General features: G+C 38.7%; 1 protein-coding gene and 2 long non-coding RNA genes across 7 annotated transcripts; all 3 read left to right on the top strand.

The window, feature by feature from the left end:
* The first annotated feature begins 18,410 nt into the window (after nt 1–18,410).
* ets1 (v-ets avian erythroblastosis virus E26 oncogene homolog 1) lies at nt 18,411–87,034 on the top strand. Of its 3 annotated transcripts, XM_052151976.1 has the most exons (11): nt 18,411–18,528; nt 18,992–19,007; nt 20,292–20,399; nt 27,375–27,525; nt 66,530–66,649; nt 68,685–68,885; nt 69,204–69,281; nt 69,788–70,033; nt 72,893–73,153; nt 82,101–82,219; nt 83,894–87,034. In XM_052151976.1, exons 2-11 carry the CDS (start codon nt 19,005–19,007, stop codon nt 84,107–84,109), a joined length of 1,503 nt encoding a protein of 500 aa, XP_052007936.1. In that variant the 5' UTR covers nt 18,411–18,528; nt 18,992–19,004; the 3' UTR covers nt 84,110–87,034. The 3 variants fall into 3 exon arrangements, with proteins under 3 accessions (XP_052007936.1, XP_052007937.1, XP_052007938.1); XM_052151977.1 differs by lacking the exon at nt 18,992–19,007; XM_052151978.1 differs by lacking the exons at nt 18,411–18,528; nt 18,992–19,007; nt 20,292–20,399; nt 27,375–27,525 and adding an exon at nt 47,835–48,447.
* Nucleotides 87,035–110,675: 23,641 nt separating this feature from the next.
* Nucleotides 110,676–122,410, top strand: LOC127661889 (uncharacterized). Of its 3 annotated transcripts, XR_007972804.1 has the most exons (4): nt 121,037–121,220; nt 121,340–121,394; nt 121,464–122,149; nt 122,260–122,410. It is a non-coding gene; the product is annotated as an uncharacterized LOC127661889 (long non-coding RNA). The 3 variants fall into 3 exon arrangements; XR_007972802.1 differs by adding an exon at nt 110,676–110,780 and having other exon boundaries at nt 121,104–122,149; XR_007972803.1 differs by having other exon boundaries at nt 121,037–121,394.
* A 925-nt stretch (nt 122,411–123,335) lies between these two features.
* Nucleotides 123,336–125,713, top strand: LOC127661890 (uncharacterized). The gene is made up of 3 exons (XR_007972805.1): nt 123,336–124,622; nt 125,107–125,252; nt 125,359–125,713. It is a non-coding gene; the product is annotated as an uncharacterized LOC127661890 (long non-coding RNA).
* The last annotated feature ends 11,586 nt before the right edge of the window (nt 125,714–137,299 follow it).

Below are 137,299 nucleotides of genomic sequence, written 5' to 3'. Positions count from 1 at the left end.
GTTAAAAAGGCAGAAATGTAAAGTGTATAATTGTATAAGATCACTTACATAAATTCTTCTGTAAAAACTTGTGTATTATTTGAGCTGTAAAATTGTTTAAATCATAATTTTTACAGTCATTTTAGGGTTTCATGTTTGTTGATAGTACGGTCATGGCAATGCAATTGCACAGTTTCATGTAAATAAGTGGCTCACTTTAACCCATATATATATTTTTATTTTTTTAAAGAAAATGAGGGATGAGTTTTTATTATTTTATTTTTATGGTAATCAATATGTTGTCGATTGAGCTTAATTTGTTCTGAACCCAGAATATTCCTTTACGACAGTTTTCACTCTAAATCCAATCATCGTTAACAGAGCACAAATTAAATATGGCAACAGGTCAGTTGCTTCAAACCTCATTGGCTCATGTCATGACGACGTGATGTTTTGTCATGAGACACACAAGAACCAATTTGCCTGTTCATCATACAAAGTAATCATATGTCTTCAGAAGACTTGGAATATGATGCACAAGTCACATTGACTACTATGAAACTTTTGGAAGCTTGTGGAAACTTTTTGGTCATAATAAACTACTATTGCATTGAAATCAGCAAACGGAACATCCTTTAAATGATTTCCTTTTGGGTTCAGCAGAAGAGAGAAAATATGTATCTTGGTGAATTTCCCTTGTGATTTTTGTATCCTACTGTATGCATGGCACACTGGTTCATTCTTTAGTTATCTCTTTTACCACATCCTTATTTATTATTTATTAGATAATTCTTGCTCAAACTATTTAACATCCATCCATCCATCCATCCATAAATAAATAATCACTGGCTATGCTTTATAGTGCTCCAAGTCAGATGTCACCTTTGTTCACAGTATCTATACTTATTTCACACTCCAGCCCTCAGTGAAACTCCAGAGTGTTCAACTGATATTCTCTGACTAGCCAGGTGAAATGAAGCCCTGGGGAAGAAAAATAATCGCTCGGTGGAAAACAGCAAGTTAAGGCATTTGACTGCACACCTCGTCTGAGTAAATTTAAAATCATCTCTTCTCAATAAATCCTCTGACCACTCATCATTCAGCAGACTTTTAGTGGGCCCTTAAAGAAAAGCAGCAACTGAAATGAATACGCTGTCACCTCTCATTTCTGTCCACAGCCAGGCCCTGTGAGAGCACCCCCCCCCCAGACATGTCTGACAGCCTGAACTCGATGTGAGCCGCTCACCAGACTGCAAAACTCATTCATCTGTGGCCTTTTACGGTCAAATCTGGATCCAATAAAGCAGGATACTATTGATCCCTTGTCTCACTGCAGCTTGCTGTGGTGGTTCTTCACCACTAGGGGGTTCTCTGATCCAGGTTTGGGGCAAGAAAATGAGAATGACAGGACATAAATGTGCAGTGAGCTACTTTTGAATGAGTTCAGTTATTTATGTGTGAGACAACAGTCTCTAGAATTTACTCCCAATGGTGCCAAAAACAAAAAATATCAATTGGGTGGCAGTTCTGTGGATGGAAATGCCTCGTTGATGAGAGAGGACAACAGAAAATGGCCAGACTTGTTCAAACTAACAAAGTCTACGCTAACTCTGATAAAAACTGTACAACTGTGGTGAGAAGAATATCACCTCAGAATGCTATTCGGAGATGTGAGTTGATGCTGTTTTGGCGGCACGAGGGGGACCAACACAATATTAGGCAGGTGGTTTTAATTTGTGGCTGATTGGTATACATACATACATAAATAAATATGTGCCCACTTAACTGGGGGACATTGTTTATTTTCTTGTTTATTTTGGATATATGGGTTAAATTAGAAAAGTATAGTATAAATATTAGAAATATTTTCAATAGTGGTCTTAGGTTTTTGGACCCCGCTGTATGTCAGTAAATGCAGCCTTACTTATTCAACAGTGTCAGGGATATAGGAAACATGTTTTATGAGCTTCTAGACATTCAGCTTTCAAATGAATTCCCATAATCTATTTTCATTTCGCAAGGCACTTTTTGATGTGCTTGTGAGTACAGATAGCCTTCTTGTGAGGCACAAATTGAACCCCCCACCACTTGTTCACTGGGGCAACAAACAAACAGAACAGAAAACAGACCTAGTCACACACAAATGCTCAGTTTGTCTGATGATTTGGGGAAATAAATACCTAAAAATTAAAAGGTTAAAAACACAGCACTGAATGTCTGTCGGAAAGTATGAAAGTTGGAGAGCCAACTTCAAAAGAAATGGAAGACACAGGGAGTTGGCCTAAAATTGTGAGCGTAAGTGACTGCAGGGGCACCGCTGGCAAAAACCGCAACATTCTTCCCCGTCCTTAAAGGGACAGAGCAGTTTCTGTGGTTATGTGCCAAACATACGAACAACATTAGATTAGCATCTGAACACGGTCCTCTGTATGGTGCTGTCTTAAAGTTTACATTATGCTTAACACTTACTATCTAAACAATTGGGCTTGACTTGTTGATCAGTGGTATTATACATTACCCATTTTATCTTCCTTGTCTATCATAAATTCAACTTCCAAAAAAATTTAGGTAGTGCAATAATTTCCAATGACTGATAGAGGGCAGAGTTGAGCTATGTAAGAGACCGAACACATCACTAAGGCATCACAGTCTCTCAAATACAACAATCTATTTTATAAACGCAACATTCAAAGCTTTTTTTTTTATTATTTTTTTTATTAATAAATAAATAAATAGATACATAATTAAATAAGCATTTGATTAAACAACATTTTGTTTTACATTATGCGTTGCAGAATTCATTTATGTGAAATTATTATAGGCTAGTACTGATAAAATTGCTTTATGCTTATTTTCTTCTGATGTCTTTTAATATTTTATGCTTTTATAAAAAAAAAAATCAATTATTTTACAATTATAAACAACACTGTAATTAAATGTGTATATATATATATATATATATATATATATATATATATACATACAGATATATACACATACATATATATATACATACAATACATATACATATACACACACACACACACACACACACACACACACACACCTCATTCTAAATTCTTTAAATTATTACTGATAACACTTTTAAAAGTATAATATTTATTTCAGAAAAGATCATGCTGGTATTTTTCATTCATTATGTTTAAGTTCATTATGCTTATATTTAAAATCATTAGATCATAGTGATCATAGCCATTGTGCTGTCACATTTTTGATACCATTTAATGTTCCATTTTGTTCCTTGGTATATTTTTATCAAGCTCTGACTTCACATATACACAACTGATACATCTAGAATTTGGGGAGTGGAAGTCAAAAGAGACACGTACACATAGACAAACACAAAGATACACCTAGAGACAATAAAAACACTGCACCCACACAGTCACATTCATGCAAACAAGCAGTCCCTTAGCTGCACTGACACACATTCTATCACACAAACACATGTATCTTCATTTATCTTTTGCCTACATCTTGTTACAATATAGATTGAGAGAACTTCTAGGCTCTGCAATAATTTTTGGAATATCATGTACTTTCATTATAAGCCTATATGTATGATCATTTATAAAATACATTTTAAATAAATGTGCAGAACATACAGAGGCTGATAACGCAAGCAAAGATGTAGGAGTGTTGATACAAGAGGCTAGTGAGTATTTTGAATTGGGTGCACTGATTTGAGCTCAGATTAAATACAGGACAGGAACTAACCACATTCACAAGACAGCAGATAAGAGCGAAAAGAGCTTTAATCACCACAAAAGGAGAGGGAGAGAGAGGCACAAAACAAGAGTTGAGGAGGGAGTAGAGCTCAGTTCATTTCCTCAGTGAATATCAGACTACAGGATGGATGCTACATCCTTAAAACATCAAACACTAAAAATCTAAAAATACTCCTGTTGTTTTGTGGTAAGGGTAGATTGTGTATTTGTGTGTGTGTCTATGGCCATGCTATTGTCTGGTTGGCTGTAAAAGCACACATCAATAAGTGCACTAGTGTTTCTGTTTGTGTGTGTTTGCGTGTGTGTGCTGAAGTTCCTCCAGTCTAGGCTGAAGTTTGATGGGAAAGTGGGCTGATTATTTATGCGGCTGTAATCTAACCCATTTCAGCTGCACCCAGATCCCCTCTATCTCTCTCAAGTCAGCCATCAATTGCTGTATCAGGAAACAGCAAATACAGCCTTTAAGATGGTGTGTGGGTTATGACACTTTTCTATAGCTTGTCTTATATCTTCATGCTAGTTGCAACACCTGAAAGACATTGTGGAAACTGATGGATGTGCTTAGTGGTCATTAACCCTCCTATGGTATTCAGTCATTTTTGACCTAAATAAAGTTTCCTCATTTAATAAAAATTGTTAAATTTATCTGACCAGACTTGGTGACTTTTCCTCAATTTGCCATCTGAACGTGAAAAAAAAGTCTAATTGGTCATAAAAATAAATGTAAAAAAAAGCAACACCTATGGTATTCGTGGTCAAAATTGGCTACCCATTGAAAATTAATGAGAAAGACCAAAAAATAGATAAACATTTTTTATCTGTTACATACAATCAATAAATCAGACACAATGCAGAAACAAACTGACATAAATGATATAAGTGTAAAACATACAGACCCACTCATTTCACACACTAAACACACTTACACACACACAAATGTACTGGAGAGACTATAACAAAGAGCTTTTTTTTACATTTGTCAAAAAAATAAATCACCAAATCAGTCACAATGCTAAAAATTCACACTCAAAAAGGGGTGAGATGATAACACACAGTGAAGAACACACACGCACACACATACACACACAAACACACGCATGTTTGCAAAATACATTTTTACTATAGAACGTTTGAAATTGCAAAATGTTTACTCTGGTTCTTTTGTTTTATATTCAAACTGAATTTTCAGAATTTGGCAGTTCATTTCTGTTTCTTGATGTTCATTTTCTTGACATTATTATGCATTTACTTTGAGTTATTAAATGTTTATGTTTTAAATAAATTATTGGTAGAAAAATGCTTATTCTAGGTCTTCCCTTTGTAACACCATGGTCAGGTTTGATTGCAAGCTTAATGACATTAACAGCAAAAACTTACACTTCAAATTGATGTAAAAATAATAAACTTTGACAAATAGTAGTTTCATAAGGTCTAATATATTATATATATATATATATATATATATATATATATATATATATATATATATATATATATATATATATATATAATATAAAATCCATATACTGTAATCAAATATAAAATTAGGTTACAACAAGCCATCAGAATTGTTATCATCCAAAAAAAATCATGGCTGAAGGAGAAATTGGAGTCAGGAAAACATAATCACACAGGAAATAGTCATGTTGCTTCTGAATGTTCAAATCCATCAGACATTTTTGCCATCAGACATTTTTCATCAATTTATGATCACCTTTCCCTATAGCGCAACCTCAGATGCACAGGTTCTTTTCCCATTGGAACTAGGAAGTAATCCTGTTCACGCAAGCCACACAATTGTGAGGGGCCTCGGACGTCTGGGAGGTCCCAGTCAGAAAGTTGAGCAAAATGCTCAAGGGGTGGTGGGTGATGAGTTGTATTGGGTTCACATTTGGTAATGCTGTTTTAAATGGTTGCGGAGCGATTCATGTGCATTGTGAAGTGCTGCAGGTTCACCCATCCGTACAATTCCAAACATTTGAACCCATTTAAAGTTTACATTATACAAATCTAAAAACACGACACAGTGTCACAGAAATGTAAGAGAAGACAGTGTTTCACCAGATTTAGAAGGAGAACCATTATAAACTGTGAAATACATACTGACACTGCAGTGCACTATGAACGTTCCATCAAAACAAAAGCTACAGGAGAAGGTGAAGTAAATATGACATATTTTTGGTGTTTTGGTGCATATAAAATGCATTAATTACAGGTGAAACTCGAAAAATTAGAATATCGTGCAAAAGTTCATTAATTTCAGTAATTCAACTTAAAAGGTGAAACTAATATATTATATAGACTCATTACAAGCAAAGTAAGATATTTCAAGCCTTTATTTGATATAATTTTGATGATTATGGCTTACAGCTTATGAAATATATGATATTTCAAGATATTGTCAAGAGAAAGATGAGAGACATGAGACCAAACAATGCAGAAGAGCTGAAGTCCGCTATTGAAGCATCTTGGTCTTCCATAACACCTCAGCAGTGCCACAGGCTGATAGCATCCATGCCACGCCGCATTGAGGCAGTAATTAATGCAAAGGGGCCCAAACCAAGTACTGAGTACATATGCATGATTATACTTTTCAGAGGGCCGACATTTCTGTATTTTAAATCCTTTTTTTATTGATTTCATGTAATATTCTAATTTTCTGAGATTCTGAATTTGGGGTTTTCATAAGCTGTAAGCCATAATCATCAAAATTATATCAAATAAAGGCTTGAAATATCTTACTTTGCTTGTAATGAGTCTATATAATATATTAGTTTCACCTTTTAAGTTGAATTACTGAAATTAATGAACTTTTGCACGATATTCTAATTTTTCGAGTTTCACCTGTATATTATAAATGAAATGCCATTCATTTTTGTGTTCATTTAGTGGGAAAACATGCATTATCTTTGTCTTTTTATGAATTTTGAATGTAATTGGCTACAAGGGCTTTTAGAAATGATTTTTAAATGATGATAAAAAATCATGTTTATGTTAAATCCCCCAGTTGTGGGCCAAAAGGGGGCCCCCAGCTGGATGGCTGCTTGGGGTCTCAAAAATCATAACCCCTCCCCTGCTCAAACTGTATGGCTTCTTGAGAGGTGGGATATTACTTTTCTAAGCATTCAGAAAAATAAAATGGATGAAAAAAATCCTATAGACTTTGAAGGAGGGACCTGAGCCATAACTAGAGACATAACATAGGTCCCAATGAAACAGTTCAGTAAACAGACACCGATGTTGTGTTGATGGTATGAAGAGTTTTGAAAATGTATAATAGTTATTGAATAAAAGCATATAAACAACTGTAAAAAACTGTAACATACATTTTCAGTGATGGGATTTCAAACAGATAGTGTTCAATCAAATGAAATGCCAGGTGTAAATGTGTTTTTGTAATCCACAAATATGCAAGAAATATATGATATGTACTGAAAGTTTCATTTCAATTATTTATATGTGCAAATGTAATTGTATTTCTTTCTGATCACACTGAGATGCATTTGAATGCAAGGTTTAAATCCAGCTAAAGAATATCTAGATTCTATCCAGATATGAATTGCAACATAATGCCAGGTGTAACAGGGTCCAAAGAAACTTGACAGTAGGCTCCTTTGGCTTGGGCCAGAAAGTAACCTGGAACAACCTAGAAAACACCTAGCAATGTCCTAGCAAGCAAATAGAACACCAACCTGATCTCATTAAAATGTGACTGTGGTGACATTTTTGCTATATGACATAACATTGTCTCTTACAAATATAGCTTCAGATCTGAGTTAAAATAAACAAAAATGAGAGTTACATTTTTTTATGTAGGTTTATTCTCTATGCAAACCTACCTCCCTACGTTAAACCTAACCAAAACTGTCATATAAACCAAATATGACATGAAAAATGCAATTGCTGAAGCAACCACGTAATTTTGTGGTGCTTCTATGACACTTTCATCCCACATGTTCTATGCCATTTCAGTCAGAGTAAAATAGATTACGATTAATGTATATGACATGACAGAAAAGCTAAATTGAATGTAAAGCTGTGGAACTGTTTGTCTCTTTTCTAATTTGTTCAGAAAGCTATGCTATAAAAAAAACAGAAACCATAACAGCTGGAGTCACTCATGTCTCACCATACCCCATTAGTACATGCACAAAACGGGCTATTTTAAGGACATCCCTCTCACAAACCACACACACACACACACACACACACACACACTGTGTTTCCATGTTTTATGGGGACTTTCCATAGACATAATGGTTTTTATACTGTACAAACTATATATTCTATCCACTAACCCTACCCCTAACCCTCACAGAAACATTCTGCTTTTTTACATTTTCAAAAAACATAATTTAGTATGATGTACGACAAAATGTCCCCACAAGGTAAAAAATGTAAGGTTTTACATTCCTTATGGGGACATTTGGTCCCCACAAAAGTGATAAATACACACACACACACACACACACACACACACACACACACACGGGCACACAAGCGCGTTGGTGAGGCTATCCTTATACTATATATTCTATATATAGACTCTATAGATTCTATCCCCTAAACCTAACCCTCACTATAAAGGATCAATGGAGGAGGCGAGAACCGGCTTTTCAATATAAATAATGGTTTAATGATAAACTTAAAAGAAGACACAAACACACACATGACGGACATGTCCGTAAACGATCTCTCTATCCCGCACGATCCCCTGCAGTCGACCTTTATCCCTAACGGATGCATAATTAGCCTAATACGGGACCGGGTGTGTAGGATCATGACCCGGCCCCGCCCTCCGCCCTGCCACACTCACAAAAAAGGTTTTTATATTTTCAATAAAACAGTGTTTAGTATGTTTAAGCAATTTGAATTATGGGGACACTAGAAATGTCCTCATAAACCACATTTATAGCATTATACCCTTGTATACCAGTTTGTAACCTAAAACAACGTCCTTATAAACCACCCAAACCTGCCCACACTTGTGAAAAGAGGAGTAAGAGAGAAAGACTGTGATCCAAACAACTACTTTCCCTAATTGCAGTATGTCTATGTGTGTGTGCACTTTCTAAATGTCCGATTTTGCTCTAATGAAGAGAAGTTCATGGTGCTGTTGGATGATGAGGCTTGTTTGTATTGGACTAGTCCCAGTATCTTATCAAAACCTTCCAAGTTCCTTTGTTGGATATTTCCCTCATTTTTTAATCTTATTTTCCCAGTTTCCAACTAATCTGCTCCACTGGCACATTTTAAACATTGCTGTGATTCATCTCCATGAAGCTACATTATGAGGCGAAACACCTGTATAATGCAAATTTGCAAACTTACTGCTGTAGATGTTGGTTAAATGTTGTATGTATGCTGTTTACCAAGAACAATACTTATATTGCTCTTTAAAAATTCAAAAGATACTCAAGTTCCTCACATGCTACAATTGCAGAATCAGCAAGAAAACGGAAAACCCGGAATGGAGCCAGAGTGGAGTGATTATAGACTCACAGCAGTGCTATCATTATGTACAACAGCACACTTACTTGTGTGATATTGCTTACGAATAACAGTACAATATGGTAAAAGATATTTCCATAACACTGAACACAGCTAACACAGTGTCTTCAACAAGGGTTGAGTCACATTGACCTTCTCTTACTGTTGGCCAAGGTTCACACCTCCATGGAGCAAAACTGCATCCGATTGTGATCAAAAGTCCTCACAGTCCGACACAGCGGCCGAGTGACACTCCCTGCTCCCAATACCCTGGTTGCTTCTGACAAACAATGCTCCTCAGAAGGAGTTCCGGCACATGTGTCCTGACCACGAAGGCCAGCGGAGCTCTGACCCATTGCAAAGCCCTCTGTTAGGGCAACAATCCTGTCCCTGTCCATTCTGTTTCTAGAAAATTATAGAAGCTTGAAACATCTGGAGAAGGCTGCACATTTTCCAAGCCATTAAATACTGGGGATGTTTGTATGACTTAGCAGGCCTATTTAGAGGCTGTTTGTACAACTTGTGAAAGGAATTGGGGACTTAATTAAAGACAATATCAAGGGCTAATGGTGCTCCCTAAGAATATAGCTTCTCAGGGTGCAACAAATTCACTGTTCTTTAGCTATTATTGGAGTCACTCAGTACTTTTACATGCACTTTAAAACTTCAAACTACAGTAAAGGCCCTGATATACTTCCTATGAAATCGAAGAACAAACTGGTGTGACGTCATTTAGATCAAAGTCTAGACAAAAAGGTGTCCAAAAAGGTGTTTTTGTCTAGGTGAACACACCTGTGTGCAGTTATTAGCAAGCTGGTGCAAATTAACTGACATCTGTATGATTGTTCACATAGATACATTTACCAAAAATAATTGGTTTAATTGGTCTACGAAAGGAATCAAATCTACCAAAATACTCTCAAGTATTTTCACAATTTACTCATGTACCATATGTGGCACCAGCCATTCACACATCTGCCCAAAGTAAGATATGCCTCTTATCATCATTCTTTTGTCTAACACTAACACTCATCTATACACCCATCTTTGCAGTAGTTAATGCGACGCATATTATGGTCGCATATCCACAATCTCCCAGAGCAATCAATGGGCAGTGCCATGATGATACTATTCACTGTTTTCTGTTTCTGGTCTTGAGATGCAATGTAAAACTAACTGAAATTAGTCATTTAAGTGTTATTTGGAGTAAAAATTAATTTTACGCTCAACTTGTGCAATTGTTGGCTGTCATAATGTCACCGGTCTTATTCGACCTGCCCTGAGCTGGATTCGAACCAGTGATCCCCGGCATGGGAGTCACACGCGGCAGCAAGGAGGCTATAAAAGCTATGGCCATAAGCCACTGTCGCTAGTGCATCTCTTAAGGCCAGGAGAGTGAGGTTAAACATACCACAGCTATCATAGGCACCATAGAGAACATGTTTTCTTACTTTTTCTACCAATGTAATAGTATTTGCGGATGAAAACACTGGAGACTGGAAAATGCGAATTGTGGAACACTTCTGCATTCAGGAAAAACGTGTTAGCGCATTAGCGTCATGAATTCAGAATGTAAACAAGATAACTATCACATTTTCTAATGCTTATATTTTAATTTAAATCATCATCGAGTGGTTAAAAGTTTATTTTACTGAGCTCATGTGAACTCTCCTCATAGAATGAGGCATTAAGTCATTGATAAAACTGTTTAATCTCACATTATTATCTTGAGTGCCTCAAATTTAAATGTACATCTGAACGCCTCCCATAGTGGTGTGGCAAGTGTCTGAATGTTTGCAAACAGTATACTGTTGCTTGACTGTTTCAAACTTCTTTTTTTATCCCTAAACGAAGAATGTAGAATAATGCCTCTGGAAATATATCAGAACCTTAATATATCTTTTTTTATATATGTAATGAATATGTAATGACAGATAGTAAGATTGTAGCTTAGCTTCATCCAGTATGTATACAAGTTAATAGGACCACAACTGGCCTTGGCATTGTGCAAATACTCCAAAAGACAGGTAAAATTCTACATGTATTTATGACCACTTATCTGTCTTTACTTCAAATATTATACTACACATGATCTCATGTGTACTTGGACAAACAGATGAAGACTGCCCAAAACCCCATTGTAGCTAGATTATAACTGCACACTGAGTTTTTCATTGGCACCAAAATATAAACTCATTCCACTTTAAGAAATATCCCAGTAAATAGCACTAAAAAAATGTCCAGTCCAAACATACAATGTCCTTAATGCAATGCTAAAATTCCTCTTTTTTTTTTTTTTTTCTTCATTCTCATGAGTGTCAGTTGTAGTGTTTTTCCATAAGGGGTCTAAACTTTGGTTTTGGTGCTCAAGAGTCAATACTGTCATAAAACATTATACAGTTGCTTTTGTCATCATAACTGTGGCTTTTATCTAAAAATACCTTGCAAGAAATAAAAACAAGCCCTCAGCAGAAAAGAGATCAGCCCTGTATCTATCAAAGCAGCAGAGCTCGGAAACACGGTGGCCTAAAATAGATTCACTCTTCATAAAGACCTGCTTCTTTGTAGTCGTTGGAGCAACATCTGTGGGGCAGTTTCTTTGGGGAAAGAGCCGGGCAGTGAATCAAAGCAAGGGAAGATCTCCAGCGAGAGATGAGTGGGAGGACTTTCTCTCTCACACTCGCTCCATCTCTTTCTTTTCCCCCTTTTAAATTGTGAATGGAACCTGCAGCAATCAGGAGGATTGTAATAAAAGCCCATTAATATTTCATGTCATGATGAGATATATTTGGAAATAACACATGAGGAAAAGATGGAGTCAGAGGACGTGAGGTCTGCTAGCACTCAGTAAAGCACTAGGACAACAGAGGAGGGAAGCTTTGATGAAGCGCTAGTCAGGATGGCAGATGCTTAAGACAAAGATACTGATAGCTAATTAGGCTTTGATGTCGTCCTGATTTATCATCAAATTTAATGTGTAATAAAAGGACTTACAGCATTTAGACATCAGCTCTCACCTCAAGGTCACCATATTCCTTTGGCCTAAATCTCTGAAAACCAATTATACAGCAATTTAGAGTGAGGAGTGATTCCTGGTGCCTAATTCAGTGTGATGAGAGGGTAAGGGCTGGTGGGTTACAGATCTGTGAGATTTGCTTTTACACAGAGCTTTTCACTTGCACGTTCCATGACGACAACAGAACGGACATAAGCAGTAAAGCAGTCAGACACAGTGAGTGATGAACATTTAGAGCTGGTGGCGAGGGAAAAGTGTTCTGTTTAATGTATAGCGTGACCAGACCAGAGAGAGAAAGAGTGAGAGCGAAATACATAGAGGGTTAAGCGTGAGAGCGGCAACAATGGTTTGGAAAATGTGATAAAGAGATGAGACAGAAGAGGGGAAAAAAATGTTATGACTTCAATGGCATACACACACACACACACACACACACACACACACACACACACACACACACACACACACACATGTTGTGTTTCCATGTTTTATGGGGACTTTCCATAGACATAACGGTTTTTATACTGTACAAACTTTATATTCTATCCCCTAAACCTAACCCTACCCCTAAACCTAACCCTCACAGAAAACTTTCTGCATTTTTACATTTTCAAAAAACATAATTTAGTATGATTTATAAGCTGTTTTCCTCATGGGGACCGACAAAATGTCCCCACAAGGTCAAAAATTTCGGGTTTTACTATCCTTATGGGGACATTTGGTCCCCACAAAGTGATAAATACACGCTCACACACACACACACACACACACACACACACACACACACACACACACACACACACACACACACACACACACACACACACACAAGCTTAAATGGTTTGTACTTTATCCCACAGGACAGAAGAAAATCACAAATGGGATCTCCTTAATATAGGCATTTGCACACCAGTTGCAAATTTTCTGCACAATTTCTCGTTGCGATCAACATTTTGAATTGAAGCAATGGATTCCTAACAAGCCATTCTTACCTGAAGCAAACATTCACGCCGAATCACGCGGCAACAAAGCTAAGTTTTTATACGGTGATTGTGTAAAAAAAATGTCTTCATCCATTCTGGAAGAGAGATGCATTTTATTTTTCTGATCTGCTCGCTAGAGAATCATTTGCCCTTTCTTGTTAATTTTTTTAAATTGACCTTTCACTGGCAATTCACCTCTCTGCAAATCAAAGTCTGCAATCATAAGTAGATTTCAGTAAGAACTGAAGACTAATTAATCCTAAGTAGATTGAAGAATCCATTTTATGATTCATCTAAGCCTGTTTCCTAAAAGCATCATTACTTAAGTAGTAGCCTACTTGAAAATGCTTGTATATTTCCAAGTGCTCTGGACTACACCTACAGTGCAAAGATAATCTCAAGTGCAGACACTTGTAGGACAATCGTGAAATTACACGTAATGCAATTTAAACACCTATAGCTACACTTTATGCACTTTATTTTAGAGAACTTTAATATCAGGATACCTAGCTTAATAATAATAATAATAGTAACGGAATGCATAAAATAGATAGCCTATACACTGCGTGACTAATTATTAGGCAAGTGATTATTCAGATCTCATCATTATTTTCATGCACATTTTCCAACTCCAAACCATATAAACTTGAATGCTTATTGGATTTAATCATTTTCAGGTGGTATGTATTTGTGTAATGAGTGAGGGTGTGGTGAAAGTGACTAACACCTTATATCTACGTGTGCATAATTATTAGTCAGCTTCATTACCTCAGGTAAAATGGGCCAAAAAAGATATTTAACTGACACTAAAAAGGCTTTTCAGACAGATGCAATACTCTTGAAATAGCTACACCATTGAGGCGTGACCACCGGACAATCAAATGTTTTGTTGCGAATAGTCAACTGGAGAGCAAAAAACGCATGGAGATGAAAAGACTTGAGAAGAATTAAACGTGAAGCGACCAGGAACCCATTCTCCACCAATGCTACCATATTCCAGAACTGCAACCTACCTGGAGTGTCCAGAAGTACAAGGTGTCAAGTACTCAGAAACATGGCCAAGGTCAAGAAGGCTGAAACACGACCACCACTGAATATATTCACAAGTTGAAGCGGCAAGATTGGGCAAAGAAATACATAAAGATAGGTTTTTCAAAGGTTTTGTGGACAGATGAAATGTGAGTGACTCTTGATGTACCAGATGGATGGGCCCGTGGCTGGATCACTAATGGACACAGGGCACCACTTCGAGTCAGGTGCCAGCAAGGTGGAGGAGGGGTACTAGTATGGGCTGCTATCATTAAAGATGAGGTAGTTGGACCTTTGTGAGTTGAAGATGGACTGAAACTCAACTCTCAAACCTACTGCCAGTTTCTGGAAAGTACTTTCTTCAAGCAGTGGTACAGGAAGAAGTTCTCAGCATTCAAGAAGAAAACTCATTTTGTCTCTGTTAAACATTCAGGTTTGAGGTTCAATCTCATTTTGGACGGACTGAGAGCATTGTGTTTGTTTTTGATTCATTAGTAAACAAATAAAGTTATTTGTGTGGACTAGTTGGTAACAACAAAGAGCCGGCATGATTGATGCAGACAACTGTATAAATTACACTCAGAGAGAGAAGAAAAAAAGTCAATAACTGCATGAAAATAGTCAGTAGATGTTGACTTATCCATGTCTCCTCTTTCTGTTAGACACCTAAAGTCTCTCTTGCCAGCATCATAAGTTGTGTGGCACCACACATGCAGCATTGCTGTCACCGTTATACATTTTGGAAGCAAAGAGCAGACCTTCACTTTATATTTGAATGCCCCTAAAGCGCATCTTAAACGTCTCCTTATTTTGCACAACGTGATAACATGGTGAATATTCAACAAATGCTTGTAATTAGCAGGATCAGACATGGGGCCTCCGTTGTCTTCACTAATCCTGGAAGCTTTCAAATCGAGAGAAATATTATGCTACACCTGCACACCTGATTATGGAAGCACATTGTGTAAAAAATGTTTTATCGTTCAGCACAAATGATAAAACAATATGTTAATATGTAGTAAATTATGTCAGATATTTAAGAAAATATTTTTACACTTATTAGCGAGATCAAGTACAAATGATGAGCTGCACAATACTGTCACATTTCAGCACTGTCACATGGACAGCAATTCTCTTATATAGCACTTAAAGCACGTCTTCGCACGGTCACTTTAAGTACAGTTTTGGGAAATGCGCGTCAAAAATAACGAACGTTCAATCGCTCGTAGAAAACACTCTTAACCACGAAGATTGATCATTATTGGGAAACGAGGCCCAGAGCTATATGCTATCCACATTAATGTTCTTAATGTATATAACCAGTTACCCCATTTATATCCTAAGGAATTTACTGGAGGAAACCTCTGAGACAATGTTATTACTTAAATGGAACATAAGATCTAACTGACTTTTAGTCTTGTTTAAAATGTCTTGAGCTATGAAAAAGCAACCTCTGAGCAATTAACTAATTAAAAATAAATCAAATTGGGCATGCTTCACAAATACCATGCATGAAAAACAAAAATGAAAAAAGAAGAAAGTCTTGTAACTGATGTCAATTGCAGAGATATTGATATGCAGAAAACATATATCAGATACAGGGATTTTAGAGATGGGGGAACCCTAAAATCTGACTCTGATTCTAGTAACCTTGGTGAAATATTATATGATGAACCTCTTGTACAGTTTTTCTGCAAATGAATTAAAGTATTAAGTTTCTTGCTTTTGAAGCGAGAGGTCCTGCGTTCAACACAAAAACTAAACTAAACCAATTTCTCCTGCATATCAGTGGATTTAGTATATCAGAACAATAATTTGGTTAGCGCTGTAGGATTATAAAAAACAAAAAACAAAAAAACAACTGACTAGACTAGAGGCAATTAACTTTAAAAGGTTTTTTAAGCACACTCTCTAAATGGGATGGAATGCGTGAACTGGATAAACCAAAAACTGGACTGAATGGAATGACAAATAAACAGCCATTTATTTTTTTCATTCGAAGATGCTGGATAGTTTGTGCCCAATTTAACCTCTAAATATAGATGTAAGGGTGTAAATATAAATTAGTAAGGAGAGAGAGAGAGAGTTCACAGTATTTTTTTTTTAATGTTCATAATATCTTGTTAAATTATTATTTAATTTTATATTGTATAGTGTGTGTATATATATATATATATATATATATATATATATATATATATATATATATATATATATATATTAATTACATTTTATTGTTATATGTTACATATATATGTTATATTGTTTTGTGTATTAAAGATTTGGCAATAGTGCATGTAAACACAATCATGCTAATAAAGTACTTTAAATTGAATTGAAAATTGATAGAGAGAGGGAGGGGGAGAGAGAGAGAGAGGACAGTGAAACCGAGCTAGCAAGAAAGGGTGGTTGAAAGGTGTTGGAGTGATAAGGAAGGCGTAAGGCATGCAGGGGGTGATGAGAGTTAGATCATGTGGAGCAGAAGTGCATCAAGGCGTCTCCTTTGAACCTGTCATCATCTTAATTGAAACAGCATTGTGGGCACACAAAGAAGATCTGGATCACATTCACTTCTTCAGAGAGGTTTCCCTCAGAGACAGCACAGGTTGACATGCCACCTCTTCACGGCTCTCATCTTGGACTTGAAAGCACATCCAGATTTATTTTCATGGACCGTTTGGAAGATCTTCGACCACGTACTTTCTAATTCAAACAAATGAGAGCATGGGGCAGCCACGGAGAGGTTATCACTCATCCATAAGGTGTTTTGGATGAGATGCGAACAGCCCGCTGATAAACATCAGGCTGCTTGCTAGGAGAGAAAAGAAAAAAAAAAAAAAAAAAAAAGAGTTGGGGCAAAAAAACAAATAGCCGTAATTGTCTAGAAAATTATTACTTACTATATGAATGCTGTGTATACATGCACATGACAAATATACAGAATTGTAAACAATCAGTACAGCACTGCTGCTTTTAAGTAAATGATGAATATGATGGACCAGATGTTTCGATGATGACAAGATCATCTCTGCTCATTTCACACTTGGACAATTCACACTTTCTCTCACAAAGTGCACACATATGAATACAACACACTGGGTTACAAATGCATACACCCTAAAATACATGAATGCACACACACACACACTCAAACACACACATGCACAAAGGTCATGGCCACCCAGGCCTAATAATTTTTTTTTGTTCATCTGGTCATAACAACACAGCTGTACAGGAACAACACATGACAAATGGCCTCTTTTCTCCTCTCCTCTATTCGAAAATCATCCTAACTCAGGAGCATATCATCACAGCTCCAGCCCAAAACTGGCATCCTCCCAACAGCAGTATAAAGAGGGACCTTGGATAGTACATCCAAACAGACCGCTCCCTAAACCTCTCCCTGACTCTTCTGCAGTAAGGCTGTCCTCCTCTCCATGGCCCGGCAACCTGCTGGACTGATATCATCAGAGGAAATCCACTCATTGTGACCCCCATCAGTCTCTCTCTTCCTTTTCCTCTGTATATGGACATTTTCCGTAGCCCTTTTCGGAATCAGCACAGGCTGCTGGACACACCGTCAGCCACTAACGTAGTAACTGGGACAAGCCATTCAATCCACTTCCTCTCTGTTATGTGGCCAAGCCCAGGAAGAGTTTGTGTGAATAACTACTAAAATGGTACCAAAAACTGCAATATTTGATTGTCATATGTCTAGCGACTATTATCATTTCATTATAATTAATCTCCCCATTTATTTGGAGATAATCATTACTTAAGCAATATATGGTTCCAATTATTTAAATATCATATTTTCAAAAATCTAGTAAAATAATAATAATAATAAAACAAATATATATATATAAATTAAATAATTGTTAATATACAATATACATGTAGCTATTAAAAGTGTAAGGAAAATATGTTATTATTTTATACTTGGTTGTTACACCACGTTTGGTTTAAAAAAAAAAAAAAAAACTTGGCACATTCTCATAATGACATACTTTAAACTCACAATTGAAGAAAAGAAAGCAAAAAAAAAAAAAAAAAAAAAAAGACAGCACAATATTCCCGTGTAATGACGTCGTTTCAATATCAATGGTTGGACACTTGTTTGGGGTGGAAAGTCCTGAATGGTTTTTTGGAGTGGAGTGTTGAAAATTGGGGAGGGTGGGACTCCGGCAAGTGCGCTTTATCCTTCCTCTCCAAAGACGAGCCAGGTACACACAGCAACTGTCAGCTCACCGCAATCATCCTTCAGCTTAACAACGAAAGAACGGTAAGGAGAAAGTTTCTTTTGATTCCTCTATCTATTTTTTTGCGGAAGAGAATAGTTCAGTCGTTCAAGTTCTGAGCGCGTAAAATGCGGCGCTGGTTTGCTTCGCTTTGAACTTTCTATTTGGATCAGGAACAATTGTTCCGTTATTCACAGACCAAAAAAACTGACAAGAATGTAACTTTTTGATAACATTGAAGGGAAGCCTTTTAGATAACATTGAAATGAAAATATATTCTATATTCTCTCTCTCTCAATTTCAAATGTACTTTATTGGCATGATTGTGTTTACATACAATATTGCCAAAGCATTAATTCACAATGTAATTCTCTCTCTCTCTCTCTCTCTCTCTCTCTCTCTCTCTCTCTCTCTCTCTCTCTCTCTCTCTCTCTCTCTCATTGGACTTTTAATATCCTTCTTTCTAATATGTTTTCTTGTTAAACTGTCTGTCTTTTTATGTTTTAGATTTACATTCTGCATGGTAAAATAATAATAACAATAATAATAAATGCTGTAACTGCATGAAAAAAATCTAAACCAAAAAAATAGCTTGTACTAACATAGAATATCAGGCTGTTCTTGTTGATAAAAAATGTCTAAAATACTTGTTATTTCGAATACTGACATGTCAGTTTTATTGAATAAGTGACTGTTACAGATGAATCATCCAGAGGTTACCCAGTCACCTCAACCTTTGACTGAGAGTAAGATCAGTTGCCACACTCCCTAAGCATTTCAAGATGTTTAGGCTACCCTCTCTCTCTCTCTCTCTCTCTCTCTCTCTCTTTTACTTACATGAACGGACACATGCACACACATTTCTGTTTTAGGTGAATACTCGGCTGTTGCTCTGCCTGTCCATGTGTGCGCATTATGAAGTCCTTCCAGAAACAGAATCCTCACAGCTGGGTTCCAGCTCGCTCTGCTAATACCCGCACTAGTAAACAATGATAAAGGGATGGCAATAAGAAGACACTGACAGAGTGAAAACAGAGGGTAGAAAAGGGGGTGTAAGGGGCTGACACCAGGCGGTGGATCATCTCTCACTTCTTAAGAGATCGAACTCTTACAATGTTGGCTATGGAGGACTATGAGGGGGTTAATGTATTTGGTGGTTACGGACCTGTTGGAGCATGTTTTCACAGTGAACCTAATTTATAACTGCATGTTTGAAACCAAAAAACAATACCACTGATAAAGAAAACAAGCTTTAGTTGACAAAGTCTGGGCTTTTTCCTCAAAACCTTCTAGTTACTGAGATAAACACCATGTGACAACTTCCAAGAGTGACAACTAGCTCCCAGTCTCTCCTATCTATTATATTATTTTTCATATTGACAACATTATATTCTTTTATATGAAAACACAAAAGTCAAACTAATGACACTAAGCCACTTACAAACTTTCATAAAAGTAGTGTAAATGTAAAATGTATGATGACTATGCTTTGATTTATCTGATGGGTTTTACGGCCCAGCCTGGCCGATTAAGAAACACTTAAGCAACATTACGATAACATTGCAACAGACTGCATCCTCTGAAGACATCGCTTCACCATCAGTTCCCGCCTTTCTTCTCGGTTTGAGTCACCTCATGTCAATTATATGTTTGAGTGGCAGATTATTACTAATCCAGGTTAACCATGTGCCTGGTGGAGTCTTGTTCCTTGGATAAACACTGTCTGATTGATTGAGGTCTCTGCCCTTACCAACCTCACCTCCAGTGTGGCCATGTGTGTGTGTGTGTGTGTGTGTCTTGTCCATAGGTTTCTATTGCTGCAGTTGTTCCAGCTCTGGTTCCTAGAATGAGTTACTACTTGGATCCAGTTTCCTCCTGTCAGGCTCTTCAACCACCTGACTGTCTGGGTGTAATGGTAAGACCCCTCCACCTACCACTATAAATCACCTCTGTTTGGCCTGAGCTGCCCACCACACCAGCCATGTGTAAGCTAGCAAGTGAACACACACCCCGGTGTTCATGTAGTTACTCATCTAGTAAAGCATGGGGATAGCAATGCCAAGATTGTAAGTTCAGTTCCCAGAGAATGCACATACTGATGAAACGTACACTATGAATGGACTCATAACTGCCAAATCCAAATAGCATTGTTACATAAAACAAAAATCCAAATGCTGTTTGCATAGTGTGGGCTGCTTGAATTTCAAAATGTTCAGTATTACTCAAGAAGCGAAAGTTCGTATTCTTACCTTTATTCCATGCTTTGTTCTACTTCCGCTGATATGTCACATGAATACACTTCTAGGCCTGTCACATCAAGTCCTTGAATTCAAGGATTTCATATTAATTTGCTGTTGTCTGTGAATACTGTTATATTAGAATGCAGAAGCTGCAGGAAGGTGGATGTCAATGTGATTTCAGTGGCAATAAAAGGACGTAAACTCATGGATGACACCAAATGTGCCCTGAATGCAGAACATTGTTTAGATACAGAATACTATGGTTTTTGAAAGAAATTTTTTTGAATAATTGCACAAAAAAGGGAGAAAAAAGAATTAGTCTGCGAATGCTTTCAGGCAAAAAATTTTTCCTCCTTTTAACCCCGTTCAGGGGTCAGATTCCGTGCAGGTGAGGGCAGAATAAAAGGTGTCTAATAAAGATTCAGGGAGGACATTCATCCATCAGTATGCAAAGACAGGGCTGTCAGTCGTTGAGCCAGAAAGGGTCGCATGCTAATATGTACCCAGCCCAGCCTCCTCATGCAAGGACTTACCGTTCAGCTAATCTGTTCAGGTGGCTTTTGAAATTGAGATGACTGTATGCTTGTCTCCCACTATGGTCAAAGGCTATGCGGAGGGGGCTTTCCTCACGGGTCATTAATTTGCATGCGCCGAAAAAGAAAAGAACATTCTCTGATCTCATCTCCCCCCTGAACACCCCCTTCACCCTACTCTCTCTCTCTCTCTCTCTCTCTCTCTCTCTCTTTCTCTTTCTCTCTCTCTCTCTCTCTTTTTCTTGAACTATGAGGGAACCTGTGAAGGAGAGATAGACCAATGTTTGACTGTGTCATAAACAGGCTTATTAGCACAACAGGCCAAAGAACAAGATTGACGTCCTCGTTTCTACTGAAGTGCATCTGTTGACACAGCACACTTAATTTTCCTTGAGGGTAGCAGAAGTGCATTCTATGAAATCCACTTCATCACGAAATCTAACTCTTGAGACGCATTACATTTGCATTTAGGCTCTTCGGATTGAAAGCCCTGCTGGGAAATCTAGTTTGTTACTGTGTTTTGGAACACTGTAGAGTAGTTGGTTCTAGCTGGTCATTAGATGGTCCAAGCTGTTCATAAGCTGGTACAAGTTGGTCATTTTCTGGTCCATATTGGTTTTTAGCTGGTCTAAGCTCATCATTAGCTGGTTCAAACTGGTCATATGTGGTCCAATCTGGTCATAAGCTGGTTTTCAGCTGGTCTAAGATCATCATTAGATGGTCCAAGTTGATAATTTGCTGGATCAAGCAGGTTTTTAGCTGGTCTAAGTTTGACATTAGTTGGCACATGCTGATTATTAGTTGGTCCAAGCTGGTCATTAGGTGGTCCAATCTCTTCATTAGCTACTCATTGCACTTCATTGACTGATCCAAGCAGGTCACTAGCTGGCCATTAGCTGGTCCAAGCTCGAAATGATCTGTTCCAAACTTGTCATTAGCTGTCCCAAACTCGTCATTAGCTGGTCTAAGATGGTAATTTGCTGGTCCAAGCTTGAGATTAGCTGTCCCAAGCCGTCCATTAACTGGTTTAAGATCATCATTAGCTGGTCCAAGCTGATATTTTGCTGATCTAAGCTCGTCATTACAGTAGCTGGTCCAAGCTGATCATGAGCTGGTCCAAGCTCATCATTAGCTGATACAAGCTTATCATTAGGCGGTCCAAGATCATCATTAAAGTAGCTGATCATGGCTTGTCATTAGCTTGTGCAAGCTTGTTATTAGCTGGTCCAAACTGGACCATTAGCTGGTCCAAGCTGGTAATTATCTGGTCATATGCTTGTCCAAGCAGGTAGATCATTTTGGACTAACAACAAACTAGCTACCTTCTGGTCATCCTAGCTTTGGGTGGTCAACTAACTTTTGGAATTCTAATTTCATGTTGGCTGACCAACCAGCTAATAACCATATTAAACCAGTTAGAAACCAGCAAAGTTTCCATTCATCATCAGATGTCCTGGCTCCTTGATTTAGCCATTGTAGTGGGATCTGGGGTGGCATTGCCCTTTGTATCGGATTCGACCCTCCAGTACCCTATAAATCCTACTGCCGTCCTCCCTACTTCCTCTATCTATTCCTCAACCAACATCTGTATCTCTCTGCTCTCGACTTTTCGTCTCCACTCCCCATGACTCCAGCAGCATAGTTTCAGACAGCCCAACCAAGATCCCCCCAGCCCCCCCTACCAACACATCAATGACCACAGCTCTATAAAGCTGCTGCCAGGTCTTGGCTGATAACCACAGCCTTGCCTCAACAGCAATCTTTATCAGATGGGCAGTCAGTCAGGCTGTGGACGCCTCCCCATGCTAAGAACAGTCCCGGAGACAGACAGTAGCTCAGATACCAGGGGCTTCTGTCACCAGAGCCACTTAAGATGACTGTCTACCTGTTGTCACTTGAAGAGGAATAGAACGATGTAACTCCCTTTTGTCTTTCTCAGCCTTCAGGGACACAATATTACAGGAATGGTTCACCCAAAAACTAAAATTCTGCTATGATTTACTTACCAAGCCTCATGTTGTTTCAAATCCATTTGACTTTCTTTCTTGTTGGGGACTCAAAAGGCATCAACATTCTTCAAAACTTCCATGAAAGAAAGTTTTATTTTAATTGGTCGGATAAACACATAGTCAAGTTTTGTTCTCGGTAACATCACTAAAAGATACTGAACCAATCAACTGTGAGTAAAGTGACATCTCTGACGCAATGAATTCTGTCTTAAAGCGCACTTTAAAGAAAAAGAAAACCTAGAAATCCACAACATTGACTCTTCATGATAAATTATTTAAATATTGATTTTTGGCAAAATAACTCTTATTTAATTTAAATACACTATATTTGTTTTTCCATTTACCTACTCTAGCCAAAATATAGAAGTGAGTTAACAGAGAAAGCTGATGAGCAGCATCATGGTACTATGCCTGATAGGACTGGTTTGGTTTGTCAACTAAAAACCAATAATGTAACTCTGTTTTTTCAACTAGCTTAATGGTATAGGTCCCTGGTTGGGATGCTCGAACAAACAGAGCAATGTTTTGACAGCACCACAGAGCGAAAGTGTTAACACTTTATGGAAAATCAACCCACAATTAGTTTTGCATTTTAAGCTGGGGATAGAAGAATGTATTTTAACATTGAAAAAAAATCACTTCACTTCACTTGGGACATATCCTAGGGGGATACAAACCTTACACTAGTATTATCTTTAAAGAGCAGGAGAGTTGCTCTCTGCAGCACCCGTGACCACACACATATCAGTTTATTATTTGTGCCTTGACCAGTTATGCTGAACACTGCTTTTGATCAAATATATCAAAGGAATCTTGCAGCTTATTCGAAATGGAAACCTCTCTCTCACACATTGATAATGTTTCAGACAGATAAATCTAGAGCAGGGCAATGTGCTTGCCCTGCATAAATGCTGATTTATTCATCACAAAGTTGCTTAGATATGCTGATATCAGTTAACCTGTTCCTGTAAACCCAGCAGTTCACAACATGCATCAAACCCCATTCAAAATGGAACATCATTTTTGGGTCATGCTTGCAGCTGTAGATTGTATATCAGATTTCTAAAACTGAGCTAACAAGAATTCACAATAATATCTACCCAACTGAAGTCCCGTTATGCTGTGCTCACAAAAAACACATTGTTTCTTCAATCTAAAGCATTCTTTTCTGGTTGTTAACCAAGACTCTAGAACAATGTATATTTTCTGTACATACACATCTTCTACAATTGCATGTGATGGCATGTGCTTTTGGCCAAAGGAAGTTGATTTGACTATTTGAATGGACCTTTATCTGTCAGACAGTTTTGTATGAGGTATTTTCCCTTAGAATGGGGCTCTGAGACTGTATTCAGCAAACATCCTGGAGACAAAGATCTGTTTGTGGATCTGTTTGGCCTCTTGAAATTTGCAGTAGATGATTTGGGAGATGGTAAATGCATTACGAGCAATGATCAACCACTTGCTACCGCTTACTGTACTGTATTTACCTCCGCTTATCAGGATTTTCTTTCAGTTAGGCATATTCAAGACATTGACCCTTCATCCTGGTTTATTGATCTCTTGGGATGTTCAGTGAATTTAGACATTTAATTCTGCTTTTTGATTTGAGTAGTTCTTAAGGAACCAGCTGACTCAGCAAGTTTTCTGCTACTCCTCCTCTCTCTCTCTCTCTCTCTCTCTCTCTCTCATCAGACTTCCCATTTTCCTGGCCTGACATCAGAATCCCAGAGAGATCAAAATAATAAAAATGCTTCTCAAGTGGTTCTCAATGGTTCAACAAAAACTCAAGCTGCCTCCAGCCGCACAGGGAATTTCATATGTTAAAATCTAAAAGTTTGACGCTCATCGGATGTAAGCGGTCATGAATGAATGCCCCTGCAAGACACAAAAACATATTTAGAAATCTTTTTTTCTTGCTAGTCTATGCATTAAGAATTAATTGGAAAATTTTGAATAATTTATTGTGTATAGTCAACCAACCATCTCTATTTTTTCCCAACAAACACAGCTTCAAAACCATAAATACAAAATAATATAGCTTAAAAGGTGAAGTGAGTAGTTTTTTCACCAACATTATAACCAAAGGAAAGGGCTGGGTGTACATAAGACCACAGAAGCAATTGAATTAACAAATAACACAATACTAGTGTGCAGCCCTGTGTGCTATAATAGTTACAAATACTAATAGTTACTAAGAGTAAGATAGGCCTACAGGACAGCAGGCTATAATCATGCAATCAGATTCTTAAGCTCACCAAAAAAATAAAAAATAAAAGAACAAAATACAAGAGCAATGCATAATAGCTTTAGAAATAGCTTTATTATAGCCCACAATCTGTGCTCTAACCGGTTGAAGCACATAGCGCTAATGGTGGAGATTTTGATTTATTTTAGTGACTTGATTCTTTTGATTCCATTCACCAAAAAGATTTGTTCAGATTCATTCATTAATTCATTCACTGACAATGTCTTTAAGTTAGGCCATTGTACCTGCAGATAGTGCCAAAAGACCGTCTTTTAATATTTGCATTGAACCAACAGTCAACAAGTCTTATAATCCTTTTATTAAAATTGTACAAAGAGACTAATACATCATACACTTTTTCCCACAAATGACAACAAAGCATATCTATCATACTGCGAACTGCTGAGCATGACTTTATCAAGCTAAACAAAAAAAGGACAACAATACTGGCCTAAAAATTATTCTGAGTTTCAATAACATCCATATGTCATTGTAATGTGTGGTCATCACTCACTTTTAATTATAACTCATCAAGCTCATTTTCTTGTTGAACGAGATTGAAGATATGAACGAACGACATTCAGCTCCTGCTACTCTTCAGCAGGTTCATGATGACTGATTAGTGTATGTTGGTCGCGAGCGAGATTGCCAGTACATTCGGTTCATTCACATCAGGAATGATATTACAGACTAGTTCAGTTAAGTGGTGTATTTGTTCAGTGGGTCCAACCAATGATATACTCCTCCATAGCCCCCTCTTGAATGCTATTGGCTCGTGCTAAAGTCAGTCTTTAAAAGACACTTTAAAAATAGAGTTTAAACTCCATCCTACTCTGATACTTTTTAAAACTAGTGAACCCACCTGTTAGAGATTTAACATATAATCATCTGTTAAAACAAAATATAAACATGGGTTTTCGACCAAAATAAATGTATTTTTTTTTCTTCTGTTGAACACAAATGGAGACATTAATATGTCCAAGCTGCTTTTTCTAAAGGAAGTGAATAATTGGGGCTGTACTGTAATATGCTAGCACCATAAAAGTAGCACATCTGATTTGCGTGAAGGTTGCATATAGTGTAGGTAACTGTTTCCTTTGAGACTTTTGACCTTTGAGACTAGTTTTTTTCCTCAAGGGGGCACTTGAATGATAGCACTTGATGACTCAGAAGGCCGAAACCTCCACTGATCCTCATCCCCAAAAAAAGTTGTAAAAATCAATATCCAGGAATAACAAATGACTGCGAATGGTCCATCCTGTTCAGCATTGAGAAAATTAACAGGCACCACGTGAAAAGTCTGTTAATGAGCCATTTCAGAAGCAATCTAGACAATATTTTACACCTGAATAATGATACTGAGAAACATTAATGTCAATTGAATAACAATTTAATGTGCAGCACTGTATTGTAAAATTGTCAGACTTGAGCACATCTAAGGCAATGAAAAATGTTTGCATTCCAAAGAGTGGGCAGGTGCCCAATTTCCCATATTGTTAATCTGTTCCTGCCAAATGAAAGTGCAGAAATAATGAATGTTTTAAAACAATCCCCCGTCTCCCATTGGCTGGACAAAATTGTAGACCTGCCCCAAATTCACGCCATTGGTTGAGCCAATGTTGCTATGTCAGGGTTGGTCAGGATGCTGAAACAAACAGAGAATGGTTTGATTGCACTGTGTTTATGCTTCTCAAGGACATCCATTTACATATGGTTTACTTATAGCTGTCTTTGCACATGAATCTGGGATAGTAAAGGATATTTAAACATAATAAAATGGCACACATCACATTTAAATGTTTGCAAAGAAGCTAGTGCACAGTGTTTACAGTAGTTTGTGTTTCCGTTTTGTTTCTGTAGAGGCCAAGTGGTGGTATGACAGGTACTATGTTAGCACAGATGCAACCTCCTGCGGTGTGCCACCCACAAAACCTAGCCCCATCCAGACCCCTGTACGCCCACCACATCACCCTGCAAGAGGTGCCCAATGGACCAGAGTGCAGTCCTAATGGTAAGAGATCAAAGACTGTTTGTGTGTTGAAAAGGGTGTCAATGGTCGTCTAAAACAAGGCTGAGGTCACGAATCCCTCTCGCTCACCTCCAACCACCTGGTTCCATTACTGCCACTTTATACAAACCAATCAGTATCTAATGAACAAAATAAACCCTATCCTAACTTTTATCTTAGTGCATATCCTGTATTTTTTCTCTCTCTCTCTCACACACACACACACACACACACACACACACACACACACACACACACACAGTGGCTATCCTTATGGGGACTCTCCATAGAAAATGATTTTTATACTGTACAAACTATAGATGCTATCCCCTAACCTTAACCCTACCCCTAAACCTAACCCTCACAAAAAACGTTCTGCATTTTTACATTTTCAAAAAAAAACGACATTTAGTATTTGGTATAAGCTATTTGAATTATGGGGACACTACAAATGTCCTCATAAGCCACATGTATAGCATACTAACCTTGTAATTACCAGTTTGTAACCTAAAAAAAAATAAACCCTGTGAACAGCGTTTCATGCTATATTTTAAAGTGAAGGAAGAAAGTCCTGAAAAAATGCAATTAATGCAGGGCTAAATGCTCAGATTGAGGTCAAAACATTATTTACACAATGTAAAGTTGAGTATTATTTGGCATAAAACAGATCTTTGTGTGTGACTATGAAATGTACATATGAACACAAACTTACTCAAACACAGTAGATATGTTTTTAAGGGGGAGGAAATGTTAAGGCATCTGCTAAAGGCATCTCCTTGGGGTCAATGTCCCTGTCATCCCCCGGAGAACAATGTTTTCTCTGTCACACTCAGCCTGTATTTAAGTGTGTGTGTGTGTGTGTTTTAATTTGTGTGTTTGTGTATGTGAAACGAAATGGGGGAGGTGGCTGCATGCTCTGCATTTTTCATGTTCAGGACACAATGTGTGTGTGTGTGTGTGTGTGTGTGTGTGTGTGTGTGTGTGTGTGTGTGTGTGTATTCAATATGAGAACATTCCTCCCAGTGTTTGACATCAGCCTCCCTGCTTTTCAGAATGATATATAGAAAGAACAGCGACATGCGGCATCTGTATGTATATGTATGAATGTGTTTGTTGGGTTTGATCCAGCATTGGCACTAACTTTTGTTTGACACCTCCCAAATGGGACATAAGGCCAATGGGGTGCAAGGGCGCAAGGGCTCAGCAGCGGCCATTCTTTTCCCAAGCCTCAGGGCCCCTTAGGGAGTGCGCGGGGAACCAGGCCGGGTCAGGTTTGATGGGATTTGCTGATGTTTGTTGCTGGAGACACTCACTAAAAGCCTCCAGCTCGGCCTGAGTATACTGCACTGTCATAAACAATATCAACTGGAAAAAACTGACCTCTTGACCATTTTACTTGGAGGTGATGCATCTGAGGGTTTCAGCACAGTGAAAGATCTGAAGTTTGATGTTTTATTTAATCTTATGGGCCTTGTGTTTGGAGAGTTTGTTTGATAAATCATGCCTGAGACTTTGAACCCCCCCTTCGGATTCAGAAATCACAAAAGAAATCTCTTTGATATCTAAAATGTTTTTTCTAGACATCAATGAGATTACTTTTAAAACAAATGGAGACTTGAACTCTCCTGCTTCTCAGAAAAGCCCTTATAAATCTCATTTACTTTATGTCTCCTCTTGAGTTTCCAAAGAGATCTCTGCAATGTCACAAGCTGTGCTCAGATTTGCCAAAATATAGAAATCTGCAATCAATACTGAAATCGGAGTTTTGATTGCAGATTTCAGTAATAAAAATGTATCAAAATAATTAATCATTTTACAAGCTGTGCTGTCATCTCATTTGTGTCTATTTTTATTTCTCCTAAAAGTAATTTTAGGAAAAAATATATTAATTTGAGACAAATTTGATACTTTGATACAATTGCGAACTTCATTAAGTCTTCTGAGCTATAAAAGAGCAACATCACATCAACAAATTATTTCATTGTGCCCTCAATCCTTTGCTGCAATAGGTCAGCAAATCAAGAAATGAAATTTAGTTGTTTCTTTATTCATGGGTGAGGCACATTACAGTCAAGTCTAAACCAGTGAATGAGCTTGCCTATGTGAGACAGCAACCTCAAAACAGACTCTTGAACTGCCATCCAAGCCACCGCATGCAAAAACCGTTGGACTGCTACAGCTGTTAGTCAGATTGAAACGGGGCACCCTCCTGTCACCCACAAGTTTATGTCTGAAGCCGTTCTTCTGAATTTTGCAGATTAGTTGTGAAAGTTTAAGGTAAAAACACAGTTATTAAAAATAACAATTTTCCATCTTCACACAGTTTTAGACTGATGTCATGTTCTCTGGCATTGAAGAAATTGAGTCAATATCTGATCAAAAAATCTGTAGGGTTCTGCCACTTTGGGCGTGTCTATAAAATGCACTGCAGTGTGGTTGCATTCTGTATGGTCAATAAATGTTTCAATACATGCACAATAAAGTCAGTTTTAATATATGCATGTAACAAACATTGTTACTAAAGTAACAAACATTATTTATAAATGCCCGAATTATCCATGTACCATGTCAATTTCATACACTATTCAGCCACAGCCAAACGGACCATTTACATGCTCTTAAGAAAACAGTTTATTCCAGGGTTTTTGCAGAACACGGTGTTCTTAAACATGCAAACGAGAACACTGATTTCTTACTACACTTAAGTGATTTAAGAGAAATTGGTTTAACACACCCAGGATTCTCCTCGGGAACATAGCTTAATGTGGTCATGTTAATTCACAAGCAGTGTTCTGTTTGAAAATTGTGGATGTGCGTGAACAGACCGGATAACAAACATCATAGGATGAAGCCCAACAAGAAGTCAACACAGCATTCAAAATTTATTTAAGTACAGTGGTAGAAGCACTTACACTATAAACTATACCTATTTATACACCGCAATGTAAAATATCGACTGTCCCTCATGTTTGCATAATTGCGCTCGTACATTGGGGGAATCCCAGAGTAGGCAATCCCACAATCCCCCACGCAAGCCTGCCACTTAACATCCATAGAGAATAATTGGGAAACGCCCGCTCAGCTCCGCTCCCTCCACACCAAAGCACACGCACAGTTATGCAAGGGACTGTATATAAAATATTTTTTACAATAAATGATTTTAAATGCACGACGTGGAGTCGAAGAACCACACGATGTGTAGTGGAGGGCTGTTGCCTCTGCAAAGTGTGTTTAAAATAGTTTAACGCACACCTAGCCGTGGATTATCCCATTTATAAGATGGTCACTTGCCAGCATTGATTTATTACAGCCGTCTTCATTTTATTTGCAGGGCAAATTATAACTGGAAGAATACAAATTTATAAAAAATATTTTTATCTAAGGGCTGTTAGATCTACAGCTCCGCCTGTTCTGAATCAGACACAGAGAAAAAGTAGTGCACACACTTGGTCAAAACTGTGAATTCAAATGCACAATCCAGAAATAATAATATCCACAGAATGTAGAGGGGTTGACACTCCAGAGGAAATCTATTATTTTAACAATGTTACAAAAATGTGACAGTAAATGTAGCACTTACTGTAGGATGAGGGGAAAATTCTTCAAAACACTCTAATGGTATCCATTAAGGATGTGCCCGAAGCCGAATACCTTATTCGGAAAGGCACGGATAATGACTTAAAAATGAATAACAGATTCATCCGAATAATATAAAAAAATATTTGTATGACTTATTATCCAAGAGCCACAAGGATAAAGTGAAATTTTACATAAACATATACAAAATGACAAAGAATTTATGAATCTGTGCAGCCAATATATCTAATGTGTAAACCTTAAGAATGAAAATGCACACAAAGTGATATCAAATTGGATGGACGCAGTCTCAACTCCGTTGCGGTCTCTGTAAATTGTGTGCGTCTGGAGCTTCTCAAGTGTAACATTAAGATATGACATCATCAAAACCTTTCAATACTTGGAATGTCTTTGTTAATGTATTGCATTAACAAAACTAACAAATCAATGTATTCATTTATAGTCTAAACCTCAGCATGATGTCTCACATCGGAGCTCGACTAGCCATCTTTTAACATTGACCACATTTATGTCCACATCAGTGATTATGGTTTTTATCTGATTAAGACTTTATTCCCAAACGTTAAAGTGCTCCATAAAGTTTTCATCTATTAGGAATATTACTCCTTATGTAAAATTAAGAAACTTAATGTGACAGGGCGGAGGGAGGGGCCAGGTCGTGATTCTACACACAGTTAAGCCGGTTCTCGCCCCCTTCTTTCCATTAATACATTTACACTGGTGACAAAAACCCGGAAATGAGGGGGCGAGAACTGGCTTGACAATATAAATAATAGTTTTAATGAGAACTTCAACCAAAAGACACAAACACCCACATATGTCGGACAGCTTCCCATAAATGCTCTCTCTCTCTGTCGCACCACCGTCCGCAGATTGGCCTTTATCCCTTTCGGAGGCTTGATTAGCCTGATAAGGGACCGAGTGTGTAGAATCACGACCCAGCCCCGCCCTCCGCCCTGTCACACTGAAATGTGCTTTTTTTCCCCTTCCTCTTTAAACTGTGCAAAATTTCTGAATGTTAAGTGTTCTTGAACTGGAAAGGCACTATATAAATGTAACATTATTATTACATCAGAATTAGCTTTATTGCCAAGTATGTTTTACAAGGAATTTGTCTTGGTGACAGAAGCTTCCAGTGCACAAACAATATATCAAGACAGGGATAATAAAAAAACTAGATTAAAAATAAAATTGAATAGAAAATATGTTTATATAGAAGTACACAATAAGACTAATATATATATGTTAAAATACAAATCTATTGTGCAAGGGAGTGCAATGGCAGAAGAGGTAGATGTGTTGGATAAAAATAAGACCAAGCTGTGTATTGCGCATAATTATTGCTCAATGGGGCAGTTTTAACCGTTCATGAGATGGATAGCCTGAGGGGAATTTTTTTTTACTGTGCCTGATGGTTCCGGAACTCTGAAGCGTCGTCCAGAAGGCAAAAGTTCAAAAAGATAGTGGGCTTGGTGAGTGGGGTCCAGAGTGATTTTTCCAGTCCTTTTCTCACTCTGGAAGTGTACAGTTCTTGAAGGGGCGGCAGGGGGCAGCCAATAATCCACTCAGCAGTCTGAACTGTCCTTTGTATTCTTCTGATGTCCGATTTGGTGACTGACCCAAACCAGACAGTTACTGAAGTGGTGAAGTGGAGTGGTGGTGGCGTAGTGGCTAAAGCACATAACTGGTAATCAGAAGGTCACTGGTTCGATCCCCACAGCCACCACCATTGTGTCCTTGAGCAAGGCACTTAACTCCAGGTTACTCTGGGGGTATTGTCCCTGTAATAAGTGCACTGTAAGTTGCTTTGGATAAAAGCATCTGTTCAATGCATAAAAATGTAAAAAAAAAAATTAAGTGCAGAGGACAGACTCAACTACTGCGGAGTAGAACTGTATCAGCGGCGCCTGTGGCAGGTTGAACTTCCTCAAATGGTGAAGGAATTACAATATCTGCTTGGCCTTTTTCATAATGGAGTAAATGTGGGTCTCCGACTTCAGGTCCTGTGAGATGGTAGAGCCCAGGAACCTAAATGACTAGTGGCTATAGGTGGCACTTCAGCACAATAACATAATATACACATTACATTTTAACCTGTTGATACGCAATTGCCCACACGCGTCACTCTACTTACATTTAATATATAATTTACCATCTATAAATGTAATTAATGTTAACAAATTATATATCTTTTCAAAGGTCCAAGGGTTCAACATTGATATACGATCTCTGTTTCACGATAGCAATGCTCCAGAAACAGCAATTTAGTTATTTGTGCCAGGGGTACAAATTAAAACATGCAATTTCAATTACTTCATACATTTGCTATGAAAACGCATCCAGTTTGGCACACTTGGGTCAATTGTCCATGTCAAGCCTTCATTGAAAAACATCCAATAGCACTTTGTCCATAAAAGTGATAAATCTGAGAAATATTGATATATTCTCCATTGTTTACATGAGATCTCACCTGAAAGAATTACCCTTCGTCAACGTTCTTCAACAGACTATGCAATCTGAGCAGCATTCATGTTGTAAAACTGTATATTATCTTATATATTAGAGTCTCATAAACAAAACGAGCCTGTCTCCAAAGTCTATTTTTAAAAATGTGGCATAGTTTTATTCATAATAGCCAAGCAGTGCAGTTCGATTTTGTGTCGTCTTGAAAAGCGGAGCCTTAATTTTACTCCATACGCTGCCACTGATTTTACAGAGAAAGAAGCTTGCATTTTTTGTTAGAGCATATTCAAATTTGAAACATAGATTCTTTAGGCTTTGATAACATTGTATTTCTGGGTTGTCTTGGCACTTTTATTATTGTTTTTTAGATTATAGAAACATGTTAAGCACAAAATATTTGAATTGCCATAAACCTCAGCTTCTCTAACTTTAAAAAATAACTACATATATGAATTCTGGGAAATAAAGCCCAAATTGTCTTTCAAAATATACTACAACTGTGTCCATACTCCAAAGGGTTCAGTAAATACAACCATTTAAGTTCAGGTATGTCACTTTCATGGTTTGTGCTCAAAAAGGGGGTGCGTTTCAACAGGTTAAATCATCTTGCCAGAAAGCGAAAGGCATATTTAATAGGTCCTGATTTCCTTCTCTCACCTTCCATGCAAAAACAAGCTGAATTCCATTATATTAGCTATGCTGATGAAAGTGGTTAGGAAATGTTTTCAATTGCTATTGCTCACTCTGCTTGCTCTGTAATGTTATGTTGCTATGGTTACAAACAGCACATTAATATCGAACGGTGAATAAAAGTGAACGGAACTATATACCTGTGCATTCAGCGGTTTGAATTCGAGTATTCAAACAGACCATGGAATAAAAGATATTCAGCCACTTTGGTGCATGATGTTACGACTTTAATTCAAAGCTATTTTCAGTTTAGAATGACATCAGATTTGCCATCATTTGTGACCAAATGTTGTTCCTGATGTACTTTTCCAATGAGACTCTCCATAGATGACTGTGATTTGGCTTTTTGGAAGTCTCGCCTTAGGTCATTTATTCCTCTGTCCCTTTCTGTTCAATCTAATCATGTGCAAAAGCCTCCCATATTTGCTTTAATAGCTGGACTTATTAAATTTAATTAATCAGTGCCATATTGCTGTGTTTGAAGCCAGAGAAGAGGTGGAATTTGTTCCATTAGCAAAAGCAGACTTTTGGAAAAGCAGGCTGCCCTTTGGTTTCCAGGTGTCCTGTGAAACATGTCACGCGACACACATACATGCACAAACACCCACATGCTTAGAGACAGCTTGCATTGGCGTATGTAAGCAGTGTTCCATGTAGCTGTACCTGCACTGCATTTGTAAGTGCAGGTGCAGGCAGGCAGTTAAACCAGAAGACAAGCTGTAAACGGCTTTTGTGTTCTACACATATGGGACCTGTAAGTGGAGTGGGAAAGCCTGTGTCAGTTTTCTGCACTGTATCACACATTGTTGCTCCACAAATCCATAAGAGGTAATTATTTGTCAGTGTGTGTACTCTCAAATTCTACAGTAAGTAATCAGTCCACAGAGAAGGTGTGTGTTTTGTTCCTGAACTCTTTTTGTCAGTAGAAAAGCATGCAAGTGTGTGTCCTCATGTATGCAACAAATGAATGTAGCAGACTTTTGCTTTGTACAAGCCAGATTGAATATCGCTTGTCAAACGTTTTACTTCCAAAGAAACACCACACCATCATAAAGCACACTGTAAAAAGTGGTAACATACAGTTGTGACCTTAAGGTTATATTTTAACCTGATCTTACCCTTCAAATTCAATTGTCATCCTTCCATTAGAAGATATAGCTCCATCCATTGAAATCACAAAAGCGCTGGGAGACTCCCACATCACTGTGTGTACTCTTAAACTTAAACACACACACACACACACACAACACACACACACACACACACACACACACACACACACACACACACACACACACACACAGCTGTGTTATCAAGCTTTGTGACCACTGGCTTACGTTTTATGAGACGTGCTTTGACAACTGGACAGAAGATAAACTACAGTACAGTTATCGATGTGTGTATGACTGAATGGGTCTGTACATGTACATACTGTGTATGTTTTGTGTGCAAGCAACTTCCACAGTTTGCGTATATGCATGTATGAAAAGTCTAAGCCTGTATCTTTGTATATAGATATGTGTGTGGTTGGGGGGAGTGTGCAGTCTCTGATGAGGGGCACGTCCTCGCGGGCCAAGGCCCATTTTTTTCTGGGTTAAAATAAACAGACGACTGGCGGGGGTCTGGGGGTTATGGGAAAGGAGGAAACAGATGCTAATCAGCCAGGCACACACTTCCCCCAACTGTAAAACAAAACAAGAGGGAGAGAAAATGTTTAGCTATAAGTGCGCATGAGTGAAAGTTTAGGACTGCAGCTCCACTTGACAAGGTCAAGTTTCGAAACGTAACTTCAGTTCCTCTCCAAATATTTTTTTTCTTCTTTATTGTTTACGCAAAGGAGATTTATGTAACATGATGTTACAATATCAAAATTATAGGCAACAGTTACACATGCTGAACATTCTGAATTTACATAATTAAGAGTAGTTCACCAAAAAAAGTAATATTTTCTCAGAATTTTCTCTACCCCTTTTTTGTTCCAACCCTGTATTATTTTTATTTCGTTCATGGGACACAAAAGGAGGTCTAAGGCAGAATGTCCGAGCTTCCATACAATATGTATACTATATTCAAGGTTTTCTGAAGCCATGCAATATCTGTAACAGAGAAAAAACAAAACTGAATGGATCATTGTTCACTGACAATTTCCCCTTTGCCATATAGCTCACACTTTTTGGTGTTTCTTCAACTTCAGACACTTTCATGTCCCAGGGGTTGACTTTTATTAAAACAAAACTTTTTTTTTTACAAATCTATTATATACAGATTGTGCAAGGGAGTGCAATGGCAGAAGAGGTAGATGGTGTTGGATAAATATAAGACCAAGCTGTGCATTGCGCATAATTATTGCTCAATGGGGCGGTTTTAACGGTTCATGAGATGGATAGCCTGAGGGGAAAATAAATTTTACCGTGCCTGATGGATCTGGTGACACATCAAAACTGACTTGGAAACTTTTTACCAGGCCTTCATCATTTATTTTTGCTGCTTTTTAAATGCCATATATGTATATATTTGATTGTTTTGCCTATCCCAGACTTTAAATATTAACACAAATTATTACATGTTTACAACTATAATAAACAATGTCAATGCTTTTTCTGTGAAATTTATTTTTGAAAAGTCCCTCAAAACTTTAGCGCACCTTTTAACCAAGTTGACAAAAGTCTCAAAGAAGAGCTTGCTTGACAATTTAAGGTAAATGTTACTTGTGACTTGTGAATGTTAAATGTGATTTTTATTCGGCATCAATTTCAATCAAGCTATAACTTTTACAAATTATGCAAAAAGTAAAAAACAATAATACAATATCATTATGCATCATGTTAATATTTAACTTTGTGTATTTATGAAACAAAAACTATAAATGTTAGCTATGAAATTAGCCTAGCAAGTCAAATGAGTTTAAAGTTCCAAAAACTTAAAAAAATTAAACTTCTTTCACAGTCATTTCTGGAACTCTATTATGCAAACATAAAATAATAAAAATGAATAAATGTCACTATACAGAATTTTAAGTGTGGTGGAAATGACACTGTGGTGGGAGGTTTTATGACTTTCAGACAAAAATAACAAATCTCCTGTGATGCATGTACATACATAGTTGAGCATTGGTAGTAGACCAATAAAAAAATTATTAACAAGGCTTTACGTAGGGTGCTTTTGGTGCGCACCAGATTTAGAATGTGGTCAAAGTTCAGTTCATTTGTGTGGTTTGAATGCGGTTTTCCAAATTCAGGTGTGCACCAGCGAACTGCACCAGAGTCCACTTGAAAAGATGGTCTGGGATATGGTTCAAGTGAACTCCGATGCGGTACGCTGCTAATATGAATGCAATCCTATTAAATCGTGGAAGTGAACCCTTATTGATGATGTATAATTCACGTATTTGCAGGTTCCTGATCGCAATTATGGTTTAATATATTTCTCATACCAGCTTGTGTCCAAATAATTAAACTTCAGAGAGCAGCTCACATTCTTCCTTCTTGCTATGCATCTGCTGGCTCGTGGCAGACAAAGGCTAATATTATTCACATCATTGCGCATTCAATACATCCATGGCAGACAAACTAAATTTTCATTTTGTGCATGTAAAGTTTTGGTGGTAAAAGGTGGAGGGGGAGGAAACCAACTCGGGTTCGGTCCAAGCAATCGAACTAAGTTTGAAAGCACCCTTAATAAATGCCCAAATTTGAAGAAACATCCATTTGAGCTCATGTTTTTCAAACTTGCCGTGTCACGATCAGTTATTTATCTATGCAAGAGTAGCTCAGACATGAGTAATATCTAATTTTTTGTTTCATGGATACATGACAACAATACAGGGTCGGAAAGCAAAATTTGAGGAAATGATGACACAATTTTTATATGTGGGTGAATTATTCTTTTAAGAGAGGCCGACCTTCTGTTTATTGCATTCCTACATATAATTACTGATTCATAGATATTGCAGCCATCTGAACTCTTAGACCAATGGACTGAGGTACAGCAACACTGGGGCCTGCTGTTAATGGAGGGAAAAGACTTGCAATTGCGCGTGTGTGTGTGTGTATAGAAAAGAGAGAAAGACTAGGGGCTGAGATGCCTAGAGAGGAGGAGCAAGGGCGAGATAGAGGGATGTAATTTAGTTTACCACACAATGGGGTGAATAGCATACACGTGGTGGAGCTAATGTAGGAGAGAGATGTCCTTTTTAGCAGTGCTAATTAAAAAAAAAAAAAAAAGAGCTAGCCTTTGTTGAACCAATCACCCTTCCCTCTTTGGAGGCGGCAGGGACCTCCATGGGTAAACCCCCATCTGCTTTCCAGGGTCCTCATTAACCATTCTCCAAGCACATGCACAAACAGGCTCTACCAGCAATACACAAAGACAAGTGTGCCTGCTACATTTGTGCGTGCTGATGTGAATGCTACATTGTTTAAAGATTAGTGTCACTGTGACAAAGTGAACGATCCCCCACCACTGTTTTTTTCACTTAATCTTATTTTGTATATCAGTAATGGCATTTTAATTGCACACATAATATATGAACAAGAGAAGGGCAGTATATACACTTTGCAAAAGTAGAGATGTGTCAACTGGTATTACTATTCCATTTAAACTGCGGTAGATACATTTGTGCAGTTATCAGTGGGCTGGTCTGCTCAGCGTCATTTAAACGTGATGAAGAAACAGGGAGTAATGTGAAAATACAGAACGTGGTGTGAAACAACCAATCAAGATGAGAAAAATCGTATTAAATCCCTGTGTGGACATCAGGGTCAATTTAAAAGACCCATTTAAACTTTTAACACCAATTTACATCAGCTTCTGACCTTTTGACCAATTTCAAACTTCTTGACATCCTCTACCAAGTTGATTTGAACATGACAATGTAAAAATGACAAATTAAATTTATTAATAAACAAAAGTTATATAAAAATGACCTAAAAAGGACTTGCGGTTAAATTTGACCTTATTCACTTACTAAAAACCTGTAATATGCCAGAAAACCTTTTTTTTTTTTTTTTTTTTAACTTGTAATGCAGTGTCAAAATGACACGAGGGCCAAGAACTGTTGGAACACAATAGAAACAAAAATCAGAAGCACAATATAAAAACAATGGAATTCAATGGAAAGCCCCCACCATGATAGGAACAATGTGTGTGTGTTTGAAGCGGTTTTCACTGAAGTGTTACATAATCAGCTGTTGTTTCAGTTATGCTAGACTTTTCATTCCGTTCTAATAAATAATCTTGTCTATATGTTGGCAACCATCAATTTCAGAAGAAAAATATTTTAAATCAAATATTATTCACTAACTACATTTCCATCCAAGGATTTTTAGCGAAAAAGATTTAGCGCATCAAAATGAAGCTGATGGAAATGCAAATTATCGCAAACATTTCCCAGCGATAAGTGTTGACATTATATTTTTCCGTTTAACTCTCAAGCATAAACTCTAAGTCGATACTTCAAATGTTACAAAAAACTGGTTTGGAAACACTTTTTGACGAGAAAATTGGCATTCGTGCAAAAATGCAGTGTCACATGACAGAATTTGCCCGTATCTTTAGCCTGTGTTAATCGAGAAGGCATACATCCAGTCAATTTAGCCAATTTATTGTACGTGATTGTGGATTGATTATAACGGCTTATAGATCCGATGCTGCAAACATGACACTTCCAGGACTGCCAACACAAATATCTCATATTATGCACATCGACAAGTGCACGGAGAACAAATGAATGGCCACTCTTTGCGATCAATTTAATTGCAGTTGCCATACATTTATTTATTCATTAAGTTGCTTTTACACACCATTCAAAATAATAGATGGCAGTCATGGAATTTGCCCACTGGACAAAAAAATACATATAATTTCTATGCACAAATATGTTTTAAATTAAAAATAAATACACAGCCACTCAAACAACAGAGGAATATTTTGATAGCGCCACAGAGCGACAGTGTTATACGATTAGGCGAAATCAACTTACAAACGATTTACTTATAGCTGGTATCTGAGAAGACTTTTAACATAAAAATAAAATTACACACATCATCTTTACTATATAAACCATTCAGAATTACTCATGCTGTAAAATAAGATTTAGGTTATGCCACCCTCCCATAGTTTGAACACTCTTTCATGCCATGCAAAAACTCTCCATGTTAGCAGCCACAACATTGCTGGTAGCCATGTTACCGAAATTGTGCTGCTCAACTCTTACCCAGTCTGATTTGATACCTCATAACTTTCAAAACCATGACAACAGCACTACGAAGATCAAAGAAGCTGGGCGGAGTCTGCACTGAAGTATTGCACAAGACTCTGCTTGATAGGGTGGCAACATGACTGAAGCATAATAAAGTCCTTAACATAGCCCGATTTTTCGTCATGCTAGATTCCCATAGAACTATGAACAGTTCAGGAGGCAAAGCACATGCTTCCAGTAAGTGAGGTGGGCAAGGGAGAGAGAGACATGTTTTTTTCTTTGCTGTATCCTGGTAACTGTTTGTTTTGGGAGTCAACAACCTAACATGTTGCTTGAGATCCAAGTGGGAGAATGAATGAATTTCCAATTTGTGAATCAAAACCGAGACTACCCCGTGTTCAATCATAATTTCTTATAATTCCAGGAGGTTCTTACAGAGGAGGTTTCTGAGAAACCCATTTGCGCTACGATTACTTCAGCACCATTTTTTAGCTGAGTCAAGATGGGATGAGAATGGTTCCTGTACATGTATGCAGTTGGTAAGAGACCACAGGTTTCTCCTTTTTAAAATGACCATTTTCTTATGGGATTTTCCATCTAATAATAGAGCTGACAGCAAGACAGAAAAAAAAACAACAACATGGAAATCTTCTGAGGCAAATTTTTCAGAACATTCAGCATTTTCAGCAGACTTCTTCAGACTTCAGAAGTCTGAATATATAGACAACAACAAATTACAAAAAGGCCATTCTGAAATCAAATTCTTCATGGATCAAGTCAGATTCTAAATACCAAGAATGTAACCAAATATCAAACACTGGGAGGACCAAAAGAATTCACTTAAAATACACATATTGACCACTAATATGAATACTGGGGGATCGTGTCCCCCTCCATTTCTAAAGTGGTCACAGCCATAATATCAAATATGATATTGACTTTTATTAACTAATAGTCTAATGGATTAAATGTCATTCTGCAATCAAAACTATCATAGATCAAGACATATATTTTATATCCCTCCAATCAAACATGACACTGACTTGCAATTGAACAGATTGAGAGAGAGATATTTATGTATTGAACTGACATCAAAGCAACAGACTAGTGGAAGTCTCCAGGCTGAATGTAGGCCTCCTTTCTTATAGGAAGAAAAAAGGGCCACTCAGCAATCCCTGGCTCTGATATTAGTCAGAAACCCCATTAGTCTTAATGGCTGCCCCTGGGTGCAAGAGAGACTGTCTATCCTTTTAAAACTACACACAAGGAGCTCATTAAGACTTGAAACAAAGAGGAGTAGTAAGAGGGGGTAGAGGGAATGAGTGACTGACTGACTGATTGACAGAAGGGAGAGAAGTGTGAGATGCCCTACCTCCATTAACGTCCCATCCCCCTTTCAACTCTCATCGACGGGTTCTTGTGAGGAGCTGACCACAGAAGCCCCATAAAGGCTCAGCCATTTCCATAATCTCTCATATCTGTCAGATGAAACACTATCCAGATGGCTTAATGGACACTCTGTAGAATCCCAGCTTAAAAATCTATACCTAATCAATAACTCTGGCTCCCCAGCCCTTCAGCACCATTTGCAGTTGTGTACTACCATACCTGCTGCCTAGTATTGACCCAGCTAATAGGGTTATTTTGAACATGTTCTTACTCCGTCTCCATTGCTAAAGCTCTTTGTGGAAAATAAGGCAGGTCAAAATTCGTTTTTCAGAAACACAACAATCTGTTATGACGTGGCTAAGTGTTTTAGGCAACCATTCCCACAGTTGTCAAAAATGCTGGGCTCCACTTAGGAAACAAGCTGATCAGCACATGGAAATTACAAAGGCAATCTGTTACCATGGCAGCTAATTAACTTAGAGCAGTCACAGGCCCTTACCCTTGCCTCTCTGCCTCCATTCACCTCCTTTTTAGGTGCGTGTAAATCTTCGCACAAATCCATCAGAGGGAGTGATTCAGTACATTTAATTTGAAGTGTTCACAAGTTGTGTAAAAATATTAGGAATAATAGGAATGGGAATTAATAGAATCCTAATAGGAATAATTTCTCTGCTTTATGAACAACAAACCAAATGTAACCTTCTTGAGGTTTGATCATTTTTTTCCCAATGCAAACAAAGTGCTGAAAATCTGTTAAAGGTATAGCTCACCCTCATGTGTATGACTTTATTTCTTCTGCTGAAAACAAACAAAGATTTTTAGAAGAATGTCTCAGCTCTGTAGGTCCATACAATGCAATGAATGGTGACCCGAAATCCAAAAGATAAAGTCAGCATAAAAGTACATAAGACTCCAGTGGTTTAATCAATGTCTTCTAAAGCAATCCAGTTTATTTTGGGTGAGAACAGACCAAAATCTAACTCCTTTTTCACTGTACATCTTGTCATTGCGGTCTCTAGGCACGATCATGATTTCAAGCTCGATTACACTTCCTAGTACTTGACGCATGCACAGGGGTGCAAGGTGGCTCTATAGGAAGTGTAAGTAGAGATAGTTACAGTAAAGCGTTTACAATGGAAGTGAATGGTGCCAGTTCATAAACATTAAAATATAAATTGTTTCAAATGTATAGCCACAATACAACATTATACATGTAAACACAATTTCTGCAGGATAAATAGCTTACTAAACTCATCAGTGTAAAGGTGTATCCAAAATTATAACTTCGGCAACGCAACGCTCATAAACGGAGTAATTTTATCACACTAAAATCACGTTAACACATATATTGTTTACATATTTTGGCTATACTTCTGATTAACAGTGTGTATTTAATTATTTATGGAGTGGTCCTACAGTACATTGTAAGTGCGTTACAGTTACTTTTGATTTTCGTATATAATTTTTTTAATCTAAAACAAAAGATGCATCAAAATGATTTCATTTATTTTAAACTAGCGGTGTGTAACACATAAAGGACAGGCAAGGAGGAGGCAGGAACCGGCTGAACAATAAACATAAAGTTTAATGGTGACTTAAAACCAACTTAAACAAATGTGCACCACAGCCACGTGCATCTCTCCCTCTCCCAAACTGGTGGCTTCGGCTCGTCTTTATCCCCCTCCCGGCTGATTAGCCCGTTTCAGGGCCACACGTGTGTCTTCATGACCCAGCCCCACCCTCCTCCTCGTCACACTCCTCCATCACCCGACTCAGGTTGGGGAAAGCCCGGCATGACGAAATCCCCTCCCTTCCCGGAGTGGGGGCATTGCCTTTTCGGCCATGTATGCTGACAGGTCTTCCCCACCATTCTAGAGCCCTGGGAGAGATGAGGAGAGGGCAAAGTGAGAGGGCAAGTTCGAGGCGCATCGACAGAGAGAGAGAGAGGAGAGAGAGAAAAACTTGCTTGCCGGCTCCCGGACGCGCTGTCGCCTGGTCCTCAATCACTCCTCCGCCCTCTGGCATCCGTGCTCCATCACGGCCCCGCCACGCCCTCCTCCTCATTGCAAGGTGTTTATTAGAAATGCTGTTCCAGACAGACCAAATATAAGCTATGATTCAGATCCAGCGCTGTGGATACAGTGAGAGTAAAATCCTGAATTTGGGATTTAACTGATCTAATCAAGGTGGGCAGGAAATACGCTGAGGTGTTTATGAGGGTTTGGCCGAAGTTACGAGAGCACGCGTTACTTTCAGATTATTTCCAGACGATTAGCCTGACTGGAGATGTCTTTTTAACCACCTTTGTTCCTCATGCACTTTAAAGATTTCAATGCTTCAGTAGAAGTTAAGCTGAGCATGTCATCAGCAGGACAAATGTGATACTAAAACATGAGCCAATGTGGTTTGTGCTCTTTATCTGTGTTTTTAAATAGACTGAATAGTTTTCTTGCCCTTGGCAGCTTTCCCCGAGAGTGTGATGTGTGTCACTATCATTTGTCTTGGCTGTAGACATTTCCAAAAAAACAGCAAATTCTAGGACATGGATGTTTTTGAACCATTAATGTGAAATGACACTTTTAGCAGTCGATTGCATCAGTGGAGTTAGCCAAAAATTGCTCAAGACTACACACATAGATAATGGACAATATGTGACCTCAGTTTCTTTCTGAAATTGTTCTATTTGCTAATGTTAGCTTCTCTGTGTTGAATAAGTTCCTTAAAGTAAGTGAAATTAATAAATGGGAAGTTCCCATAACTATTCCAGTGGCAATTGTGCCCAGGAAATTGTCAGACTTGTTTGTTGCTAGGTCAGATGTAATCTAAACTTCATGGCCCTTGGTAAAATTGAAAGCCAGCTATGTAATGTGACATAACTGGAATGCTCCCATTATAATCAACTCACCTGTCTACACTGCAGTGCTGCTTCTAAATTTGTGTGTTGTCAAAGTACAGCATTTAGTGCAGGGCTAGTCAACTGGCAGCTCTTGGGCCAAATCAGGTCCACCAATCACTTTTATCTGGCCCCCTGACTGATTTGAATAAAACCATGTTACAGTCTGAAACATCCGAGCGCTTTCTGTGTAAAACTCAGCGGTGAGTTTATCAACACTGCAGTGCGTGCAACAGAATTATTGGTCATCAGAAGCTATCCATGGTCCAGTTCCAGGCCGGAGCACACATGTTTAAGCTGGTCTAAAAGCTTGCTTTTATTCTCAATTCTTTAAGTGGTAAAAGTACATATCTCATCTGTTCAGATTTGTAGAGCTTATATAAACTGATAATGTGATGTGCCATTGAACCTCCAAACATGCATATACGTATCTTGACTATTTTTGGCTCTACATATATACAAATGTGTGTCAGCGTTCTCAGTCCCTAACATCATCAAGGCACAAGTATCTGGGCTGCTGCATAAATGCACAATATGTGCAAGACAAAGAATGGCTTATTTTCCTCCACTGAATAGGAGGATAACAGAAAAAGGAAGAGCTGATGTTTTAATTTTTTTTTTCATTTTAAATGTATTTTATGTGAAGGACAATACTTTCATGCATAGTGGGCACTACAGTGGAAAGCTATTCAAAACCCGTTTTCTTGTATATGCATGGGTTTTGATGGTCTAGTTGCATATCATCCACTCCAGTGAACACTATTGCATCATCCCATACATTGCCACCCATTGGCCAGCCATTGTAAGTGCAACAACGTTTTCTCAAATCCAAGATGGCCAACAGAGTGCCAAAAACACTGGCTAGTGCAGGAATATCGTGCCAATCCTTCTATAGAAGGAGACACTCGCAGGTAAATACAATTTGGTAACATCAAGTAACTACTAAGGAGTAATACAATTGTAAAATTTATGAAGTATTGAATTTATTTTGGGAGGAAATTACAATAAATCATCTGTCCATCATGCATCGCTGGCTATATGTCAACTATGTACAATCAATTCTATTACTGCGACTTTGTTGAAAATACTTAATCTGCAGTAACTTTTTGGGCTGTAATTAATTGATTTATGTTTTTAGAATGTAATTTACAGTTTATGTGACAAAAATACAATTTTGTATAGATTAAATCCATAATCCATTATGTGAGTAACATTTAGTGTCTTCATATTTTGTAGATTTCAAGTGCTGTTTGAGATAGAAAGGCCTACAAGATAGTGGAGCCATTACCATCGGAGTCAAGTGAGGATGATGCTAGTGGCAGTGATGAGGAATGGTTGCCAGAAAAAGGATTAGGAAATGCTAGCAGTAGTGATAGTGGAGCTGAGGATGCAGAGGGAATTGAGGATGCAGATGGAATTGAGGATGCAGAGGGAATTGAGGATACAGAGGGAATTGAGGATACAGAGGGAATTGAGGATACAGAGGGAATTGAGTGTGCAGAGGGAGTTGAGGATGCAGACGGAGTTGAGGATGCAGAGGGAGTTGAGGATGCAGAGGGAATTGAGGATGCAGAGGGAATTGAGGATGCAGAGGAAGTTGAGGATGCAGACGGAGTTGAGGATTATGATTTAGGATTAGGATTTAGAGGGAATTGAGGATGCACCACCTGACAGAGATCAAGGACAGAAAAAGAGCATACATGTCTGGAAAACCAAAGACAACCAGTTTGAGGGAGACTTGCTTTCTTTTTAGAAGAGTGAAAAGTTAATGTTGAGGGAACAGAACCAATAGATTTCTTTATGCATCTATTTCCCGAAGATCTGATGAATGAAATAGTGCACAATACAAACCTTTATGCACTCAAAGAAGGAAAAGAAAATCTGGCCTTGACAAAAAACTAAATGAAGACATTTCTAGGAATCAATATGGCCATGTCATTACTCAAATGGCCAAGATCAAGAATGTACTGGTCATCAGAAGAAGGGCTTCGTCTTGATTTGATAGCAAATGCCATGCCAGTGAACAGATTTGAGCAGATTCTGAGCAGTATATGTTAGCACTAGTAGTATAAGAAGATGTTAAAATATGTGACACATTAGTTTTAACAGCATAATATAGAATTTTGTTCATTGGTTTGCTAAATCCATATTTCAGTTTCATATTTCTTCACAACCCAAATGTATATATATATATATTCTGGATTGTAAGTTCTAAATTAGATTTCCAAGGTTTTCTTATGTGGGTTAATATTGTAAAGATACGAAATTTAGCAAATCTAAATGTTCTTCCTAAGTTTTCATAATTTGCAAACAATAACTCTGTTAAAATTATCATTATAAATTATGCCCTTCATCCAGATTTTAAGAAGGAATTTATAGCCAGACCTTACAAAATGTTAATTGAACACCTCTGACTATGTAATATAAACGAATGCCTAGCATTAACAGTGTTTAATTGTGTGTTGTTTTTAATGTTATCATGTAGTTACAATGAAAGTTTTAGGAAATATAAAAATAGCAAATAAATAAATAAATTCAATTGGCCACTGTCGAGTTTTCATCTGGATAATCTGGCCCTGCATGAAAGTTGTTGAAGAGCCCTGATGTAGTGCACTGGATAAAGAATGTTATTCTTGACCGTTAAGAAAGTACTTATTTAGGTATGCAGGTGACACCTCATTTATACTGCAAGTGAGTGATACGATGCAACAAAACTAGAACATCTACATTGAAAGCACAACCACTGCAGTGCAAGTTCTGGACTTGATGAGCACTCTTGCAGTTTAGTTAGCTTTGTTAATTTTAATGCAAGCAATTCTAAAGCTGAACTGGAAAAGTATGTACTGCATTTGATGAATAATGTACTTTTCTGCTGTTATAAAGAATGTTTTTTTAGGTAGTTGCAGGGGAGTAGTATGACTACATTCCTATGACATCTAGTCAGCTAGTATGGCAGGATAGTAAGTGTTCAGTGGATGCACACTTAAGAAGGGATTTCTCATCTGGTGATTTCTTGCCTACAGTTTTATGAATGCTGATTCGGACATACACTGTTAAAGTAGTAACCTGCAATCTGATGTTAATATTTTTGACTTTGAATAAAACCAGTTAAATGAGATTTTTTTTATTTATATTTTTCTCAGGTTAAGATGTACTCAGTGTAGTTCTCATTTGACATACTGCTTTTGCAAAACTATAGCCAAATATGGAAGGATGCAATTATGGAGCATATATTTCTGAGGGAGAGACTGCAGAGTAGAGTGTAATTGAATTGCATAAAATCCGCGTGTAACACCGCCCACTTAACGCGAGGATCAGCCTCTTCCGTGCCTCACACAGAACCGCCCTGACAGGGGTAGCTAACAGGAGGGAGGGAATGAAAGAGAGATAGAGAGAGAACGGGTAAAGAAAGAGAGAGGTAGGAAAATAGACACTTCAAGACTTCAGAGATCGCATCTTGTCAAAGGGAAAACCGTTGTAATTTCTGCAACAACAACAACAACAAAAAAAAAACACAACAACAAAAAACCTTTAAGCACAGAGACGGACTTTGGAGGACACGTTTGGGACTATCCTAACGGAACACCCTTGAAAACATAAAGACAGACTTCAAATATATACATTGAATGCGTGACCATGACGGCAGCTGTCGATATTAAGCCGTTAACTATAATAAAGTCCGAAAAAGTAGACGGTAAGTTAGTGCAACTCTTTCGTCTTTATCATGATGTTTTGATATTATTGCAAAATGTGTTACTCCCCAGTCAGTTATGAGTAATTTTTGTGAATTCTGAGATCATGTCTGTGTGAAATGCATATACATATCTTTATACATATCTATATGTAAAGATAATAATATAGCATTTACCCACGTTCAAACCGGAACATATTCCGTAAATCGATGCAATATTAAAACTTTTTTGATAACAGCCATACCTATCACTATGTATATACAACGCTCCAGATGTGCCTGTCATCTATTTAGTGTAAACAAATACTTTGTGTTATATACAGTTATATAGCAATATTCAATACTGTGATGCTGTTTTAGGATATTAGGTCCATGATTTATTTTCAGTTATAGGCTACATTTGACCAGCTAAACTTGTTTAGTTGAAAGAATCTGAGCAATTTTTTTTTCATTTAGCAACCGGTTTTATCTAAATTTAGGCCTATACGTTCAGTTTGTTAAACATGTTATGAATGTGTGTTGTGTTTTACACTGGACAGATGTTGTGTCAAGCGCAACCTCTCATGACTTGACACACATCACCGCTTTCATATAGGCGCGTGTCATTTCATGCATGACCAGCGGGCTTTAGTTTTAAATACAGGAGTGATTATTTTTGTGTGGAGGCGACTTTCAAAACATTGCATCATTTAATGTGCATTTAGTGGAGGCAAGTTCTATTCATTATAAAGTCATTGGGCCCCGGGCTTTCTTTCCTTTTATGCAAATAGTATGATAATCTAGGACTGTTATGTGTACATTCATGTTCTTTTTCTTTCTTTCTTTCTTTCTTTCTTTCTTTCTTTCTTTCTTTCTTTCTTTCTTTCTTTCTTTCTTTCTTTCTTTCTTTCTTTCTTTCTTTCTTTGTGTTTGATGTGAGTGCCCTTATTTTTGTGATTTCTCACACACACACACACACACACACACACACACACACACACACACACACACACACACACACACACACAAACGCAAGCATGCATGCGTGTCATTGCAGGGAAATTCCCTCTTGGCTATAAAAATGGTCAATGTCAACTGAATGATGCTTGTCATGATGCATTTTTCACTGTCCATTCATACCACATCCATTAACCCCCACCACTGACCCAGCCATGCCTGACCAGGGTGAAGGAAGGGAGGGCAGATGCCATGCTGGTTAAGCAGTCAGCAGTTTCACACTCCTCCGCTCTACTCCTTAAGATTGGAATAAAGTAACGTGTGTGCAAGTGGGAAGTTAGCACATGCCGTGGCCCGGTGTACTTGGAATCCTAAGAAACTGACCCTCTTTTTGGCCCGGAAGGGCAGGGTGAGTTCAGTGGCTGTTTGTTTCCCTACGATACAATGTACAGCTGGTGGCTATACACACAGTATTCCAAACTCCCTTACTCTTACACTCACACACACACACACCATTGACACCGCCAGCTGTTAATACATCATGGAAAAAAAAAAAGACATTCACCTTTGCAAGCTTGTCAGAACGAAAGAACTCCAGTCTGATGTGTAAGATGTGCTATGAATCATTACCACACTTGCATATTCTCACAATCACACAGGCCTGCATGTACAAATGCAAACTGTCATGCACTTGCAATTAATTACATGAACATGCACTTTCCAACCAACATTCACAAAGCGCAGTGTCCAATCGGGCTTTCCCTATGCATGGAAAAACAGTTTTCCGCTGTTAAAAAAGAAAAAAAAAGTGCTGATACTTTCAGCAGGGTTGCCAAAATATCGTGCTATCTTGCAAAACTATTTCTGAAGACGAGCTCCCTCAAGTTCAATCAACCGTAAGTGTTTAGGCCAGGGTGAACGCAACTCACTGCCTTCGATTTTAAACTGCATGTTTGACTTATTTGTTGTTGTTCTGCTTCTTTAGTCATAAAATATGGTTATGTGAACCTTGTGGGTATCTTTTGACAGTCCCATACCTGTTGGGGTGTTAAGCTCTGGCACACTGACACAAATTCTAATTTATACTATGTGTGCATATTGTTAATGTGGAGAGAGTGTAGCCTAGACATGAAGCATCTGATCCCAGTTCGTATTGGGTCTTAAATCTAGACAAGTGAGCAATATCTTGAGAAGACAACAGTTAGTAAAGAGACAAGCCTGCCTTCCCTCAATCTTCTTCTGCATTTTGACTGTTTATATAAAAGTGAATAATGGTTGAATTCAATCAATTGTCACACACAAAAAGACATGTAGTGAATGAAGGGACAATGAGAGCCACACAAGAGGAGGACAGCCTCGATTAACACACATTTATTAATGAAATGACTAAAATAAAAATGTGTGTGGAGTTAGTGCAAAACAATCTCCATTTAACAAAAAAAAAACCGACTGACTAAAATGAATGAATATGGCATGATGAAATATTCACTGAATTTAAAATATGTTTTTGTCAAAGACAAATTTTTTTTATTATATTAGTTTTAGGTAGGTCGAGCTTGCAACCGTCTAAGCAGGCCACAAGTCATTCACAAGAACGGCCCTATTGGCCAAAAACATAAACTCATGTAACATCTGTGTGCTAAAACTACTAATGCTGCCCCTACCCATCAAACTTTTGTTTTGAGCATCTTCTGAGGTCTCTGCTTTGAACAGTGTGTTGTCAAAATGCTTGACAACAGGACCACTCCTTTCATCTCTGACCAAAGACTACTTAGCACAGAGAAATGAGTCAGCATCTACATGATAGATAGCAAGAGGTCACCTCCCACTCATTTCAGCCTAATGAAAGAACTGTAGAGAAATAGCCCTTGATCAGGGCATCTCCTCTTTGCTTTCTCCTTCTTTCCATCTCTCTCCCCGTGTGTCTTTCTCAGGGTTCAGTTAGTGACAGGAATGTCTGAGGACTGGGTGGGCTGCCTGCTACCTGCTTTTATCTGATTAAGAACCTCAAACCCCCTATAAGCCTATTCGCACACCCATGCTTCTGACACTCATACCCTGGGCACTATTGATAGAGTGGTATCCAAGCATTATCAGGGATGGCAGACATCCTGAAGAGATGATAATGCAAGCTGGCAGTGATTTTCTCAACTTTACAACAATGTATCTAAATATGATCTCGATTCCCATGTTACATAACAGTACAAGCAAAGGTTTCGGTAATGCCAACTTCTTCTCACTTTCCCCAGGCCTGTGCATGCCTCGCTACCTGACAGCTGTGCAAACATGAAGCTGGGCAATCAAGGTTGGTCTTTTGTGGGTCTCAGATGAAGCCAAACAAATGACTCAGCCTGAACGCAATTTTTATAGGCCGTTGAACAGTGTACAAGTCACTACGGAAAGTATGTTCCTACTTGAGCTGTAGGGCATGTTCAAGGTGATAGAACCTACAATAGAACAATAATCTTCTAGAGGTAATAGGACTCATATTTGACAGTCAGCATTGATTCACCAGACTGGAAATATCTAATGGAAATATTGCAGCGCTTGAGGCTAAGATGAAACACTGTCAGATCAGACGGTCTTGCGTACTAGTCCTGAATGACTCCCCCATAACAGAATGTCCATTGGTTAAATGACTCCCCTGTCAAATTCTTTCTGGTTAACACATTTTTTATGGTTCCCTTTAAAGCAAAGTCATTCATGGGGGTTACTTTCAGTGAAATCAGAGTGGAACATTGTGAGTTTGTGTAAAAATAACTAATATTTAACTCTGATATTCTAAGCCTTTATTGTTGCATTCTGTCAACTGTCAGTGTTGGGGAACCTGCTTTGAATCTGTAGCTTCCCAACCTACAAGGTACACATAACTTAAAATAGTCTCTTAACTACAGTGAAGCTACTGTTTTAAAAAATGAGTTAGCTACATTAAAACCAAAAAGTAGCTTACTACATTAAAGCTATTTAAATAAGAATGTATTTTTAAATATAGGCCATTTAAAATCTTGCAGCGTTGCGTCATCATGGCAACAAAGTTGGAAAATGTAATACAGCTTTACGCTGATAAGGTTAGTAAGTGATTTTCTCACACTAAAATTATGTTAACATGTATATATAATGTTTACATCTTATGGCATCTTACGGCTTTACTTTTGAAAACAGTGTGTATTTTAACATTTATGAACTGGCCCATGTCAATTCCATTGTGCGTAGCTTGCAATTTTTGCTTTTTTTATTAAAGAAACAAGGGACGAATCAAATTTGTTTTTTGTGGTAATCAACAGTATACCAAAAATGGTGTTTATTAAGCTTAACTTGTATTGAACCCGTAACATTCCTTTAAGTTAGTAGCGTTTCTTGTTACTTTTAGTAAGTCACTCCCCCAAACTTGTTGGCTTTTTAACAGCAGAAACACTTTCTAAACTGTTGCGTCTGTCAGAATGACTGAATGATGTCACGTTTTCACTGTAGCATATTTGTGACACAATTTGCTGTATTGCAGTTTGAAATCTTCCCAACAGTTACCTCTGGCCCGCTACTTTGAACTTCAAAAGATCACAACAAAAGCAAAAGACACAGCATGCCCCCCAGCACACACATTTTACTACACCCATTTCTCCCCTCTGTCCCATGTCTCTCTCTCTCTCTCCAAAACTTTTTTCCTTGCGTTCTTGTCTCTCTCTTATGTGGACCACATGGGCTCTCGACTCGTCTCCTTGGCCCCTAATGTAGCGTCTGCCTAGTGCTGTCTTCTTCCCACCGCGTACTACAGGCTAATTACTGAGTCACAGCCCCTGCTGAGCTGACTCCAGCACCCACCCCTCTCCCATAAGACATTAGCCCCTCTGGTGGGCTCCAGACAGCCTCCTGGGAGGTGAGAGGCCCTAGATGTGAGTAAGCCAGTCTGACCGGTGCCTCTCTTTCCATGCCACTCTTGTTTTTAACTGTGGCTGTTTTACAGATGTCTCTCGGTTACCGTGCATGTTCTTAGCTACTAGACATGGAGGAGGGCATTGAGTCTGGTTTTTAGATCAGAGTGCTGTCCAGACTGGTTCTGGCTATGTCTCTCACAGCTCAGGGAAGCAAAGGAGGACCTGTTCCCAGATTCAGCTCTCCCATTGGTGTATACGCTTTCACCAAGTCACCTGTTTTAGTTCTCAGGAGTTAGAGCTGTTTTTGCAATTAACCTATTTTTGTCTCACCTCTTTGAATACAAATTCTTAGTTGTGCTACATATGGTTCTGTGGATAGTTTGTCTTTCTTCTGTGGAACATGAAAGATGATGTTTGGTAGAATCTTACCCTCAGTCAGTATGTTTACATGCACTGTTATATCGAGCTACAGTTGTTTTTTGCATAGTTGAGCTACAGCCTTCATCTGTCTGCCCATTTATACATGGCATAATGCATAATTGGATATTTGAAGGAAAGTCGTCTGCTGAGGAAGTATTAAATACAGGTTGCACACCACCTCTGTCTCTTAGAGCATGAGCACAACGTCTAGGCCAATTGTGGTCTGATTAGCATGTGTACTGTACATTAGAGCCTGACCGATATGGAATTTTTGAGACCGATACTGATTTTAGAGGGGGGAAATTCACCTATTACCGATATGGTGGCCGGACCTTTTCTGTGTGGATTGTTCACCGATTTTGCACCGATATAACTATGCAAAGGTTCTCAGAAGGCTGCTTTCTTAAACAAATATTTTTTATCAAAGAATATTTGACATTATGATTATACATTGTCAACAAATTCTATAAATAAAGAAGAATTAAAAATACAATAAATAGCTTTAAAAACATCAGTACTGTATGTTTAGTATCAGTCAGTTATTGACCATTAAAATAAAGAATAAATTCAAATAAAATAAATTGCTAAATAAACATCAGTACTGTTTAGTATCATTCAAATGCTGACCATTAAAATAAAGAATAAATACAAATAAAATAAATAGCTAAATAAACATCAGTACTGTATGTTTAGTATAGGTGAAATGCTGACTATTTTAATACTGCCTGTCAATTATTGGCAGGTTGTTAAACAAGAAGCATTTACACCTGCCGAGTGAAGAGATAAAAAGCGGCAGAGGTGTTACACCGTATTCTGCTATACAACTTTCAACTGGTGGAAAACCAGACTTTTAAATATTACATTTTGTTTATGCAACAACTGGAATTCGTTTGAAGGGGTACCAAACTGTGAATACTGAACAAAACAGTTTGGTGAATACATGTTTACACATTAGCTTCCACTCAGCTGACAAGCAATGAAATTAGCTACGTGGTTAGCTATAAGCTCTTTATCACTTACAGTAAAAGATGGACCAGCATTGCATCTCACCAACTAGGTTACAGCATAGCGTGAAATCAACAATAAACAGAAACAATCCACCACGCACTGTTGTATACTTAGCTGAAAAAAGATGCTCTGATGTTTACCTTTCAATCTGCTACATTACTGACTGCACTGAAAAACTATAGCTGGCTAACAGCAAACAGACATGAGTGACATGGTTGTCAGGGATAGGGTTAATGTTATATTACTTATATTGTAAAGGGAAAATGATGGGGTCAGTGTTTATTAACTTTCCAGTATGTATTTCAGAAACTAGTAAGCAACTTGCCGAGAAGACACCGCACAAATCTGCATCGCTTAAATCGCTTAATCATTTAAATCTGTAAACAATGGTGTCGGAGCGCGCTCTGCTGGACAAACTACATTATGACACCAATTCTAAAGTATTGTTTTCTGCATTGTATGTTGTGAAAAAAAGTTCTCAAATCTGCGCATATTGGTAAACATATACGCAGATACCGATATATCGGTGAAAGGCTAATATCAGTCGGGCACTACTTCACATGCTGGACAAAGCCAAGCTGCAATCACATTATCTACATCTGTTAGTTTGACTTTGAAAAAATGGACTGGTACGATTCTATTCAGACTTAAGCGTTTACATGATATTTTAAAAAGAATAATAATTGTTTTAGTCATACTCAAATATAACTTTTAAAGTACATGTAAATCTAATGTGACACAATTCACGTTTATTGTATCTACCTAACATCTCCTTTTGTGTTCCACAGAAGAAGAAAGTCATACAGGATTAGAGTAAATGATACTTATAATGTTTGGTGAAATTTTCTTTTTAGGCTTTTCGCAGAAGCTACTTTCTGTGGTCCAGGTGTTTGGCTGTAACTAGGTTTTTGGTCTCTCTCTGCTACTTGATGTACAGCTGAATAGAAGGCACAAAATTCTTGGCAGTCACAAGAGCCGCCACAGCTGGGACTCTTTCACGTTCAACTTTCTCCATGCTATCTACATATTTCTGACAGAGAGGCTCTGCTTGGGCGATTTAGGGACGGGATCCTTTAAAGGCATTCTGTGTAGGTGTCTGGACTGAATCCAAGAAGCACTCGTAATGAGGGCTAGTCTTTGACATTGTTCACTTACATCAGTAGAGTATGGTGGGATCCAACAACTCACCCTTTTCTCATAAAACCACAGATCAGGGTTTGTTGTAAATCATTATTATTATTATTTTTTATCTTCCCTGGTAAAAAGACCAGCTTAACCATGATGCAGTTCCCATGTTGGTATAGACTGCTTATGCTGGCTAGTGCTGGTTTGGTGCTGGGCTAGCTGGTGGACCAGCATATCCATGCTTTTCACCAGCAAAGACCAGAATGGTCTTTTTATGAAGCTGGTTAAGCTAGTTTAAAAGTCTAGTTGTGACATCAGCACAGCAGCATCCCATTACCAGCACCCAAAACACAACAAAAGCTGGTGAACAGCAATGCTGTTCTTTCAGCAGAGTTGTGTGAGTGCACTTGGAAATACGTATGAACAAGAAATGTTTTTGGAGATTTAGACTATTCCTCACATAGTCATGAACTGCTAAGATGTGTAACGTTCTGTGCTTCTTCCTTTTGCTGCTCATAAATGAATATATTTGATGTTGACATTTGTCAACATAGAGATATTTTCATTTTCTGAAATGATGCACAAGAACAAAGATTTACTATGCTGCACATTTCAGAATTCATTCATCTATTTTCGGCTCATGATCTTTTTCACTTGCTACAGTTGTGGTGCTTTTCTCTGCATACAGTTAATCATGTTAGTGTTCTATTTAGAATGGAACTCAAAGACACATTGGATTTAAGGTCACAAATTCAGAACAAACTCACAAAATATCCCATCCACATTAGTGATTGTAAAACAAGGCAGGAATGTGTGGCATGATACATAAAAACAATGTGGTCTGTGGGGAATTAATTTACTTAGAATGCATCTGTTGGCCATCGGCTGGCTCCACAACAGCAGAAACCATTAGCCATTAGCTTGCTAATTGCATACAGAGCTTTCTTGCCTTAATTTGCCTGACACAGAAAGCTGCTTGCTCATAAACTTACCTCAGGCATGACTGACTGCTAGCATATGCACTTGTTTTGATCATACTATTTTCTATGCATGTATATCAAAAACTAAGAATGTGTTGTTTTTCCCCTTGAAACGCTGGAGTTTCAGGTACATTTAGAGGTGGTTTATGTTGGAGATTTCGAGAAGGAATGTTGCAGAGAGAGTAAACATTTTGTCAGGTTCAGCATTTGTTTGTTCTTAAGTCTAAACAGTTAATTTAATATGCACTCATCCAAGTGGTCTGTTGGAGGTAAATGTGTCCTGCGATACAATTCAGCACTTTCAGTTTGCATGCTGCAAACCGCCTCTGCTTTTCTTTAAAAGATGCGTAGTAGCATCGCTTTATGCATCACTTTACAGTCTAAACATGCAATTGCAGACAGTTAATCAAAGCTAGGTTTTGGAAGTGCAGTCAGTTATGTTTTTTTGTAGAAATGCACTGGCATGAAATTTCTCACTCTTTTTAGGGTTTGGATAAGTGATTTAAGATTTAAGGGACATTAGATTAGATTTAGATTTATTTCAGGTACAGAGCAGTACAGTACATTGGAATTATTGTGCTTGTATCACAGTCAATTTTATAAATATAACTAAAAAAGAAAATAAACACAATATATATATATATATATATATACATATGAAATGTAATAATTTATAAATAAAACAAAATTCAATTGAAAATGATTCCATCAAACATCTTGTTGAGGTGTTTAGAGATCATGCGAGTGAGGTGTGTGTGGGGGTGGGGGGTATCTTCCTTCAACCTTAATGTCTTTTGCAATAAATCTGACAGTGGCTGGAAAACAAACAAAAAACTATTGTAAAAGCATGCCTTATGAGTGGTGCTATTCTATTTTATGGTTAGATTTGGGGTTTGGGTTAGGAGTTTAACTTATGAAAAAAAATGTCACTCTCCTGTTGTACACAAGTGTGATTATTCAGTGCAAGATTTTCAGTGTGCATTTAATTAAAGGCTAGCAAGTCTCATGAAGTTTAAAGTAAAGTAGATCTAAAGGATGGATACATTCCTTTTCTATTGCTCTCAAATGTGGGGCCAATGTGTGACCCACTGATGGTGCTGTTGTGCATTGTGTGAATGTGTGTGAGGCCATCCAGAGAACACGGGGCACCCAGTGGCTGGGTCTCTAAGAATAGCCACAGTGTTCCCGGGCAGGAGACCCCCGAGGCTTGACCCCGATGGGAGCACAGACTCGGCGCTGCCTTTGGGAGCTCAATTGTGGGCCGCTTCTATTCCTGTCCCTGCCCGGCCTGGTCTGCATGCTTTCAGATGGAAATCTAAACAGTGGGCAGAACAACCACTTCTCTCACTGAATCCCCCACCCTTGGCCCTGCCTTGTTCAGATCAGAGCTGCTGGGTGAATGGCCCTCCTTCATTCGGGCCAGGTTTAACAGTCTCGCTGTCAAATGCTCTGGGAGAGATATAGCAAGAGATAAAGAACCAAAGGTGGTTTACGGCCCACTCTGACACCCTGTTGAGACATACAAATGTCATTATGCAGAAATGGCTCCCACTGGTGCTCCATAAAGACTTTTTCCTGGGATGCATTTTTTTTATTGTATTTTCTTCTTTCTCTTTGATAATATGATTGATTTATTGATTGTTTATGATACGATGATTGATTATGATATTGCCCACTATCTTTTTGTTTTCACCCAGAAGTACCCACACATTTTACCTCAGATTTAAAGGGATAGTCCCAAAAATTCTTTCATCATTTACTCACCATCATGTGTTCCAGCTTCTTTTTTTTTTCTATACAATGAAAGTGAATGGTAGCTGAGGATGTTAATCCCTAACAATGTATCTGACATCTCATATAGTGCTTCACAGAAGAAAGAAAAGCATATAGGTCTTGAATAAAACAAATATTCCACTGAATATATCTGTAACCTTACTGTATTTTTGTAGTCGCCATCCAGTCTCAGTCACCATTTAGTGTCTTTGTATGGAAAAATATTCAATGAATGTGAATGGTGACTGTTCCATTGAAGAAAGAACATCACATGGGTTTGGTGCAAAATGAGGTATAAGGTAAATGAGTAAATTATAACAAAAATATTTTTGGATGAACTGTCCCTTTTATTTTGATGTGATAAAATTCTGCAGTTCTGAAGATGTGTGCCATGATATGCTAATTTGGCGAATAGACACAATCCCTACAAGCACAAAAGGCACATTCAGAAGCTTAAATACTGTCCAGACTATTGAGGGACTCAAATAGCTATTTGTATTTTTGAACCCCCCCCACACACACACACACACTCACACACTCACACACAATCTGGAGACTGACCCAGGCTAGATGTACATAAGTCAATAAATCACTGAATACACTACAGAAAACACTTTGAGAATGAATGGACTGGATGGGCAGGGCTCCGTGGTCATGCCAGAGGTGATGTCATCCCTTCGGAGACTCCATTCATGCTGTCTTGGATGCTCTAAAATTACAGATAAGTGAATCATCCAACCCCTCCCCACCACGCCTGACTCCTTGAGACCACCAGGGCCCCATGACTATAATCACAATTTCACAACTCCCTGACCAAAGCACAGATCTGTGTACTGAAGATAGACACACACAACACACACATCCATACTACCCAATGCACATCTGCATTGTTATTGTATAATGTGAAGATTTTCCATGTGGGACTGTATGGCTGAGGCCCAACATTTGTTGTAATATTGTTCAATAGACATAATTATCACAGATGTATATCTGTGGTCATTATTATTGCTGTTAAGATACCCTAATGTACATATCACTTACCCTAGTTTTTGTTTAAACTTGCAGAAGTAAGCATTCGTTTTCTTTACAGAAGAACATGGGGCTACTTTCTCTGATAAAGCCCCATGTGATGCCTTTGTTATACTGTATCTGTGGACATGATCGGTCAATACTAATGTCAACCATGTTGGTGATTACTGTTCATAGAGCCTATTTCAGCTCTATTTCTCTCTCTGTATTAACAGCATGTTGAGTGTCATTAAGATTAAAGTTTTGCTTTAAAGAGAGCTCACCATTCATTCAATTTAGATGTCCTAGCAGATGTATGGTTTTAACCAAGTGAAGATTTTTTTCTTCATGCTTAGAATATTTCAGCTGAGTGATACGGATACACATCTGAAGTATACACATCTAAGCTGAAGTATTAACCAGCTTAGCAGAACAGCAACGTTTGTTTACAGCAATTAAACAGTACATATTTTTTTATTAAAAAGGTAAAAGTACAGATTAAAGTAGCTGACAATCTGAACTGCAACACAACAACATTTCAAAATATAAAACAAATATTTTGTATTTTTTCTCCCAATTTGGCATACCCAATTCCCAATGTGCTTTTAAGTCCTTATGGTCGCGTTGTGATTCGTCTCTAATATGGGTGGCGGAGGACGAATCCCAGCTGTCTCCGCGTCTTAGACCGCCAACCCACGCATCTTATCACGTGGCTTGTTGAGCGCGTTGCTCCACAGCGGCATCCAATCTCAACTCATCACGCACCCCACCGAGAACAAAACACATTATAGCGACCACGAGGAGGTTACCTCGTGTGACTCTACCCTCCCTAGCAACCGGGAGGCCAATTTGGTTGCTTAGGAGACACGGCTGCACTCAGCACGCCCTGGGACTCGAACTAGCGAGCTAGAAAACTCCAGGGGCGGTAGCCAGCGTCTTTATTACTGAGCTAAAAAAAAAATTGCATATTGAATGTCACAGCTCGCAAAACAGGTACCTCAAAGCAAAGTGTGCTTCAAAATCAAGATTATCCCATAGACTACCATTATATTCTAAAGTCACACAAAACAAGTTCACCCCAAAGCAAAAAATGCTTAAATATAAAAAATGTATAATAATAATAATAATCAGAGGCTTCCAAAAATACACGATAAGGACAAAAAAATGAAAATATATCATCAGTCTCTATGCTTGGGTCTTTGAGGGTTATACCTTATGTTATACAGTACTCAGTTAGGAGAGTGAGGGTGAGTGAATTAAAAGAAGTAACATACCGTAAATGCAAATAAACACTGTTCCAGTCAAAAACACAGACAGAAACTTTATGGCCTAGCTTACCGATTGAACAGCCATTTTTGTCATGCCCTGTAACATCTTTTAATGTGAGGACTTTTTATTTTTAGTGGTGCTTGCAAAGCATCACTATTGTAATCTCACATACTTATTTTTATTTTTATACTTTTTATTATTCTATCTCCGTACAAAACTTCGCACCTAACTCGTCCCGCGACCGCTTGACGTAGACCCACGAATGAGGTGTCAAATCGAACGGCCTATTGAGGACACGTGTGCTATGACTTTTATAAGCGTATCGGGGTACAGTAATTGCCCCAGGGGCAAAAAAGCGCCGAAAAATCCCATAGACTTAACATTGCGACAAACTTTGACGCTGCCACAGCTCCGAGCGAGGATTTCGCAGAGAACGCAGTGATTTGCCATATTTGAAGAGGCTGGCAGGCTCTGTAAGAGCATACCTCAAAATGGGGTAAAAGTTGCACCCCTGGGGGCAGGAGCTGCCCAAAAATGCCCCAATTGACTTACAATGGTGTAGGACGGCCCATGAAATGAAATGGCATTGGGATTTGTATTCAACATAGCTCTGGATCACAGTGTCATAGAGACAATGGGGCGGGCTCATTTTACTCAGACGACCAATCAGTATCTCAGGATCATTTTGAATCTATCAAGCCACGCCCTAGCAACAATTTAGAGCACCTTAGCAACAAGTCCCATAGACTTCTAATGAAAGACATCAAAGGGATATCTCCGGATAGAAGTGTCATAGAAACACAAGGGTGGTCTCGTTTCACTCGGGCAGCAAACAGCCAATCATGAATCACCTCAACACTTCCTAGCCCCTCCCTAGCAACCATTGTCGAGCACCTTAGCAACCAAAATCCATAGAGGACATCTTCCATTCTGAATGTCACACAGGCATGGGAGTTGGTTTATATCATTCATACTGACAAGCAGCCTTTGGAGTTTCATGATTGGCAGCTGCCAAGCCACTCCCTAGCAACTAAACAGAGTACCCTAGCAACCCTTTAGCAGTAACTATATCTCTGCACCAGAAAATCAGAGAAACTTCTGGGTTGATTTATTTCAATCAGGATGGCAAGGAGACTTCATTAGTATCACTAAGGTAACTGCCTAGCAACCAGATGGGGTTACCCTAGCAACCGAGTAACAAATCACATATCTCTGCATCACAAAAACGTAGAGACTTCTGGGTTGACTTATTTCAATCAGGATGGCAAGGACACTTGATTACTATCACTATGATAACTGCCTAGCAACCAGATGGGGTTACCCTAGCAACCGAAAGTAACAAATCACATATCTCTGCACCAGAAAATAGTACTGACTTCCGGGTTGATTTATTTCACTCAGGATGGCAAGGACACTTGATTACTATCACTATGGTAACTGCCTAGCAACCAGATGGGGTTACCCTAGCAACCGAGAAACAAATCACATATCTCGGCACCAGAAAAGAGTACAGACTTCCGGGTTGATTTATTTCAATCAGGATGGCAAGGAGACTTGATTAGTATCACTATGGTAACTGCCTAGCAACCAGATGGGGTTACCCTAGCAACCGAGAAACAAATCACATATCTCGGCACCAGAAAAGAGTACAGACTTCCAGGTTGATTTATTTCAACCAGGATGGCAAGGACACTTCATTAGTATCAATATGGTAAATGCCTAGCAACCACATGGGGTTACCCTAGCAACCGAGTAACAAATCACATATCTCTGGATCAGAAAAACGTAGATACTTCTGGGTTGACTTATTTCAATCAGGATGGCAAGGACACTTGATTAGTATCACTATGGTAACTGCCTAGCAACCAGATGGGGTTACCCTAGCAACCGAGTAACAAATCACATATCTCTGCATCAGAAACACGTAGAGACTTCCGGGTTGACTTATTTCAATCAGGATGGCAAGGAGACTTGATTAGTATCACTATGGTAACTGCCTAGCAACCAGATGGGGTTACCCTAGCAACCGAGTAACAAATCACATATCTCTGCACCAGAAAACAGTACAGATTTTTGGGTTGAATTATTTCACTCAGGATGGAAAGGAGCCATGTATTGTATTACCTTGCTAACTGCATAGCAACCACATGGGCTTACCCTAGCAACCTAGTAACAAATCACATATTTCTGCACCAGAAAATTATACAGACTTCTGGGTTGATTTATTTATGACCACAATTTCTGTTCTTTTCAAGCAGGCTATTTGACGAGTTTTGCCACGGCAAGCACCACTCACATTTTCTTCAGGAAATGTACCTATCTAGTTTTATATACTGTGCTCCAAACCCTCTGTATTTAAAGATTCAGCTAAGTAAGGCTTTTTTGTAATGTTATCTGAAGAAATAAGCTTTTAAAATCACCATTCCACTGTGTTCTTTCTAAAGGCACTTTGCATATGCCAGTAATGAAGAAAAAACATTGCTTTAAATTGTTAAGCTGCGTTGTCACATTTTGTCCAATAAAATATGCCTTTTTCATGGAACATTTGCACTTTACCAGACAGGGTCTTTTTTTTTTGCAGTTTGGTGGGATATACTTGTATCACCTAATGTGAAAATGGGCCTCTTTGCCAGTGAATGAAAGCTCTGGCGTCCAGCCGGCAGAATGGCCCCTCTAATGCCCAATTAAACACTGTAAATGGAGACTGCAGCATTTCGTTCCAATCGAATCACACAAGAGCACTGCACTGTTTTTCTCCATTTAGACGCTCTGCATAATGTATCTCTGCTAAGCCTTCTCTGTTAGAGGCAACCAGGGAAGCAGATCGAGAGAAAGCGAGAGAGAGAGAGTGAGTGGGAAAGGAGGTTAGCAGGGACAGCTGTTGTACATTCCTAGCAGGGTTATGCCGTGTTGTGGATTGAAGAGAGTGAGCGCAAACCCATACGGCGCCCAGTGCTGGCAGTTTCAAAACCATACAGAGGTGCCAGAACATCTGGGTGTCAATAGTGAAGCAGTTGCAGACCGAAAAAAGAGGACACAGAGTATTTTCTTTCCACAGTCTCGACGGTGCATTTAGCTCCCAGACAAAGTCATTGTGCCTGAGTCACAGTCAAACTGTTTGATGGGACACCAGTAATAGAATCAGCAGCACTCACCTTGTTACATTCAGCATGACATTCCAAAAATGAGGTCAAATCATGGTTGTAAAGTATTTGATCTCATTATTGTTGTGTATTCTTGGCTGAAGAATTGGTTGTGGCATTCTTCAAAGCCTTAGGGGCTTTCTCCAGACCCCTGTCTTTCTCTCCCTCTCCCTGTCTCTTACAGCCACCCTGGCAGTCCTAATTGGATCAGTGGAAGTCATTGGGCACTGTTTAACTCATCAAAAGACCTCTCTGTGTCCTGCTGGGTACCCACGGGGTGAGTTGGCGAGATTTCCAACACTGTGGTGTCTATTCGACACCCTGCAGCCTGTGGTGACATCATCACCGCTCTGCCACAACCTCTCATCTTTAACTATTGACCCTTGACAACAAAGGCTCCTCTGTCTATGGCTGGAGGCAGCAATTGGGCAGCATACTGAGTGGAATGGATTGTGGGGATGTGGAGTGGTGATTATCGATAGATGGAGAATCTGACCTGTGGCACACTCTGATTCTGAATCCTTCTTGGAGGTCAAATCAGAGGATGATGTTGAGCATATGGCCAAATAAGTGGGCCTGCAGGACAACTATCAATGAATGTGTCACACTGGGCCTGATATTGCTCTACTATTCCTGTTTATGATGGTGCTGATCTTTGGCTTATATTTTAGTCAAGTCATATAAGTTTTATTTGTTTTGCGCTTTTTCACAATATGTATCATTTCAAAGCAGTGTTAAAGAAAATAATGACCTTGAACCTTAATGACCCCAATGAGCAAGCCTTAGTCGACTGTGGCAAAAGCATGAACAAGTATCCCAGGTAACTGCATCCCACAATTTTTACTTTGTTAATAATCATAAAAAGTAAGTTGAGGGTCATTGGTCATTTTGTTTCTCCACAATCAATCTTGAGTCATCCATCCTCAATACTAAACTTAGATAAGTTCTGAATTTACAGACCACACAGACTGTCGCGTGCATTTGTTTACCACAGTTGTTAGCACTCGGCTGTGAATGGGCATTGTTGTTAAGCCTTGTAGACCTGCTATCTATTTAATAGTATATAATATGTCATTTTATTTAGTTTTTTAAGCCTATGACTTGTAGTATATTGTAGTTTTAAATGATAAAATTGTAGTCTAATACATACAAAATCACTAGAATAAAAACATATGCTTGTTCTGTGCAATTTCATTATTATTTATTTTATATATATTTTTTTGTATTAATGATGTCCATCAACAGTGCACTGTAACTTTATTTCAGCATAAGCTGTGAAGCAAAAACACACTTTGCTGCAAAACGATCACAGCTGTGCTGCTTCTGCGATGCTCCTTTCTTGCTTTGCCGTACTGCTTCTTCTTCTGATGTGAAAACTGTAACCTGTTAACATGGGCGCTGAAAAAAATGCACTGCTTTGCTTCGCCGTTAATGTGTTAATTGCATGCGATTTAGTTAAAACGTTTAATGTGTTTATTTTTCTTAATGGCGATTAATGCTTTTACTATTAATACAGCATAAACCTGTATAAACTCTTATTGGGAGGGCGGAACATTTGTAATGTGTCCGTCCGGAGTCATTACAGTGACGGACACATCACATCATCGCTTCCCTGTCAGTGCTAAAATTATGGAGAAAGGACCTCTTAGTGCTATTATTTGATACAAAACAAGCCCAGATGGGATTTGTGATAGAAATAAACTATTTTCAGCCTATGTAAGGCGCATTTGAATTACCACAGAAGCACGTCAAGTCTTAACTATCACTCCACTTTTCCAGCTGACTTTGACACTCTGACGGGAATAATGAGCGCAGCTTCATAATTTCTGTAACAAAGTGGATAGCCACAGTCTACCGGCAGATGCATATTGTGGAGGAAAAGAGTTTAAGAAATGTTATGCCCATTGCAATGAATACTAAACCTATGGGGACTAAAGCCTTTACACAGTAAAGTTGGCACAGTAGCTGCATCTGAAGTGGCAATTAGATGTATTTTCACAGAGCACTTATAAATGCATTTACACAGCAGTTGCAAATACATAAAATAATGTTATGAGATATGTCAAATATATTTTAAATGTAAAATTATGAGATATATAGAGAATATAGAACATTTTATAATACTCCACCTATGGGAACTCATTCTTTCAATAAGTCAACCTCCCAATTAGCCTTTGGGAAAAGCTTAAATTTAGATGAAGTGCTATTTTAGTGCATTCCAGTCTTTATACTGTGGAAGGCGTTGTTGGAAAATATTAATAAAGAATCATATTGTTACATATTGTTTTGTTTTATTTCATAAGATGGAAATAAATGCAATTTGACAGGAAAATAGTTCTATACGTTGTCACATTTCAGCATTTTCATAATTTGTGATGAATCACGATTAACTACAAAATAAATATGCAAGTAGTAACGATTTTAATCAACTAACAGCTCTAGTTTTGTTGTGTGTTTTGTTTTAGTCTTTCTTATTTGTGAAATGTAGTATATTTACAGTTCATTTGTGAGAATGTGTGTGACATATCAGCCCATGTGTTTGGTCCAACAGATCTGGAGTGTGCAGATGTTCCTTTACTAACTCCAGGAAGCAAAGAGATGATGTCACAGGCTTTATTGGCCACGTTCAGTGGCTTCACCAGGGAACAACAGCGACTCTCCATCCCTAAAGGTTAGACTCTTTTGCATTTATCTCTAAAACAAAAACAGCAAAAAGTTTTTTTCTTTTCATCCTTTTTCCTGTCTCTCTAAAGTACATTTTATGTACGTGTTTCTTGGCTCACATGTGTCGTTGTCTCTTTTAAAAGTCACAGAAAATCCATTCACCACCCACTGACCATGTTAATTAAATTAGACACATTTAACTCCCTCTTTTTCTCATTTATCTAATTAAGAGCAGAGGAGAACAGAGAGAGAGAGAAAAAAGAATGAACGATATAAAGCAAGAAAAACAAGAGTGAGAGAATGAAAAAGAGCAAGAAAAAGATGTAGAATGTGTACTAACATAGAAGGTGCAATATGTAAAAATTTTCATGTATTGACGTTCTACTCATTGGACAGATAAGCTGACATAAGTGCAAAGCATGTGAAATATTGTGCTATAAGGATTGATCTGTGTAATTTTAACTAACTTGATCTTGCCTGCTAACGCTGACAAATTGCAAGCTAGCTTGCTTCGTAACTTTCAAATAATTTCATAAATTTAGGCAAATACGCTGGTTTCTGCATCATAGTACAACATATGACATACAAAACATACAATAGTGCAACATAACAGCAACATAACAACCCTATTGAGTGTGTGCATGAGCACGAGCAACAGGTAGCTGGCTGCAGTTCACTTCACGGCCACAAGTGTCATTAATATCAAGGGTTTCTGAATCTTACATACTGCACCTTAACTTGTTTCTGGCTCAGTATTCCATAGTGTTAGGGTGTTTTGGCATGCCAAATGCAGATTGCCTAAAAAAAGATCTTACTAGATAGGTACATGGAAGTCTCAAGCAGAGGTTATGAATTATGCTTCCCAAATTATGGCAGACTGCAAAATGGCTTTGCTTGCTGTCCGGGGAGGCTGTATTCTGCATCGGGTCTACGTCTGTCTGGAAATAGCTGTATGCAGTAAGTTTCTTGAGTGTGCACATGTGTACATTAGACAGAAAGAGAGAGAGACTGAGAGAGTGAGAAAGAGAGTGGGTGTGTAGGTCTGTAGACTAAAATTACAGTTGTTTCAGTTCTTGCTGTCTTGGCATTAAATTTATAGAAAAAATACCTGATTATTTCCCTTGAGTCACTGGAACGGTGACCAATATGCTGTCAGCATTATATTAAATGCTGACTCTATATTACTGAGGCAAATCACACTTAGTAAGCAAACAATTTCTGCAGCTTTCTGTAGTGGAGAAACAATAATAAATTAAACATATCTTCCTTTGATATTATGTAAAATGCAAATTTACTTGCATGGTACATTGAGATTAAAGGTGTGTGTGGTCTACACTGTTTGGAAATAGCTGTATACACTCAATGAGCACTTTATTAAGAGCAATACAGTCCTAATTATGTGCCCGGTGTGGTCTTCTACTGCCACATCTGCCACAAGGTTCGATGTGTTGTGCATTCTGAGATGCCATTCTGCTCGCTACAATTGTACAAAGTTACCTTAGCCTTTCTGTCAGCTCGAACCAGTCTGGACATTTTCCATTGACCCTTTCTCATCAACAAGGTGTTTCCATCAGCAGATCTGCTGCTCATTATTCACTATTAAATATTTTTTAGTTTTTGGCACCATTCTAAGTAAAGACTGTTGTGCATGAAAATCCTGGAGATCAGCAGTTAAAAAAATAAACTCAAACCAGCCTGTTTGGCACTAAAAATCAGGCCACAGTTGAAATCACTGAGATAAAAATTTTTTCTCCATTCTGATGTTTCATGTGAACATTAACTGAAGCTCCTGACCCATATCTGAATGATTTTATGCATTGCACTTCTGCCACATGATTGGCTGACTAGATAATTGCATGAATAATTTGGTGTACAGGTGTTCCTAATAACTAATCTAAACATTCACACTCCAGATACTTTAATGAAGGTTCATTTTCTTTTTAAATATGATCATGCAAAATGCAGTTCATCTCATCTCAAAGAAAGAAAGAATATTAATCATGAATAGTTCAGATTTTGACCCTGCCCTATCTGCTTCATAGACCCCCGGGAATGGACAGATGCCCATGTGAGAGAATGGCTAACCTGGACAGTAAATGAGTTCAGTCTGAAGAATGTGGACTTCCATAAGTTCAGCATGAATGGAGCAAATCTCTGTGCACTGGGCAAAGAACGCTTCCTTGATCTGGCACCAGACTTTGTAGGTGACATCCTCTGGGAGCATTTAGAGATGCTGCAGAAAGGTAGCCATCCATACATCCATCCATGGATATATATGGTTATATCTATGAATACAATCACAATATATTTCTTATCAAAATTTTTGGAATACTTTGCTTTGCATATGCTTGTCAAGTAAATCAACAGGGTTCTACATATCTGTTAAAGTAAATGCTGTTTATGTAAAATGTGTCACAATGTAAAATCCTGTAAAATAAATGCCACACTGGTGTAAACATCAAAGCACCCCTGCTGCTTTGTCTTGCACAATCTAATCTGGAACACATTTGGTTTGGAGAGTGTTTATAGTTTCAGTGATGTGTGTTGTTTGTTCCACACAGAAGACCCAAAGCATTTCCCTGTCAACGGTCTGACCTCGAGCTTTCAGGAATCCCGCTACCCCTCAGACTACTTTTTCAGTGAGTATCTGCCCTATCTTTCAGGTAGCATCATTACAGTACCCAAGTACAATTTCACATCTTATGTCTTGCCTATAATATGAGATGTTAAATGATTAGTCTGTTAACAAGACAGGATTGAGTCATGAGAGTGTCTGGAGGGGGTTTGGATAGGATATCATCGTTTAAAGGAGTAATTCAAACAAAAATGAAAATTCTGTCATCATTTATCCACAATCATGTTGCTCAAAACAGTCTCGCCCTTCTGCCATTGGTCTGACAAATTACCCCCCCCCCCCCACCCCCACCCAAAGTCACGCTATTGGATAAGCACAGTGTTTCTGTGTCAGGCTGGTTGGGTTGCTCAAACAAACAGAGCAATGTTTTGATAGCCCCACATAATTAAATCACAGTTTATCACTTTTTGGGAAAATACGCACAATAATCTGGAATAGGATGAAGTACTTTATCATAAAAAATACTCTGTCTTATTGTTGTTCTGTCTTCACTACATCTCTTTCCTTCAGACTATGGCATAGAGCATCCCCAGTGTGTCCCTCCTTCAGAATACTCAGAGCCAAGCTTCATAACAGAGACTTACCAGACCCTTCACCCAATTAGCTCAGAAGACCTGCTGTCACTCAAATATGAGAGCGATTATCCAAATGTTATCCTGCGGGACACACCTCTCAATCCACTGCAGGGAGATTACTTTTCAGTCAAACAGGAAGTTGTGTCAAATGACAATATGTGTGTGGGGCGCATTAGCAGAGGTGAGTACGGGGCCAAGGTCATGCTAACAAGTGCTTGTGTTTTAAAATGTATGAAAGTGTGTGTGTGTGTGCGTGCATACTAGCCATATTGGGACGTCCTCATATCGAGAAAAAAAAAAGATTCATGACGTAAATAATTTTTCTTTAAAATTCTAATTTACAAAATGCAAAAAGATTTATTTTAGGGTTAGTGTGTAGGTTAGGGTTAGTTTATAGTAACTATAGTTAGCTTTATTAAGAACAACAAGTCTTTGGTTTGTCTATGGTATGCATTCCAGTTGAAAAGACCAGCTTAGACCAGCATACATTTCTATGCTGGTCTATACTGGTTTATTATTGGTAGTTTTGGTTTGGTACTGGTCAAACTGGTGGACCAGCACTGCCATATTCACTAGCAAACCTTAGATGGTGCAGATGGTTGCTCATGGTCTTTCACATGAAGCTGATTGACTTGCTGGTTAAGCTACTTAAGCATCCAAAGTAGAAAATACTGTATGCTGGTAACCATTTATGCTGTCTTTTCTGCAGGGATGTGTACATGTGGCATATAGAATGAGCATGTCATAATGCCAGAGGCCAAGATCAATATGGTGATTGGGAAGTGTAATCTTTTTATAGACAAAAGCGAATTAGTCTTGTCTTAGATGCATATTTACAATCTCCCATCAGGGCTTAAATTTATCCCCGTCACCCCCACAGTGATCAGCAGTGTGTGGTCTTCAAAATGATGTCTGCCATGACTCACAAGTGTTCTCATCTTGCATTACCACAGCTATGCATGCATTGCTAGGGAATTAAGTCGACCGTTGGGTTTGTTTGCGGTTGTTTTGCGCACCGTCTCGAGAAACTCTCGCCTGTGATGGGGGAAAAATTAGAGAAAAACAAAGAAGTTTGCATCAAAGTGAGAGATGTTTGAAGCCACAGAACACTGGTAGCTGTCTTTTTTGAAAGAGCATCCGCATAAGGTACCGTTACTGGGGTGCAGGGTGTTTTTGTGAGCCTTAGGTTCTCGTAAGGAGAGAAAGGTGTAAAGCGTGAAAAGAGGATTCCGATAGCTTTACCGCACGTACATCTGGTCTCTCTCTCCCACTCGTCGTTCAAAGATGAACAAACAGCCTGCTTCGCACTTAATGCCTTTAAACTGGAATTTGTGTCCAGCTGAACAAATGATTTTGGAGTTGCTTGTATATTGTAGAACAACAGAGCAAGTTGGGCTTTTGCCCTCTATGTACGCACAGCTTTGTATGCAGTAAATCCTAGCTTTGGCAAGAGCACTGTGTTTTCACTGTGTGGGAAAGTATTTGTGGTGCCACCAAACTCACATGTGGATTCAATTTTTCAATTGAGAATTTCAGGATTGGACCCAGCTCTGTATTATCTTTCATTCTGTAATTGGTATTCAATTGAGACTGGCCTTTTATCTCTAGTTTGGCCAAAAATAGAGAAGCAATTTGTTTTGATTTTCTTCCAATTAAACAAAACCCAAATATTTCCACATGAAGATTGTGTAAGAGAATCATCGTGTGGTGTGGACCATTTCAGGGTTTTTCCGCTTGGTTGGGACCAGACAGCTTGTGAACTTTATTTCTTAATCTCTATACCACATTAGTCTTCCCTAGCTAGTGTAGTAGCCAAACTTAGCACCCTTTACAAGCCAAGACATTGGGTTCATGCTCTAATTAGAGGCCAAATCCTTAAAGGAATAGTCCACCCAAAAATGTAAATTAATTATTTATGCAACCGTGTGTCATTCCAAACTTCCCAATTTTTTTTTTTTCATGAAACAAAAGAAAGCACATGCACACTTTGCATTTAAACGAGTTCATAATGCCCATAACTGTCAATCTAACAAAAGGACATAAAAATATATATATATACATTTCTTTTATAAAAGCACCAAATGTATCATAAAACTAGTCCATTTGGTTTGTGTATTTTTTTTTAAGTCTTCTGAAGCGATAATTTGGCTTGTGAGAATCAGACCAAAATGTAAGTCTTTATTTACTGATAATTTTCCTATAGCCCTCAAATCTCATTCACACTTGCTTTTAATTTCTAACACGCTGCTCTTGTGTACCAAGATTGATGTTGTGCATGTATTGTAGCTAAACGTAGTACACCAGTTTAGTATGCGTAATGGAGAATGACAATGACATGCACTGCACTCAATGAGCACTTTATTAAGAACACTATGGTCCTAATAATGTGCCCGACGTGGTCTTCTGCTGTTGAAGCCCATCCGTCTCAAGGTTCAACATGTTGTGCATTTTGAGATGCTATTTTACTACAATTCTTCAAAGTGGTTATCTGAGTTACTATAGCCTTTCTGACAGCCCAACCCTGTCTGCCCATTCTCCGTTGACCTCTCTAATCAACAAGATGTTTGCGTCTGAAGAACTGCCACTCACTGGATGCTTTTTTGGTTTTTGGCACCATTCCAAGTGTAAACTAGAGATTGTTGTGTGTGAAAATCCCAGGAGATCAGCAGTTACATAAATACTCATACCAGCCAGTCTGGCACCAACAACTTGTCGAAATCATTGAGATCACATTTATTTTTCTCCATTCTGATGGTTGATGTGAACATTAACTGAAGCTCCTGACTCATATATGCATGATTTATGCATTGCACTGCTGTCACACGATTGGCTGATTAGATAATCACATCAGTAGATGTGCAGGTGTTCCTAATAAAGTGCTAAGTATGTGTATATCATACAGAGCTAGTTGTTTTATGGAGTATTTTATTTTAAGCTTAACAGCCATCATCAATATGACCTAGAACAAAATGGGTATACTGTTATTTTAATACTGACCTTCCATCTCTTTTTTTTCTCTATCTCATGTTGTCTGTATCAGGAAAGCTGGGAGGTCAGGATTCATTTGAGAGCATTGAAAGTTTCGAGAGCTGTGATAGGCTGACACAGTCCTGGAGCAGTCAGTCCTCGTTCAACAGTCTACAGAGAGTTCCCTCCTATGACAGCTTCGACTCAGAGGACTACCCTACTGCATTGCACGGACACAAACCAAAGGGTACCTTCAAAGACTATGTACGGGAGCGTTCAGACCTCATCAAGGACAAACCGGTCATTCCGGCAGCTGCGCTCGCTGGGTACACAGGTCAGTATTAACCAGAGGTCAATCATTCACTAGTTGCCTACACAACGTACTGATTCTAAATGTGACTCATAAATGGCATATTGCTTAAGCGGAAAGAAGGAAAGCCTCTACGTGAAACATATCCTAGTTTCATACTCCTACATGAGGCCATCAGAGATAGAAATAACAACTTTATAGAACTTAATACATGTATTAAACCAACTAAAAAGTAAAAAAAAAAATTTGACATATGAACATGATACTATCATGTGTTGTTTTTTTTTTGTATGGATATTTTGGACATTTAAAATAGTAGATTTATGCATGAGGCATAATTTTCTTTTGACTGGTAGTTGACACTACCAGTCAAAAGTTTGGGCAAACCTACTTGTTCTTTATTATTACTATTTTCCACATTTTAGAATATTAGTAAAGTCATCTTAACTAGGAAATGGAAGGATTGGAAACGCATAGACACAGAATATTTTGCTTCTTCAACATAGCCCCCTTTGCCTTTAAAACAGCTTTGAACACTCTCAGCCAACTTCAAGAAAGTGTCACTTGTTTCTTTAAACAGTACTGAAAAGCTCCCATGTGTGCTGGGCATGTGCTGGAAGCTTTCCTTCGCTATTCGTTCCAACTTGTTAATTTAAAAATAAAATGTACTAAAGTTTTAGTTTTCTAAAGAAATTAAAGTGAAGGCATAATTCATATTTGTCTACAAATCTAATTGCAACAATTTAAGCGGAGAGTTTTAAAATAATGGAAAACATATAAGCATGTCCAAAACATTTGCAAGGATAGATATCATATTCTGTTGGTATGTCCAAACTTTTGACTGGTAGTGTACCTTGGAGTACAATGTAAGTACCATAGTACATAAATATGGTATTCATAGAGTCCCAAAGTATTATAATTTGTTACCACCATCACTGTGCTATAGAAACACCACTACCCTTTTGCAAGGTTAGATATCATAAAGGCCCATGTATAGTTTAAGTCTGTCAAGTGTAATGCCATAATTGTGATTCAGTTCAAGAAATTTTTACAACCAGGAAGCCTTTGGAATCACAGGCATGTGCTTGTTTCCAGTTAAGTAAGGTGCCTTGTATTGTCTTACTGGGACATGGTTGCCATTGGATATATGAAAGCATGATTTGCACCAGTTTGGAATGCATTGGTGCACTGCAAAACCGCAGAGCCACATTTGTTACATGATAGTAAGGAAGGCAGAATCTTTTTATACAGCAAAACTGTCACAGTTGCTTCTGTAAGCCTTGCAGTCTGCAAGTAGCTTCTGTACCCAACAAACGTGTCACACCCCGGATTTCTTCAGATATAAATGGGGCTGTATTTTTTTGTATTTTTATTTTTGTATTTCTTTTTTTACTGCCACAAGCTCTCCGTTTCTTTCTCCGCTGTATTCATCTTGTATTCTTTATCTGTGGCCCACATCTCAACCCATTTCCCAGGTCGTCTAGGCAACAGAGGGTGCAACACAAAGTGATAGCAGCGCTGTGCACTTAAGATGAGAGCTCCTTTATCGGCCCATCTGTGGGAGGATTTTTTAACCTGTGCCATACATCTTCAACCTACCTGCTCATGTCATAAAGACATGTCTGAAAAAAGACAAAAGAAAAAAAACACTCCCCTACCATAACAAGAAAGTGATTGGCACCACTCACTATGTGTGAGACTATAAGGTTTCTTTGAACGCATAAAGGACCATTTTGCCTGTGCCACACTGCCTGTATTTGTTGTCATCTGGAATGATCTCTAATAGATCCAAGATTGCACAATGAACGATCTATATTTTTAGGTATAAGTTACGATGGATGACCAGACATCCAACAACCAAATAGTCAATTGGAAAAAAACAAATATGTTTTTTTGTTTTTTTCATTCATTCATTCATTCATTAATTCATCTGTTTCTGTATTTATTCATTTATTTATTTATGAATTAATTGTTTTTATATATTTGATGGTGGTGCATTAGTTAGCATCAGTTTTGCACAGTTTGCACACTTCTCAGAAAGCTGATGTCTTTACATTCATGCCATTTAAAGGAAAAGTTCACTGAAAAATTATAATTATCTTAGCATTTATTAACCCTTATGCCGTCTCAAACTCTTATGTGTTTCTTCTGCAGAAAACAAACAAAGATATTTTGATAGAAATATTAGGTATTTTTGTCCATACAATGCAATGGAGTTCAAAATGTCCAAGCTGCAAAAAGGATATAAAGGTAGAATAAAGGTAATCCATATGACTCAAATGCTTTAATTCATGCCATCTTTCGGTTTTTGGGGACCAAAATTAAACTTTTTTTCACTGTACATCTTGACATTTGTATGTTGTGCATGCTCTGTGCATGTGTCAAGCATGAGGAAATGTAATCGACCTTCAAATCATTATTTCCAAGGAGACTGCAGATTTAGACTTAAAATTAAGTTACATTTTGTCTGTTACTGTTAAACAACTTGAGTCATATGGATTACCTTTATGCTGCCTTTATGTCCTTTTTGGAGCTTAAAAATGTTGGACCCCATTGACCTGCACTGTATGGATATATTTACCTCATATATTCATCAAAATATATTTGCTAGTGTTTTGAAGAATAAAGAAAGTGATAAGAGTTTGAAAAGGCATAAAGTGTTGAGATGGGTGAAGTATTGCTGCTACAGCCACACATTCAGCCTGATGTCCTTTCAATTGCATCACACATCACGCTGTCTTTTGAGCATCCCTTCACGAGCATTGCGTGAAATTGAGAATAGTTTATTCTGTTCCATTCCAGTGTTCTCTATCCAGTTGTTTTAGATTGCAAAAATGTGTCTAATGTAAGAAATGTGTTGGAAGAGGGTCTGGTGGACTTGGAAGAAGCCTAATAGTACAGGACTTTCTTAAGACCGATTTAATGACTATTCCTTCAGGCAACACACCAATTAGTCGAATTTGAAAATTGTGTTTTTGCACAATCCTAATGTTTTTTATGTAACGGAGAGTAAAAATTATTGTAAATAGTGTAAATTAGACATTTAAAAAACAGTATGTAATTGCTGTTTATACGAGTGTTATACATAGTGTCAACATACACGTTTTTCAGAAATCAGAGATCAGGTAGATAAAGGAAGCAAGTAAAAAAAAAAGCTATTTGCTCAAGCTTTGAGGTTTTCGTGTGTCAAAATTAATCACATACGCAAATAGAAAGACGGATCTGTGAGGAAAGCAAAACACAACCACAGTACCGCCGTACATTCTCTTTAATGATGGCTGATATTTAAATTTTATTTATTTAAATGTTTGGTATGATGCGAGTGTAGTTGATGACACTTTTCACTTTTGGGTGAACCATCTCTTGAAGCTCAATGCTGGGCTAAAAATCCACGGGTAACAGTCAGAGACTTAGTTTAATTGTTTTCAGAAGTCTATCGTATGCAGCCTTAAAGGAATAGTTCACCCAAAAATGAAAATTTGCTGGTAATTTACTCAACCTCAGGCCATCCAAGGTATATGAACTTCTTTCTTCATCAGAACAGGATTTAACATTTTTAGGAAAGTATCCCAGGTTTTTAGCTTCATCCAATGCAATTGAATGGACAATAATTTTTGATGGTCCAAAAAGCATATTTAGGCAGCATTAAAGTAATCTACATGACTCCAGGCAATTAAGTAATGTCTTCTGAAGTTAATCGCTAGGTTTGTGTGAAAAACAAATAGTTAATTATAAATCTGTGCTTCCGCCAGCTCTCTGTAGCTGTTTGAATTGACCTAACTCTCGCGTGAAGTACATTCCTCTATGGCAGTGGTTCTCAACCTTTTTTGAACAAACGCCCCCCTGACCTCTTCATGATCCTCTTAACGCCCCCTCCCCAAAAAAAAAAAACAAAAACACTTCAGAAATACTATTACAGCCAAACAATTGCAACACTGATACCTGAAGCCTGAGTTTTTGGTAAAAAAAAAAAAACTGAAACAGAAGTTTCTTATTGTATTTAAACTACATGTAAAAGCCTCAAGTTGAGTAATATTGTGTTTGGAAAAAAATGCAAAAACACATGGATTGTTTGATAGGTATTGCAAATGAATTTAGAAATTCAAACAAATTCAGGCTCACACACAAATTTTTTTAAGATGAACCAATCACGTGAACAATATCGCCAGTGAAAAAGCAGCGGTCGTTCGCACACTCAATTAGGCAATATATACTAGGCTTCAAATTTGAATAGCCTACAAACGGTCATTTCTACCACTCTGACAGCTGCGGCATTTGTTTTTAGGCGTTGCTATGGAGATCATTTGCCGGTAACTAGCCGATTGGGTTATTAGCAACATTTAAATATGAATTCATAAATTTGCACAGACATAATTTTATTTTACATTCAAATGAACATTGTATGTGTTGTCAGAGGCTTAAACGTTGTGATGAATAACAGTGAGTAACGTAGGGTGACCACCTGGCTATTGCTCTGTTGCAGGTCAGTAGACCTGATTTTGCGGGACACGAGGGAGAGAACTTAAGTTACTATTAATATACTAGGTGAATAACTGCAAAAAGACATCTAATATAAAATCAATATTTATATTATTATGACTTTATTATTCCCATCGACCAATTACACATTGCAGAGTAGAGATGCGCGGATCAGCTCTAACGTCACCCGAATCAGCTGTTAAAAACAAACTCACCATCACCAATGATTTTCTCCGATTAGATATCCGCACCCGATCATCACATTACAATTAAAATTCTCAGGGCCAGATGTACTAACGCTTTTGCGCCCACTTCAGGCGTATTTGTTTCGCAAAGTGCGCATAAAACCATGGCGAGGTATGTACGAACGGGACGCTACCGAGATGAAAGCGCAGATTGCCTGTCGCAATTGAAAATGGCAAAATGCGCTTTCGTGTCATGCATATGCATTCATGGGGAAAGTGGGAGTGTCACATAAATAGATGGGAGGGAAGCGTAAACTGCGCCTAATTATGCGCCTAATTATGTATTCCGCGTTATGTACAGAAAAAGCCGGTGAAAGCGCCTCTATTTTGCGCTGAAAATTCTCCGCCTCTTAAAAGCATGTGTAACTTAGGAAGCGGCTCTCCTGGCATATCCTCCTGGTGAAGTGGCAGCAGTAATCCGAGCAAGACGAAGACATAGGCCAAGGAGAAGAGCTGAAAAGATTTTTGCGCAGGCCGCCTGTTGAGTACCTCTGAGTAACGCCCCCATTTGTGCCTGAGCCCCCTCTCTGCTGCCTCGTTCACACCGCCCCCCAACACTGTCCAAACGCCCCCTAGGGGGCGGTACCGCCCCCGTTGAGAAACGCTGCTCTATGGTAAACAGAGTGGAACTTCTGAATTCTCGCGTGAATGCGCCAACGTGATGACGTCACATGACAGCGATGTGAGGCATTAAGTGTTTACAGGAAGCGATTTTCTTAAAGTTAATAAAGTTTTAATTAGCAATTCGTTTTCCACACAAACTTATCGATTCACTTCAGAAGACATTACTTGATCGGCTGGAGTCGTGTGGATTTCTTTGATGCTGACTAAGTGTGCTTTTTGGACAGCCAAAAATTGTTGTCCATTCACTTGCATTGGATGAAGCTAAAACCCTGAAAAACCCCACTGAATTTTTGGGTGAACTATTCCTTTAGTCTTTGCTTTGGGAATGTGGTGTAATTTTGCACTTACCTAAAGCAAAGTGGTCTTAATGTTTCTTTTAGGGCTTTGCTGACAGTCAGTAGTGGATATGTCTGTCAGTTTAGTGGGTTTGGTTTAGGCTTGTAGAGGACAGACAGATTACTTTCATGGTCTAATGAGGGGGGTGTTACAGTAACTACGTTTATGGAATGTTTTAATGTATTTATGTGCAAAAACAGATAACGCAAACACTGATACAGATGAGTGATTCCAACTACATACATTTAAACCAGCTAAGAATAGCAAACCAGCTTAGACTGATTTAAGTGGGGGGAGGATTAGAGAGACAGATGGAAAAACAGAGTGAGAGATAGAAAGAACTGCTGAATTTTTTATGAGATAATTAGTTTCAGAATTGCATTATTGGCAAAGGTATTTTTAGCTGGATATAAAACACAAACTCTTTTTTGCATGCACAGACCTTTGGAGAGCCATTGATTGTCACAAAGTCTTTTCTGCTCACTTCTCTGCTGCTTCTTTGTGTTTGAAGTGTTAGATCATTTTAATGCACACTAACCTCAAGATGAAGAAAAACTGAAGATTGTCAAGATGCGTGCATAAGCTACTTCTGCTGCCTACACACAAATTCGTTGCAGAAGAAAAAATCACACTCTATAGGTCAACTTGACCGCATAAACTCTTCCTTCAAAGAGCTGCACGTCTTGCAACTAAAAGCATTGAAATGCATAATTCTGATTTTTAAATATTCTTAAATGTCACCTTGCAGAAAGGCTAAAGTCTTTAAAGTTGACCCCATCATGGGGATGACAAATATTAGGGCTATTAAATAACCGTCCGATAGTGGTTATGTCATCTAACCGCATTTATTTGATCTAACTGTGATTATTGTGCACTTTAAATTCCAGTCACATTTTAATACCCAAATAAGGGAATTTTAAGTGAATATACAGTATAAATGCCATGAACTGCACATTTATGTGTCATTGAGTTGAACTCTGAGCGTCACTGAGCCGCACCGTGGACATTAACCGGAGGAGCATCTCCTGTCTGGAAGTGCACGTGGAATTTTCAGGGCTCTGATGCGCACGCAAAGGCAAGGCCAGAATGGTGGCACCCTCAAAATTTACTTTGCTACCCCATGTCGGACCCGCTTGCATCCTGGAGACGGTGCATAACAATGTTAAAGTCCCCCCCCCACATCCAACAAAGGTCCGCCACAGACAATCACACAACTCCCAATCCCAACCCTGCTGTCAGCAGAGGCTCATGCCATATTTCTGTGAAAGTATAAATTAACAAATATAAACTTTGATAGTGAACGCAAAGCGCTCCGGTTTCACTTTAATTTAACGAACGTGTGATGGAACATGTTCCTGGATATATCGGGTTCATGCATGCAGTGTTAATGTCACAAGGTGACACAGAGGAGATTTACACTTACTCTTTTTCTGTGGAGTGATAAAATGATTAAAGGAAATCTCAAAGGTTTTGCTTCATGACCAATGAGGGCTTGTGAGTTTAATCCAAAACATTAAAATAACGCATGGAAGTGAAAAAATTAGGATAGAAATAGTTTGCTATTGCATAATATATTATAATATAATAATATAATATTATTTTTATTATTTTTTTACCAAAAAAAAAGTAAACTAAAGGCATATTTAATGTATTAAGAACTATTCTGATAAAATCATATTCATGTCATTCATAATTTTTTAAAGCCTTAAAAGGAATTTTTTTTTTTTTTATCAAATCATCTATTTTATTTTTTGATTTATATATTTGAAGTTAAATATGTAAAAATTACTTTTTTTTTTCTCCCTTTTCTCCCCAACTTGGAATGCCCAATTCCTAATGTGCTCGATGTCCTCGTGGTGGTGTAGTGACTCGCCTCAATCCGGGTGGCGAAGGACGAATCTCAGTTGCCTCCACGTCTGAGACATCAATCCGCACATCTTATCATGTGGCTTGTTAAGCACGTTACCGCGGAGACATACTGCGCGTGGAGGCTTCACGCTATTCTCTGCGACATCCACACGCACAACTCACCACACGCCCCACCGAGAGCGAGAACCGCATTATAGTGACCACGAGGAGGTTACCCCATTTGACTTTACTCTCCCTAGCAACCGGGCCAATTTTGTTGCTTAGGAGACCTGGCTGGAGTAACTCAGAACACCCTGGATTTGAACTCACAACTCCAGGGGTGGTAGTCAGTGTCTTTACTCACTGAGCTACCCAGGCCCCCTAAACGGCTTCTTAATGTGTATGAAGCACACATACTTTTCACCTTAAGAAATATGACAATTTGTACGACAATTAATATTGAAATCCCTAAAAGAGACAATTAATTGTCATAGCCCTAAAACAGACAATTAATCGTCGTAATCGCATTTATTTGTTTGACAATTAATCGTCAACCAAATTTCATAATTGTGACAGACCTATCAAATACAGTGTTTCTGAAAAAGCAGCTTGTCTTGCAGATGGCCGCTAAGGGCTTCTTTCTCACACCCACACAGCCGTTCACACATGAATTTATCATACATATGTGTTCTTTCAAGCACACCCACGTCCACTCGGGCGACACAGACATATACTGTACATCATGGCTTGTATGATCAAACACATTTTTTCACCAGATATTTTGCTTTGGGGCAAAATCCAAAGTGATGTCAACTGTTTGGAATTCACATAAAGAGTCCAAAGCTCAAGTAAGACATGCACTGTGAGGCAGTCTGAACACTGGCCAGTCAATACACCATTGTGCCTCATCGGTCACTGTTTTCATGGAGTGTGATGCAAGGCTGATGGCATGTAAAATTCATTTTAGACCATGTTATAAAACCTTTTTATTGGTTTTTACTAAAATGGAGATGGAAATGTAGAAAATAAGGACATCAAAATTCGCATTTTAACTTTGACAGTCCTTACAATAAAGCATTGTGGCGATACAGTGATAACATTAGATAGTAATAACATAGTGTTTTAATATACTATATCAGGATTCTGAATGACTGATGATGACCATATTCATATACCATCCACTTAGCCATGGTATTATTATAGTGAAATGTCCCAAAAAATGGTAATACCATACAGTAGTACTTTGAGTGACAGAGTGTGTGACAAGGGAATAAAAGAATGTTATTACTTTAAGTGACCGAATGTGTTACAAGGGAATGAAAGAATGTTCTAATTGCCTTTTCTGACTGACTGTGTGGATGTGTGATCTGTGAAAATGCTGTTGTAAATGTTCTTTGTATTGTAGTGTGAATTAATTATTTTATTGTTTCTTTTTTCAGGCAGTGGGCCCATTCAACTCTGGCAGTTTCTGTTGGAGCTCTTGACAGACAAATCCTGCCAGTCCTTTATCAGCTGGACTGGAGATGGGTGGGAGTTCAAACTCTCTGACCCTGATGAGGTGAGAGGTTGTACAGTCAACACTATATGAGTGGGGGAAAATTCTAGCAGCTCTATTTTTCTCAATTAAGCATGTGAATATCACAGTGTTGAAAACATCAATCCATCAAGACTAGTGCTGTCAGTCAATTATATAATTGTTTTATACGCACATTTTGAAAGTGCTGAGATTTGACACTATACTTCTTTTCCTGTCAAAATGCATTTCATTCCATTTTAGGAAAGAAAACAAAACAATATATAACAATATAATGCTTTATTAACATTTACCAAACATAGCCTTCCAAATGCACTAAAAATACGACACATTCAAGATCAACAGCTTGTTTCCGAAAGTCTTATTGAAAGGTTGACTAACTGAAAAAACTAGTCCCCTCATATGTTGCATTTTCTTGACAATGGGCATTAAATCTCTTAAACTCTCATTCTCCACAGTATTAATCTGCTGGTAGGCTGTGGCTATCCGCTTTGCTACAGCAATCGTGAAGCTATGATTTGTGTCAGGGCGTCAACGTCAGTGTTAAGCACCGCTTTGAACTCCACATGAAAAGTGCTTGCAGACAAAACCTCTCATTCTGCATTTTGGTGATAGTTAAGACTTGACCTGCTTCTGTGGTCATTAAAATGTGTCTTACATAGGCTGAAAAATACTTGATTTCTATAACAAGTCCCTTCTGGGCTTGTTTAGTTCATCAAATAATGTTTAGAGGTCCTTTCTCCATAAATGTACCACTGACACATAAGTATCACTGACACTGTTGTTTGTGTTTGTTGTAAAGTGTGCATCAGTGCACCCTTCCAACCAGTGTATATGCTGGTTTATGCTGTATTAGTGGTGAATGTGTTAAGAGCAATTAAGAATAATTTACACTTTAAACTTGTGTGGCATGGGGGGGTGTGGTTGTGTGTCGGTCTGCGCGAGAGAGAGAGAGCAGTAAGGCTTGTCACCTGGTTTGAGATGAGGATTTTACTTTGATCACTCGTAAATATATTGAACATAAACAAAACCAAACAATAGCACACTCAGTCAGTGAAGCTTCCTGGATCCACTCTCTCTCTCTCCCTCGACACTTGGTGTCCCTGTAAATGTCTCTCTCCGTATCACTACAACAAGACACAGGTGTTAGAGATCATTACAAACCAGGTGACAAGCCTTAACGCTCTCTCTCTCTCCCGCAGACAGACACTCGACCACGCCCCCCCATGCCACTACTTGTTTTATTAATCACATGCATTAATGTGTTTATTCTGACAGGTCTAATAAGACATATTGATGCATTTTGAAAAACGTACCAATGTATTACATGTTTTAGACATGGTACCATGTTTTCTTGCCATGGTCTATAGGAGTACCAGGCTTTTTTAGACATGGTAGGACCATGGAATTTTTTTTAAATATCATAGAAGAACTGATGTAATAGAATCTCATGTGTAGCTGAATATTGAGCCTTTTGCCACGTCAACACACATCACTTATCGTATATTGCTATAGAGAGCATTTTTGGAAGTTTCGGTGGGGGGAAATGCCGTTTTATTGTGGATGAGAGCCGTAAACGTAGCAAAATCATCGTGTTTTCAAACTTAATACGTATTCGTGTAGACGTGGCCTAGATAAGATTGTGACTAATTCTATTTAGATCTTCTTGATTCTGAACTGTGTCTTTCTGACCTTTAGGTGGCACGAAGATGGGGCAAGAGGAAAAACAAGCCCAAGATGAACTATGAGAAGTTGAGTCGTGGTCTACGCTACTACTATGACAAAAATATCATCCACAAGACGTCTGGCAAGCGTTATGTCTACCGTTTTGTTTGTGACTTGAAAAGCCTGCTGGGATACACGCCAGAAGATATCCACACCATGTTAGACGTGAAGCCTGACATGGATGAGTAAAATTTGGACAGGGGAAAGAGGAGAACAGGCTGTAAACCATCCCTCAAATACCCTGGAGAAATGTAGCGCCCATTTTTCGGGGTCCGGTTACATTCTGTCTTAACACCCTGTCCTGGTCCAGTCTTGTTTAGACATCACAATGAACACAGTGAAAAAATCATCAAAACATTTAGCAAAGTTTATAATCTGTAGACTTTGTGCTTCTGTATTGTTTAGAGTTCTGCGTGGAAGGGAAAACTGTATGTTCAGGTGGAACTGCTTTTTTGACCCAGTAGCACACATACCAGACTGCAAACGCAGGGCGGGCCAGGAAGGAACAAGGACTTATTGTAAGATGGACATTTCATGGACTGAAAACTTCAGTTATTAAACATGTTGCCAAAATTAGAGACAAAAGGAATATCACAGAAATATTTACTATTAAGTTACGTATTGTTTCTGTCTCCTTGCATTCTCCTCATGAGGGTTCTCAGCCGGACCAAAATATATTTTTTTTCTTAAATATATATGTGCCAGTATTAAATTGTGTAGATCACTTGTATTAAGGTGCTGTTTAATGTCTAGACAGAGATTGTGCAGAAGATGAAGGTTCCTTGAAGTCACACTGTGCTAATACATTCCACTCAACTTGTTTTAAGGTCATAGTTGGTTATGTGTTGCTCTTACCACAATGTCCACAGTTGAAAATGTTGTTTTTGTGCAACAGACCATAGTAGATACCAGAGTCTTGCCCTTTTGCAGTTGAGAGAAACGTTTTTCAGTCAAACTGAGAGTGAGTGCGACACACGAAAGTGGCCGTTGACTGAACAACGGTGACTGTCACTGCACACGTCTCAACGGCACATCTGTGGTGACAAAAAAGTGGCGAATGTGCGTTTGTGACACTTCTAGTGTCATTTCATGAGTTATAGTAGGACAAAAGACATCAAACATTTTTTGGTTTGTACTCTTCATGAATACTTATCCTTTGTAATTTTAAAGTGTTGCCTTAATATATCACATGTGATATTAACATGTTTATGAACTTTCTCTGTATCTCTGGTGGATTGAAAAGCGTGGGGGTTGGTAACAACTGAAATGTCATGTAGCTGGTGCCTCTTGTCAATTGAATAGTTGCTGGCAGTGTTAGACACACCCTTAGTTTAGAGTTAACCCAAATGAAAGCCATAAAATCTACATGTTTGAGTATTCGCAGGAAAAATGGCACGATGTGAGGTATTTTATCAGTTTTTAGCCATGGTGAAAAGTACATACTTTAGCATGCATCTTAAGGGTCAGACCCATGACAAATTAAGTTTAAAGTCAAAAGTAAGTGTGATGGATTTTGCAGCGGCAGTGAAAGCAAGAAAAGATCAAATGGACAGAGTATTGTTTTTTCAAGATGGTTTGAGAAAGTGGCTATTAACTGTTTATTGGATGATGTTATGCATATTAGATACATTTAAGATTAAATGTACACCAGATGATGTTAATACTTTTTCGGCAGCTTTACAAACACGATGGCCTGGATGTTGATCTAAACAAGATTTGAATGCACAATCAAAAAATGGGAGTAAGAGGTTTCATAATGGTTCATTTAGATGCAGTGTTATGGACTATTTTAGTAATCGCTGGGTGTAACATTAACATCTGAGTTTACATTACAGTGTCCTTCAAATTGCATAAATAGTGAATTATAGTTATGAAAAACATACTTTACTGCACATTTGGTGTGATTATACATGAATATTAAGATACATTAATGTGCAACATGGACACTGTAATGTATAGTGTAAACCAATATTTGCATTACTTTTAAAAAGTGAAATAGACAACGTGAATGGCAGTAAGTTGTATTTCGTGCTGGCTTTTTTAATTCAGCATTGCATTTCGTCTGTGTCACTGTGTGGGAAGGGTCTCGTACGGAAGACCTTGTGGGAAAATCCAGAGGAAAGAACGTTTTTCTAAGAAAACAAATGTTATTGTTTACAGTGGCAGAATGCTACCCATCCAGATTTGGTGTAGCTTAGATTTGTCTATTTTTACAGATAACATTTCCTAAAATTGCAAGATTCAAAAATAAGCCAGAGACAGATTTGTAGTCATTTCCAAACTCATGAGATGTATGTGAGAATGTGCATTGCAGAAGAGCAGAGAATGCATGTCTTTTGAATTCAGTGAAAGTTTGCCATACTGTATCTGCCACCCAATGGGTTATGTCACTTGAACAAGCAGTTTATATTGCTAAAAAGTCTCACTGGAATAACAACAGAGCTTATTTACAGTAGTTGAGCAAGGCAGCATACTTTTGTTAACCCTCACAGTGATGTTACCTGACATATTATTAAACCATACATCGAACGGCATAGATATGTTTAATGGAAACATGACATTCTTACTTTTTTCTTTCTTTTGAAGAGTCGAGATCATAATGCAGTTATGTCCCAAATATATGATTGTAATAATTGCAAAAGTGATGCATTTGTGTGAAAATGCACACTTTGGCAGACACATACATGCATAAACATATTGGTGTGCTTTTTGTATTATTTCCCCACAATTTTGCCTTATTTTGTATATTTTATATTTCTGTATTTTTTGTTAAATGAGAATTTTAATGTATTTAGTTTGGAAACATTTGATATTTTTCAATAATTTATATTTTATAAACTTTGAAATATGAGATGCAGACAGCTGGTGCTTTCATGGGAAAATTACGGTAGCGCAGGACAAAATGTAGCGAATTGTCTTTTATATGAAAAAGAAAAAAAAAAAAAGAAAAAAGTTGAATAAGGAATTTAAAGACCTGTCTGCTTATAAAGTTCTGTATAGATAAAGGCTGATGCTGGCCCATCATTATGTTCCGCAGGAGATTTTTATAAACAGTAGCTTCTATTTCTTATTGTACTTTAAATTGTTATGCTATAAAAGTATATGTGGATAACATGATCTGTGTGTTTGATTCTTTTCAAATCTGTTGGAAATAATGCTGAATCAAATGTACCAAAAAGGAAGACACCCATAGCAACCCTTTACCTCAAACATGCACACACTCACCACTCACATATAAACACAGGTACGAAGTTGCAAACACACAATTATCACAATTAGCTCTCTCTGTGCAGCTCTTGGAAGATTTGTGGCAGATTTGTTGTTAGTTCACTATGCCTCTTGGTTAAATGAGCATCTTGCTTCTTTCATTGCTAATCATCACACATATCACAGCTGCGGATTTTCGTAAAGCAAAAAGCTTATAAGCTGTCTGAAGACAGTCACTTTACGGAAAGTTGAAAGGCTGCTAACTTTGATTCTTATGCTTATGATTTGTGTGCAGGGCCATAGCTAATGGGGGGAAAGTTGGTAACGATTCTGGGGGCCCCACAACAAATTCTTAACTGTATTTTTTATAGGAAATGGGCCCGGAGCAATATACAGTCAGGGGGCCCAGATTACCCTACTACGGCCTGTTTGCGTGCAAAGGGATTTTTAAGACTCTTCTGTGGAAGGCACTATGTTCATTTGTAGCTGGACCCCTGTGTAATGACCCTAAATAAAGTAATGTGATATAAGAGCAAAAATGGATACAATGACTTCATTCATAAGTATGTAACAAATTAACTCAAAATGTCTAAATGACAAACCAAACATCTCTGTATCCGCTCTTGTTTTTCTCAAAACACTGATTCAAGATTTAAAGAAACTTTTTTGGGATGATAAACATTACTAGAGCATTCCAGGTATGCAGTAAGTATTAGGATACTTGAGCTACTTTAAAAAAAAAGTCAATGTAATTGCATTAAAATACGATATATCAAACCAACAAATGTGCTAGGTCTTTTCGTATGAATTCCTTCATTTGTGCAACTAGTCCCAAGTTAATTATGGATAGAAGTCAGCAAGCATCCTAGCAAAGTACTCACAGGTGAAGTTCATCACATTAACAATGGACATTAACTATTAACAACCAAAGAGTATCCACAACCATATAGATGAAGCTACTGTTTAAAACAAACGCTCTGCCTCGGCCCTTCTGGGCACATTAACAATGGACATTAACTATTAACAACCAAAGAGTATCCACAACCATATAGATGAAGCTACTGTTTAAAACAAACGCTCTGCCTCGGCCCTTCTGGGTTCTTTTGGTAGCCCAGAAAAAGAACTGCTGTCTACGGATGCTTCGCTCAAATTGCGCTGAATCTGCCCAAAAATTGCTGTTTGTGGCGTTGGAACAGAACCGCCACTCCCTATAAGCAGACTACGCAGTCTGCGTAGGGCACCAACTCCCTAGGGGGGTGCCATCTTACCCTAGGAGGGCACCATTAAATTTGGCCAGCGCCGGCCCTGGGTTGGAACACCCCGTTTCTCACAGATTATTGGAGAGTGGGGCTTCTTTAAATTTCCACCAGATCATTGCATCAGGAAAAACCCAGAATTAAATGATGATAATTCATGTGTCACCGTCATTGTTATCACATCTGCTCTATTAGACACAATTTACCCACAGCAGTTGGTGTTGGATATTAACTTTTTTTATGAAGAAATTGTGTTATCTCTGATTGCAAACTGCTTTTTTTAATTTCCAAAGTGCTGTCACTGTGACAGATATGAGGTCAAATATGATGTAACAATGATATTATCTGATCAAGATCACCATATATGATATAGCAGGAGGAACAGATCCTGTCTCCACCACCGCAGCACATGGACTACTGTTTGTGAAAGGATAAGTGAATAAAAATAATGTCATACAGTGAAAATTATGTCTTTGCATTCATTTTGAATGCAGTAAACAATATTGTTCAATCGAAAACAGCTGTTATTAAATTTTGATGTGGAATATGATCATGCTGAAGTAAGAATATTATTATTTATTGTATGTGGGTTCATAATTTACACAGTAAAGTCACATATTGCATGTCTAGTTGTAGTTTCTATTTTTATATATGTAACACTTTCCACTAAGGAAGGGACAGGAAACAGCGTCAAAGGTAAGGCTTCTTTTAATCTTTTTTACTTTCACAATATTATCACAACAATTAGTTTCTCTTGGCTTGGTGTCGGGCTCTCCCTCTCGAGGCTCTCCGTTTTCTGCTTTTTATGCCGCTCTCCTCACGCTACTGCAATTAGACACAGGTGTTTAGACATAATTTGGCCCAGGTGTGGCGCCCTTACGCTTCTCTCTCCCGGACGGCGCTTGACCACGCCCCGCTGCCACATACCCCACCGCCCGACTCAGGCCGGGCGTCATCCGGCCTGCCTACCACTCCCCATTTCTGGAGAGGAAGTCGGCGCAGCCATCTGCACCCCGGTCTGTGGATCACCTTGAATTTAAAAGGCTGGAGAGCGAGATACCAACGGGTGATCCGGGCGTTAGTATCCTTCATGCGGTGGAGCCACTGGAGTGGGGCATGATCCGAACAGAGGGTGAAGGCCCGCCCCAGCAGGTAGTAGCGGAGGGTGAGGACCGCCCACTTGATGGCCAAACACTCCTTTTCCACGGTGCTGTACTTAGTCTCCCTTAAGGAGAGCTTCCGACTAATGTACAGCACCGGGCTCCTCCCTCCACCAGCTGCGAGAGTACGGCCCCAGCCCTCTGTCTGAAGCGTCCGTCTGCAAAATAAAAGGAGAGAAAAATCAGGTGCATGTAAGCGGCCCCCACAAAGTGCAGCTTTAATCTGCGTAAGCGCCTGTTGACACTGCTCCGACCATTGGACGGATCTGGAGCCCCCTTTTAGTGAGATCAGTCAGCGGGCTGGTGGCGTCCGAATAATTAGGCACAAATCTTCTGTAATAGCCAGCCAGCCCCAGGAACTGTCTCACCCCCTTTTTGGTCTTAGGTCTAGGGCAAGTCGCATGTCGCCGCAGTCTTTTCAATTTGGGGGCGCACCTGGCCATGACCCAAGTGGAACCCCAGATACCGTACCTCCACCGCTCAACCGCACACTTCTTAGGGTTTGCCGTGAGCCCGCCCGTCGCTAGCGATCTCAGGGCGGCCCTCAGATGATGCATGTGCCGCTGCCAATCATTGCTATAGATGATAATGTCATCCAAATAGGCAGCGGCGTGCGCGGTATCGCGGTCTGAGGATCCGATCCATGAGTCGCTGGAGCGTGGCTGGGGCCCGAACAAACCGAAAGGAAGCGTCACAAATTGGTGTAATCCAAGCGGCGTGGTGAAGGCTGTTTTCTCGCGGGACATTGGTGTCAAGGGGATCTGCCAATAGCCCTTTGTTAAATCCAGGGTCGAGTAAAATCGAGCAGTACCTAACCGATCGAGCAGTTCATCAACCGCGGGCATTGAGTGCAGCGTCAAATTTAGACACAGCGTTGACTTTCCTGTAATCCACACAGAACCGAACCGACCCATCACTCTTGGGAACAAGAACAACCGGGCTGGACCAATCACTGTGGGATTCCTCTATTACGCCCATATCGAGCATTGCATCTAATTCTTCCCGAGCGACTTTCTTTTTATGTTCGGGTAGCGATAAGGCGACAACGCACCACAGCGCCCGGCTCGGTCTCGATGTGGTGCTGTATGAGGTTCGATGCGGCCGGGAGAGGGAAAACACGTCCGCAAACTCTTTTTGTAACTTCGGAAACCTCTGTGAGCTGCAGCGGTGAGAGCTGGTCCCCACAAGTGACCGGAGTGTTAAGATTGTAGTTTTTGTTTACCTCGGTCCGAGCTCCGCCCTCTCGGAACTACCGTGGCCAGCGTCACAGAGGCCGCCTCCTCCCTCCACAATTTCAGGAGGTTGAGGTGATATATTTGGCTAGCGCCCCCTCTATCGATGCGTTTGACTTCATAATCGAGATCCCCTACTGGTCGTGTGACCTCAAGCGGTCCTTGCCACTTGGCGAGTAATTTTGAGCTTCGATGTTGGGAGTAATACAAGCACTTTATCTCCGGTGCAAATTCCGTAGCTGAGCACCCCTGTCATACAGCCGGCGTTGGCGTTCTTGAGCTTGGAGCAAATGCTCTTGTGTTAATCGCCCCAGTGTGTGGAGCTTTGCTCGAAGATCAAGAACGTATTGAATTTCATTTTTGGCATTAGAAGGTCCCTCCTCCCAATTTTCACGGATGACATCGAGGACACCGCGGGCGTCGCCCGTACAGCAGCTCAAGCGGGGAGAACCGGTGGAGGCTTGCGGGACCTCTCGTACCGCAAATAACAGGGGTCTAGCCACTTATCCCAATTTCTAAGCGTCATCGTGCGCGAATTTACTGAATCATGTTTTTGAGCGTTTTATTAAACCGTTCCACTAGGCCATCTGTCTGAGGATGGTAAGCGCTAGTCGCGAATCGATTTAATGCCCAAGAGCTCGTAAAGTTAGCGAAGTGTCCGTGACATAAAAGTTGTGCCTTGATCGGTGAGGATTTCTTTGGAATCCCCACCGGGAGATTATCTTGAAGAGTGCCCCTGCAACACTACGTCGCGGAGATGTTGCTCAGAGGCACTGCTTCCGGATATCGCGTCGCGTAATCCACTAGGACTAACGCGGCGATGTCCGGCGTGCTGACCGTTCTAATGGCCCGGCGAGGTCCATCCCAATTCTTTCGAAGGGGACCTCGATTAATGGTAGAGAGCGCAAAAGCGCTTTTGGGGTGGCGGTGGGTTTACCAGCTGACATTCGCGACGCGCCGCACACCACCTGCGGGCGTCACCGCCAATGCCCGGCCAATAGAAGCGGGCTATTAGGCGGAGAAGTGTTTTCGTTCCCCTAGGTGACCGGCCATAGGATTATAGTGAGCCGCCTGGAAAACCATTTCCCGGCGGCTCCGTGGAATCAATAATTGTGTTACTTCCTCTTTTGTTTGAGCGTCCTCGTCACCCTGTATAAGCGATCTTTAATAAGCGAAAAATCACGGATATGAGGCGGCGACACCGGCGGAGTTGTTGACCGTCGATTACTCTCACTTGGTCAAAGCGTGCTTAAGGGTATCATCCCGCGACTGCTCCAAGGGAAGTCCCCTCCGGGAATTCCGGAGGAGGAGCGTCCACCTCGCCCTTCCCACGTCACTTTCGGAGCAGTCGAGGGCGGCCCTGGCTCCGCCTCCCCGCCAAAGCATCGCACATCACACACCCCTTCACTCTCGCGCAGGACCCATCCGCACAAACTCCCTCAATAACTTTCTAAAATTCGGCCAATCCGTACCCAAAATTAGCGGATGGGTGAGGGGACTAACCGCTGCCTCTACACTATGTTTTTCTCCCTGAATTTGATCGCCAGAGTCACCACGGGATATTTGTGAATATCCCGTGTACCACCTTACCCTCACCAGTTTAGCTGAGCCCAAAGCCCGGGTTGAACCAAGCGTTGGTGGATGGTGGTCTGGTTACAGCCGGTATCCAACAAAGCTTGGTATATACCCCTAGATTCTTACGGAATCGGTGCGCTCCAACCCGATCGGGGGCAGCCTGTGGAACATCGGAGACCCGTACCACGCCCCTATTTCCATCAGCGGGCACTGATCCGGAAGTGGTCGGGTCCCGCACCTCCAGCAGACCGGCCCAGGCGCTGCGGCCGCACCGTGCTGGCGAGCCCCCACCTGAGGAGGAGGCGGCTGAAGGATGGAGAAGGGCTTGGTGGGCGTTCCCAAGACCGGGGAGCTGGGCGCTGAGCAGCTCCACGCCTGCGGGGGCAGGAGCGGACCCTGGGGAGAGAGCAGAGCGAGAGGGAAGAGGGGAGGAAAAAAAACAGGGGAAGACACAGGGAAAGGGGAGACAGACAGAGGGGCTCATCCGCCCTCGGAATCGCCGCCATGTGGTCCTCCAGCGAGCCGGACGGCTTCCTCCAGCGGCGCCGGGCGGTGGCACTGGACCCACTCGGCCGTCTTCGGGGCAAGCGCTGGACAAACTGCTCCAGTACCACCTGGTCGACGAGCTCCTCGGCGCCGTGGTCCAGCGCAAGCAGCCACCTCCGACACGCATCCGCGGAGCCGTTGGGCGGCAGCGAGCGGGCGGTCGGATTTCTCCAGTTTTAAGGCCGGAAGAGTTGGCGACTTTCCTCTGGGGACCGACCAACCCGTTGCAGGATGGCTCTTCGCAGATCGTTGTAAGCCAGGAGGCTTGTTGCCGGCAGTTGTTGGGCCGCGAGTTGTGCTTCCCGGACAGGAGAGGGACTAATCGGGCTGCCCACTGGTCTTGGGGCCACCCCCAAATCTCCGCCGTCCTCTCGAAGAGGTCGATGAAGGCCTCTGGGTAGATCCGCCGGCCCCATCTTCTGTACGCGGGTGGGGGCAATGTGGCGTGGGTGTCGAGGGTCGCGGCTGCGGCTGGAGCGGCCTCCTGGCTGAGGAGGCTCGGATGGCGAGCCGGTCCTCTGCTTGAGCCCGCATGATTTCAAAAAAGCGGCGATCCTGGTCTTGCCGGAGCTCAAGCAGGGATTGTTGGTGGCTCTGGTGGAGTGTCGCGAGGGACTGGAGGACTTCAGCCAGCTGGGAGGACTCTATGGGGCGACTCTGTTCCATTATTATGGTTTTTTTAATGTCCGGGTTTCGGCACCAGTGTAACACTTTCCACTAAGGAAGGGACAGGAAACAGCGTCAAAGGTAAGGCTTCTTTTAATCTTTTTTACTTTCACAATATTATCACAACAATTAGTTTCTCTTGGCTTGGTGTCGGGCTCTCCCTCTCGAGGCTCTCCGTTTTCTGCTTTTTATGCCGCTCTCCTCACGCTACTGCAATTAGACACAGGTGTTTAGACATAATTTGGCCCAGGTGTGAGCGCCCTTACCGCTTCTCTCTCCCGGACGGGCGCTTGACCACGCCCCCGCTGCCACAATATATCAAATTTCTTAAGCTTTAGAAGTTTGTTAAACATGTTAGGATGTGTATTCATCAACCTGTTATGTTCGACCTAATCATACAGGCTCATTAAATCAAGTTCAAGATGGCACAGAGTATGGCTGTAGCGTTGCAAGCTCTGACCCAATATTGCACTTTTTTTATTGTTTTGTATACAATTCTTATGTTTTTTTGTCTTGGATGTGGTCTGCCTTATTGTCTATGATAGACAAACACTTTTGGACATTGGTTCTGCAATAGCACACCATTTTCTACACTCCCTTCCGGAGGGCTACAAATCCCTCCCCCGCCCACTATTTGGCAAATCAGACCACTCTTCCGCTTCTGCCCGCTTACAGGCAGAAATTGAAACAGGAAGCACCCGCCCTCAAAACAATCCAGTACTGGTCAGACCAATCAGATTCTATGCTACAAGACTGTTTTGATCACGCGGACTGGGAGATGTTCTGGTCCATCAGGCAGGTGGTATCGCAGCATCAAGACCCGCACCAGCTTCTTCCCCAAAGCAATCAGACTTTTGAACTCTTGATCTCTCACGATCAATATACATCTGCACTGTGCTTTAATAATCGTATTAATCTCACACTAGACTATCATAAATTATATTCTCTCTTGACAAAACACTGCCAACTGACTATCAACCGACAGCCTGAATGTCAATACAGCACAATACAACCTACTGTATATTTTATATATAATTTTTTTTATTGTATACTGTACTTTATATTATTATTTGTATATTGTGTAAATCTGATGTTTATTGTAAATTGGTATATGTCTCATCACTGCCATGACTGCTATGTTGCTCGGAACTGCACCCAAGGCTTTTACCAACTGTTGCACTTGTGTATGGTTGAGTGACAATAAAGTGATTGGATGTTTAAACTTGTATTGCTGATATTTCAGAAAAGAACCGACATACTTTCTTCACTGTAAACCATAGATATGCCTTTATAATAACTTTTATTAGAATAAAAAGACATTACATTCTATAAAGCTTAAACGATTATTAAAACTGTAGCGCTGCCTATTTCCCCCATTGAAATCTGCTGGTCAAAAGAACCCAGATGGGTGGTTTCCTGCGGTGTGACATCAGAATGTCTTTTGTATTTATTTTTAACATCTTTTGAATATCTGTAAAACTTAAGGTGGTTTCACATATAGTACATTTTAAGTTAACCAAACCCAGTCCGGTTAAAGTGAACCATAGAGGGAACCAGCCACAAATGACCTCGGTGCTTTTGGTGTTCACAATGTAAGTGGACTTAAAAGAGGTCCCAGTTTCTTTTTTGGCTCTCTTCACATTAATGTGGTCTCAGACCCCTTGTTGTTCACACCACAGCTCCAGAAGAACTAAGACCCCATCGCATCTAGGACTGTCACGATTATGAAATTTGGCTGACATTAATTTTTCTTGAATAATTGTGATTATTATGATAAACACTTGTCATACAAATTGTCATACTCCTTAAGGTTCACACATGCTTATTACAGATAGGCCTACGCCTTTAGTAATTTATTGATATTAAACTTGAAATCAAATTATAAAATGGGGCTATATGATTACTTTTAAGGCTTTAAAAAATATTGAATTTTTCATTATTGCACAGGGATGGAATAACATAAAAAGTTATATTTTATATAATTTATGAAACACAGACATCTGCGGTTTATCTTAACGCACTGCTCTACTCTGAATGCGGCCAATCCATTCATTTTATGTCCTCAAAATATACAACAAGAAAGGAATTTGAGACTCCAAAACATTTTCTTGGAGATAATTGTTACTTTTCGAAGACCCATACTTTACTGTGTTTGTATCATTTCAATGCTTCTGCAGCTAAATTTGAACTTGCTGTTAATAATAAATAAAACATGAGAAAGATTCACAATTTAATTGAAAATCTTTGTAGTGTATTGCAAGATATTGAAAGTTTGAGTCCCTAATTTGTGCACAATTAGGGCAAATGTTGAAGAGAGATTTTCCACTTCATTTTGTGTGCAGTTAAAACACAGTGTGGAGTCTATGTTTGCTGATTCTGTACATAGTCAGGACTTTTCTTAGTTTGGTGTTGGTCACGGTGGTCATGTATTCTGCCAATTTGCATGTTACTTTTAGGAACTGCTAGCATTCCAGTTTGATCTGTTTAGCTGAAGTTTTTGCCCAATGTCTTCATGTGTGTTTTTATTTTTTAATTTAGTCTTGTTCAACATGTTTTGTTCAACCAACTCAGCAGGTTCTGAGACGGTTTGTGCTCTAATATACACTACCAAAGTTTGGACACACCTATCATTTCTTTAATATTATTTAGCACATAGAATAGGTATTTAATAGTTTGAAACTCTGAAATAACACATGTAAGTATAAGGTAATGTGGCAGGGCGGAGGGCGGGGCCGGGTCGTGATTCTACACACCCGGTCCCTTATCAGGCTAATCAAGCCTCCCAGAGGGATAAAGGCCAACTGCGGTGGATGGTGCGGGAGAGAGAGATCGTTTACGGACATGTCCGTCGTGTGTGGTTTTGTCTTTGGTTTAAGTTAATCATTAAAATATTATTTATGTCGAGTGTAAAGCAGTTCAATGGAAAGGAGGCGAGAACCGGCTTGATTAGGAACCCGCCCTCCGCCCTACCACACCCTAAAGGCAAATTTTTTTTGAGATACACAATGTATCTTCTTCAAAGTAGTTACACATTTCCTAGATTGTGGCTCTTTATATGCTGGGCATTCTCTCAACAAATTTCACAAGGTGCCATCTGGAATGCTTTTTAAACAGTACTGAAGGAATTTTCATGTATGCTATGCGCTTGTTGGCTGCTTTTCACTCACCATCCAACTAATCGATCAAGAAAACAAGCAACCATTAATATATACCATTCTTTTTCATAAAGTAATTCATTCATAAGCACACTTTTCATATATCTACAAATCTAATTTCAAGAATTCAAGCATAAGCCTTTAGTTCATGACAAACATAACCTCATATCTGTCAAAAAGTTGACTGATTAATATTTTAAAACTTGGCAGTGCAACACTGAAGATATTGTTGACTTTTTTATGACAAATAGCTTGTTTTATTCCTCATTTGTAATTCGCTTGGGATAAAAGTATCTGCTAAATGACTTAATTTACATTTAAATTAAGTAATTTGCTTGGGATAAAAGTATCTGCTAAATTACTTAATTTAAATGTAACGTATATATTGAAAATCATTGTTCTCAACCTACATAATGTTGGTTTGCACGAGAAATTCTTGGAAAATCTTCTTGTTTCCACAACTGACTACATGCACACAAAAATGCACACAACATTCAAGGTCTGTGATCTAGACATCATTCATCTTATCGGTTCTGTTTGCAGGTGGTTCCTCCCTTGCCTTCACCTTTGACAACTTCAGATCTGCAGTAGACTGCTTCATCATATGAATACTTCACACTTCACACATGCACACAAAGTACATTGAGCCTCAGAATTTGTTTCTGTTCGTAAAGATCTTGGTTTGATCTCTCTCGAAACAGAGCTTTAAAATGAATACATGTATATTGTAAATATGATATGAAGTTCATTATTTGATAAAACAGAATGAGGATGATCATTGCGAGTTTGTTTTAATAGCTAAGCATTTCTTTGCACTTTGCCGTTAAATTATGAAAATGGTTGCCAGGTTACACAAACACGGTGTATCTGTGGGTTTGAATGCACCAACAGTTGGGGATTTCAAAGGGTAATTTTCATATCTGACGGAGGTAACTCTCCATTACAGTTGAGTGAAAAAAAAATAAAAAATTTGAAAAAAAAAAATGAAAGAAATTCTGAGAACGATAAGTGTCATAAGCTAGGTGATGTCATATGACAGCATGCTATTCAATAATTTATCTCTATCCAGTACATATAGACAACAGCCAAATTCACACATCTTTCACACATCTTATAGAATTTGGTGCAGGAGATGGACGAGTGTGTGGAGTTTTAGGTTAAATATTTATGCTAGTCAATGGCAGGAACCAGCTGTCTCCTCTACCTTCAGTCTGAGTAGACACAGACAGTCCACCCAAAATGTCTCAAAAATGTCAAATAAAAGTCAGGGAACTAGAAAGATAGCACAGAAAGAAGTAGCATCAGATAGAATTAAAAATATATAAATATATTGTTTCCAAACAGGTTTCTGAAATGCTCCTACTGCCCCTTACATTGTGCCCCTGTCTGCCATTAGCCATCCAAAACAGTAATCCCACCCCAAACACTATTGGTTGAAGTTGACTCCTCAGACCTTTCAAAAAAATATAGCAATTTTTGGCAGGTGCCACAGAGCTTTGTTTACTTAGATCCACTTACAAATGGCTTACTTATAGTTGTCTCTGCACATTAAACTGGTAAAAAATCGTACACTGCAGCTTTAATGAGATTCAACTTTGATTACATTGGACTGAACTGCCTGGTCCTCTCAGTGGTGACGTATCTGTGCTCCTCATGCTGATCTTAGTGTGATAAATTAGCTCACAGAATTCCTCATGTATCCCATGAGGATACATTGGCCCTTGTGACCCATGTTAACCTCCTTTCTCTGGTTCCATTATGCCAGAGCTTGTGAAATATGAGCCGATTCCTGATTCCCCAAAGTCCCCTTCATAACACTATATTCTATTCTGGTATCATTGTCCTAAACATAAGAATCTGGTATTGGTCAATATTACCAGGGATCAGTAACACTGTCCTGGGACTTCATTACGTCCCTATGACTGATCCTTATTGGAGTATCAATATCTGATCTATCTTTATTTAATCACTGTTTCGATTATTATAATTTTATTTATTTATTTTTTACGTAAATTTAAGTTACTCATTTTCAAAATAAGCTTGATCTTGTGAAGTATATCAGTTGACTGTTTTTAGCCCAATTGCAGCGACTGTAAGGCAGCACTGTATTGATGTTCCTCTAACATCCTGGTTAGGGTTTGTTCTAAACCTCTAACACTAAGTATTAAACCATGTAATTATTTCAGCCAGAAACGCATTTTTTTTAAAAGATTCAGTTTTTAGGTGTGTTAAATGTCTGTGTAAACTTAAATGAAGTGAAATTAACTAAAATATTTGCGCACTGAATTATGATCAGTCTTGTCTTCCTTGCATATATTTAACCATTTAAAGGTGCCTTAGCATTGCAAAGACATTTAATTTTTACAGAACCAAAGCATAAACTTAAACTTGCCTAACAAATTTTTTTTTTGCTGTCTTGCAAGCACTGGTAAATGCAAATGTACTTCATATTTACATTTAAATATGTTTAAACAGGAAACAAGAAAGACATTAAAAATGTAATTTCATTCACTAGGTGTCTTATGTTGCTGTGCAAAGACCCCACCCCCATGCCTCTGGCTGAGTGAAGACATCCTGACCCAGATTTAGCTACAGGTGGGAAGTGTATTATGTGGGTGTACAACGATCTGCTTTGGCTGCAATTAGATTTTTTTTTTCACTAGTACTTGTCCAGATCTCCAGTAATGTATTACAGACTCGCACAAACACCTCCAGAACCCTGCCATGTCTCTACCCAGATGAGACCACCCTCTCTGGGACCGCGGTGTATTCATGAGGGGCCAAGAGCTGGGGACCTGGCATTCGAGATGGGAAATGGAGATGTCTTCAGATGTTAATGTGGACTTTCCATCAGGAATGCTGATTGATTTTTGTCTTTGAAGTCATGACAGCTCATAAGCTGGCAGACAGTCACAATAAAAAAGGGAGTGTGTTTGGCGAGGCAGAGCTGACAGGGGTGGAAGAGGTAGACAAAGGGTCAGGGAGGCAGGAGAGGTTCTACGCTGCATTCAATACCGAATTCTCCAGTATGTTTTTTGTAGTGTGTTTTAGCCCATATTACAATAGGATTGAATGGAATTGGTTTGCATTGCATTGCATAATTGACTTTGAAGCCCTTTTATGTATTTTAAAACCATGGATGACTCCTCGTTACTCATGACAATGTAGCTCATCTTTCTAAACAAAATAAAAATAAAATGCAACAAAAAAGCTCAGCAGCACCACCCGCTCTCATGTAGAAGTGTGAATTGCGTAATCGAGTCAGTAACACTACTTCTTATACTTCTTATATTTATTTAATTGTAAAAATTGTTTGGCTTGTTGGCTCAGCCATTGACCAGGAAATCAACAAATGGCACTCTATTTCAAAAAGGTTGCCGACCCCCAATCTATACCCACATCAATAATGTAATATTTGGTAATTATGAGAAAAATGTGCCTATGTAGTTATCAACATCCTTTCCGTCTGAGCTAGATTTATATGTCCAGGTCAGTTTCTGCTGGCCAAAGTATGTGTTTCCAGGCATATGTTTGCTTTGTTTGCACAAGTGCGTGGCATGCGTGTGTGTGTGACTGAGAGTGTATATGTGTGTATGTATGTGCAGCTGGCTGAGTGCAGAGTCTGCTCCATGTCCAGTTGCTGGTTTGAATGTTTTCACTTCTCTTTTACTGTGGTTGGGAGTTAGCACGCCTTTCCCAGGACATCTGCTCCTTGCGCCCACGGTTGGTCTCTCCTCCAATCGGAACACTTCTGACACCCTTCAAATGAGCCAGTGCTGTTTTCTGATTGGTTGAGAGAGGCTGGGCCCAGAAAGTGTAGACTCAGGCCTGAGAATTCTCAGGCCAACATCTGCTTCCAATCACAGTTTCTCCTGAGGGAGCCCCCTCCCTTCTGTACAGTCCACTTCTCAAGGGCCCCCACCAGAGAACTCTTCTTGGGATTCTCCTAATAGACTCCGGTGCTGCACTATAACAGTGATTCTCATCTCTACATGAGGTTTAAGAGGTTTTATAGACAACACATCTGGATAAACGTAACACTTGGCCTAGAACGTTTCAAACACAGAAAGATGGTAAATACTGTGCAGAAAAATCTTTTCTGTGGGAAAATCATTGCAAACTTTCTGTTGGTCTTGAGAGTGGATTGATTGAGGTGTATGGTGCACCCTGATAGCATTGTTTCTTAGCACATACGGCCCATTATTGGGCACATTTTCTGCCATAAGCACTACAAAAAAAAAAAAAAAACATCTCTTCTTCTCAAGTTCAAGTTCTCTTCTGTTGTGCAAGGAACCTCTATACTGTCTTGGTCCCTCTCTAAACCAATGAAAAATAAGTACACCATACTCACTTTTAAACTATTCTCAAATGTAATATTTAACATTAGGTATTTACTGATAACTTTTAAACTTACCTCACTTCTTGTCTCATCATCTGCCTCATCTTCTGATTCCATGCAGTCATTATCAGATAGTTAAGTAGGTAGTAGTTAGTAGGATAAATCGGACCATTTACCAGAAGTTCAAAGAAGTCTACCACTGTATACTCTAAAAGTGCATTAATAATAACATTATCAATTTTAAATTGATGACAACAAACATATTGTCAAATAAAATTTTAGCTATTGAATATGTCGACAAATGTCCCAACATTGGCATACTGATACTAAATAATGAGGCTCCTTCTGACTTCTCTTAAGACCTTATGTCCATTGGGATGGACATTAATCTTTAAAGAAATCCTGTGCTCTACAATTTGAATTATCTTCAAATTGACTTTAGATATCATCACTTGATAGTGTTAAGATTATAACCTGTGCAAATTGATGAAGATACTATGGGAAAAAAATTATATTTAGAAGGTGAAAATGGTGCTTACTCCTCCTCTTGTATAGTCGGTGAGCCATGGCTGTATTGTGTGATTCCTGAAGCTCTCTCAGATTAATTTAGGGGTGATAACTTCATTGTGATTGGTTGATTAGGGACCAATCAGTGACCTGGCATTGTTCAAATTATGAAAGCATACATTTTTATTGGTTTACAGAGAAAAACATGTCATGTCCATTCCAATGGATGCAGGGTCTGAAAGGGTTAAGTACAATTCTTAATGCCTTCTTTCTATAGGTGGTAATATCGCAACATTAGTTAAATCATAAAAATAGTTCAGAGTTTTGTGAATAAGGCACAGTCAAGTAATTCGTAATTACACTACACAGTCCTAATTTAAATTTAAAAAAGTTGTGCTCATGCTGAAAAGATGCATTTATGCAGATCTACACTCCTACCAAAAGCCTGCAGTCGGCTAAGGAACGTCGCCTTGTTTTACCAACACAAAGAGGCACCAAAACTTTCCCCGACTCCCAGTTTCATCATACCACGTTGGTGGAATTACCTTCCCAACTCCATCTGTGATGCTGACTCACTAAAACACATCTTTTCCAAAAGCACTTAACCAGTCACAAAAAAAATGTATTCTTGTTGCACTTAAATCTGTTTTGAATGCTATTCTGATGCTAGCAAAACTTTGTAGTTATGGCACTTTTCGTACAAATGTCTCCTTAAGATGATTCGCTTATGTTTTCCTCTTTTGTAAGTCGCTTTGGATAAAAGCGTCTGCCAAATGAATAAATGTAAATGTAAACATCACAGACTCATTTAAATACTCTCTGGCACTTTACTATTTCAGCGTATTTAAAGATTAACCACTTTGTTAACCCTAAATGCATATGTGGTGCAAAATGAACCAGCATCTAATAATAATAATAATTAGAATTTAGTCCATTGTACTTATACTGTATGTTTGTATTTGTGAAGGTAGGGTTGTTAAGACATCTCGTATGTTACCACTGCATTACCCAAATTACTGTTATATGGCCTTGTTTATGTTATCAACAAAATCTGTTCCATTCTCAATGTGTGTGAAACTCTTCAGAATTGAATATATTAACCATTAACATTTTTAAATTATGAATTAAAACTTATTACAGTTTTTTAAATATGCAATTTATGGGTGTAAAGTTGCATTTGCTATTTAGTTTAAGCCAAACTGATTAGTGAATTCACCCTATTAAAAAGTCACCTAATAAAAAATTATGTCAGCAAACTGATGCCAAAAACAAAACAGAGCAGAACAACATCTACACAATTAACACAGGTACAACTGTTTTTGATGAATGACCTGTGTGCAGTGAAAACAAAACTCAAAGGCCACAGAGGAGATACACACGTAAAGTGGATGGAGACAAGCCTTGCTGCCTCATATGTAAATGTTTGAAGTGGCTTTGAAGGGGATAGGTCTGTGTGTGTGTGGTGGTTGTGGGGGTTGTGTTGGTCCATTTTAAAAAGAGCTGGTGAACACAATCTCATAGCTAGACCACCAAACTGCTGTAGAAAGTGTGCTCTCGTATGGCATCTTAGAGCCCTCCTCTAACACAAACACACTTTCTCTCTCTCCCCCCCAAATTAAACATAATTTTCATGTGTGGTCCCTTTTGCAGTTTTTCGTTGCATCACTTTCAACTTTAGTGAAAAAATAAACAGCTGCATAGGCTTATAATAACAGTTACTTACCATAAAGTTTCACAGCTAAGATTCTTGAACCACCATTGGCTAAAACAAACACAAGAGATTGAACCACAGCATGAATTCCCATTAGCAGCAGCTGTATGTTTTCCTCTGCATTCAAGATTTTCTATTAGGATTGGATGCTGGCATCTGGAAAAGCAACACTGTTTGGGGTGATGGAAAATATTAGGACATAAACATCCCTCAAAAATATTAACAACCTTGCTTACTTTGTATGTTTACTAGGGTAATGGGAAAGAATCCAACCTCGCCAAAACAGTACATAAAATATAGTTAACCCAAAGGTGAATTTGATGGTACATTTTATGTTTTTTTTTTCTTTTCTTTTTTCTTCTTTTTTTTTTCCCCAGTGAGTCATATCCAAACAGTCTTAAAAGAAGTCTTAAAGTCTTAAAAGAAGGACTTAATACTGAAATGATAATAGAGCACAAAAGTGACAGCCAACTTTTTCCAAAAATTTTGTTTCTTAAGTATTTATTCCTATTCGTATTCTTTTACGGATTTGACAGCCAAGCTCTACTGTGAAATCATCAGGTCAAGAATTGTACTAGCCATTTTTACATTTTCCAAAATGAATCATCTTAGTTTGCACTGCCACTCATAAGATTGTCTGTCTGGATAAAACTACAATCATCTTACACCAAAGAACTCTTAGAAAAGTAACTCTTAGAAAAGGCACATCATTACAGCCATCTTACTAGATAGGGACTTGATTTCATTTTAACATCATGTTTAAAATTAAAGAACATTTGAGAGATAAAAGGTTTTAAAATGTGTGGTCTGTGAGATCAGATAATGCATCATTGGCTGGATATGGTGGTATTATATCTAACTGCTAATTAGAAAAAAAAATACAGAAAAAATTTACTTCTGCATTAAATATTCTATAAGTGATACCGGCAAAATTATATTGTATCAATATCTGGGTCACAATAAGATCATTTTGTGATTCTTGATTTTATTGCCATTCAAAACTATGATATATTGCAACCTTTTATGAACTTGCTTCTAATTCATCTTTATTGGATTCTGCTATTTGCACACCAAATCAGTACAAAATTAAATAAAAAAACTTTTTAGGGGAATAGTGCATTTTTAGCTCCATAGCTCGTTCTGAGTTCTGGTCTAACACAAATAATTGAGTCTTCATTGTTTTAATGCATAGTACATTTGTTTATTTTAATTATTTATTTTGTATAACTAAAAACATTGAGTCAAGTTCCATGTTGTCCGCAGGCAACCATTCTTCTTGATTCATTGCAGCAGCAGATTTTAATGGTGGATATGGGCAGTACTGCAGTTTTAAGTAATCTTCTATACATTATATAATGTAATAATGTTTGATATGTTTGATAATTTCACAAACAGTAGCCTCATGCTGGGTGCAGTGGTGGTGGAGATGGTGTCTCATTCATCCTGTTAGATCTTATATGGCTGTCCTGTTCTTAAAAAATCATTGTTAGATCATATTTAGCATCATGTCCATCACAGTGACTGCACTTTGTAAATTAAAAACAGTTGTTTACAGTTGAGTCTTAATAGAGCTGATGCAATAAAACTTATGGTGATCTGTGAAATATCATTATTTATGTCAAATTCAACAATCCTAATGGAAATTTAAAGAAGCTAAAATCTCAAATAATCTTTTGTAAAAGGGGTGTTATAATGCCACAAACAGAACTTTTGGGGCATTTCCAGCTCAATTTGAGTAAAGCACCCATTGACAGCAGTAATTTTTAGCAATGGCAAAATAACTCAGAAGTGCCGCCGCTAAGTGTTTGTTTGTAAACAGTAACTTCATCTATAGTGAGATAAGATAATGCAAAACTTTTTAATATTGACCCCGCCCATTTGTAAAAGTTACGAGGCAATTCTATGCTTTAGGCTAAATTATGGTATAAAAGTCTAATTATAGATAATACTCATGCTTTCCATTCATTAGAACACTTGCTGTATGATCTGACTCATACTAAAATTGGGCTCTAGCATGCTCACCAGATTACAACTTTGTAGGAGTCAGCCAGCAACCTCTGTTGATTCATTCCACTAAGTGACGTGAATGAGCAGATTAAGCATGAGAAACGGTGAAGTCACAAGATGATGCATCATACCTATAAACAAACTCACTTTACATCTATACATCCTCACACATCTTATCGGTCCTTACAGAAGCATATTAACGACAGAGAAATTTAATGGTAAGATGAATGACAATGGGAGTGATTCTCAAACATCCAGTGTAAACAGCTGCAAAATAGTGATATGAATCATACAGCATGTACGCCATGCCAACTAGACACCACCCCACTTAGTCAAAGAAACTAATAAACAAGCGTACACTGGAAAACGTAAGAACTTTGAAGACAAATGCGTCACCATGTTAGCTGAATCTGATAAAATATACCTTATTAATAACCTAACATCCAGACAATATAAGTCTATGGCATGACCTAATTTATATTTAGCTACTGTAAGTAGCCAAGTAAGTGTGTGTGTGTGTGTGTGTGTGTGTGTGTGTGTGTGTGTGTGTGTGTGTGTGTGTGTGTGTGTTTTATCTGATTTTATTCAGACCATCAGTCACAATTCACCCAAGCTTACTGCTACAGCCCCAATCTCTGGGCTCTAATAGTGTCTAGACTAGACAGATTTTTTTTTCTCCTATTGTTTCTCTGTGTGATTTTGTCATGGGTGGGCCCTGCTGAGTGCCAGGCAGTGAGATTGTTGGAGGTTTTATTTCTGCAGTTGGAGACTAAACAGACTGCTGTGCATTTTATCCATTAAACATAGTCACTCCAGATTGCATTATCATAACTATTCCAAAGACTGGAACACTCTTGAGGTGTATTACTTGATAAGTATAAACAACGATGGGTATTGAGGCTAAAAAGTATTTGCTGAGTTTAAAAGAAAGGTTGTTACTTGACGTAAATAAAATGACATACTTGAGAAACACAGATAAAAGGTATAAACAGCAGGGGCAGCAGGGGAAATTCTTAATGCAAATAATACAATGCAACTAATCATATACTCACGCATAGTTAGGACAGCCAAATAAATGCCTTATCAACTTTTAAAGGGAAGAAAATACAATGCCTATATCTTTTGATGATGACGTAAAAGGCTGTGTGTTACAATGATCACATGGGAAGTTGTTTCCAAGAGTTCCAGTACCCTATGATCGACCAATTTATGCCGACTTACTGATAAGAAGCATCTCCCATTAAACATTTTTGCATTGGCTCCAGTGTTTTTACCTTCCCTTGTGGCTTGACCGGAAGCACCCTGGATCCCTCATTGAAACCAGGAAGTAATTATGTTCCCACAATCAGTGACGAGCTATTCGGAGGTTGCATTTTTCCCTCTAACATTGCCAGTTTACTCCACTGGTATTAGTTTTGGGTTGGGGGGGTGCATTTTCTAAAATATGAATTCCTATTAACTACATTACAGCCTGTACAGCTGAAGTAAACTTGCTTCACAACTTGCTTTTGGTGGCCCTCTGTGGAAATTGAATTTGGAAAATGGAGATCACACATGCCCATATGCCCAACAACACTTACCACTTTGGACACTGGGGGCACTGCTTCAAATGTTGGTAAGCACAGGATGATTTCAGCTAAAGAAAAGTCAACCTACTGTTTCCTATTTCACTATGAGATCATTATGTGTGCATCCTGTGAAATTATATTTTGGCAAAAATGCATCTGTCATTTTGTAGATGTTAGCCAAATTGGGAAAATAGTAACATGGGCAGGTTGCATGATATGCCCTCAGTTTATTTACGTACATATGATAAACAATTTGGGTACTTTGTTGGGAGCACTTAATGTTTACTGTAAAATCTGGGTCCTGATGTAAAACAAATATCATGTCTCTTTACCTCAGATTGTATTCTTATTTGGAATTAAAGTCTTTGTGTTCCGCAGACTTAGGCAAAGCTCGGAAGAAGGGTTATCTTTTTAACCATTTGGGTCATATGGGCGTATAGGGCTCAGCTGGGTGGGATCTTCAACTCAATTCCCTCCTGGACTGTTCCCACATTAGGAGTGTCCACACTGCTCTCCAGGGCTGGGAGGCTGGGAAAGGCAGCAGCCTGGTGTTCTCACATTCAGTGAAGGCCAATTGTACACTGGCCAGATGTGAGGATGAAGAATAGACCACCACACCAGTTCTGATGAATTCAGAGCACAACATCCAATCACTGGGTGTCTACACAAACCTGCTGGGAGACATCAGCTGATGGGTTTTGTTTCTTAAAGACCCTGTTAAATCAAAACTAAAGTTTTGCTGAATTTAGTTCATATCTATTAACTTGTATGTCATCTAGATGCTAGTGTACTTCTAAACATTTTCCAAATTAGTTTTCATAAGATAAGAGTCATGCAGCCTCTCTCTTCTGGCTTTACAAACTCAGGCACAATCTTGAAGTCACACAAAGGTTGAGAACTTTGTCCAATAAAATGCTTTTTGCAACGGGAATGCACACTCCCCCTACATCTGATCAGCACACATGGCTGTGTTCTAACCCGTGCTGATGAAGCTTTTGCAGGTCACTTCAAAGATAGCACAACCCATGCTGTAGGGTCGCTCCAATCATTTGTGATTTGTGTATGACTGTTATCACATTTCAGCCCTCTGTTAAAAATTATGCAATAGTTATTGTTTAGTGGCAGTTCAATATTGCAATATTGGGAGGCATGTTTTAAAATCCAACTACGTAGATGCATTTTATTTATTTTTTTGGCTGCAAAATGGCCAGTTACAGCTTTTCATTTGTTATCCATTTCATTTTAAATCATTTATTTATTTTTAGATAATCCAGTACTGTGAAAAGAAATTCTTTTACTGTGCTTGTCTTTAAAAATGGTGAATTGGTCCATGGCAAATGCCAATTTTATTTAAAAGTAACTAAAATTCTTGTTTTATGAATACAAAATGAACACAGAAATGTCCTGGTTACTTTCTTAACCTCCGTTCCCTGATGGAGGGAACTAGACGTTGTGTCGAAGTAGTGATACTAGGGGTCACTCTTGGGAGCCTGAGACACCTCTGATCTTTGTTAAAAGGCGAGTGGTATTTGCATGCCCCTCCACCGGACATACGGGTATAAAGGAGGAGGCGTGTATACCACTCATTCAGGTTTTGTGCTGAGGAGCCGAGCATAAGGTCTCAGCCATTTCAGCGGGTAGTTCAGCGTTGTGGCAGGAGGTTCACAACGCCTCGTTCCTTCCATCAGGGAGCAGAGGTTACAAAAGTAACCAGGACGTTCCCTATCTGTCACTCACTCGACGTTGTGTCGATGAAATGACAATAGGGGTCCCCTACAAAAATGCCACAACGATTGGTCCCTGAATCACCCCCAGTGCTCGCTGTGCTGGCCTCAAACCCACATATAGAAGGACCGAGGCAGGGAGCCGCTGGGGTTGCTTGCTTTCTTACAAAAGCGAGCCGTGACCACAACGTTGCCATAGTCATGGCCTTGCAATCCACAAAAGCTTTCTCGGTGTGGACAGTGCCCAGGCATGAATGACAGTGATCGTGGCTGCCAGATGGTGAGAGGTATCGACCACAACCAGGAATAAATTCGGAAAGTCATCTTTAAAAAGGCATTCTGATGTGTGCCGTTCTTTTAGATTATACTCTTTTAGGAGGGGAAAATACTCTTTTAGAATACACTCTAAGTGATCTGCTGAAGTGCCCAGGGGTGATCTCTGCAGTGCTCCCGTGCAGAGAGGGAAGAAAGCCACTATAATGCACCTTAAGGATCCAGCAGAGGTGAATGTAAGCCATGGGAAATCAGCTCACATATTTCTCAATGAAATAGTGACCTAGGGGTCCAATTTCCATTGGCCTTTTATCAAAAATCAGAGGTGTCTCAGGCTCCCAAGAGTGACCCCTAGTGTCACTACATCGACACAATGTCAAGTGAGTGACAGATAGGGAACATACAATTCTTAAATCACATTCAGTACTTTTATTATTCTCAATCACAATCTTGATTAATGGAAATATTTGTATTGATTATTTTGCAGTCTGTTAATATTTTTTGTATTTTCTATTGATCAGTGCAGCAATAATTAATCAAATGATGATCAATGATGGAAAAGGGCATTATATGTGGGCACATTATATACACAGCACAATGTATTCAATTGCACATTTGGCATTTAAAGAGCTTATTCAGGTCCATGGATCACAGTGGTGGAATGATGCTGTACAGTCCCAAAAAAATATGTACGATCATAGTAGTTTGATGCTTCCTCCTTAACCCAACACTCAAAACCGGCATGCAAGATGGGGATCGTACAGTGCAAATGACATTCAGAACTTTTTTTTTTTGGCCGTGCTTTTGTGGTTATATGATTTGCATAATCCCTTTTTGGGTGCACAAACAGTGTGAAAATAAACAGCGCTATCAGCAGGTACAAACTTTCTGATTAATTAAATTGCTTAAATGTGTAACTTTCTTATTTCACTATAAAAAGGACAAATTTGGAACAAAAGGGATACAGATATATATATATATATATATATATATATATATATATGTTATATATATATATATATAGAGAGAGAGAGAGAGAGAGAGAGAGAGAGAGAGAGAGAGAGAGAGAGAGAGAAAATGGGTTAGTGAAGCTTAACAAACTGCAGACTTGCAAACCACAGCTTGTACTGTGATAGAACGCCTTTTCTTCCCCCACACTGTGAACGAGTGCAAGATGAGTTGAAGGCAGCACACAAGATAAGAATAAGTGAGAGAGATAAAGAGTGTGTGTGATTCAGGTCACTGACACTGCAGCCACAACACACTGCTACCAGAGGCCAGTTGTGTACTGTCCTCCATGTGCTGACCAGAGGAACCCAACCCCCTGAACTGGCTCTGTGTCAATACCTTCACTTTCAGCTGTCATAGCACTTTCACAATCTCCACAAGCAAAGTGGAGCATTGACAGGAAACCACTTTATAGGGAGCACAGACTTTCTCAGAAAGCCATCTTTAAAAACTGGTAGAGCATAGCACTAATGCCAAGGTCATGGGTTCGACTCCCAGAGAACACACATAGTGATAGCACGTTCTTTCAATTCAATAATTCAGTGTAAAGTCAATGTCACTTTGTAAAAAGTCAAATATTGAAGATATACAGTAGATGTGAAAAAAAAACATGTTTGGCCATGTTTGACGTTTTTGTTTGTTGTACTAGAACTAAATGCTGATATTAGCATGAGAGACATGCTGGTAGCTTGCATTATAAAGAAAGCCTTATGCCAATAAACACCCACACATTTCTTTGATCTGGTTAGTTGATGGTGAATAAAAAAAAAGACAAATATTAGACATGGGACTGTTTGTGGTCTTCATAACTGGTGCCATGTAACAAAAACAATATAGCAGCAAAGAAAGACTGTGAACTAAAGAAAATACCCTGCACGAGCAGGGTATTTTATTGCACGATATATTGCACGAGCCTGGGGCGAAATGTAAGTTTCTTTAATAACAAACTAAATGTACTTAAAATTAGCTTATGACTTGTTTTATTAAATAAATTGTTTATTAAAACATGCAAACACTTAAAGTTGAGAGATGTGAATGAATTTTACTATTGTTTATTGTGCGTGCAAATTATATTTTAAGTTGTCATAAACTGAATCATGAAGTTTATTAAGACTAGTTTATTCTCTTTATATGCTTTAGACAGGTAAAAAATATTTGTGTTTGTATTAGGTACTTTAGGTACACATACAGTATGTAATGTAGGAAACATATCTAAGATGTAATCAATATTTGTCAGTCATAGGCTATTCGACATGCAGGATCACAGAATGAAACACTGATAACAATAAACTATTTAAACTTATTATTATAACTTAATTGAATAAAATGTAATAATCAGCAATATGTGTTCAAATATGGCTTTATTTGAATACAATGACAACGGGATGTTAGAATTACGTACTAGTGACATCATTACGTGAAAAAAAAACCCAGCTGAATTGTTATTTGAAAAGGTTCATTGAAACAAACAGTTCGGAAAGAAAGAACCGGTACGCGGTTCACATCACTAGTGCTCATTTCACCAAGAAAGTGCCAAAATGCGTACAATGAGCCACATAAAAACAATTTTGCTAAAATATTGTAATGTGGTTTAATGAGACCAATTTGAAAATATTAAACCGAGTTGCATCTGCAAACAAGTTAAGCTAGACCTTTTCTCAGAACTAACTTCACTTGACGTTTTGCAATTTCTTTTAACCAACTAACTGTTCCCACGGTTATTTTTTGGTATTTTTATGAAGTCAGTTGCCCTCAAGTTCACATGTGTAGTTCATCACATTAACAATAGACACGTTCCACTTTGACAACCAGAACGTCTAAATAATTTTGCCTTAATTTTAAACAGTATTCCCGCAGTAAAAGACTGAATTTCCATGCTGTTCCACGCTGGTTTATGGTTAGTTGGTTGCTAGTTTGGTGCTGGACCTAAAATTACTGATTAACAAGCATGTTCTTTCTGTTGGTTGATCAAGGCAGTCTTGCTGGTTAAGCGAGATAACACATTATCCAATATATGGCATATTCTGGTGACCAGCAATACTAGTCTTTTCAACAGGTATATCAATTGTTTTCGAATTTAAAACATAAGTTTTTTTAATGATATTTTTTTTTCTTGGAAAGTGTGCTTATGCAATCTTTCATTAAAATAAATTAATATATAGCGTATATTTCAAAGTAGCATTCTCTGCTCAGGAAGACATTAAAGGGTAACTAAACCCTAAACCAACTTTTTTTAGTTAATGATCTGTAAGCATGGGGCTTTATTAGTACTGGTCATTGATTCAAGTAATTTTTTTGACATTTGTGTATAAAGTGTTTTAATTCTACAATATATGGTGTAAAAACGTCTGAGTGCTGCCCTCTTCAGGTTGAACGGTGGCTACTGCAGTTGAATTTTCCTATTGGCTGTTGCGGTCATGACGTGCCAGTGACGTAAGCAGGTTCCAGCTCACCACGCCAGATTCATGTACATGTCGTCTTGCGACCCTGTGAGGAATAATAATAACATAGAGTCTGACAGCAGCTGTCAATTAATCCGTCACTACGAGTCTCAGGTGCCACCCCCAACCCCCGCTCAGCCCCGCACTCGGTTTGTTCCCTCTATCCCCGCCGGGGTCTGCCCACCTTTCCAGCATTTTCAAATATTTCTAGTGGGTGGAGTCAGACTCTGAGCAGGTGTTTAGTTACCCTTTAATGTGAAGCATCTGTGTGCAACAGTGCTGGAGAGGATCCCATGTAAATTTAGCTGTGGACGTGCCTCTCATTTAGCCTGCCTGCAGACGCATAAAGCAATGATTTATTGATCCCACCATTTGGCCGGCTGCTCCAAAGCTGAATTAATCAGGTGTGAGACACATGGAGCCTTCAGACAGACAGAAAAAAGAGACAGGCAAAATGTGGAGAAAAGGGGCAGCATGACTCAAATTGGAAACATGTGCTTTTAACTTGTCCAGTCTAGCTGAACATATCTTATCTGTAGATGAGAGAGGATGACCCTCACAGTGGAAGGCTGACTCAGGTCTGGGAACAGAGGGCTTGGCCCATATCTCAGCCACTGGTGGGAGGAGCTTCTGGGCTGTGACTGATCCTCATACTATCCATGCCTCACTTTTTCTATCTTTCAGTAGCTTTGATGTACAACTGTTGCATTTTAGGCATGCTCTGTCACCGAAGCACTATTTTTATCAGCTCTCAGGTAGGATTGGGTCCAGATGGGACACTTGCGCTTAATGGGTTTGGCTTCAAGATTAGAGGTTTAACAGCATGATCACATGGGACAGTATGCAGCTACCGAGTGTTCCAGAACATTGGCCCTGTTCTGCCAAGTGCAAACATTTTCAGTTTGCAAGGAATATTGGATTAATTACTACATTTGCTGAAATGTGCAGTTTACAACAGAGCAGAATGTGCATAGTACTGTATCTATAATGCAATTCAGTGGACTTGACCCTCCACTCCTAGTGTGATAGTTTTTAGCATCTCTTTTGTTACCATGATAGATTGGACAGTTTTCAGTAAGTTGTCAGCTAGTGATTCATTGCGAACATCGCCCTTGTCTATGTTGTACACTATCAGAAATGTTTTTATTGTGCAGGTAATCTGAACATAGTACAAAGAATGCCCTAATACTGCCATGATACTTTGTTATATGATTACCATATTCATATACCATTGTATTTATATGGTGTTTTAAATTATAGAATACCATGCTACTTCCATGGTACTTCGCTATATAGTCACCATATTCATATACCATTTTATTTACATCGTGCTTCCAATTAATGTTACATGTCCAAAAATATGGTAATACCATTATATTTTTGTGTTTATGTGTAGGCTACTTAGTGTTTTGATTTTCTATTGATTACGAAATGTCTTTACCTGCAGTAGTCGTTCGCAAAATGTAATAATGACCGGTTACCATTGATAAATATCCATTGCAACCAGCATTGTCTTAGTTTTCTATGATTTAAAGTATTCCTTTAGCATATTGGTGAGTGAGAAACTGCTCCAAATTATTCAGCAGCATGCACAAGCATTCTGATTAATTCAGGTTAATATTGTGAACCGATTCAGACTACTATGCTATCATGTGTGACCAATTAATTGTAAAGAACTGACTCAAGAGTGATTCATTTGTGAATCAGACATTTTTAGTTATGATTCAAGTCACCATAAACATCCATATGATGTAGTGTTCTACTGATAAGCTACTTGATTTAAAAACTAACAAAGCTACCGCCTCGCTACTGGAAAATTTAGTTAAGCTAATAGCTTCGCTACTGCCTATTATTCGCAAGAAATAAAAAAAAAAAAAACAAACAACAACAACAACACACATACAAAAAACAAACATAAAAAAGTTATGGCGACAATCTCTCGTCCCAGTTGTTGACAGTTTATATATGGGGGTCAAATGTAACTCTCCACTGGCAGACCAGGGTCCCGCAGGAAGCCTGCAGGATGCTTCTTAAAAGCCCTCCATTTCCTCTAGCTTTGAAGAGGTTCTGTGAGGAGGGCAGGGTGCCATGCCTATATCTGACAGATTTCCCTTTTCCTCGAAGTTTCAGCTGAATTTTCTCTTTAAAAATGGCACAAGATAAAAAAAAAGATTGAGGAACTGAAAGGTGCATTAAAAGAGAACATCTGTCTGGCTTTTGCAAAATTGTGAGCCAAAACATCTGGGGAAAATCTGATCTTGGCATTGCTATAAATAATCACTTTATCTGTGTAATGCTTATGAAAAAGGGGAGGACATGAAATTAATCCGGTGACTTATATGTCTTTAAATGTATGTGACTGAAGGTATAGTATCCACTCATAATATGTAATACAGTAAAAAAATATGGTAAAAACTGAGAATCTATCCATAGGTTATTGAAGGTTTAATGTTTCATATAAAATCACTCAAAAAGCAATACCAAGCCAAACTTTTTTTCTTTAAGTTTAAAAATTTTACTGTTAGAGTACAATATGCTTTTTATTTTAAAAGTCTAGATTATTGAGTGTTGTCTTTAAAAGCAGGTGTGAATATACAGTATGTTCAGAGTTACCACCCAGGCAGATCTCTCTGGGTATCATTCACCTTTATAAATATGCACATACAGTAGGCACATCTGCAACTGCAAGGAATAATGTGAATGAAGAGTTCACACGTGCATGCACACACACACACACACACACACACACACACACACACACACACACACACACACACACACACACACACATATACACACCAATAACTGTAGAGTTTAAAATAAATGAGAAACTAGTATCAGTTTCATGTAGATCTGGCTTTCAGACATGCACTCATTTTCATGCTCCCTCTGTAGTGTGTGTGGATGTGAAAGGAGTAGTAGGTGCCATTTGTGTGGCAAACACCACACAAACACACACAAACACACATCATTAACTGTAGAGTTTTAAAATAAACGAGAAACTAGTATCAGTTTCATGTAGATCTGGCATTCAGACATGCACACATTTTCATGCTCCCTATTTTGTATGTGTGGATGTTAAAGGAGTAGTGGGTGGCATTTGTGTGTGGCAAAAACCATACACACACACACACACACACACACACACACACACACACACACACACACACACACAGGCTTAGCTTAAAACTTATGCTTATAAAGTCCCAGGTATAGGCATTTATCAGTCTGTGTGTCACGATTCCCTTGTTGTCTGCCCTGTGTTTCACTAGTCTTTGTCTCAAACTCCTATTCCCTTTGTAAAAAACGACACTTCCCATGATTCCCGGCCCTCATCACTGCCAGCCCTGTGTCATTGTGCTCACCTGATCGTCGTTTGTCATCATCATGTCTCCTGTGTATTTAAACCCTGCTGTTTCTCCATTCCCCTGTCGATTGTTGATGTGTATGAATGTTGATGCTACGCCCTGTTAACCCTGTTCACCCTGTTCGTGGTCCCTTGATGTTTTCGTGCTTTTGTTTCTGTTTTCCCATCGTGGAGGTTTCGTTTGTTCCTGTCTGTCAATTTTCACTTTATTTAATAAAGAACCACTGCAAGTAGATCCTCGCCCCTCGTCTGCCTTCACCTGCTCATCATAACAATGTGTGTCATCACATCCGGATTCGAATAGTAGCATTATCAAACATCCGCTAATTGTTCTCTCTATGAATGAATGACAAACTTACTGTATATGCATTTGGCGGTGAAAATCAACCATTTAAATTGTTTCCTTGACTTAACACAGCACTTCACCATGTGTGTCATTTTCAACTTTAATGTATAATCGTATCTGAGCGAGATGATTATCAGGGCAAAGTTTCACCAGTTTAAGAGGAGCTACATGCTGTTTAGGTTACTCTCTAAAGTTCGAACGTAAAGTCCTACATAAGTCAGAAGAGACCACTCTCCTGTCTCCTGTTTGTATTTTAAATATAATACAGTTGTAGACACCGTGACAAATGCTTCCACAACCATTGCACTCAAACCAGGATAGGCTATAACTCCACTGCGATGAGGAGGAGGGCGTGGCTGGGCCATGATGGTGCATGGCTGGGCGCTGAATCAGCTGATCAGCAGGACAGCAAGAGAGAGGCACCAGTTCAAGAGAGAGAGAGAGAGAGAGAAAGAGAGAGAAATCCACATTGAAAAAAGAGCCATTACATTTAGGAAACATCTAAAACTGAGTGACCCCAACTCTTATAAAGCCCTTAAAAACCATGAAGTGAATGTTGAGAAGAGTCCCATCATTCATCTGGTCCTGAGGCTCCACAAACAGACTAACAATAATCAGCCTCAGGACACTGACACCCTCATCCACACAATCCGGCACAACCAAATGATTACCTAACTTATTGGAATGAAACAACACAAAAACAAAGCAAACTACAATGTTATTTGGCCCTAAACAGAGATTACACAACAGAAGAATACCTGAGCACAGTCAGAGAGCACAAACTGAGGAAAAACATGACAAGTTACAGACTGAGCGACCACAGCCTGACTATAGAGACGGGCAGATACAGACAGAACTGGATGCCAGAGAGAGCAGGTTATGCCTGTACTGTAGCCAAGGACAAATAGAAACAGAGCTGCACTTCTTAACCACCTGCCCTAATTATAATGAAATTTGAAAACACATCTTTCCCAACATCAATTAAATTTATTTATGTGGACTTCTGTTCCGGCTGCTATGATATTTCTGGTGCACTGTCTAAGTATTATTTTTGCTATTTGTAATGCACTGTGTCTGTGTGTGCACATAGCTTAATTCCATCATGTTTTATTTGTAGCTATGGAAACGTGCCTTAAATGTCACAGCCTCTTATCTGCCACCTGTTCCCTGCATGGATGTGTAAAGGTTAAATTGGCCACAATCCAAGAACATGTTTAATACCTCTAAATTTTAAAACAAAAGCAATAGAACAGTGATGTGCAACCAGTCACGTAGGCTTTTACTGCTTGCCTGGGCTAGAATAATCCACTCTGATCTCTGTATTTAAAGACTCTTTATATTATGACCTCTATACATCAACAATTAAACTGCATTTGGACTTCAGAAATAAATGTGCAAAGTCATAAATAAGCTATATAGGTAACTTTGCACCAGCTCTTTAATAATTCTGCATGCTGATGTGGTCACGTTGACAGAGCTTCAAGTCACACCTAAGGATTATATGGACCAATAGCAATAAGGTGTTTAGCAGCTGGCACTCATTTTGGCCAGATTTGGTTCTTCATGATGTCACACCCACTCGTTCTTCGATTTCGAAGGAAGTACTGTATGACTGGGCCTTTAATATGAGGTTTTATGCAGTTTTAAAATCAGATGTACGTTCTCATAAGTTACTAGGGTATTGCTATGCAGTTGTTAGAGTCTTTTGAGTGGTTGCTAGGTCAATTCATGGAAATTCCAGCAATATAATTCTAGAGGTTTTGGGTAGTTTTGGATCCACTTTGGGAGATCAGTTAGAGTCCAAACAGTTTAAAGGACAGTTCTGAGTTTGGCGGATGTAGCTTGAAAGGCGAGTTACATTCAGATGTTTTGGTCTGAAAAGTATGCTTAAATAGAATATTATTTGGCTTTATAATGTTGGCTTTATAATACATAATAAATGTCATTTTCCGCATTATTAGCTGTAGGATTGTTTAGTCTTATTACTGAGCTACCCTGCTGTGATAAGGAGCAGGGTAAACACACTGAGCATTACCCAAACAGGGTGCACTCACACTGGGCTTACAGGACAAGCAAGAGTGCAGGCTTTGGCCCTGTCATCAACCACAGGCAGGTCAGGAAACATCTGGGTGACTGAAAGTAACAGATGTAATTTGCTGATAAGGGAACAAGTTTACCTCCCATCTTGAATCCCAGCCAACCGAGCTGGTCACTCTCGCATCCAGGTGGGTCCTAACCTTGGCTATGACTCTGTTAGGATCTAAATAATCATATAAAGATTTTTTATTTTTCCACAGACATGACAAACACCTGGCCAGACTGAGGGATAATGAATTACAGCTATTGTTTGGTTATTATTGTTTGATTGTGGGTTTGATCTATTGTCTGGCAGGGGTCTCTGGAGAATCCCTCTAAAAGCAATTTTTCTGCACACCTCTCTGCCTGCATCATTTCCTGTTCCGCTTGGAATAGTTTGAAGTTACAAGAAGTCCAAACTATGAACCAATGGACAGTCATTCATGCATGTCTCCAGTCACTAGAGATTAGTCTGCTTTGAATTGACTGAATTCACATATAACAGAAATGTTTTCATGACAGTGATGTGAACTCCTTAAGCAAAGTCCACTGGAAAAATAAATACACAAATACAATACAATTTTGATATTATTTACTCACACTTGTATCATACTAAACCAATATGCTGTAGATAAATTTAAGAATCTTTACTCAACTCTTTTTTTAAAAGCTATATGTCTGGTGCAGACAGAGAAATCGGAAAGAGTAGGTAGAATTTTCTTTTGTTGAAATGAGTAACAAAGCAGTAACTGTGAGATCCATTTTCTGGGTGAAATGTCCACGGAAGGGTGCCAAAAGCAAGATGTGATGTGAGTTGTTTTCAGCTGTGCAGGCTCTAATATAGTGAAGAAAGAATGTTTATTTATAAATTGTAACCGCCAACTCTACACCTAATCATCAGTGTTGTAAAAATCTGATATTAGAGGAGACAAAGGCAGCCTTCGTCTCGCATTTGTTAATGATTATGCAAACGATTAGATCCTGACAGTATAAATCACCAAACACTTTATTTGTATGAAAAAAGAGCAGACATTCTGCCTGACATATCATTTTGTATTTCAGGGAAAAAAATGGGAAATAATCAGGTTTGTTACTACATGACGGTGTCTAAACGATGACAAATCTCTCATTTTTGGGTGACGTATTCCTGCAAGATCTTGCACAACATTTTGCAAGCCATAGATATTTGGGTTGCTTAAGACCAGTTTTATCTTTAAAGTACTACAATACTAAAAAAACACAAAACTGAAGAAAAGAGACAAGATTCACTTAGAGTTTAGGAAACTTTGTAATACACTGCTGATCTCATGGGACAAACTGCATCTGTTCCTCCTCAGCTAAAAGAAAACTCTCACGAGATTCAGCCCTCAAGCATGCACGTGTCTCTTGTCTGCCTGTTAGTCCTTTTCAAGTCACAAATGAAGGAGTTAAATGCCAGAAATTTTGCTAGCTTCTTTATATTATCAGTAAATAATACATAAATAAAGAAGACTTTGCATTTTCCACTGCTTCGAATATATTTTAGTATTTAATTCAAGCATTTGTGCGACTGATAATCGATGGAGATCACATATTGAGATTTGTAATGACTTTGTAATGACAGAAATGAAAATCTATGAATGATGTGGAACATGGTTATCTGAGGACAAGTATGAGGGAAGGGTTTTGATGTTTTAGTTTTCCAGGATGTATCCCACAGGAAAGCACATATAAGAGCTGTTTTGCAATTCACAGAGTCCACATGCCAGAGTTCAGTGTTCTCTACACACTGAGAAGAGAATATCTGTGAAAATTCACTTCACTTTACAAAATTCATTCATTTGGAATGCCTTGTTCCTGGGTGTGATGACATACTGTAATATACTTGTGTTAACACCTAAAAATTATTCTACTCTCATACAGTTGAAGCCAGAAGATTACATACACCTTAGCCAAATACATTTAAACTCAGTTTTTCACAATTTCTGACATTTAGTTGTAGAAAACATTCCCTGTCTTTGGTCAGTTACGATCACTACTTTATTTTAAGAAAGTCTCATAATACAGCTTTTATTTCTTTGATCACATTCCCAGTTGGTCAGAAGTTTACATACAAATTGTTATTATTTGGTAGCATTGCCTTTAAATTGTTTAACTTGGGTCAAAGCGTATTGGGTAGCCTTCCACAAGCTTCTCACAATAAGTTGGTAGAATTTTGACCTATTCCTCCAGACAGAACTGGTGTAAATGTGTCAGGTTTGTAGGCCTCCTTATTTGCACATGCTATTTCAGTTCTGCCCACAAATTGGGATTGAGAAAATCAGATTGAGGTCAGGGCTTTGTGATGGCCACTCCAATACCTTGACTTTGTTGTCATTTTTCCACAACTTTGGAGGTATGCTTGATGTCATTGTCCATTTGGAAGACCCATTTGCAACTAAGCTTTAACTTCATGGCTGATGTCTTGAGATATTGATTCAATATATCCACATAATTTTCCTTCCTCATGATGCCATCTATTTTGTGAATTGCACCAGTCCCTCCTGCATCAAAGCACCTCCACAACATGATGCTGCCACCCCCATGATTCATGGTTGGGATGGTGTTCTTTTTCTTGCAAGCCTCACCCTTTTTCCTACCCTTTTTAAACATAACGATGGTCATTATGGCCAAAAAGTAAAAAAAAAAAAAAAAACATTTAATCAGACCAGGGGAAATTTAGTTAAGATATTTGTCCCCATGTGCACTTGCAAACTGCATCAGCATCTTCACATGGTCCTTTGCTTTTGTTCTGGGATTGATTTGCACTTTTCGCACCAAACTACGTTCATCTCTAGGAGACAGAATGCATTTCCTTTCTGAGTGGTATGATGGCTTTGTGGTCCCATGGTATTTATACTTTCATACTATTGTTTATACAGATGAACATGGTACCTTCAGGAATTTGAAAATTGCTCCTAAGGATGAACCAGACTTCTGGTAGTCCACAATTTTTTTCTGAGGTCTTAACTGATTTCTTTTGATTTTCCCATTGTGGCAGGATAAGTGATTTTACCATCCTATTGGCCTGGTTCGAGTATGGTTTTGGCAGCCTAATGAGGTGGGAGCTACCATACCATTTAAGGACCCTTATTTTGATGGGTGTATACATGTTCTGGTGAGTCTGGGTTCCTCACTTCCTGGCATTTCCGTTTCGTTTCCATTCAGGTAGGTTGAGGTGTTGCTCACTGTTTAATGATCTCGAGGCTAAAAATGCTGATGTACCATTTTGATTAGAGCGGAGCTGGTGGCGTGCACGTTGTGGCGAGTTTGCGGCGGAGGTCGCTTTCAGGTATGTCTGGTACTTTTTACATTTTCTAGATTGCATATTGTGGAGGTATTTATTGTATTTTGTTCACAGTAACAGCAGCCTTAGCAGGTGGGTGAATGATGGTCTGTACACTAAGCCGCAGGTTGTGTTGTGAACAATCATACAACTTTGCGTCTGGTGGTTGCTCAACCAAATTGTAAGTACGCCTCTCCCTTTTTCACATCGGGGCTCGTTAGATGTAATTTAACTGTGTCTTTTTCTAAGGTAAGCATGGGGAGTTGAACATCTAACCCTAAATCAAATCGCTAGCCGAAGACGCTATATGTGACGCTGCTGCTGTTTTGCTTTTGGGCATTTTGTCTCTTTTGTTTTGCTTATGGGCATTTTGTCTCTTTTGTTTTGCTTACAGGCATTTTGTCTCTTTTGTTTTGCTTAAGGGCATTTTGTCTCTTTATTTTGCTTATGGGCATTTGATTCTGCTGCTTGCTCACCGGCAATTGTTTGGCTGTTATGCTTTGCGGCTCGCATGGTTGTCCGGTTATGAGCCTCGCGTTTGCTGTGCTGCATATCATCTCCTAATTGTGTAGTTTGTTTCCACTTTGTGCTTTGTGCAGTGTCTTTCTTTTTTTGTTTACTTTAATTGTTGCTATAGTGTTTAGTTATCTTGTGGCTATTGTTTTGATTTTTAGGTTGAGTAAATTTGTTTTGTGACCACATATAGTGTGAGACGGTTTGTTAAATTGGTCCATGTCTCTGCCTCCAACCTGTTATTTCAGGTTGGTATTTACCACACTGTCACTTTATACTTGATGTGGTGTATGTTGTGTTATTGTATATTGTTATTTCTGTGTAATCTTGGTCTAATTTGTGTTTCTCTTTTCTCCAGGAACCAGTGAGGTCTTTGTGGGGAGCAGGGGAGGCTAGCTGTCTTGATTCAGTGGTGTGCTTCACAAGTGTGTTAAATTTGCCGACACAACTTTATGGTGCGTGTGGTGTTTGATGATTTGGTGTGAATTTGAGGTGAGTTTGGATGATCTCCCGAGTCGGCTGGCCTGCCTTGTTCCTGCTAAGCCTGGCCCTGGAGAATTGTTAGTTGTTTTTAAATATTTATTGTGCTTAAAGGGAGAGACAACCTATAAAAGTATGTTTTTTAGCAATGCTGAAGTGTCAATAAAAGCTATATTTTTGTATTGATACTCACGTCACCCTTTTGCTTATTTCTTTGCCTTCAATTTGTACAACTTACCTGTGTGTCCTTTATTAGGAGTATTTCCCTGCCTCTCCCCTAGGGTGGCGAAGATGCACTAAGTTTGAAGTACACAGTACACCTCCTATCAGAATTTAATTGGCTAATTGTCTAAAGGCTTGACATCATTTTCTGGAATTTTCCAAGCTGCTTAAAGCCCCAGTTAACTTAGTGTATATAAACTTATGATGCACTGGAATTGTGATGTAGTCAATTAAAAGTTAAACAATCTGTCCGTAAACAAATACTAAACTACAGTTTGCTAATATTAAATCTTTGAAGTGGTTAAAAAATGAGTTTTAATGACTTCAACCTAAGTATATGTAAACTTCTGACTTCAGTATATATGTATACTGACCCTCATTACATTCACACACAAACACCAGCATTGCCCCGATCTCATTCACAATTTGCAGTAATTACCCCAACAACCGACTTCACAACTCCCAGAGGAGTGCTGGGCCTACACTGGGATGGGCAATCTCACAAACAGGAAGTGGAGGAAACAGCAGTGAATGTAAGAGGAAATGGGGACATAGGGAGAGGTGTACAGCCACAATGCTGATGGAGGAAATGGAGGATTATAAATAGACAAGCGGCCTTCCTCATGCTGAGTGCCGGGTCATGGCTGAAACCTCAGACAATAGACAAGCTGTCCTTGAGGTCAGGGCTGAGAGTAAGGGTGGTGGGGCTGGGGTGTGTTAGGCTACATCAGGACTAGTATATTTATGAGATTGTCTGAGATTAGTCATTATATTTACAGTTACGGTAACATTCCTCCTACAACATCAGCTTGATATACGGCATAGTACGATATTGGGAAACCGCAAGAGCTTATTATGTAGATTAAATTATTAATTAATTAACAATGCAAGTGCACATCATGTGGGAACAGTCCCTCAAGAGTAAGTAAGAAAGGCTAAACTGAAGAATATAAGGTCACATCATTAAACAAGTTCCTAAAAGTACCACAGTACTACCATGTATATTTTGCCATGGTACCATCAAATGCATGTTATGTTTTGGACAAGTACCATGATATATTTGTAGGCACCTTAGAGTCCCATGTAAATACCTTGGTATGCAAATATAGTAATCATTAAATGTCATAGTATAAAACCATATACCATCTGTTTACCATAAGATAGAGCTGCCATCTATTGTCATTACTGCACTCTGGTTCCGCCACAGTATTTTTTGTGAGAGATGAGCTTGTTTACACCAGACTGATCTCACTGTGAACTGTGCTTACCGAAATGTAAACCACTGCCCCCAGTGGCTCAAGCAGGAAGTACTTTTTTTTTTTTTTTTTTTACCTAAGTGCATGTGTGAGCTCCAGATTCCAGTTGTACAGCAAGATGTAAAAATGTCATATTAAAGGGAAAATGGAACCTCCAAATAATTTTCACAAATTACTTCCTGGCTTCAACACAGCATGAGAACCTTGGTCTCACACGCAGCTGATGAAACACTCTATCAGTCACACCACAGGAAAATGTAAACACACTTGAACTGATGCAAAAAAAGTGTCTGATGAGAGATGGCGCTTGTCAATAACTTTGCAAAATGAGGCAGATGTCAGAGTACTGGAACATTCGGAAGAAATGTGCATAATTTCTGTGTGATCATGTTGTTTACATAGATAAGCCTTCCTAAGGAAATACTTTGAAACCTAGTTGAACAAACCGCATGTGTGATTTGAATAGATGAGAGATAATATAGCCAAATCATAGCAGAAGGTCATACATTTCAGTAGCTACATCCTCTTTAGTAAAAGGAAGTGAATCTTGTTAAATTATATATGCAAAGAGCTGCTAATTGTGATTTTCTCTTCTCTAGGGATTTAAACAGATACTGTCAAGAGATAAAGACAACTGTGGAAACTTGATTTGGGCCTCTGAAATGACAATAATTACAGACAAGGATATCAATCACATTTTACAGAACAGTGAACCCCTGAAGATAATTGGACCATCACCCATTGAACCTACAGTAGCCAAAAGGTGGGCCAGTTCCTTTTGTAGTAAAATTATTAATTTTCTGTTTTGAAGGACTGTGAACATCAGTCCTGAGATCTGAAACTACAGTACATGTGATGTTCCCCAAGCAATTTCAGTCCATTATATCAAGTGGCAGCTTCACAGATACAATTTGACAGGTATGATTCTCACATGGTGCCAAAGTCTGTCTCAAATCAGCCATCAATTATTGCCTCTGTATTGTCTCTGACAAGCGGAGGCTGAGGATACAAGAACGCAAGAGTTTGGAAGATGATGTACCTTTCTCTGTGAGAGAGTTGAATCTTCACACTGTCACTTTGATTAATGGCCAGGTCATATTACAGGTTGATCCTAGAAAGTGAGAACATTTAATAGACGTGCAAGTTGCACAAATATATACTGAATAAACACTGCATTTGAAATGTCACACGTGACAAAAATAATATATCATAAATGTGATAAAATTATAATTTCTTTCAACATTTAGAAAAGTTGACCTCCCTGTGACGAGGAAGAGGGTGGGGCTGGGCCATGAGGACACACGGCAAGCCCTGAATCTGGCTAATCAGCCAGGAGGGGGATAAAGACTAGCCAGAGGCACCAGTTTGAGAGACGCAAGTGGCCGTGTTGCATGTGTGTCTGCGTTAATGTTTGTTTTAAGATAAGTTTCTGATTAAACTTTACATTGACTGTTTAGCTGGTTGCCACCTCCTACTTTACTGTCCTTGAACTCTTACAGTGGTACCAAAACCCAGGAAGAAGGAGGGATGCGCTGTCGCGGAGTCCTCACTCACGGAACCGAGGCCGTCTGCCGAGAAGAGGAGGAGCGGTTCCATCTGCCAGGTGCCAGAGGACTCACTGCTGTCCACCTGGGGAGGATCAAGCTGGCGTCAGCCTGAGGGCGGAGGAGCGGTTGAGGACCAGGCAACAGCAGGAAGGGCAATGCAACCCCCCTCCAGAAAGGGAGGGGAGACCGTCATGCCGGGGATTCCCCCAGACTGAGTCGGGCGATAGAGGAGTGTGACAAGCAGGAGAGTGGGGCCGGTCCATGAGGACACACAGCAGGCCCTGAAGGGGGATAAAGTCTAGTTAGTTCGAGATAGAGAGATGCACATGGCGATGTTGCATGTCTGTCTGTGATTGTTGATGGTTTTTTAAGTTCAATTTCTTTAAAGATTTTCTTTTAAATGTCTTTATTAAACTTTACATTGACTGTTCAGCTGGTTCACACCTCCTTCTTGCACGTCCTTGATCTGTTACACTCCCTTAAGATGATTTTATGGTTTGGAATGCTGGTACTTGACTAGTATAAGTGAAAGTTGTAATATGTTTCTTCCTGGAGGTACACTGGACTACGTCTCAGCTCTGCAGCATCCCTATTGACTTCAGTTAGAATACACTTAATACCAACATATTGTAATTCAAAATGCGTGTTGTGCTACATTGATGTCTTTTATATCTCTCCATGGTCTCTTTCTTCTCACAAAAAATTGCAATTACAATTGCAACTGTATGTCAGTATAGATATTTCAGGAATGGGGTTTTGTTGCATTTTATTTTGAGATTTTAGAGATTAGGGGTGAGCAGTATTACCAAAACCTTACATCATGATCTGAGTGATTTTATCTCATGACATATATCAAAATATTGTACACGAGTTTGCATGTCCACCTTGTCCTTGAAGTGGAAATGTTTAACAGATTGTTAAGGGTGAACAAATTTGACTTGCCATCCATAAATGAGGCACATTATGATGAACTTAACTTCTCCAGTTAGTTTAATAGAGAGGCTTTGAAATTGCGAAATAGGGGCAATAACATCCTGTTCAATACAAAACCAGGGAGGGGCTCTCTCAGGCGGAATAAAACAAAATGTTGGGTAGTCCTAGCCAACCTTTGTCAATCAGCCTATGTAATTTATTGAAATGGAATCTGGGATGCTTACCATTCCAAATGAAGGACTTTGCTATTCTATCAAATTGCTTGAAATAAGAGAGGGGGACATCTACAGTGAGAGATTGTAGCAGGTAGTTACATTTTGGAATACAATACATTTTTTGTATTGTATTCATAGATACATATAAAGAAGCCTAAATGCCCACATCGCTCAAAAATCATTTTATTAAGGGGTTAAAATTTGCTGGGAATAAAATGTCCAAACACTTATTATCTCAATAATGCTCTGTTTGGGCAACTGGAAGGCGATTTAGACAAATAACTCTGTATCCTGAGAACTTAGAAAAGGAATGAATAATTCTGTGGAGGGAATGCATAGTTCAAGTGGTGTTGGAGACGAATAATACAATAAAATATGCGTGAAGCAAACGCTTATGCACCATACCTCCCAACACCACCCCTGGAAAATTGTCTTCTAATGGTGAAAGAGGGCAACCCTGCCGGGTGTCCCTATCCAGAGTAAAATAATCTAAAATTAAGCAATTTGTTTGTACCGCTGCTACCAGATGTCTATAAAGTAACTTAATCTATCCAATAAAAGTATTCCTGAACCCATTTATTTCCAAAATCTTAGATAAAACGATAATCCCATTCTACCTTATCAAAAGCTTTTTCGGCATCAAGTGAGATGGCAGCGACCAGAGTCTGATCATTCGCCACTGACCACATGATATTGATGAAACACCTAATGTTGTCAGAAGTGCTTTGGCCCCGAATAAACCCCACCTGATCTATATGTATAAGAGATGTCATAACTTTACTTAATTGGTTAGCCAGAATTTTTTACAATATTTTAAAATCTAGCTGGATCAGGGAAATTGGAAGGTAACTCTTACACACACTTGGATCTTTGTCCTCTTTAAGTATCAGACTAATCTGGGCTTGTGTCACAATTGGCGGAAGCTTTGCATTCTTTAATGATTCCGTATAAACTTCTAGCAAAAGTGGGGCCAATTCTGTAGCATAAGATCTAAAAAATTCAGCGACAAAGTCATCTGGCCATGGAGCCTTGTCTGTATGAAAGGCCTTAATTACATTGCCAAGCTCCTCCAAGATTATCTTAGAATCAAGATAATTTTTTTGCTCAGTCATCAGTTTAGGGAGTTCTAATGGTTCCAAAAATGTTCTAATATCTTCATAAGTAGACAAAGATATGGAATTATAAAAATCAAGATAGAAATCTTAAAAAGCATTATTAATATCAATGGCCGAGGTACAAATTTCACCACTAGCAGATTTCACTGAGGGAATGGTAGAAAAAGACTCTCTCTGCTTTATATATCTAGCCAAAAGCTTCCCTGCTTTGTTCCCAGACTCAAAGTATGACTGTCTTGCCGTGAATAGCCAAAACTCCACCTTCCGCAACAAGATAGTATTATATCTGTATTTCAATCGGGTCAATTCTCAGGGGCCATCAAAGGACATTCAGCGCTTCAGCTCTGCCTGGGAACTTTCAATATTCCCTTCCAACTCCATGAGTTCTCTTGATTTTGACTTTTTGATGCATGAGGCATATTGTATGATCTGACCCCTAAGAACCACTTTAAGTGCCTCCCAAGCCATGCCAACAGAGGACACTGAAGACCAGTTGGTCTCCATATACACATTGATTTCAGCCTTTAACATTCGTTGTAATTCGAGATTTTGCAAAAGGTACACAGTAAATCGTCAACTATATGATTAATTTTTCTCTGTAAACTTACCAGGGCCTGACCTGAGACTAAGATGTTTACAATTGAGCAATCCACAACAGATGAAATGAGGGACTTAGATAAAAAAAATAATAAATCAATGATGAAAAAAATGTATAGTCTCTAACAGATGGGTTCAAAAGTCTCCAAATATCTGTAAGACCAAGATTTTTACACATCCTGTGAAGGGTCAATGTTGCTCTTGGGGGCTTGAACTCTTTTGCTTCACTATGATCAAGGACTGAGTCCATCAAAAGATTAAATTCTCCTCCCACTATTATATCATGATGGGTGCAAGCGGCTTGTAACTTCCCTTCATGATCTATAAAAAAGCCCTGATCATGTCAAGTCAAGTCATTTTTATTTGTATAGCGCCTTTCACAACACACATAATGTCAAAGCAGCTGAACAGAAAATGAAACTGCAATATCTATAATGTCTTAAGGGTCATCATTGTGTAGTGTGATAAAATACAATTGTGAATTGTGCTTAAAAATAAGTAATTAAATAATAATTGTATTTGGAAACCCAGAGAGAAGACAAAGGCGGCTGTGGTAAGGAACACAAGTCTCCATAAGATGCTGGTTAATGGAGAAAAATAACCTTGGGAGAAACCAGGCACAATGTGGGGGCCAGTTCCCCTCTGGCTAACATCATGAATATAATGCCAATATTACTAATGTATAGTGCAAGTCATGGTTTAAAATGATTAAACTAAATAAGTGCTAAGGGTCAGTGTTTCAACAAAGATTTTGTATGAATTGTAAAAGTAGCAACTAATGTCTTTGAAGTCCATCCTGGATGAACTGCAGAAGTTCACAAAGATGCATTGTCCTTGTTAGTTGACTGATGAAGGGTTTTGTTGCCAATTAATTGATACTCTATGTATTCCGTTTCAAGAGTGTAGTCTGTCATTCGACCGATGTGATGCAGGCAGAGATCAGTTAGGTGAATCACAGTTCAACCGGCTGGAAATTTCTGTGAGGTCTATACTAAGTCCAAGTTTCAGGAAATGGCATATGATGTATCCCATGCCTATGGCTGGAGAAGGCATCAGTTCATCCTCTGAAGTCCATCTTAATAGACTGAAGTGATGTTTGGCTGGCATCGGCTGCTATTAGCCGTCATCACTAAGAGATATATAGCAGTGGAGTCCAACACAAAGCAGGAATGGAGCTAGATCCAGATGATTCTGGTGACCTCAGGATAGGAGTCCCGAGGTTGAGACAGGGAAACAAATAGAATAATATTAGCATAGATGCCATTCAATTTATTGCTGAGTTATAGATCATGATCAATTTTTCTGGTTTCTGGTTCTGGCAGACCTAACTAAAGCAGCCTAAATGTGAGTTGTAGGATACATTAGGTGTATGAATGGCTAAATAGATAGTCTTTAGTCTAGACATAAACTGAGTAAGTGTCTGCATCTTGAAGAGTGTTAGGGAGATAATTCCAAAGTTTAGGAGCCAAATATGAAAATGATCTACCTCCTTTTGTGGGTTTTGATATTCTAGGAACTATTAAGAGGCCAGAATTTTGTGATCATAATGAACGTGATGGTATATAGCATGGTAGAAGGTCATTTAAGTACTGAGGAGCTAGACCATTCAAAGCTTTGTATGTAGTTAACAGAATTTTAAAATGTATACAAAATGTAATAGGCAGCAATATAACGATGATTAAATGGGGCTAATATGATCATATTTATGGATTCTAGTGAACCAATTGAAGTTTATTTATTGATATTGCTGGGCATCCTCCCAGTAATGCATTACAATAAACATGTCTTGAGGTTATGAACACATGAACTAGTTTTTCGGTATCAACAACAGCAGGCGTGTGTCGCAATTTAGCTATATTTCATAGATGAAAGAATGCTGTTCTACAAACATCAGTAATTATATTTTCAAGGGACAGATAGAATCAAATATAACACCTACGTTTTTTGCTGTTTAAGATGAAATAACAGTACATACATAGAGAGTCAAATTATATTTTAGTGCCTTGTTTTTAGAGGTTTTTGATCCAATAATTAGTACCTCTGTTTTGTTGGAATTGAGTAGAAGGAAATTTCGGGCCATCATATATTTTATTTAATTGATACACTCCGCTAATTTGGAGAATTGTGAAATTTCGTCAGGTTTTAAAGAAATATAAAATTGGATATTGTTGACATAACAGTGGAAACCACAATTCCTGATAAGCTCTCCCAGGGGAAGCTTATACAAGGAGAAAATCAGAGGTCCTAAAACTGATCCCTGTGCCACTCCATACTTTACTTTTGTTTGGTTTGACAATTCCTCATTTACACAGACAAAATGATAGCGGTCTGCTAAATAGGACCTTAACCATCCTAATGCAACTCCACAAATTCCAACACATTTCTCTAGCCTATTCAAGAGAATGCGGTGATCTATCATGTCGAATGCAGCACTAAGATCTAAAAGCACTAGAAGTGAAATGCAGCCGTGATCAGATGATAAGAGCAAGTAATTTGTAACTCTAATAAGTGCAGTCTATGTACTGTGCTGGGGACTAAATCCTGACTGAAATTGTTAATGTATACTATTTCTCTGCATAAATTAACATAGTTTGGAGGATACTTCATTTTCTAGTATTTTCAACATAAACGGGAGATTTGAAATTGGTCTATAATTAGCTTGTTCTCCAGGATCAGCTGTTGCTTGATAACTGCCATTTTAATGTTTCTTGGGACATGTCCAAAGGATAGCAAGGAGTTAATAATGATAATAATAAGAGGTTCTGAGATTACAGTGAATAATTATTTTTAGAGCTTAGTTGGTATTTTGAGTCTCTGCATAAATGCATGGCTGATGTGAAGTGTTGGCTGGCAAACAACTTTCTTCAATTAAATGAGGATAAGTCAGAGTTTATTGTTTTTGGTCAAAGGGGATGTGAGGTAAATTTAGAAAGACATTTTTCACTGCTTCCAGGGAAAAAACGTCCCTATGTAAAAAACCTGGGTGTTATATTTGACTCTGAGCTCAAGTTTGATCGACAAATAAATGCTGTTGTTAAAAATAGTTTTTTCCATCTTAGAACTATAGCAAAGTTGAAGTCCATCCTTTCTTTTGATGATTTGGAGAAGGTTGTGCATGCATTTGTGTCTTCTCGATTGGACTATTGTAATGATTTTTATCTGGGTGTGAGTCAGGCCTCTCTCTCTCGCCTGCAGCTGGTCCAAACTTCAGCTGCTAGGCTTTTAACTGGAACCAGGTAAAGAGACCATATCACCCCAGTTTTGATTTCACTACATTGGTTACCGATCCAATACAGAATCAAGTACAAAGTGTTGATGTATGTATTTAAGGCTCTTCATGGTCTTGCACTTGATTACATCTCTGCTTTAATATGTTTGTATCAACCTTCAAGGTCTCTCTGCTCTGGTGATCAGCTGTGTCTGTCAGTTCCTCGATCTCGTCTAAAAACTAAAGGTGATAGAGCTTTTGCGGTGGCAGCCCCTAGACTTTGGAATGAGCTTCCATTGGTCATAAAATCATCTCCGTCTCTATTCTCTTTCCAGGGGGCCTTAAAAATGTATTTATTTTCCCTAGCTTTTAATTAATTACATTATAAATTTTACTAGATCAATTTTATCTTATTCTTGTTTTATTGGTTTTAAATGTTTTTTGCATTCTTAAGCTGTATTTATGTGATTTTATTTATTTTTTGTAACTCCATGTACAGCACTTTGGTACCCAGTGTGGTTTTTGAAAGTGCTCTATAAATAAAATTGAGTTGAGTTGAGTTGAGTTGAGTTGAGGTATTGGATCAAACATACATGTGGCTTTTAATATTTCAATACATTTTGTTAGCTCTTCATGACCTGTGACAGCGAAGGATTGAAGTTGCATGACAGGAAAATTATGAGACACTGTTTTCTGAGGTACTGTGAAAAATAAATTACATAATTCCAATTCCAATTCTGATTATTTAAATTTTAGCAGAAAGAAATTCATGAAGTCATTACTCTTGTGCTGCGACAGAATATCTGGTTCAGTTGAGGATTTATTCCTAATCAATTTAGCCACAGTACTGAATAAACCCCTAGGTTTGTTGTGGTTGTTTTCTATGAGTTTGCTAAATTATGCTGACCTGGCAGCTTTTAGTGCCTGTCTGTAGCTACTGACACTATACTTCATGCACTGCAAAATACCTCTAATTTTGTATTCTTCCACTTGCGCTCCATTTTCCGAGCAGTTCCGAGGGGGGGAGGGGTTGTGATTGAGTAACATTAGCTGATCGCAGCATACAAGAGATGAGGTAATGATCTGAGATGTCATCGCTTTGCTGTAGAATTTCTATAGCATCAACAGCAACTCCATATAACAGAATTAAATCTACCATATGGTGTTAAGTTGTCCTGTCACATTTTGTCTGACTCCAATAGAGTAGACTCCAATAATCCCAATGTGTCATTTTCATTATCTATGGGAATTTTGAAGTCACCAATAATTAAAGCTCTATCTACTGTAACTACAATATCTGATATAAAATTGGCAAATTCACAAAGGAAATCAGAATAAGGCCAGGGTGATCTATATAGTGTAGCAAGTGTAAAATATGACATGTGAGTATGACATATGAAATATGAGTTTTTTATTTATATCTGACGGTGTCACATTAAGCATTATTAGTTCAAAAGACTTACATTTATATCATATCCTCTGTGTAACACCAAAAACTATACTGTAAATTGTAGCAACACCTCATCCTTGACCCTTCAGAAGAGGCTCATGTTTATAACAATAACTTGGGGGAGTAAATTCATTTAAACTAATATATTCATCCAGTTTAAGCCAGGTTTCAGTCAAACAGAGCACATTCAAACAATGATCTGTAATAATTTAATTTACAATTAGTACTTTGGTTGAAAGAGATCTAATGTTTAGTATCCCTTCCTTCATATAATGTATATATTTCATTTGTTTTGTTTTGTTCAAGTTTGACCTTAATCCAATTTTTTCTAAAATTTTAAGGGTAAAATTTTGATTTTGAGAGAGTTTTGTGTTTGGTAGTTCGGGGTAAAGACTCTGTCTCTATGTGATATCTAGGTGATACAGTCTCCATGTTTTGTAGTTTATGTGACCTGTGTGACATCTTAAGGCAGCTAGCAGATGTTCGGATTAACCAGTTTGTCTGCTTCCTAACATGGTCCCCAGTTAGTCAAATGTTATCATTATTAAGATGATGAGCCAAATTACTAGAGAGGTGAGCTCCACCTTCAGGTCAGGTCTACCCAGAAATCTCCACCAATTGTCTATAAATCACATGCTATTTTCCAGACACCACTCAGACATCCAGCCATTCAGTGACACTAATCTACTATAAACCTTGTCACCACGACGAGCAAGTAGGGGGCCAGAGCATATTACAGTGTCTAACATCATTTTTGAAAGTTCACACACCTCTTTAACATTATCTCAAGTGATCATTAGTGCCGACATGGACAATTGAGACAATAACAATTTTAGAATTGTAAAACTACGTTTAGCATTATCCAGCACTTGTAAATTTGATCTGATGATAGACACTCTGGCTATTTACCAATGGCTAGAGTTTCTATTTCCTCATTACGTACAATAGAATCATCAATTATTAGGGCTCTTTCAACATGATTCTCAGTGGTTGTATCACTGAATACACCCACTGAGTGGGTGCATGTTGCAGATCTCAGCTGTAGTCCATTAATTGGTAGCCACTCCCATTAAACAAAAGAATGTAGGACTAAACTAAAACTTGACTATGACAGTAAAATAAAATATCTCCAAAAAAGATGTCAAATAATATGGAAACAACCAACACACCAAAAGAGACTATATACCAAAAGAGGGCTATACAGTATATGCATAGAGGCAAACAAGATAACAAGATGAATCAACTGGAAACAACCAAAAGACAAGACTAATAAACTGATGAAAAAACTAAAAATAAGGGGAATGTTAACAAATTCATGGTAAGGATCTAAGACAGAATTTCAACAAGACATGACTAACACAAAATAAATTCATGAACAAAAACACGAAAACAGGACAAATTAACAACAGAACAGTTACATTTTATTACTGTGTGTAGTTGAATGACAATATCCCTTAAATATAATTGTATAACCTTTGGAAGACCTTTACAAAGCTTGTCATATTTTTAACAGTGTTCTGGTAAGCTCTTCTGAAACAAAAGGAGAAAAAAATGGCTGATCTTCAATTGGGGAAGGAATGTAGAACTCTGTAGAAACTTCAATATTCACCACTTAATTTCCAATGATTCCATGTCATCTGGTCAGAAATCTTTATGTTCCAAAACATTGGTCTTGGGCCAAAAGTAATAAGAAAAAGTGGACAGCCTTTGCCTAGTAGCTCTTTACAGCCAAGGTCGTGATCCTCAGGCCTGTTAAAGACCCCCTTGGGGCTGAAGCTGTAACCAAATATTTAAGATAACAGTGACTGGGCTCTGCTGGAGCCCCATGCTGCATGAGGAGGGAGCACTACCTGGAGTTCTGTCTGATGGTCAACACTGAGGGGTGATAGGGCAGTAGAGGTCATGACACTGGGCAACATACATCAACCGGTGCCAACACTAAGTGAAAGATGCTCTCTAAGAGAGACAAAGATCATACAAATCATTCAGCAAAGAAGTGAGATATTTCTGGAAATTTGTGACCACGCACAATACATAACAAGCTATATAAAAACAAGTCCATGTTAGAGTTACACCATGTTCTAACCAGATGTGAAGCAATAAAGTGACAAGCGATAAAAGCTTTATGATAAAACCTATCTCTTCTGTTTGAGTTTTTGTCCTAAACGACAAAGATTGCGTAAAGAGGCGGTTGACCGGACATTTTTTCAGCGCTTGGTTACTATTTCTGCTACATCGCACTAAGTATCCTTAACCAGACTGAAATATCTTTGTTCCAAAATCCCGTTCCACATAGCTTAATATTAAACATCAAACATATTCTGGTTGGCTGTGATTGTGTGGCATCTTGCAGTATGTTTGCTTTCAGTATGGGCAAACAAATTACTTGTTTGTGGAAACGTATCGTGTCATGGCAATTAAGGAAACGGTATAAGAGTACACATAAGACGGATACGATGGAGAATAACACTACAATCCATGCAAGGCTTAGGAAGAATCTTCAAGGAACAAAGTTGGACACAAAGGCTAGTGTGCAAAATCAGGTCAAGTGGACAAGCCTCCATCCATACACAGGCCTGACACCCAGGGCTTTAACTCATGTGTACTGTTTAGACCTTATACTCCCTGAGTGAGATCCAGGGGTGAGGGGAGTTACTATCCACCTTAAGTTGAAAGCCATATGTGCTGACCTAAAGGCATCTAAGGTCATCCCACACAAGGGCAGTAAGTGACAGTTTCTCTCAGGTCTTGTGACTCAGGAACCATATGGAAAGACACCAATGCACACTAGCAAAGATGCAGCGATAACTCTGATCAACATTTTCACACCAGCAGTGTGGGTTTCACAGCAAAACATGAAAGCTCTTGCAGCAACTAGTCTGTTATCTTTGTTATGATCCAGTGGTCCACGATTAAAATATGGGAAACATGTTACTTATGAAAAAACTATTTAAGGCAAATTAGATGTTAACTAATTAAAATGCGCTAATTTGCATAAATTTGACAAGGGTACAAGGCTCGCAATTTTTACCATTTTGGTCACATATGCTCCCAAAATTGTATCTCTGCGACCCCAAAATATACTTGGGAGCATTTGTGTGAGTGCAAATAATTTTTGTGTTGCGACCTATATTAATTTCTCTACAAAACGTTTGCTAATTACTGCACTATGTGCCTGCTGTGAGTTGATTGACCTTCCGCTCAATTGAAAAAACTCACCACCTACACCATCGCCAAAGAAGAGCTCACATTCACAAAATGTAAACCCATGTTGCAGCTCATGAACGGCATTGAGATCAACATGACATACGCAAATGTCATATGCCAGAATCATCGGCGTGATAGCAGATACCATCCGCGAGAACACAGCAGTTACAATATCGTCAGCTCAGTACATCTCATTCATCATTGATGGAGACACCGAAATATCTGTCAAGATGTGTGTGATAGTGTCCTCGTCAGACATGTTGAAGTGGAACATACTAATGCTAATGGAGAGGATGTTTTTTTTTAAATACATAGCCTAGTATTATATAATAACACGTTGATTTACCTGCAGTTATCAATGGCAATATGTTAGCCTACTATATTAAGATCACTTGTAATATCACAATTATTCAGTGTCTTACTGAATGTGTATGTAGGTTTTTCTAATTGGATTTATTTGTTAAATAAAGCTGCATTAAAAACCAGCATTATTTTCCCCCGGGTCAGAATTGAACCAAACCTAAGAGGTGTAGACAAAAGGTTTGACATTCCATAAATATATATATATATATATATATATATATATATATATATATATATATATATATATATATATATATATATATATATATAATTTTACTTAATTAGTTTTTTATATTCATTTAGTCAATGTTGAGGAAAAGCCAAAAGCATTGCATTTAATGTAAATAATAATAAATAAAAATATTTTTATTTTTAACCTTTTGAACCATAAACAATGTTGTTTCTATGCTGGGTCTTCACAAAATCTGGGCCCTGAAGCAAAACCATTTCACTGTTATTTTCATCAAATGCATCTTCAAATCTGATCTGATCAGAATTAATTATTTAATCTTACAATGTTATGTAGTATTCTCCTGCCCACTCCTACCTGATGTAAGATTTTAAATGACTTGAATAACAGATAAATCTGAGCCCAGAAGTGGTTAGCGCAAAACACCCTGTTTATGCTGTCTGCAGTGGAAACTAAAAGGTCAGGGCTAGTGGCAGTTCGCTGAATGCTCACGATGCAAAAACAGACAATGTGTTCAAGTGAGTGACAATTTAAAGCAGCATTGTTTATGTGAATATGTGCATGTGTTATCAGTGTTTTCAGCTTGTTTTGATAAACGAAGACAGCAAAAGAGGA

The sequence above is a fragment of the Xyrauchen texanus genome, chromosome 21 (assembly GCF_025860055.1).
Source record: "Xyrauchen texanus isolate HMW12.3.18 chromosome 21, RBS_HiC_50CHRs, whole genome shotgun sequence".
Classification (NCBI taxonomy): domain Eukaryota; kingdom Metazoa; phylum Chordata; class Actinopteri; order Cypriniformes; family Catostomidae; genus Xyrauchen; species Xyrauchen texanus.
The sequence above is the reverse complement of the archived record's forward strand: the minus strand, read 5'-3'. Positions and strand labels throughout refer to the sequence as shown.

Coding starts and splice junctions, on each gene's coding strand:
- ets1 (XM_052151976.1), top strand. Junction 20,400..27,374: donor CTGACTGTCTGGGTGTAATG/GTAAGACCCCTC, acceptor TTGTTTCTGTAG/AGGCCAAGTGGTGGTATGAC. Junction 69,282..69,787: donor CCCCTCAGACTACTTTTTCA/GTGAGTATCTGC, acceptor TCTTTCCTTCAG/ACTATGGCATAGAGCATCCC.